Source organism: Hippoglossus hippoglossus, chromosome 3 (genome assembly GCF_009819705.1).
Source record: "Hippoglossus hippoglossus isolate fHipHip1 chromosome 3, fHipHip1.pri, whole genome shotgun sequence".
NCBI classification, from domain to species: domain Eukaryota; kingdom Metazoa; phylum Chordata; class Actinopteri; order Pleuronectiformes; family Pleuronectidae; genus Hippoglossus; species Hippoglossus hippoglossus.
In genome coordinates, this window is record NC_047153.1 from 28,954,754 (window position 1) to 29,098,932 (window position 144,179).

At 40.0% G+C, this 144,179-nt stretch overlaps 8 protein-coding genes and 2 long non-coding RNA genes across 23 annotated transcripts in view; 5 read left to right on the forward strand and 5 right to left on the reverse strand.

The window, feature by feature from the left end:
* The first annotated feature begins 719 nt into the window (after positions 1-719).
* On the forward strand, positions 720-33,339 carry LOC117755447 (plakophilin-3-like). Of its 2 annotated transcripts, none has more exons than XM_034575290.1 (13): positions 720-1,111; positions 12,529-12,617; positions 14,875-15,482; positions 15,688-15,811; positions 19,670-19,874; positions 20,028-20,187; positions 20,915-21,023; positions 23,706-23,870; positions 26,373-26,552; positions 26,718-26,871; positions 27,150-27,345; positions 27,757-27,844; positions 32,975-33,339. In XM_034575290.1, the coding sequence occupies exons 1-13, from the start codon at positions 907-909 to the stop codon at positions 33,014-33,016; spliced, it is 2,325 nt and encodes a 774-aa protein (XP_034431181.1). In that variant the 5' UTR covers positions 720-906; the 3' UTR covers positions 33,017-33,339. The 2 variants fall into 2 exon arrangements, with proteins under 2 accessions (XP_034431181.1, XP_034431172.1); XM_034575281.1 differs by lacking the exon at positions 720-1,111 and adding an exon at positions 6,071-6,308.
* An 8,420-nt stretch (positions 33,340-41,759) lies between these two features.
* On the reverse strand, positions 41,760-48,230 carry c3h16orf87 (chromosome 3 C16orf87 homolog). Its single transcript, XM_034575302.1, has 4 exons — positions 47,919-48,230; positions 45,279-45,375; positions 44,857-45,036; positions 41,760-42,375 (listed from the first exon to the last, which is right to left on the reverse strand). Exons 1-4 carry the CDS (start codon positions 47,982-47,984, stop codon positions 42,257-42,259), a joined length of 462 nt encoding a protein of 153 aa, XP_034431193.1. The 5' UTR covers positions 47,985-48,230; the 3' UTR covers positions 41,760-42,256.
* A 2,119-nt stretch (positions 48,231-50,349) lies between these two features.
* Positions 50,350-68,025, reverse strand: vps35 (VPS35 retromer complex component). Its single transcript, XM_034577159.1, has 17 exons — positions 67,893-68,025; positions 65,716-65,814; positions 65,024-65,120; positions 63,832-63,955; positions 62,332-62,514; positions 60,064-60,283; positions 58,932-59,015; positions 57,911-58,020; positions 57,266-57,362; positions 56,218-56,366; positions 55,659-55,866; positions 54,713-54,868; positions 54,238-54,360; positions 53,968-54,147; positions 52,904-53,143; positions 52,148-52,291; positions 50,350-52,003 (listed from the first exon to the last, which is right to left on the reverse strand). The coding sequence occupies exons 1-17, from the start codon at positions 67,893-67,895 to the stop codon at positions 51,824-51,826; spliced, it is 2,397 nt and encodes a 798-aa protein (XP_034433050.1). The 5' UTR covers positions 67,896-68,025; the 3' UTR covers positions 50,350-51,823.
* Positions 60,419-61,383, reverse strand: LOC117756604. Its single transcript, XR_004612823.1, has 2 exons — positions 60,850-61,383; positions 60,419-60,485 (listed from the first exon to the last, which is right to left on the reverse strand). It is a non-coding gene; the product is annotated as an uncharacterized LOC117756604 (long non-coding RNA).
* Positions 68,026-69,145: 1,120 nt separating the features above from the next.
* mtfmt (mitochondrial methionyl-tRNA formyltransferase) lies at positions 69,146-73,516 on the forward strand. Its single transcript, XM_034577172.1, has 9 exons — positions 69,146-69,516; positions 70,247-70,444; positions 71,111-71,233; positions 71,316-71,418; positions 71,509-71,584; positions 71,673-71,764; positions 71,987-72,065; positions 72,924-72,997; positions 73,136-73,516. Exons 1-9 carry the CDS (start codon positions 69,314-69,316, stop codon positions 73,328-73,330), a joined length of 1,143 nt encoding a protein of 380 aa, XP_034433063.1. The 5' UTR covers positions 69,146-69,313; the 3' UTR covers positions 73,331-73,516.
* A 4,067-nt stretch (positions 73,517-77,583) lies between these two features.
* celf1 (cugbp, Elav-like family member 1) lies at positions 77,584-104,543 on the forward strand. Of its 13 annotated transcripts, none has more exons than XM_034581664.1 (16): positions 77,585-77,778; positions 79,767-79,889; positions 88,677-88,864; positions 89,034-89,116; positions 90,589-90,637; positions 91,912-92,046; positions 92,928-93,031; positions 93,542-93,703; positions 93,811-93,880; positions 95,304-95,426; positions 95,829-95,942; positions 96,568-96,756; positions 97,283-97,303; positions 98,258-98,401; positions 99,468-99,640; positions 103,697-104,543. In XM_034581664.1, the coding sequence occupies exons 2-15, from the start codon at positions 79,786-79,788 to the stop codon at positions 99,593-99,595; spliced, it is 1,614 nt and encodes a 537-aa protein (XP_034437555.1). In that variant the 5' UTR covers positions 77,585-77,778; positions 79,767-79,785; the 3' UTR covers positions 99,596-99,640; positions 103,697-104,543. The 13 variants fall into 13 exon arrangements, with proteins under 13 accessions (XP_034437563.1, XP_034437555.1, XP_034437554.1 ...); XM_034581663.1 differs by having other exon boundaries at positions 79,770-79,889; XM_034581670.1 differs by having other exon boundaries at positions 79,826-79,889.
* Positions 104,544-109,020: 4,477 nt separating this feature from the next.
* tollip (toll interacting protein) lies at positions 109,021-119,633 on the forward strand. The gene is made up of 7 exons (XM_034581701.1): positions 109,021-109,177; positions 112,442-112,591; positions 114,941-115,123; positions 117,045-117,197; positions 117,386-117,470; positions 118,114-118,376; positions 118,432-119,633. The coding sequence occupies exons 1-6, from the start codon at positions 109,145-109,147 to the stop codon at positions 118,335-118,337; spliced, it is 828 nt and encodes a 275-aa protein (XP_034437592.1). The 5' UTR covers positions 109,021-109,144; the 3' UTR covers positions 118,338-118,376; positions 118,432-119,633.
* LOC117759543 lies at positions 109,562-110,404 on the forward strand. The gene is made up of 2 exons (XR_004613506.1): positions 109,562-109,700; positions 109,896-110,404. It is a non-coding gene; the product is annotated as an uncharacterized LOC117759543 (long non-coding RNA).
* A 438-nt stretch (positions 119,634-120,071) lies between the features above and the next one.
* Positions 120,072-135,432, reverse strand: LOC117759532 (intestinal mucin-like protein). Its single transcript, XM_034581714.1, has 20 exons — positions 135,062-135,432; positions 133,003-133,250; positions 131,197-131,368; positions 129,700-129,944; positions 129,345-129,528; positions 128,712-128,913; positions 127,908-128,080; positions 127,749-127,818; positions 127,350-127,471; positions 127,225-127,256; positions 126,974-127,139; positions 126,442-126,537; positions 125,783-125,823; positions 123,344-123,904; positions 123,038-123,181; positions 122,401-122,499; positions 121,909-122,037; positions 121,781-121,820; positions 121,546-121,666; positions 120,072-120,458 (listed from the first exon to the last, which is right to left on the reverse strand). The coding sequence occupies exons 2-20, from the start codon at positions 133,162-133,164 to the stop codon at positions 120,257-120,259; spliced, it is 2,961 nt and encodes a 986-aa protein (XP_034437605.1). The 5' UTR covers positions 133,165-133,250; positions 135,062-135,432; the 3' UTR covers positions 120,072-120,256.
* A 2,832-nt stretch (positions 135,433-138,264) lies between these two features.
* LOC117759364 (mucin-5B-like) overlaps positions 138,265-144,179 on the reverse strand; it is a gene marked incomplete at its 5' end in the record, with an annotated part of 12,050 nt that continues 6,135 nt past the window's right edge. The window contains 9 exons of the mRNA XM_034581436.1: positions 138,265-138,603; positions 138,695-138,738; positions 139,880-140,027; positions 140,620-140,748; positions 140,922-141,078; positions 141,575-141,814; positions 142,397-142,573; positions 142,816-142,926; positions 143,262-143,400. Coding sequence (XP_034437327.1) covers positions 138,380-138,603; positions 138,695-138,738; positions 139,880-140,027; positions 140,620-140,748; positions 140,922-141,078; positions 141,575-141,814; positions 142,397-142,573; positions 142,816-142,926; positions 143,262-143,400 — 1,369 coding nt within the window. The remainder of the gene's footprint in view (positions 138,604-138,694; positions 138,739-139,879; positions 140,028-140,619; positions 140,749-140,921; positions 141,079-141,574; positions 141,815-142,396; positions 142,574-142,815; positions 142,927-143,261; positions 143,401-144,179) is intronic.

Here is a 144,179-nt window from a genome sequence, read left to right on the forward strand (position 1 = left end):
AATTTGTCTTCACAGGAAAAGTATGACATTCACTTAATGTTGCTCTATAACAGATTTACAGTGTTGTACATTCTAGTGTTATCATACGTTATAGTTTATATCATAACATTCTTTTCTTGTTTACATTCTTACTGGACCTATGTTGTAATGACTATTTGTTTTCATAAATCAATCATTCACACAAATTATATTTGTATAGATCATGTGACGAAATCACAATTTGTGTAATAGGGCTTAACAAGTTACGACATCCTCTGTCCTTGATCCTCAGCAGAATATATCGAGCTGAATTACAGACCTTTATTTTGAAAAGTTGTGAACTTGTGTCGATTGTTTAACAGACCTCTGACTAGCCAAAATGTAATGCATATAAAAATAACAGCAGTTAAGTAAATTATTCATACGTATATATATATATTTAATTTGACTAAAAACATTGTCTTTCTTTATTGCAGATAAACCAGGCAGATAAACACCAAGTTTTCTAACTTCCCTCGTCACAAGCTCTGCACACAAACAGTATATTGACCTGTGTCACTGGTGGTTCCAGCCTCAGAGTGTCTCCAGACAGCCTGTAGAAGTCAGTGCTGTTAAATGAGCAGTAACATGAAGTGATCAGACTGACAGACAGCTGCTGGCCTCTGGCTGCTCCTCAGTCCTGCAGGTCCCGCCCCCTGCCTCCTGCCTCCTGCCTCCTGCCTCCTGCCTCCTGCCCCCTGCCTCCTGCCTCCTGCCCCCTGCCTCCTGCCTCCTGCCCCCTGCCTCCAGACTGCGGGTCTGCTGCCATTTCACAGCGGACACACACGAACACACACACACACACCAGAGCCTGTTGCTGGACGAACGTCTCCCGCTGCAGGACCTTCTTTTCCCCTCTCTCCTGGTTGCAGAAGTTTACTTGTGAGGATGAGTGTCGCGGTGGCGGAGCGCTGCTTTCTGTCCGCCCTGCAGCCCAAATCCTCCTGCACCGCTTACATGGTTCCCTCGGACGGTCCGTGCCCGGACCCGGTGGCTAAAGCGCGGAGGGTCCAGGAGCAGGTCCGGATGAGACTGGCCGAGAAGAGGTCCTCCTCCCTGACCAGACTGGACGACTCTCTGGCCGGATCAACAGGTGAGAGTCACAGCACGGTTCATATCTGACCCAGGAGCATTTGCATGGTTCAGTCCAAACTACAGACAGGTGACTGACCTGTTGCTGTGTCACTGTTTATCTGTAAAACATTTAAAACCTCTCTGCTCACATCTGTGTTTATCTGTGGTTATATATGTTTCTGAACATCACAGTTACAAGAAAGCAGATAAGATAATAAGAAAACGAGAGAAGAAAATGCAAATGTGGCAGTCTATTGTCTAATCATACAAAATAATAATAAATATATCTATATGAGTTATTGAGTTTAGATTGATGAGCAAAAACCTAAAACATAAGAATAAAAAGCTGTGTGAAACTACTGTATATACAGTATGCACTCAGTTACTTCATTAGATACATTGGTCTGAAACTAACCACTCTCATACAATAAATCCCATAATAAGGTTTTAACGAGATTGTAATGTGGAGGTTTTATTGAGGTGCTGATGTTTAGAGGATGTAGGTTGTGGTTGTGTTTTCCAGTCTACACACACTGATTTGAATGGGGTGGGTGTTTGGGATGGGCCATGTGATGAATGTCTAAAGTTATAAATTCAGTCTGCTCTAGCTCGTACCAACTGCTGAGGAGAGTCTCTTACCGCTCAGCTGGTGACGCTCCGCTCTGTTCACCAGCTTCTTGTAAACTTGGCTGTTTTGTGCTGAAGGGGCAGTTGTGGTGAAAACGTTGAAATGTTGAATAGTTTTGTTGAAGTTTGGTGAGAATTCTTGGTGGGTTCATCACTATGGAGATATTTTTGGACATTTCACACAGTCACTTGACTTGTTAAAAAATGGATTACTGCAGCTTTAAAGGGACATTATCTTTTTTAAAGAGAAACAAAACTTACCCAAAGACAAAGGCACGAAAGGACTCCTCATTAAATCTATGAAATATCTTACAACTGCACAGAACGCCCATCAGATCTGTACATTCAAACACACAATATGTCACTTTCAGCCAGCAGAGCTCAGTCAAAACAACCAGGGACAGTTTAGTGACATGGTGAAGGAGTGTAACCCTGAAAAATGCAGTTTCCTGTTAAAAATCTGTGTTTCTCTGACGCTGTGCAGATCTAATATGGCGTCTCTGAGGAGCTGTGATCCGAGCTGCCAACCTTTGCTCAGTTTCTCTGATAACTCAAGACCCAGACATCAGACAACTGAAATCGTTCATCTGGTTAATATATATTGTTAAAAACCACAAAGATCTTACGAGTGTATTGAAAATTTAAAAGCTGGATTCAGGTAGTTGACCACAACAGGATATGAAATTGACTGGCCAACAAATGAAACAGCTTGAATAATATTACAGATTTCTGTTGGTTTGTTTTTAACATTTTACTGCAGAAAGGTTACATATTGTGGTGAGACTGAAACTATCATCAGACTTTATCAATTTTCTGTCAATCAAATAATAATTCACTGCCCATGGTCCGTCTCTTTGGCCTGTGTTAATGCTGGTGGCAGCTTTCTTTCTGCAACTGTAGAAGTGAACTGCAGAAATATAATAATTGAATTATGTTTCTTTCCACAGATTTTATAGTAAATAAAATAAAACTTTATTTGCTTTATTATTGTTCATGTGTGTGGTTTATATATAAGTTTGAATGATTTATTGAGCTGGTGTAATGTTTTCATACATTGTACGTTGGCTATTTCTGAGGTTTAATAAGCAAGAGACACATTTCAGAAAGACGTTTGTATAATTAGTGATAGATGTAGTTCTGGTTCTTCAGTGACTTTGTGCTCAATAATGGATTTACAGTGTTGTACATTCTAGTGTTATCATATGTTATAGTTTATATAATTACATTCTTTTCTTGTTTACATTCTTACTGGACCTATGTTGTACCGTCGATTTGTTTTGATCAAACATCAATCAAATCTTATTTGTATAGCCCATATTCACAAATCCCAATTTGTCTCATAGGGCTTAACAAGGTACGACATCCTTTGTCCTTAACCCTTAACAAGAGTAAGGAAAAACTACAAAAAAAAAACTATTAAGAGGGGAAAAAATGTAGAAACCTCAGAGAGAGTTTTATAAAGCTGATGAAACATCTTTTTTAGGGGTCCCCTTGTAACCTCATTCACCAAACACCTGATTAAACATTAAACTCAGATTAAGTCGTCCTGTTAATGCGACTTTAGTCCAAATATAAGATGCAACAGGCAGATATCCTGTTCAGCTGTGTAGGCGTTTTTCTTAATCTGAAAACAATTATCTGACAAGCAGATTCCTGTTTGTTGCAGTCTTACTCCACTTTCCTCATGTGACTGAACGGCAGTTTGAACACAGGGAGGCAGAGGCAGAGCGATACCCCTCAAGTTATTCCTGTCAACAAAATGTTGAGAAACTCCTAATGGTGTTTATTGAGTTTGTCATGGGAAACAAAGTCTCTTTTACTTATTTACTTTGGAAAATTATGCTATCAAACGATTTTCTTCAGTAAAAGCTTCAGTGAAATGTTGGTGTGTGGTCATTAAACAAACACTAACGAGGAGTTCACCAGGGGTTATCTCAGTCCAGCCTGGACAATTTTTAACAGACATCCTGTGTCCCAGACCAAAACAAGTAAAAAAAAACAAGCACACAAACGTTCATGGCTATTTACGCTCCAATGCCTGCAAGTTCAATCCACATCATATTGTGCGAAGAGAAGGTGCAGTGTCAGCGCCTAGACTGCCAAAATACGGAGGAGAAGAGAAGAAAAAATGAACACGTTCACTCAGAAGTCATGTTTTCATCACTGCTGAAAGGAGCATGAGCCGATGAAAACCTGTGTCTACTGCCGTCGTTTGACCTAGGAGTGAAGGCTGATTGTATCCATTGAAATTGCAGATGTCTGTTACAGATGTTAGTGGGTGTTAGTGGGTTTTAATACCAGTGGAAAAGGTACTAAAGATGCCATCCACTCTAGTTATTGGAAATGCTTTCTGCTGCATTGATTTCTGCTCCTGATTGCTCATATGACCTAAGCATAAATAATTAAGCAAATTCAACCAAAATTATATTCGGGTGTACCAAATGAAAGTTGCACACCAAATCAATTTTCAAGCTGATACGAAAGCACATTCCACTACAACCTTTTTTCAAAAGAGTAGCTCTCTCAACACAAAACAACAGCAGATGGGACAGCTTTGGGAAATCTGCTCCACAGACAGCGTGCAGGAAACCGATGTGGAATATGTGGAATTCCAGCTCATTGCTACTTTCTTAAGCAAATCATGCTCAGTCATCAACCAACTTTATGGCTCTGATAACAGCTGAAACACATTATTGTAGGAACACTATAAAAGAGCTGTAGCATCACTGTATTAACATCATGCTCATGGGCGGCTGCTTGTTATTGTGGTCCGTGATCAGAGGTCTGATATAACAGGACTCTAGTGGCCAGACCATGAAGTAATTTCTCATGAATGTTTGAAAGTCACTTTATTCCTTCTTACATCAGCTGTCTTAGTAAAACCATTTATTATAACCATTTTACAGTTTTTGATATCGGAGATGCCAAATTTAGACATGTCCATTACAACAAAGTGCAAAAATGTGTGTGCTATGGGAACCTGCAAGTGTGGTATTTCCTGGTCACTTCCTGGGTTTTTCCCTCACTATGGAAAGTGTAATCCATGACATCACAGGTTCCAGTCAGGATGGTTTTGGGGAAGAAATGTTCACATCTTGAACACAAACAGTTTTTCGATTCATTCAGTAAAAAGTGACAATCAAGGACACATGGAAAGCCTCATGGTCCATGTGTTGACACGTGCAGGCTTATGATTGTAGCTGGTCAAGTTCAGATCATACACATCTGTCTTTTTAAATGGATGGTTCACCTGAAAATTTGAATTCCCTCATTGTCTACTCAGCACTATGCCGATGGAGAGGTGGGTGAAGTTTTTGAGTCCATAAAACACTTCTGGAGTCTCAGGGGTAAAAAACATAGTAACCGAATCCAATACAAAGCCTCCAGACTGCTCCTGTGGTGTCAAGTGTTTGTAAGCCCCGCTGTGATCCACGCCTGTACGTGGCTCCGGAGGAGGATAACAGTGGACATTTAGTCGAATTTGAATGTCGGGCTTATGGACACTAGAATGACACCACAGGAGCAGTGGCGGTGAGTAGATAATGAGTGGATTTTCATTTTTGGGTGAACTATCCCTTTAAGAGGAAAGTATGGGAGAGGAAGGATCAGTCCCTCCCCCTTACCACCGCTGCCTCTGCCTGATAAGACAATAGGAGATGAGTGTGACCCATAGAAGGTCGTCAGGATATTGAATAAACTCTGCACGTAGGCTTGTGGGAAATCCTCTTTCATTAGTTTGATCATTAACTGCATATATCCAAGTCGAAACAAATCACTTTTCATTTGACTTAATCTCCTATTTTTGTTCACTGATCATACAATTTCCATTACACCAGGGGAGGGAAGTCTTTTTCCAGTCATTGTCTGTTTCATCCTGTAACTGCCATTCACATATCACCCTTTCTAATGCGATGAGTGGAACTGCTTCACTTTGGTGTGAGGCATCTGCTGTCAGATGATAGTGATGATGATGATGACGATGATGATGACAACACTACTGACAGCTGGTTTTAGCCAAAACAACTTGCTCAAATAAATCCCCATCTTTAGTGGAGCCATACATGGCTTGCAAAAACAGTAATTACTCCCTCATATCAAACTCTGCACCGATACCACAAATAAACAAAGTGCTTTTGTGTTTGTTACGTCTGAAACTCTGTGACGATTCAGCGACTCCATAGCAGGGTAGGCAAAGCAGGCGATTAAATGAGGCCCCTAGTTGAGAGGGGACCCCTCAGAATGGCTGATTACATTAGCCCACAGCATTGACAATTTTCTGAGAACCCACTTAAATTCTGTGATCGGTTTTGAAGACTGCAACAAGACCATGGTCAGAAGCCCTCTACTATTGCCAAAAGCTTTGTCTAAATGTGTGTGTATGATATACCTGTAGCAACCTGCCCAAACACCATGAAGAGTATTAACTTTATTGAAGCGCACAAACTCTGCACAGTGATTTGTCTTTCACTTCTCTCTCGAGGTGCCAGATTCTGCATATACCTTTCTTTTCTTGACAGTCAGCATGATGCTTCTCAACATTGACACATAACACTATGTGCCTTCACCCTGGAGCAGCTGTGGCTCAGGAGGTAGAGTGGTCCAGATCACCTAGGCAATACATTTTTTTATTAATGTTATGGGGCGAAGATGGCCTTTATTAATATTTAAATGCTAGATAGTGTGTGTTCTCCGGTTAGTACCCCTCATGGAAGTTACACGCACATCTTACAGTGAAGCCAGCCCTCAGTCTTTAGTCAACAGCTACCAGTGGAAATCTGCAGACTGAGGTTCAAGGTTGAGATACTGTTTCCTCAAATGTGTCTAAAAACTGCTGAAAAATATGCTACATAACCTTTTCCTTATACTTCAATGTGATTTCAAATGCTACATTAACAGACATTTCCTGTAAATTAGCTAATACATGAAAACTATTGATATGACAAAGTTAGTTTAGGATTTCAGTTAAGCTTATGGTGGCATGGCTTTTATCTCTTTTTAGCCTAAGTAAGTCAAATTTCGATCCTGACATCAAAGTCAGCTCATATTTATTTTGATGAATCACAGTACTGGTCTAAATAATTAAATGATTGACGGCTGAATTCCATTTAGCAGCTTCAGTTCCAGGGTGTCTGTATTGTTGGCTCACTGTCACATGCTTATGTGTTACTGGAACACTTGAACTGAACAGAGCCATCACTAATGTTGTCAGTAACACCTAGTATGAGATGTCAAAGTGTCTGCTGTGAAAAGGGCGTATAACATTTAGTGAAATAAGTGCAGAATTAATTTTGTGTGACATTTGACGTTGGGTGGAAAGGAATGATTGAATGAAGTTCACACATTGTCGTCTGAATCCAAACTAATCATGGTGCAGTGCAGCCACAACTATAATGAAAGCAAAGGAAACAGATGGAGAGGGTGAGTAAAGCGTAACAGTGCAAACTTTGACGGAAATGAGAACAGTCACAGGAGATGCGTGCATGGACCGGCGTGAATGAACAGGGGGTGCCCGCTGCAGTCTTTGAATGGTAATGTAAAAAACATGTGGGAAGAGAAAAGAGAGTTAGCTGACGTGTGCTTCAACACCCCTCCCCTGGGTGCAGTGAGCACCTTGTGTGTAGAACATTCCTTTCCAATCTCCTCTTCACAACATGCTGTCAGAGACTATTTTAGACTGCTCTGCTCTTCAGACAGTAGGGTAAGGCCGGCTCGGTCTGATGGTTTTCAATTGGTTAATTGCGATAATTTGATCTGAATACATTACACAAACAATACAAGCTTTCCCATCAGCTACAGAATGTCTGACCCTCCACATTTGTACATGTTATTGTCCCAAGACGTGTATATATATAATATAGCTCAAAAGTCCAAACCCTTGATTTTTTTTCTTGTAACCAAGGGACTATGGAAAAACATCAAAAACAAGTTTTTCCACCAGCTGAGGCAATACATTTGAAATGTTCAGATCCATTTGATCCACAACTGTTGTGGAAAAAAACAATGTTCAGTTCTCAGTTAAGAGAGACAAGAAGCAAAGGGCATAAGGACACAAGCAAGGAATGCAACCATCCCTACCAGGAATAACAAACTTTCAATTCTACATAAAGGCAAGATTCAGTGCTTTGTTTCATGATCTCCACCAGGAAGATTATATATTCACCCCTGTCTGTTTGTTTGTTGGCTGGTTTGTTTGTGAGCAAGTTTATGCAAAAACCACTGAACAGATTACCACAAATTTATGTGGTTATTGGAAAATACCGTATAAATCAGGGAAGGACCCCATAAACTTTGGTGCAGACCCAGATCACGAGTTTGGTTGATTGTCATGAGAGGTACTGCACATTCATACTTCCCAGAGGATGGACCCTTTCAGTTCTGGACACTACATAATCTTTCTTCAACAACGCAGGTCAGAAGACTAAAAAGCAACAGTTTGACACAAGTGCGTATTCACTTTGTAACCCACAGTTAGATGAGTAGGATTATAACATACTCTTGTCTTACACTAATTATAACGCACCAGCAGCTAATTAACTGAGATTAACATGAAGAATGGATACAGAGGTGAATGACAAGCCTGGCTCCACTTAAAAGTAAAATAATTGGCCGACTGTCTGTCTACTGGAGTCTCCACTGATTTCATGGTATTGTCCCAGTAACGTAACAAGACACCAGGAGAAAGAAAAATGAGTCAGGTACATAGCACCACGTCTTCTTCTGTCTGGATTTAACAAACATGAGATTTAGAGGAGCTGGTTTGTGGCTTTTGTTGTTTTAAATTGTCATGTGACCTTTTTATGGAAATATTTAGACATTTTAACCTCAAGTGTTGAGATTATATTGTTTTTTCTATCCAACATGTTTGTATTGTGTGGTGTAATTAACATGCAGAGTGTCTTTAGACTTCTGGATATTGGGTATGAAATGATAGTGTTGGAGCAGAGGTTGCTTTGTTGGACATAATGTGAGAAGGACTGCAGCTTCAGGAGAAGATGGGTTTATGACAACAATGCAAAGTCTTGAGAAAACATAGTGTTGAGAAAAGCTTGGCTGGATACCACAACCCAATAATGGAGCATGGTGAAAGAGAGGAGCTGCACGTAAATCATGGTGAGGCTTCTTGTTTTGCCGAAGCCAAAGAGAAAACAGCATCATGTTGGAAGATGGGCCTAATGACAGTCATAAAACTGTGACAGAGCGGTAACATACTTATTCTTCGCATAGCAACACTCCCATATTTTGAAATTCTGTGGTTTTTGTTGTGTAAGTCTACAACTTGGGTCCAAATGTCTCTTCAAGGTCAAACTGTGTTGGATAAGATTTAAATATTCTATCGGTGATCAGATCAGCTGTATTTCTTAAATCCTTATTGAACCAGGATAAAGATGATTCTGTTTCTCAGTTGTGTTTCTGTCATACAGTGGATATGTGAGTCACAGACCCTCAGACAGCGAGGAGACATACACATATTGTAAGGAGGGTACAATTGAGACTACACCCTGAGGGAGAGGTCTGGATATTTGCAAACACATAAGGAAATACTAACAGATCCACCGGCAACCAGTTCAGAAACATATACAGTAAAGACAGGTGATGCTTGATCCGACAGTTTCTGTGAAATGCTGTTCCTCTGATATCCTGTCAGAAATCAGAAGTCTTTATTATTTTTCCAAATGGCCACATTTGAAAGCAGGACTGAAAAACACTGACGATCATAGATAATGACAAATTCAATATGTAAATGCTGAATGGTGCACAGTCTCTAATTACAGGCATATATTTGGTTGCCCTGGGTTATCACAAAGTCACAATTAGTTGTGGGGAAAAAAGAACTAGAGAGAGAAGTTCAAACACTAGCTCTTCACTCAGCTCCATACAAAAATGATAGAATGTCAAACACCTGACCCAGAATCAGGGATCTCTACAAATTATAATCTCAAAATTTAGCTTTCTATTGCACAGTCATCAAAATGTTAAACTCCCTGATGGATGATTATTATCCCTGTGTTTCTTGGGAGATGTAGTTGTCTTCCACAGCTGATACCAGTGAACTCTTTTCATCAACTGATTACTCAGCAATGTTTCATGCACATCCAGACTTCAGGTGCTCTAACAGAAAATCCTGTAACATTACAAACCTGCAGAATTTAGCATGATGGTAGCAGGCTAAATGGTTGTTGAATTCTAACAGAATAGAAGATGTCTAGTATAGAAGTAGATGTACACATTTATATAAATAGATGAACATGGACAGTAAATCCTAGTTTCTACCCCAAATGTCTGCACACATGACCTAATTGTTTCATTTGTGTTCATAGTGATGTGTGATGGTTTCAGTCTGTCCCCACACGGCCCGTAGCTGAGCCTGTTCCTGCTCTGACTTGATTGGGGTGTTAGATAAGAAGTGCTGCATCCTCATGTTCTGGGTTTGACCCCCAGCTCAGGTGGCAGTGGAAAGAGCTGTTGTAGTTTTCGATGCTGACAACATTGTCACAATGCGGATGCGCATATTCATTTCTTCTTCCAACAGCTGAATTAGAAGAGGTGGGGTTTAAAATCAGTGGAGGCTTTCTTTAAAGACTAAAACTTTACATGTGATTAAATAGAAACCTCTCATGTAATGATCTCTTCGGTTCTGTTGTTGTGTGGTAAGAGACAGCAGTTACCTTTAATATATTGTTGCAAATATACAGTTATGTACCATGTGTTTTCCTTTTTGTGGTGGTGGTGTGTGAGCATACCTTCCCTGACCTCTGCTCTGACCTGGTGATTGTTCTGTTGAGGTATGCAGCGCAGCACAGCTCCCCTCCCTGCAGCATCTCCTCCCTCCTTCCTTCCGTGCGGCTGGACTGAGTGGGCTCCCCCTCACCCCCACTCCCACCCCATTCCTCTCTCTGTTCAACGGATAGCAGCTCACTTCCATTCATCATGTCTGTCTGCAGGGTGAAGTGAATATGCACAATAGTTCTACCTGATGACTGTTTACACGTCCTCTTTCACATATATCACTCTAACATCACTCTTGCTGTTGTACAGTCACTCAGGGCTGTGGCCCCCGCCTGTTGCAGTTCCACAGTAAACACACCCATTCTAGAGCCCTTCTTTCACTTGGGTGTCACCATTTGGCCTCGGTTACACACCACTGCTGATTCGAATGCTTACAGCTGTGGACACTACAGGCTTATATTGTTGGTATCATACTCTGCAGTCCGTGTTGAGGATGCCTTCCATACATGTGCCGTAGATTCCCAGATAGCATATGGATGTGGGCCACTTCACACAATGATGCAGCACCTCTGGCCTTCTTGTGGCCCGGACAAAATGGCCCACTTGTAAAATAGACAGACAAAGCAAAAACTCAACTTTGGAGGAGGTTAATAAGAAATTAAGAATGAACCATCACTTGGTTTCACACAAAGGAGAAACTGACAAGGAGTGACAAGATAAAGCAAACATCAAAGGAAGTAAAGTAAGTTCCAATAGGTCAGATTGTATTCCTAAAACATGAAGTTCTGACATGACAACTGATATTGTTTCTAGAAGAGAGACATCAATTTTCACAGCAGGGAGATCTCTATTAAGTCCTAATGTTTCACTATAAAAAAATGACATGCTGTCAATAAAATAGTTAATTTTCCTGTGAAGTCAAGGGAGAACAGGGGCATGAGTCAGTTACTGTCCTCCTCCCTCTGCTGCTGCTGTGATTCACTGTCTGCAGGTACCACTGATAAAGAGGTTTGTTGAAAAGGTGCTTTGATAAACTACTTTATTGGCCTCTTACACATCATTCCACCTAAAGTAATGCTCACTCACTCCGTTTGTATCAAACATTACTATCACAAGATGCATTTTTGACATCTGTGTAGAGCTATATACAGCTTGATGATAAGATAAGATCACATCATGGATCATGATGAGGGTGGCTGCTAATCATGGATTACAGTTAGATGGCTCTCTGAGGTTTCTACGTTATTTTCTCCTCTGTTTTTTGTAGTTTTTCCTTAATTGATTGATTGATTGATTGGTTGGTTGACTATTTTATTGATTGATTGATTGGTTGGTTGACTAGTTGACTAGTTGACTAGTTGATTGAATGATTGATTTTGCTGAATTGAAAGAGGCTGATTTGTAAAGGATGGACTGTGTGGGGATATGTTCAGATGGGGCTCAGACAATGGCTGAGAAATGACGAGGGCTGCCAGTGTGTTTCCTCCAAGCTGCAGTGGTCACACTGTATATGACACAGCATGATGTCGTGAGGCCTTGTATCCGTTTTTTTCCACTGTGTGAAGAAATGGGATGCGATCACAGAGCTGTTTGTTCCACAGTGAGTCCTGATGGCTGCCACGTGTGAAGGTTAGATCCAGGGTGTTTGATGGGTGAGGGTGAGATCAGAGTCCTATTGAGGGAAGAGGGTAATGAACATGCCCAAAGTAATACCTTCCTCATGAAACTTACACACCATGTTTCAGAAACTCAATGACCTAAAACTGTAGATACAAGGCACCAGTACACAAACCGCCCACAGCTGGCTAATAAATCACATCATTCATAAGAAAAGTGTGAGAAAGCGAGTGATAGAGAATAAAGACTCATTGGAGAGACTCATTTATCAAGGTCAACAAGCTGATCTACCAGAACAGTTCCCAGTGCAGGACTCTGATATATGAATCTATCTTAGACTGTGTCAGCTTAACACCAGCTGCTGACAGTTTGTTCCTGTCGAAGTCAATGAGGCTGCCACTGTCTTCTTTAAACCCTGTAATGATCAAAACACTAATATTTAACCTTTCTTCTCTTTTTGTCTAGATTACAACTTTCCTGAGACAAAGAGCTTAGCACATACCCTTGGTTTCAGCTCCAGATCCATGATACACACACCCAGCCGCATCATGGCCGTGAGTACCACCGCCAGGAGCCGTACAGGACACATGCTGTATATTGTCACTCTCACATGTGCATATACTTTACACCTTTAAGGTAAAAACATATGCGAGTGACAATATATGTATGTGAAAGGAGATGTATGTTTGTGAGAAGCCCAAAACATAATATGTCCAATATGGACCCTTATTTTCAGACATGACCTACAGAGGAACTTCTGAGAATTTCTGTGGAGGTCGCCTGTCACATTAACAACACAACGGGAAATCCTCGCTCAGCCGCGTTCACAACAAAACAGAAGTTCCTAGATTGTGATGTAAGGGGTGGCGCAGCATCTGAGACAGTTAACGTATGAATTCTGCTTAGAGGTCACATGTTCTTTATTGCAGCACATCAACACGGGCGATGGTCCTAATCGCCATTTTGAAATCTTTGCGGGTGTCCTCTTTGTTTATGGCACAGCTTTTTCATTTTTATTTACTTTGCTTTTGTTTTTTGCTTTTTTTCCGTCTGTCACGTGTTACAAACGCCATCAACATCCCATCACTCGCGGTGAATCCTGTGGAGGATCTCCTGCTATTTTCTCACATCGACTCCTCCGGGCCTTCTGCTGACTTTATACTAGCACACTGGCCGGAGAAAGTCTGCAGTATGTCCGGAGGCTCTCAGTCGGACATTTAAGTTCACACATACAGCCCCTCCAGAGAAAGTCTGGAGGATCTCCAGAGTTCAGTGCATGTCTGAAAGCAGCTTATGTTACAGCATAATACAGACTGGAAAACATTTTAAAGAACAGTGTGGTTCAGATCAGTGCAAATATTTTGTAGGTTTCGGACAAGTTTATTGAAGCTTAAGTCAAAGACATGGAGGAGGGGGAGCAACTTAAACATTATCCAATGCAAAAGTTGTTGGTTTGTTTTTATGTTTTATACTGAGTGTATGTAGCAGGGCTCTGTGCGGAGGAAAAGTACAAGTTTAATGTAATTATTTGAAGTTGAGTTTAATCTTGCAGTCCAAAGATACAGTACCATAGATTATATAGAAACATGGACGACGTGACAGCTCGCAAAAGTGAAGCCAAAATATTCTGATCATCCCCTGGTGGCTGGCTATCTAAGTTCAAAAGCCCTGCTTCCTCCATGTTAGTGGGTTGGACCAAATTAAGAAAGTTTTTTGTCATTTAAGGTAATTCTTATAACACTGATGTGCGTCCAAGTGTTCGTATTTCTGAACAGTTTGGTTTTTAATAGTCATTTCATGCAATGAATACAAGGTGAATACTGACTAGCGATTGGTCAAGCATGTGTTTTGGTTCTGACCTCAATACCATGGCTCCACCCCACAATCAGTGCTGCTCAGACTCTTGCTCCAAATGATGTCATCGATACAAGATGACAATGCCCATATCCAGGATATTTTGGCTTCATTTTTGTTCAGTGGGAGGACATGAAAATGTTTCGTCCATCTTGATATACAGTCTATAGTACACCAGCAATCTGGTTTGGAGATGGTAGCTATCCAAACAGTCGATGTTTGGCTGTGATGGACTGTAGCAGGGATTTGCATTATAAGTAATCAATTTCACCATTGATTGTAAAAAATGATTATTCTGGTTTACTACATTTCTGTCTTACCATTATAGTTTGGGCCAGTATTTCTAAGAGGAATATTAACATTGTACAATACTGAGATTAGGTTCCTCACCAGGATCTTGAGTTTGAGCTTAATTAATTATTTAATAAACAACATTTCTTTTTTTAATTTAGTTTAACTGTTAAATTATAGTTTGTGTAAATTTATTGCAAAATTACACACACACACAAAGGAAGGAAAACAGAAGCTGACCAAATTCAGAACAATGTAGAGACAGAAGAAAAATGTAAACAGGACATTTCCCTGCTCCTGCTGCGTTTAACTCTCCAGTCTAATAATACAAAGGCATCAGTGAGCTTCCTGCAGTTTACAGTAAAGAGGCTTGAATTAAGGAGAGCAGGAAGAGCTGCTGATTACGGAAAGTCTTACACCAACATATGCTGCCCTGAACCGTTTTACTCACCTCAAGCACTGTATCTTACAAACTGTTAAAAAAACAAGACACTAGTGATTTTTTGGCTCCTTGTCCGTACTGTTAGAGCTTCTGTATAACTATACAACTTTTACTAAACTGAGAAATTTGAAAATGATCTTTTTAATATCAGAAATTCAGACAAAATAATCTGCTGCAGTGTGTCTGCTAACCTTTTATACATCCCCACACCCCCCACCCTGCAGGTTCCCACAGGTCCCCTTCACTCTGGTTTCTCTTCTCGCTCTGCTATGGAGACGAGTTCCAGGTTGAGCCACAAAGGAAGCAACATGGTACAGAGCAGCTTCCAGACTGTGCAGGCACACAACAGAAGCAGGCGGTCCAAGTCAATGTGTCAGGCTGACCAGGAGAGGTTACCTCTCACTGTGGTGGTTCCTCCAGTGACTGCCTCTTTCCCAGTCTCTGTGGATCCCCCACACAGCAGAAGCCTCAGTGGGATATTAGCCCAAGAAAGAGGCCACTGGTCGGAGGAGCCGCCGCATCAGTCCTCCTACAAAGGCCCCTCCCACCGCACCATCAGCCGCATCACTAACCGGCAGCAGCACAACCAGCAGCAGGGCTATGCCTTTGAGAGGGAGGGCTGGTTTGGGACTGGCAGGGGGGTCCCCATGGCAGGGGATGGCTGGGGAACACAGTGGCAGCAGCATGTGTCCCGGACCAACCATGTGACGGGTGCAGGGCAGTACCAAGCCCCGCTGAAACGGACTGCCTCGGTCCGCAGTGTGAGGAGCGTTGGGAAAGGAGTGGATGTCTTGGATGGAGCATCAATACACAGCAATGACCCCCTGGCAGAGTGAGACATGTTATCCATTCATTAACACAGCTTAGACAACTGGCCTGGTTTAATTTGTAGCTCAGTCAGATGATTTGTAAATTAATTAATGTGTGTCATTGTGTTGATGGAGTGTGACGCCATTATTGTGTGTGTGTGTGTGTGTGTGTGTGTGTGTGTGTGTGTGTGTGTGTGTGTGTGTGTGTGTGTGTGTGAGTGTGTGTAGGATACAGGGTCTCGACATGGCAACAGCTGTCAGATATCTGTCTGAATCAGACACGGCCCTGCAAGTTCTGGGAGCTGCATACATACAACACCAGTGCTACCATAGCAACGATGCAAAAAAACAGGTAACATGCTTGTACATGGTTGTATGTCATTTTTTTTGTGAAATATTTTGACAAAGCAAACTGACACAGACGGTAACTGAAACAGACAATCAGACACCGTTTATTATAAAAATGTCACAGGCTGTTACCTTGTCCTCAGTCATGTCCTCTTGTGTGATGTAGGACACCAGAGAGTCCACCAGACCTCGCATGCCTCTTATCTTCTGTCTCGTCCTCTCATTCACTGAGCTCAAGTTCCTACACACAAATACACACACACACACACACACACACACACACACACACACACACACACACACACACACACACACACACACACACACACACACACACACACACACACACACACATAACCTAACCACTTGCCAAACAGTGTTGCTGTCTACATCACACTGCAGTATGTATAGCACATTCCCCAGAGGAACATCAAGAATGGTTTGCTTTATAAAGAAGATTGAGAATCTCGCAATAAGAAATATACAAGATAATAGCAGCTGTGTTTTGTACCTTTAGTGTGAGTATAACTGACAAATAGCAGGTTTTTTACAGTTGTGCTGGAGACCCCACCTTATCAGACAACACTTCCCCCACCTGGGCCTCCAGCAACACAGGAAACTCAGAGGGAAACAGGCAGGGTGGGTCAGCAACGTCCACCTCCCTCTTTTTTTACTTGTTCTCAGTCCAAGTTTGTTTGGTCAGCATTGCTTTTAGATGCACAAAATCCAAGAGGAGAGCAGGTATTGTGCTTTTTCCCAGACAGTGAGGAAGTGAGGTGTGTATGTACAGATTGCATGTAGAGGAAAAATGACATTGAAATTATCAAAACTTATATGATTGGAAGAGGAAGAAGTAACGGGAGAGAGGTTGTAATTTTCCCTCTTTAATTCTACCTCTCTCTGTACTGCTGCGGGTGCATTGTAACCAAGAGTCAGTGTTAAATAGTCCCATTCTATACATTTAATGGGTTATATGTGTTTTGAATATAGTTTTATATTTAATGGGTCATTACAAATGTGTTTTTTAGCCACTTAGTGAGATTATTACCTGGGAGGGTGTATCCAGACGATTACTGTAAGCATTGGAGCTAATTGATCAAGTGGGAGGTCATTATATTGATCAGAAAATCATATGATGTTTTATAATAAGTGACGTGACACTGAAGTCAGAGAATTGCCTTTTTCTGATGTCATGCACAGATCAATAACACATCTATCTTTGCATCCTATGACCTAAACCTTATATAGATTGAAAAATAATTCAGGATCATACAGGATATAATCTTTAATACTGTCTCTTTGGTCTGCAAGATTAAACTCAATAAAGAAAATAATTACATCAATTACATCAAACTTGTACTTTTCCTCCACACAGAGCCCTGTTGAAAAGCTCTGTACACTCAGTATAAAACATCAAAACAAACCCACAACTTCTGCATTGGGCAATGTTTAAGTTGTTGTTCTCTCCCTGTTTTTGACTAATGAACTTACAAAACCAAACCTACAAAATATTTGCACTGATCTGAACCACACTGTTCTTTAAAATGTCTTCCAGTCTGTATTATGGTGTAACATAAGCTGCTTAAGACATGCACTGAACTCTGGAGATCCTCCAGAAATGACATCATCATGACATCAGAAAATGACATCATATAGTGTTGTAATGCATTGACTTTTGCAACCAATAATATTAAAGACACAATCTACCGATTATTTATGTTAACCAATCACACGGTGTAAATAACAGCATGATGGCGTTATTATGAAATAGAATTATAACAATATTAAATAGTTTACTGATCGTGCTGTATACAGTGTATGTGCAGGGCAATTGTCACCCCACCACTGTTCCATGTATTATTAAAGAGGGTTTGCTGATTCTAATCTGCTTTGATTTTTGTTTTTCTATATAGGCAGAGTTTTCATATGATGATTTGTTCCATTAGTGAGAGAGGGGGATTCAATGAGGGTGTAACTGAGGTGAAGTGAGTCTGACTGCTCGGGGGAAATGTCCGTTTTTCATTTCCTGATGTTGCCAGTGCAGAGTGGGAGGTAGGAGTTCATCATGTGTAGGAGTTCCACACATGATCAGAGAGAAGAGGGAAAGTAGATATATTCCAGTTTATTATGTCATGTGTATTTGTTAGTAAAAGTTTATTTTGTGAGTTGATGGTCTGAATTCCTATAATACTGTTGTCTTGCTGTAGTGATCGGCTGAGCAGAGAGTTGGTATCCCTGTGTGTTTTCTCAGTGAAGTGTAAAACTCTGCTGTGATGCCAGCTCTGCTGCTTCATTTCTTCTTTTATCCAGAGGATGAATGACTTTCCCAGAAGCACGTTTGTGTTTTGTGTTAAGTGTGTGGAACGTGTCTAGTGATGTAGTTGTTCTAGTTCAAGGTGAATTTGCTTCTTATATCTCCAGAGAAAGGATAATACAGTTAGGATGATAATACATGTACCAGAAGTAACCTCTTTTTTAGACGGTTTGAGTAAATCCAGGCTGTAGAGAAATTCCTCTGTGTCAGCTCCATGTTCAGAGGGGAATACGTACATGAGAAAAATGATCCAAAGGCGTGATTTATTTCATGTTGGATGGTTTCTTCTCTGTGGCTCGAATTGTTATTTATTTTTTACCTCTGAATTTAAATATGTTTCATAAGGGGACTGCTTGGTGGAGGTATGTACTTTACTTAGTGACACTAATTGATTGAATTGCTAAGAACATTCTGTTGTTGAAAAGAATTGTGTTTTTTTGTATATGTTTTTGTCTTGTTTTTGTCTTGTTTTGGTTTAGATGGATTGCTTTTGTAAAGTTCCTCTTTTCTGCTATTGATTTTTTACTATTTGAGAAGTATATTATTTTCCCCCGCGATTATGCTTTGACTGTCTACCATTTACTAATTTTCTGTAGGGCAATGTTCATTTCAATGAAGTATGCTGTCTGTGTAAAAAGGTTGTTCTGATGTGTTGAAACAAAGAGGGGCTGTGAAGGGGCTCAGTATTTACAGTCAGTGATACATGTGCATGGTCACAGATTATGATTGGGTGTGTTGTGGTTTCCAATGTATCTGTTAAAGTGTTACTAGTTCAGAAGAAATTTATCTGAGACGAGGTTTGGTGAAGGGGAGGAAAATATGGCAACAGGTTTCGCCAAATACAACGCAATACAATATTTCTATATACTTGATTTATGTGCCAGTTAAATTCTTCTTCTATCACCTGATATACGACTGCAGACAAGTGTTCGTGTAATTGAATGTTAGGTGAAGATGCTTTTAAAAATAATTCCACTTTTTACAAAGTATAGTAAAAAAACTGGTGTGACGAGCTATTGCCATTACAACAGCACCAATTCTCCTATGTATACATTGCACACAGTTTTGTACACTATACACAGTTTTTCAAGCTAGGTTGATCCCAGCATCTTAGAGATGTTGAGCTTTGATCTTAGGTCAGTCAGAGGCAGATGAGGTGCAGTCATTCTGCTGCAGGACTCCTCGTTCCTCTCATCACTGTCGACAGCTCTTTATGGCTCGTCGTGCTGCAGAATGAATATGGGATCACTCAGCTCCATGATGGTGTTACGTGATGGAATCGAAACATCTAAAGTACGTTTGCACAGTACTGCACTGAGTTTCACCCACTAAGAAAGACTTGCACTAATTTAAATAGACAGAGTACATCCTGCTCTGGACGCAATCCTTCATGTGTTGGTGTAAAAGAAGACAAAGATGGATGTGTGTTTGTGTGTTGGATCGTTTCAAGTAGCACAACCACTTCATCACACATTCATTCAAAGTATTCAACGTACTCTTTGTTTATTTACAGTATGTGGTGTGTGTTCCTGATCTGCTCTCTTAAAGGTGCGTGCGCTGTACGGCATTCCAGCTCTGGTTCAGCTTTTCACCAGTGACAACCAGGAAGTGCAGCGTTACTCCACGGGCGCCACGCGGAACCTCATCTACGAGAACTCTGACAACAAGGTGGCACTGATAGATGCCGGTGGTTTGACCCATCTCGTCAGCATCCTTCGCGAACCTGACGAGGAGCTTCAAAAGATCATCACAGGTAATAATGGTCTCCTGGTTTCAAACTGGTTTGAATGATATGATATGTATTAATCAGTAATCCATCATATAATACAGGTATTGTAGGTGATTTACCTTTATTTAAAGTTTACTGTATATTTGAGTTTGTGTATAAAATGTGTCGTTGCTGCAGGCGTCCTGTGGAATCTGTCCTCCAGAGACAACCTGAAGCAGAAGCTGTCTAAAGAAGCTTTATCAGAGCTGACAGATGCAGTGCTGATTCCTCTGTGCAGCAGTCTTCCACTGAGTCCATCTGAGAGAGACATCTTCTACAACACCAGCGGCTGCCTCAGGTGACTCCATACGAGCTCAAACTTGGACGTGACAATGGCACGAGAGGAATAGTCAGAGAAATACGTTGTTTTGAATCTCTCTGCAGTCTGCAGCTGTAGATGCAGGGAACTGTTTTTCTCTGGATTTGTTGGTTGGTTTGATGGTCATTTTCACTATATACTGTACACTACGAAACAGGACAGAGGTGCAGGCTTTTTCTCTCCATAGATTTGCATTTGAAGATACTTATACACACTGATGTGTTCTGGATCATTTGAGGAGACTCAGACATTTCGATAGATACAGTAAAGTAGCCATGAATCTTTTCTGCTATTGCTGTGGAGCCAAACTATTGAACCAGAGTCAATATTAGGGACAGGACCTGGTTGTTGCTTTTGGAAACCATCACCTGCCGGTTTCATTGAACCAAGTAACCATTATAAGTTGAAACACTTGACTCAGCAAACTTTAAATCTTGCATGTCAATGTAAAATTTGGTCATGACCATATCAGAAACCTAATTCTTTGTTTCTTATGGAACTGAATTGACCTTGTAAGGTAGGTTTGAGTCCTGACTTCCTGGTTTCTTACCACAGATAGAATTACATCAAAGTGCAGAAATCTCATAAAGGTCCAACTTAAGAGATTCAAGAGAGATCAGAGATGCATTTTTGTCTGACAGCTTTACTGCATTCTGATTCTAGTCTGGATTTAAATTGCTCCGTGTGTGTGTGTGTGTCTGTGTAGGAACTTGAGCTCAGTGAATGAGAGGACGAGACAGAAGATGAGAGACATGCGAGGTCTGGTGGACTCTCTAGTGTCCTACATCACACAAGAGGACATGCCTGAGGACAAGGTAACAGCCTGGGACATTTTTATAATCTCTAATTAACGGTGTCTGATTTAAATATGATTAAGTTTGACTACTACAATATATGTGATATTTCTTGTAAATTACAAACATTTGGAATATCAACAGCCCTTCTCTTTAACACATTGCAGTTACAACAAATTGAGTTTTTAAAAATCTGTGGGACGGCTTCAGAATGGGTCGAGCCTCATTCAGGAAAACGCAAGCGTGCATTTAGCAGCTCAGAGGTTGTCTGTCGGTGGGTGAGACTAAGGGCTCTTAAGTTAATGATCTAAACTCATTAAGCAAGTGCATTTATCACTGCACCAGAAAGCTGAAATAGTTTTTTTATTTTTATTATTAAATAGTCATAGGTGTGTTTTAGTTGTATAGTATATAGTACTGTAGTATTCAAGATTCAAGATTCAAGATTCAAGATTCAAGATTCAAGAGTTTATTGTCAAATGCACAACAATTACACTAAGCAGTTGCTGGCAATGAAATACTTAGGTCACAGGCTCTCTTATAGCAATGCTCCGAATATTACAAGCAGAAAAATATTGAATAAAATAATATAAAATAGAATATCAAAAGTTTAAAATAGAAAATAAAATATATATATATATAAATATATATATACACCTAAAGAAAAAAAACAATAGTGCAATTATGTGCAATAGTGCAAATATGCTAAGGTGCTGGTTTAGTGGAGTTATTGCAGATTGGAGGAGTTTAAAAGTCTTATGGCCTGGGGGATGAAACTGTCTCTGAGCCTGGTCGTGCGGGCCCGGATGCTGCGGTACCGTCGGCCAGACGGCAGCAGGCAAAACAGTTTATGGCTGGGGTGATAGGGGTCTTTGATGATCCGGTTGGCCTTCTTCCTACACCGCTGGGTGTAGAGGTCCTCCATGGATGGTAGCTCCGTCCTGGTGATGTGCTGGGCAGACTTCACCACCCTCTGCAAAGCCTTCTGGTTCAGGGCGGTGCAGCTGCCGTACCAGGCGGTATGCAGCCAGTCAGGATACTCTCTATGGTGCACCTGTAGAAATTGCACAGAATCCTGGCATCCATGTTGAGCCTCCGCAGCCTGCGGAGGAAGAAGAGCCGCTGTCTTGCCGTCTTCCTGATGGAGTCTGTGTGGTGGGTCCAGGTCAGGTCATCACTGATGTGGACCCCAAGGAACCTGAAGCTGCTGACTCGTACCACCGTAGTCCCGTTGATGGAGAGGGGGGCGTGTTCTACTCCTTGTCTCTTCCTGTAGTCCACGATCAGCTCCTTCGTTTTGCCGACGTTGAGATGGAGGTTGTTGTCCTGGCACCAAGATGTCAGGGCTCTGACCTCCTCTCTGTAGGCCTTCTTATCGTCGCCGGTGATCAGGCCTATGACAGTCGTGTCATCAGCAAACTTAATGATGGTGTTGGAGCTGTGGGTGGCCACGCAGTCATGCGTGAACAGGGAGTACAGGAGAGGACTGAGCACGCAGCCCGGGGGGCACCGGTGTTTAGAGTCAGGGTGGAGGATGTGGTGCTGCCTATCCGCACCGCCTGTGGTCTGCCCGTCAGGAAGTTCAGAATCCAGTCACGGAGGGCGATGTTGAGCCCAAGGTCTCTGAGCTTGGTGACGAGCTTCAGGGGCACGATGGTGTTGAATGCTGAACTGTATCATCTGCAGTCGACCTATTTGGCCTGTAGGCAAACTGAAGAGGGTCCAGAGAGTCAGGGAGGGAGGAGGTGATGAAGGGTTTGACTAGCCGCTCAAAACACTTCATGATGGTGGAGGTGAGTGCTACTGGGCGGTAGTCGTTCAGGCAGAGGGTTTTAGTTTTTTGGGGAATAGGGACAATGATGGTCTCCTTGAAACATGTGGGGACTACAGACTGGAGCAGTGACAGGTTGAAAATGTCTGTGAACACCTGCTACACTGGAATTTCATCGGATGATTAACTTGGATAAGCCTTTAACCAACTGGCAGATGACTGATTAACAGGCAGCTTCTGTTAAACATCAACATGAACACCTCCTGCACCGGATTGAGCAAACATGTTGGAGGAGGATCTCAGTGCTAAGACTGAAAGTTAATGGTGGCTGTTCTCATATTGTATCTAAACTCAAAAATGTGATTTTGAATAAATTTGAGTGAAGCAAATAGATCATACTGAGTGATGCTGTTGTCAGCATTTAGACCTTCCCCTCCATGATTTGCTGACAGGACCACTTTCAAATCCTTGTCCTTCAATTCCTATCAATTCTCAGTTTACGTGAGCAAATTCTGTGTGAACCGTTAACTAGCTGAGGGATCGCTCTCATTTGCTTTAATTTTGTCCCAAATCTTGGTGATTACTCACTCAAAATATTGAGATGGTTAAGTTTTCAATATATAAATACAAACCAACTTTGGCAATTTAGGGTTATTCAGACAAACCAAGGACGACAGCTGTGCAACATGACCAACATCTTGTATCCTGATGGAGGTCATTTCATATCAACATAGTGTTACTCAGTACTCACACCTGTTCTCCACTGTGTGAATCAGGGTCGTTTCTTCTTTGAGGTCAGACGCAGTTGTACAGTTTCTGATCATAAGAGTACAAGCTTCTACCCAGATTTGGAGTTAACATGTTTCATTATTAACTCGATATAGTTAGTTAGTAACGTAAACGTACATTTGCCTCCACTCTTTTCTGTCCAGGGTTTGGAGAATTCAGTGTGTGTGATGAGGAATCTGTCCTACCAGCTGTACACGGAGCTTCCTTCATCAGTGCGACTCCGCCTGGAGGGCCCATCGAGAGCTTCTGCCTCCAGGGACATTGACACCCTGGGTTGCTTTACTATGTACAACAAAAAAAACTCACAGGTAAAATTCATCACACTAATAAAATCACACTCTTGTCCACTTATCAAAACATCTACCCCTTTACTGCAAAATAATAAATCAGTTTAGTTCTTCTTGGCTTAGGCCAGAGGATAAGCAATAGTATCGAGCGAGCTTGTCCAGGTCGTCTGCCATGGCTCCACCCGTCACATCCCTCTAGCTGATGCTGCAGTGCTCTTATTCCCTGTGCAGTGACATGTTCTTGATTATCTTGATTTTGATCTTTGCTGTGTGTCATTATAGTTTTCTTTGTGCTCACGTCAGTTTTTAGCCAGATAACCACTCTTGAATAGGCCAAATGTTGTACATCCACTTATACATCTCAATGGAGGCCCTAGAACATCAGGCTCCATGTTACACGTATGTTCTCATTATCACCCTTAGAGTGAAGAAAAGTACACATGTGTTTTTTATATGTGATAGGCCATTGCTGAGAGGAGATTATTAGCCAGGTTACATGAAGGAGGGACAGGGAGGACAATTCTGCTTCAGTGAGGCCTGAGGATAGTGGTGCTCTGTTCCTTTGTTTGTGCATCTGTTTAACACTAAAGTCCAGAGGAAAATGTATGTGTCTTGACGAGTCCTGGCTGGACTACATTAGAAACTCGCATGGAAAAGTCTCCAAAGGATACCTAATGATTCTGGTTGGAATTTGGTCCTTAACAAAATGTCTTGAAAACAAATAGCCGAATTGGCTGTGCATTTAAACCCCTCCCCCTGAACAGTGATTGTCCTAACAGGGATTTACGAGGGTAACTAGGGACCACAGGCCCCATACTTGCAGCAATGTGCATGGAGCTACACAAACAATGATACTGTGCACTGTGTGAGTTTGGAGGGTTATGTGATTTTTGTCCTTTCCATAACTAGAAACATAAGAGCAAAATTTAATAATAAACCGTGTGTTAATATGTTTATCTGCTAAAAAACTGGCAACACACAAATAAAAAAAAAAAAGTATTTTAGCTGGCAATTATTTCAATGTAATTTGTGAAATTAAAGTTTAACAAACAAAAATTGTTTATGTGTTATGAAATGAAGTATTTTTTTAAGTTGGCCAAACAATAATCTTTTGTATGTAAGCTTACGAGCAAAACGGGGTAGAATCAAATAGTCTCAACAGATTTATATTAATAGGACACAGTGATATAATAATTATTCCCATGCCTTCCATGGGATGCTGCCTTTTTGCCTGGGATGTGTAGCTTTAGATATTAGAACAATCTGTATTGTAGCCATAAAGAGCATATTTAAGATCACTAACCCTAACCCCATTTTTTAAATGAATTTGCTAGAAACATTTCAAAAGTCAGGCAAAGTCATCTAAAGTAGTTAACTTTAGCTTAATTAGCAAGGGTACAAGATGGCCGACATTAGGACTCGATTGACCCCTTGATGCTGGCTGACATATATCCTTCCTCCTCCATGTTAGCAGATGGCCCAACAGCTGAGACTGACTGAAGATTGGTGTAGTTTGTGTACCGGTGGGACTTTAATAACATGCTCCATCCCCCAATTGTTCTGACATCATCAGCGCAAGATGCGAGGGTCATTTCTGGCTAGTGGGAAGTTAATACCTGGGGGGGCTTCGATTTAACGGTTGAACAAGCATTTATTGCCATGCAGAAGAGAAGGTGATGGTGAATATTTTAAGTCCTTTGGTGTTTTAGACCCCTCTGTGATGTCATCAGGACTAGAAAGGGGTAAAGCACAATGTAGAATAGGAATCCCCCCAGGTTCTAGACCTATGTTCTAGACACTGGTGGTGTTTGAGGATCCTGATATGGTGATGATGACTCTGCTGAAGACTGGAGGAGATTGGGGTGGAGGCATGTTACAGCGGATCACTGAAATGACGGCTGACTGCCGAAGAGAGGAGAAGGGATTTAAAGTTTGACAGCAACCGTATGATGGGCTGGAAGAGAGTGGGGCAGAATGTGGGAAAGTTACGCTGAGCTTCATATAGAGTCTATGGGAGTTTTGGTGGCTGTGGCTGGCTGATACTGAAACTCGAATTGCCCCTCATAGAAAAAAGCGCTGCCCATAGATGCACTGTATGTGTGTGTGAATGGGTGAATGGCAAAAAACTGTCGTAAAGAGCTTTGATTGGTCTTCAAGATTAGAAACACTCTATAAATACAGACCATTTACCTTTTACAACTGATAAGCTCTGCTAGTCAAAGTTGTCATTTTAGCTGACAGCCTCTATTCTCCCTGAGGCAGTAATGTCTGATAACTCCATGGTGTTGTTTGTTTCTTAGCTGCTGTGCTTGTCGACACCTCCAGGCTGTGTGTGTCCATTCTGATATGGGTGTCTTATAAAAATTCGACCCTTCCTTTGCCTTTTCTTAAAAGCAGAGGTTGCACACATGCACAAGGCCCATAACATTATGCACGAGAAAAACTTTCATCATGAAACCTGTTTGAGACTGTATTCTACTGTAAACTAACAATATTCTTTCCTTTTCCTTCTCTCCACTGCAGCGTAACCAGAACCTGACCATACTGTCGGAGGTGTCCCGACAACCTAAAGGGGCTGAGTGGCTGTGGCACCCCAAGGTGGTGGAGATGTACAAGGTTGTTCTACAAAACAGGGACATCAGCTCCACCAGCCGTGAGGCTGCCATAGGAGCCCTGCAAAATATCACCACAGGAGAGACCTGGGTAGGCCCTTAACTATCACAGAAACTATGCTCGTACTGTATATTCATGTAAACTGAAGTCATTTATTGTTGCTTCGAAATTGGATCCTTCAAGAGCAGATAGAGCACAAAATGATGAGAAGAGAATCTCACTCAGGCTGATGTGATGTGTGTCCCTCTCTGCCAGTGGTCATCAGTGCTGAGTGGTGTGGTGATGGAGCAGGAGAAGATGCTGCCCATCCTGCTGGATCTGTTAGACACCAACAGTGAGATGGAGCTGAGACCTTTGACTGGCCTGCTGAGAAATCTGGCCAGACACTCTGCCAATAAAGACAACATGGGTAAGACACCATCAAAATCATTCAAGGTCTTCCTCTCTCCTTGAGGCAAAAAACTCTCTCGCTAACTGTCATCCATAAAATCAAAAACATTAATCTAACAACAACAAAATATTCAGATCCCTAACTCAGTACTTTTTAGAACCTCCTTTGGCAGCAGTTACAGCTTTGAATCTTTTTGAGTATTTTAGAGTAAAAGTTTTCAGGGTTTTCAATTGTGAACAAATTCTCGGAGCATTTTCTCCTGTCAGACAACCACCATTTCCTCTTTGTCCTTGCAGCTAAGAACATGGTGAATGCTCTTGTGTCCAAGCTGCCATGTGATGGTCTACAGAAAACCCCGTCCAGCGAGGTGGTGTCCAATATGTGTGGAGCACTCAATCACCTGGTCACCTGCAGTTCTATGGCAGCACGAGACGTCTCCCACTTCAACGGCCTTCCCAAACTGGTGGGCATTAAGACCTTCCATGATAACAGGTAGGACTGACTTCCACTACAATGTGAAAACTATCAGTGTCGTACAGTGAGAGAAAAGAGCTGGTGCTTCAGAAAGCAGGAAAAGTACAAAATATAAGCTCACCAATAATATTATAAAACTGTTTAATTGAGTAACCTTTTCCGGGCTCCTTATAATTGGTCAAGATTTTTAAGGTTTCACAATCAGATACACCAGAGCTTCGACCTCCCAGTTTCCTGTTTACTTTACATATTCTGGAGTTGTTATTTCCCAGTGGCCAGACAAACATATAACCTTCAGCCAATTATCTGCTCATTTTTAGTGTTTATCAGTGAGTTCCACCCCCACCCCCACCCCCCTGCTTATGCTCTGGAATTTCCTCCTTGTTAATCCTCCTTGTTTTCCCTGTTTCTCACTGTGTCTTGGTTTAGCTCTGGGAGTGTAAAAACTGCCAAAGCAGCCTCAACTGTGCTCTACAACATGTTCCAGTACAACAAGCTGCACAAAGACTACAAACAGGTGAGAACCACAGCTGCTGATAACAAAAAACATTCAAATGTTGAACACAAACGATAGCTGCAACCATGGTTCCTTTGTTAAAGAGCTGGCTAAGCAGCAACAACAAACAAATCTTGGTTCAGGACAAAAGAGTGCAGGTTTAACAAAGTGCTGCTCGCTCACCAAGACATCAGTCAATAGAATTACATTATATGTAAACTTTTTTCCATTTGAACTAAGCATTAGAGATTTAAACATCAGCTTGGATTTGGAGGTAGGGCTCCGTGTCATAGCTCAGACGTTTGTAACATGAAGAGTTTTAAATCTTGAGGATCTGCCACAGGAATGAAGCACATTAACTTGTTAACTTGGAAGTGTTGTACACCAATCATATTGCACCAGAGTATGTTAAGTAAAAAGTACTCTGAGTGAGTCTGGTTCCTCACACCAGTGATTTCACTTTGTTACATGAGTGAAAGAGTCCATTCTGAACAGTCACTAGGAGGCCTTTAGATTTCAGAGTCAGCCAAAACCTCATGAAGTGTTTGCAGAGAACTGAACTACACTGGTACTGTCATGTGACCTGACAGTCAACTTACTGAGTGGTTCAGGGTTACTTCAGTTGAAACCAGTTGGAAGCCACATCACTAAAGTCTCCATTCAAATCGTTGGGCCCTTGGTTTGTGAGACAGGTCCAAGACACTAACTTCCCGCATTATGTCCAGACAAGGGTCCTGTTTTCTTGCACTGCTGGTGTTGTTTCTGACTCACTTTCAAGTCTCAGTTATTTATCTGTTTTCCTTCTGGTCCATGGCACTTTAGCAGCGACTCACTCACTGACAGAGACAATTCAGTGAATGTGTTAGATAACGTTTCTACATCGTGCTCATCAAAATAAAGTTAAAGACAAAACATTAGAATTTTTTGAGACAAGCAAATGTTTTACTTCTGAGAGCATTTTCAAGTTTCGTATTCCATTACTTTTCCTGATGTTTTAGGTTTTGTGATCATATCGTTACGCAGTGGCGGCTGGTGATAACATTTATTGGGTGGGGGCACAGAGTTTTGTGTGTGTGTGTGTGTGTGTGTGTGTGTGTGTGTGTGTGTGTGTGTGTGTGTGTGTGTGTGTGTGAACTGAAGCCAGACTCATTAAAAACAACCCAACACACAATATGACAGTCCTGTAGCCTGCATCGAAAATGTAGCCTCATTGTGACTGTGGTAACTTTCATGGCATTTGCATTTCTCAGAGAGATGTTTTAGGTCGCACAAAACAGCAAACAGCTGAAGCAGTAAAAGTCATTACTTACACCATCCAGTTAATCAACTGTGTTTCTCATAACAAGAGCGGCAGAAGGTGTGAGCTCGTCCTCATCACTTGCTGCTGAATCTGTAAATCAGGTCGGCCCGGACCAAGCTCCTTTATCCTCTTTGTTTCTCGTTGGGGTGTTTTTGTAAACAAATCACTGGATTTATCTCATTTCCGTTTGAAGTAGCAACATGTTTGCCGGTCAGCATTGTTGTGGAATTCAAGTTATTTTGTGATATTGATTTAACTGAATATCAAATATTGAATTCTGTTAAGTTGTTAATTTATATTTATTTAATTATTACTCATTGATGACCCTACTCATCCCCCAAAGATTTATTATGTTCTGTTTGTGCTCTGAGACGATAAAATCTCAGCCCAGTGTTATAAACAGATTGAAGAGGCAGAACTAAAAATAACATTTCACTGTTAATATGGTGTTTTATGTTGCTACGTTTGAATGAAGGCGTGATCCTGACGTTGAAATTGCAAGCAGAATGTGTGGGTGTTGGCTGACATTGTGCTCTGAACCTTTATCTCCACCAGATGTTTTTCTGGTTTATGTTTGCACACATCTGTTTTTTATCCCACTAGACCTCCATTTCTCTCTTGCAATTGGTCCCATCCCTCCCTCCTTCACTTTACTCTTCTATCCATGCCTTATTCAGGGATACTTGGCTCTGCAAACACAAAATACCTTCTCTGTAGCAGACTGTCAATACATATAGAGTTACCAAAGTTCTGATCTGCATTGGGGTTGCTCTCACTCTGCAAAGTCATACATTAGATAATCAGTGGTGATGAAGTTTTACTTTTGCTTCTTACTTTTTTCTTATTTACTCAAGATTTCAGTCACCCAATTCTTCACTATCATCTTGTGAAATCTATGTAGTGAGTATAGTGACATTTGAATGCTGTAAAATAGAGTAGACAGGAGACAGAATACTTGAAGAATTTGAGATGTTGCTTCATGATGCATAAGTAAAAGTCAAAGGCATTGCAGAATTTTTTTCCCACAGCACAATGGGAGTATTTTTGAAATGAAGTCAAATATCGGATAAAGAGTACAACTTAGAACAGGTTTTCTCCAGGTTATGAAGTTGATAAAAATCCAAAGTGAATGGCTAACAGGATTACAGCCGCCTGGACATGAACAAGCCTAGCAGCTCCTTTTATAGACAGCTATCTAATTGTAGTGGAAGAACTTGACCATAGAAAGCTACAATTGTATGATTTGAGAGATTTATATAAACTAAAACCTTTATTTTTGTCTTACACGGTGACAGCACTGCTCTATGTTCTGAATGCTGCTTTATCTCCTGAATATTCTCCTTCTGTCAGTCACTGCCTGTGTCTCTGGTTTTGTTAAGTTTGAGTGTTTGAGTGACCGCTCTCAGCAGGAATGAGAATCTGGCTGAGACATTGTGGGTTTGTCTCTCTTGTGCCTTCTGGGATGAATAAAAGAGGACTTTGGTTAGGTGGACTTGGCAGCCCGCTGTTATGCTCCTTCTGTATACAGACAAAACAAAACACAACTGTCTCCACAGTCTGGGCTGTCTTCACAAGTCACAGAACAAACAAACTGCACCAAAGCATCTATATAACCAGTGGACACACTGCCAAGAGCTTTGCGGTGGGGTCAGCTGTGGCCTAGAGGTAAGAGAAGCCACTTGGGACAAAAGGGTTTGATTCCCTGAAATGACTGGGACTTTGGGCGGGGGGGCAGTGAATGGGTAAAGCCCCTAAACCCACAACTGATCCGTGGGCACTGCAGGTGAAACTACCCACCACCCCTAGTGTGTGTGTGTGTGTGTGTGTGTGTGTGTGTGTGTGTGTGTGTGTGTGTGTGTGTGTGTGTGTGTGTGTGTGTGTGTGTGTGTGTGTGTGTGTGTGTGTGTGTGTGTGTGTGTGTGTGTGTGTCCACTTCTCTGGGAAGGGTTATATGCAGAGGTCACATTCCTTTGTGTGTAGAAAAAAAGGAAAGGCAAAGTAAAGGATTCTTCTGTTCATGGCTCCCAGAGGGCAACTCCTTCTCATTCAAACTATGAGCTTTTTTGTTTGAGCTTTCTTGACAAAATCAATTTGTCCTCATCTTAAAAGATAGACTGACAAGAAATGTCCTAAGATAACCCGAGAGGAGTACTACAATGATTGTGTGTGGGAGGTGTCTGCTCCTGGCATTAGTCACCACTAGATGACAGCACAAGGGGGATTCTTCAGGGGGATTTTTAAGTGTAGTTGCTCTCTAAACTGTCATTTTCAAATTATCAATGGATCAAATGACAATGTCTAACATGAAAGGTCTTGCTCCGAGTGATAAACCCTCAGCTAACTATCAAGCATTTTGTCTCACTTTGTTCAAGAAGTCTTCAAACTCATTGTCTAGGTTTTGTGGGCTGCTACTTCAGTTTGGGTTTAGTCTCTGCTTTTTATCAAGCTGCTCTTGTCATTGAAAAGGGTTTGATAAACCCTCTATGACCTGCATCCTACATCCAACATCAAAACTGAAAAGTGGAGCATTTAGAAGATATATTTTTCAAGAGCTGGTGGAGAAAAAAACAGAGCTAAAAGAAGAGTAAATTTGGGAATATTCCAATATAGGATTTGTCAGTTATATAAAACGTGACTCCAAATGAATTTAAATGTCGCACCACATCTGTTGGGTAACTGCCACTGGTTGCTAACATTTTCATGAAACAACTTTATAAGGTCAAAATGTCTTAAACTAAAAATGGACCCCTGCTGTGAAGAACTGTAGCACAAAAAACATAGGTCACATATAAAAATATACATTTAGCTATTAAGTAGGTGGGTGCGTTGAGTCAAACTGCTGCTTTCATATAAGTTGTTCTTTAATCTTACCCATTTTAGCCCTACCTGAACCATCGATCTCAGTGATGCCTAACCGAAACCAAAGACTTATCCCAAACCTCAGAAAGCTGCACTTTGTGAAATGCACTGGGAAACACTGTTCAAATAGGCATGAGGCTTCAACACATGGGGGCAGTAAAGATTAGGTCAGGATGCTGATATAAGCCATAAAAAAGAATGATATTCTGTATATGATAAGCTGTTGCAATACCTCAAAGGCAAAAACCTGGCTCCTTTGGTGGGAAATAGTCAGCATGGAAATGTGAACTATTTGTCTTAATGAAAAGTGCTCATGACAAGAACAACTGAAGATTAATTGCATGAAACCACTAGTGTGTATAAGTTCCGAATTAAATTTTAAAATGGATTATAAAAACCGGAAGCCAGTGTAATGATTTTAAAATTAGAGTAATATAGCAACAGGGGTTTAAAGGTTCAGTGTGTAGAATTTAGTGACATCTAGTGGTGAAGTTGCATGTTGCAGCTGAATGCCCCTCACCTTACCCTCCCCTTCCAAACGTGAAGGAGAACATGTGGTAGCCTTCAACTCAAAAGATGTTTAGTTTGTCCAGTTTGGATTACTGTAAAAAACATGGCGGCCTCCTTAGAGAGGACCCACTCCCTGTGTAAATATATTGTATTTAAATATAAAGGGCACATTCTAGGGTAAAGAAAACAAATTCGTACGTTTAGATGATTACACAATATATTCCATTTTTGCCATTAGATCACTTTCACCTACATTTTACCCACTGGAACTTTAAATAAGCTGAACAGGATTAAAGACCCACATACAGAGGTGAAAAGTGCAAAGGTCTCTCTAACTTGATGTCCTGTGCTGCACAGTAACATGCAGTAAATGGTAGTAGGCAGCACGAATTGCTAACCTAATCACTGCATCAGTCTTTGGAACAACCCTTATTGTTTGTCCACCATACCCAGTATTTGTATTGTTGCTTTGTGTTTTTCAGAAAGGATTTACCAGACGGGACTTCACAGATGCCACCGTCTAGACTGCCACATGTAACATGCTTCTTTCTGAGCTTTTGACCTCTGGATCACGACTTCTGAGTGGAAAAGAAGAGAAACAGCTTCAATGAGCTGTTCATGGAACTGTGACTGACTTACAGGAAAAGAAAAATGAACATCAGCCAATGGAAGGATGGGCTTTAGGTTTGCCCTCATTTACGTGGTTCACCCCCCCAAATATATGTGTGTGTGTGTGTTAGGGTTTGACTGGGTTTTGACACTGACTCCATTTGTTTTGGATTGGTGGTGCTGATTGCTGACATGACAATTTAAAAAACATATATAATAAAACATATTTTCACTCAGAGAAAATGCCAGGTGCAAAACAAACACCCCAAACCAGAAATTATATACATGGACATTTATTTTTGTATCATTAAGAGCAAATGCGTAAAATGATAGAAACGTTCAAAAAGGTTTCTAAGATTTACAACAGAATGTAAAGCGTTTTTGATACAGTGTCAAAGAAATATTTTAAAGGGGACATATCATGAAAATTCCACTTTGTTAGTTCTTCTACACGTTAATGTGGGTATCTGGCATGTCTACCAACCCAAAAACTCTGGAAAAAAAACACTTGCGCGTTTTGTTATGGTTCCTCTCCGTCAGAAACGTCATGCTTGAATGACTGGAATGAGCTTCCTGTGTATTGTGTCGTCACAATACACTGGAAGTCTCCCTACATGGCCTTGGCCCACCCCCCACCTCATCCCCCCCCGCCCCCCCACACTCGTTACGCCGGGTTTACACCGGACGCGGAAGCGCAGCGCCGTTCTCAAGCGCACAGCCGCCTGTTGTACCCGTTGAATGTCGGGGTTCGGGGGTAAATGATGGTCTTCATAGCCCCCCCCCCCCGCCACCCCTCTCTTTCTCTCTCTGTCTGTCTGCTTGTGTGCTTGTAGTGGATGGGCAGAGGGGAACATTTAATTATGTGATTGGGAAAATTAAAACTCCAGGACAACAGAAGGGGAATACAAAGTATGGGATGCATATTTGATAATTTATATCATATAAAATATGTAATTTATATTGTTTAAAATCACGGGGGGAGAGGGGGGAGGGGGGAGGGGGGAGCTGGCTCACTAGCATTTAAAGGAACAGGCACTCAAAACAGGTCACTCTGTGGAGGGCTGTTTTAGACAGGGTAAAAAGGGTGCTGTTTTATATGATCCTTGTGGTATTTTGACCAAAGTATGTTACAGACATTTCATTAAGACCCCAAGGAACCATATCAACTTGTGGTAAAATGGGCATACAATGTCCCCTTTAAGTTAGCATGCTAACCAGCTAGCCTTGGCTCATCCTGTCACTTTCTCCCTAATACCACTTCATACCTCTAGAGGTGACAGTGAGTCAGTCTTCCCTCAGTCCAACACGAGAAGATGAAGAAGTAATAGCTGTGAGAAGGCTCTAAACCTGTGTAGCAGCCGTTTACTCTCAGCACCCATTCAATTACAAATCCATTCAAGTTTAGTAACAAGTTAGCAAGTGCCCTATACTGAGGTCAGATTTCTTAATGCTGACATTAGATCTTATTGGCTTGTGAGCCCAAACACACGAGCAGCACACTCCCATGCTCACCCTGATTGACAAGGGCACATAGTGTGGTGGTGAGGGCCATCGGCCACCGATACAACAGCCCAGCAGGATTTGTCCCAATGTGTCTGAGGGCCAGTCTGACCATCATAAAGAAGAACGCACCTAAGGGCTTTTTATTTTATTTTTACAGCATAATATACTGCCCCCTGCTTGTTTGGAGTATTCATTTTACTCAAGGACAAGACTGAGAGAAGGGATTTTCTTTTTAAATCAATTTATTTGTATGTGTATAATTAAGCACTGCATCACTAGAATAAACAGAAAACAAAAAATATATTTACACAGAACAGTAACAGTGTATGCAGTGTGTTGTAAACATGTGGATGTTAGATTCTAATAATTAACCTGGTCCTGCCCTGGTCATCATTTTACTTTGTCCAGGGGTTAATGACCAAACATCTGCAGAACTAATACATTTCTATCAGACTAGAGCTATTTAGGATCAACTATATCAATACATTTTCAAAGAGGGCTCACCATGTCACTGAGGGAATCAGGAGCTTTTTACAGTGGAGCTCTCCACATTGGTGTCCAAGAACATTTATCAGCAGGGCTGTGATTTACAGTTACTTTCTTGTTAAAATAGCTTTAGAGATTAACAGAAACAATCATAACCTGATAGAAACAGTCGGCTGCTGAGAAAGTGCCCTTATGTACAGTGATTGTACTGTATAGACTACTTTTATACTAAACTGAATATCAGAGTTTGGTTTAGCAACAGACTGAACACACTTCTGTCGGAATTCACTGAACATTTGTGTGATGCATTCTCTTGCTGTTGTACACACTTTGGGAGTCATTTGGGAAAACGTGAACTTCTTATGACTGACATAATTTCCACCCCTACATCTCTGCTGCACTTTGCCTTAATGAGCTAATCTTACCTCGCCAACATGCTAAACTTAGATAATTGACATAAACATTTGATAAATAGCAGCATGTTATCATTGTCACTGGGAGACAAATTGAGGCAAATTGTGATTTATGAATATTGGCTATACAAGATTTGATTCATTGGTTGTTTGAATGATTGAAACATCCCAGGATTATTCACAATGTGCAAATGTCCACAAAATGCAGCTTGACAAGCGTCAGCCTTCTGTCACGAGACACTTCCACGAAAATGACAAAATTGTTTGATGCAATTTCTGAGACGACAGCCTAAGAGGGTAGTATATACAGAATGCTGCTCTGAGATGGAAGGCTTGCACTTCAGTGCCACTTTAATTGATGTCTACTTTTAGCTTCAACCGCTTAAGCACTTTCCTTACTAGTACCCATGGCACATTAGATATCATGGCTGTTGGTCGTTATTATTATAACTATCTATTCTAGCCAGTAGGACAGACAGTGATGGGTGAACAAAGTCACAGCAGGGAGGAGAGATGGGCTGGTGGAGAATTCAAAGAGCAAACAAGGGGATTTCTGTGGAAGGAGTGTGGGAGGGTGTTGACGAGTCTGCAGACCTGAAGAAGCCTTACAACTAGCAGGGAGGAAGGGCGGGCCCAGGCTGACTGAGGGAATGACAAACCTGGATCTCCAGTGGGAAAAAGGGAAGAGATGGACTTCAACACAAAGATCACCAAACACAACAAGTGAATGTTAGAGTGTCATTAGACTGCTGATAGTTGTTCTCGTGAATTTCTTACATCCATTCTCTTGCCCTCAGACTTCGGGGTGTAAAGCATGTCAAGCTGCACTGAGTAGATGTGGATAGTAAAGTAGAGAGAACAGGGTGGTTTGGGGTGAATATGCAACATGTTTCAATTTCCTCTACTGTCGCTTTTTAAATTGTATCTATTGTCTGTCTGTAATTTTGTTATCTACATATGCCACCTTGTTTACTGGTCATTTGCTGTTATTAGTCTCTACGCTAATTTACCACCTGTCTTATTGGAGAAAGTAACCTTTTAGAGTTTGAATATTCACTTCAGTTTTTCAGAACAATGACTTTTATGGAAATTTGCTCCAGTGTATTTGTAGATGTGAGGATCATCCCTTGCCTGTTGAGAGTAGAGGTCATCTCAGCAGCTCACAGCCCAGCCCTCATGAAGACGGGCTGGTCGGGGAGAGGCTTATCTCAACAAGCCCTTTGGTGATTTATGGCTGGCTTTATTGTCTGTAGCACTTCCTTTTAAAGCATCAAATTTGGGCTCAGAGTTGAAATATATTTTTTGCTGCCAATTTGTCTGAAGGTAAAGCTGAATACATAATAAATAAATGTTTGATTAGACAGTTTAACAACAGTGTTGAGCCTCTTTGTTGAGACCTTGGAGTTTTTATATTCACAGATATTAGAGTTGACCAGAGCTGATCCTAAGGATAAACATCGGGGCCACTAAAATAACAGATCAAAATCCAATCCTTTCATTACAGTATACACTGCTCTGAAGGAAAGTTACAACATGTGTATGCTTGGCGTTCAAGTGGTTAAGTCATGACAACACAACTTCTCCGCAACTGCAATATGCGAGCAAGCTAGCAGGCAGGTAACTTATTGCAGGACATACAAAAGCATGATGACAGGAAATGATGAGGCATTTGGGAATTTCAGCATTTTCCTCAGACATAAAATAACATTAATTAAAAGAGGCTTATCCACAACATAATGGAAAATAAACTTCTGTGGCTTCAACAAGGTCAGAAAACTTGTGAACTTGGCATTCAGAGAATTCAGAGGTCCGATCGAGGCTGTGAACACCACAAGACTCTATTGTTAGGATTACCTCTCCCTGAGGCAATCCTAACAATAGCCACAACCAGGGCAAATTTGGCCCCTTTTCAAAAATTGCTAAAAAAGTCACTAAATATAAATTCTGTCCACAGGGATCATGTGAAAGTAAGTGCATTGTACAACTGCACAGCAATTAAAGCCAACTGAAAGAAAGTCAATAGACATAGTGTGCTGTGTTAAAGACTTGCTTAAACTCAATAATATATTAACTGAATTAATGCAAATAGGGGCCCATAATGGGGTTATACAATCCTTAAAACTGGAACTTCAAACTAGGCTCAATCTGTGCTGCACAAAGAGCTACACACAACATGCCAGAAACGGCACAATATTTAAACAGCTTCAGTCCTTAGTGAAAACATAGCCCTCCTTTTCAGTCCAATAAATGATAATAAGCCTATATCCTATATGTCAAGTATGAGAGGTATGAAACTGAGCATCTCTGCCTTTTCACAGACGATGCAATTTCATTTCTCGTCTATGACATGGTAAACAGCTTCATGTTATCGGTCTGTCATATCGGCAGAAATATTCATTTTGGGCCGATGACGATAAGGCCTATTAAAGCCTTTATCGTCTGATACCGATGACCTGCCGATATTATCGTGCATCCCTAGAAAACATCTGGATGCAGCATCTGTCCTGAAGACGACGTAATGCCGCTCAGAGGACGTATTACATCGTAACCTCTTGTCTAGTAAAAGCAACGAGGGCTGAAGCTCTCGGAAAGTGACCACCACCACGAATTCCACACCCCCAGCAAGAAACCATGGTCACAGTACACTTACATGTACATATAGCACCTTTAAGTTGTGTGTAAGAAGCTAATAGCATCATAGTATTCAATCAATATTAGTATTGTTAATTAGGATTAGGATATTAGAGCATGACAATTACTGAACTCACAATAAATTGAATTTCTGTTTAGTTCTGTTGTATATTACCTTATACCTTTAATCAACTACATTTCCTACATCAACAGCAAAGCAGAAAGCTACGCAATTCAAGAGGTAGTGAATCGAATCACACCATGAAGAGTTTAGATGTTAACGTGCTCAGCTATTCCAGATTTAAATGTATGAGTTTTTCATTTCCACACCAAATGGATGGAGGGGCTGCTCAGGCTGATCTTTGCTGCCCTCTTGTGGTAGTGCTTGTACAGGCAATAAAGTTCCACATGGCAAGTAGTTTCTATGCCACTCATGGACAGTCACTGATCTTATTAAGTTCCATGTCTAGACTGGAGTGCACTTCAAAAAAACAAAGTAAAACATTTAGCCTTGCAAGAAAGAAGTGGTTACATAAGTTATGTTGTCTACTCGTAGCAGGTGCATTTTTTTTTATATAGAAATCCCAACCTTCCTGTCAGTTATCAGTCTAATCCAGCCTGTTCCTTCCTTTGAACACATTCAGTGCTATTCCACACAAATTAGAGATAGAATTGTTTAAACATGTCTTTCCTTCAACAAACCCTGGAGCAGCGGGGTCTTTGCTAAACGCACAGGTTGAAAGTTAAATGAATCAGTCCACCTCTGCCTGTATGCCTGATCACCCTCATGGTTAGGTACAACCCCCTGCTTTGTAAAGCAGTCCAACGTGATGGAACTGCCAGATGAAAAGGCCTTGTGGGAAATGAGGGGGGGAGATTCTGTGCATCATGCCTCTGCACAGTTGGCACAGACCTTTTCATCGTTGAATGTGTCTAACGTCATGGTAAAGGTAGACAAGGTCACTTTCTGAACATTGTCTGGTACATAGTGAAAAGGCTTTGTCCTCGGTTTTATCTGATTATACGATGTGGCACCCACTTTAATACCATTTTTATTGCAGACTGCCCACAGATTCTAACCTATCATCGGTTCTGCGCGTGTCTCTGCTGTGAAGTGCTCTGGCAGTCTGCTGTAAAAAAACAGGTCTGCATCGTCCTCATTGTGTGATGTAAAGTACAGGGAACAGAACAGCAGGAGGAAGAAACACTGAGGAGCTGAAAGGACAGGCAGAGAGAGACTGGGAGCACAGAGACTGAACAGCAGGGATCACTGGATTCAGGTGAAACACACAGGGCCCACCATTCCCAAAACAGGAAGTAACACAAGGTAAGTGATATCAAAATAAAACAATAAAATAATACAAATCCAAATAATCACTTTAGAGAAGCAGATATTAACAGCCATGCTTCTATATTCTTTAACAACGGACCTGACAGACACAACACCTCTGTGAGGAAAGGAAGTATGAGAAATTAAATTACATTACATTTTATTGATAATTCATTTTTAGTTATGCTATTTAATTTTACAGAGGACTAACAATGTTTTTAGCTCCATGGGAATTGTATTAAAATATGACTGTACATCCATAACACAAAAAAATGTGTAGCTTCTTATTGAAGAAATTTGATCTTAGAACCAGAATTGTTGTTTTGCAGATTCTGTGTTACGTGTTTGTTCAATCAAAGTCGACGAGGCTTTCATTTAGCCTGCATATTATTATTAACATTACATATTTATTGTTTCCAAACATTTCCACTATGTAGTTGTAATATATTTAACTATAATAACTATTATGCCTCAAACTGGTCCCATCTATCCAATGTTTATTTGTTTGAATGAGTGTATAATTTACTTATTTTTCTAAAGGTGCTTTTGATGTATCTATATGCGTATTTCGCAATCAAAACAATTGTTCTCATTCAAAGGTTTATCATGAAACATCTTAGTACAATTTATCTATACATTGAGTGTTTCTATGAAACAAATCTTTACAAAAAGAAAAGTGTCCTGATAGAACGTGTTTCATCCTCCTTCCCACTTCTTCATATATAGTAGTTGATGTAGTTTATTATGATCTGAAATATATCAAATAAAACTTTTTTTGTAGACTGCATGTTAGGCCTGACAGGACAAGAACCTTGATGACTTTGTGTTATGAAATGTGCTAAATACTTCAAATATATTATTATGGTGAGGATTTGTTTATCCTGTAAGGAAGGGGAAGTCAGAGGAAATAAAAACAATGTTTAAATCACTGGCCAACCAGTGTAACTTCATCTCAAACTCAAACCTGACAGATGGATCAACCACTCACTCACTGATTTTGGGGATGTGGCACAACGTTGAGTCAGCAGAAGTAGCTATACACACTACAGTTACCTGCTTCCTGTCCAGCCTATAAGAATGGGCTCTACACACCAATATTAGTGAGTCAACACTCATACCAAAAAACCTTTCTTTTAAGAAAACTTTATTGACCACAGTATCTCCAAGTGAGAGTATATTCACCATATTACTGAAGTGTTCAACAAAAGAAAGTTACAGTTGTGGTTTACATGTTACCTATAGAACAAAAACCATGACAAAAATGTTCAAATAATGACCTGTGATACATTAAGGGATTAAATGTGAAAATACTTTCTGCTGTAGAGACTTAATACTATTCACAAGAATTTATGTTTTAACATTTTTGAGATGATGACATTGTGGGACATGCAGATCTTTTCTTTAATCGTTCCTCTGAATTGATAACTAAGTGGTGTGTTATATTTGGTCTAAATGGATAATCTCAGCTCTTTTAAAATTAAACAAACTATTAGTTGAGTAATTCTCAAAGCCCTGTGTAGATGACTAGACTGCTTATAAAGTGGTGGGTGGCCTGGGTAACATTGTTCCATTCCCAAAAACAATATCATTCTTTTCTGAGTCATATCAGGCTCCTTCTTTAAGAGATTTTAGATTCCAATTTACATCCAGAGGTTGGCTTGATTGTAGATAGAGTTGTTGTATCACTTTTTCTTTTATTCACAGTTCTCCATGTCCCCAGCTGGATTTGACCCACAGAACCAGAGAGTGTGTTCTGTTTATTTTACCATACCTTTCCCTGAGATGAAACTAAACCTGAAAGCAAGCCAGACTAAAAAGTAGATTTAAAACTGCTGTTGGTAAAAAATGAATTTTCTAAAACTAAGCTAAAAAGCCAGAACTGGGTGGTTATGTCTCTTGCAAAATACAAAGCATCCATTGGCCACTGAACTATTTTTAAGCTACAAACCTGTCAAATCCCTTTCAATAAACTTTATCAATAGGTTTGAGATGAGCCATACTTGTAGAGAATTAAACAGATCAGCAGTTATAACCACACAAAACATGGCAGATGGAATTCTTGCGTTTTTTTTTAATGTATTTTTGCTGAATGTATATATATATATATATATATATATATAATATTCCACTGTTGGTCTCTGGTCAACTGTTCATTCTGTGAACAAATAAATGTTTGGTTGTTCAGGATGAGTCCATATAATAATTAAATAATAATTAATTAATTAATAAAAAACACTAAGATGAGACAATTTAAAAACTATTTGTAAGGAATGATGTTTGAGCCCAGACAGCCTGCCCTATTCAGGTTGTATGTTGTGTTTATAATACATACAGTATATTGTGATATCATCACATTATACAATTATATATGGCATTCTGCTGTGGTCATCAACTCATTCACTACATAGGCAGAACCTCAGTCTCAGAAATACTTGTGTGAATTTCTGTATCACTGCAGGAACTATGGACACTGCCATGAGTTGACTGCAGCTTTCTCTGACTTTAAACATCAGCACTCACAATGAGGAAAAATTCATCTTAAATAAAGTGACCTGACAGAGTCTATACGTATTTGTATTAAACACATGCTGTGTACTGCACATAGCAGGAATCGATGACAGTACGTTTAGAATCCTGTAAAAAAAATCCATCGTCTTCATCAATATCCAAGTGAAGCACGTCCAGGTCAAAGTTTAGCTCCATCCAGTTCCGTCCTCTTTGGTCGTCCTCATTAAAAGATTTCCTACAGTAGGTCCTGTGTGCTGGGTTTCTCAAGTTTTTCATTGTTTCATTTATAAGATGAGTTTCTGACCCAGGATCTTGCGGTTGATCTCAGCCAAGGCCACAGAAAACACAAAGGCCTTCTCATCAGAGAGACCAGCGTAAATATCCACCTCCTTCTCTTGTTTCTCTGTGGACGAAACAAAACACAATCAGCACAGAAAAAGGTTTTTTATCTAATATCATTTAAACCATGAGCACACAGATAAAAAAAAATATTTGAGTTTGACTAAATTAACCTACTTCTGCAAATGTGACACAGAACTGTACCGCAAAAAAAAAAATCTACATTACAGGGGGAATTAAGGACATGGAGGGAAAGACACAATGAGAAGGGAAAGGGACAGGGGGAGGCCAGTGTTGGGGATCTGTTTTTGAAGATGCTAAATAAAATGATGTTTGATACCACGAGCATCACAAGCTTAAACTGCAGGAACTAAACCAGAATGAAAAAATTACTAACAGCTGGGTTGTACTTGTACTGGCTCAGAAGAGTCCCAGTGGGTGATCTGTAAAGAAATACTAACTACAATAATCTATGACATTTGGACGGCACTTGATGCTCTGCCCCACAGCACTGAAGCAAGAAGGGAATTTACTTGAAGGCAACACAAACACACATGGAAGAGAGTGAATGTGAGACAGAATGTGGTCATTGTGAACAGGAAGGGCTTTGACGAGTCGCAACAAAACAAGAAGTCTGGTACTAAAAGAGGAGCTACTTCTTTCACATGGATGTGGTTTGGGTATAAAAAGTCTGACACAGAAAAGAAAACTAAATAACGCCTCACACTGGTCCCACAACAGAATGAAAACACAACCAACCTCTTTTACCACCCACACAAGAATCCTGTCAAACACTACTGAAAGATTCTCTGGACGAGAGACACTAAACAAACCCTAGACTCTGCAGGAGGCTTTTGCCAATGAAACAATATGTGACAACAAATTAAAGGACCCAATTTTACACGGTGGACTACATGTTGGTTGATCTGAGCTGCATCTACTTGAACTACATAAACAATTCATACAGAACACAGAGGCTACTCTAGTAGTTTGATAATGAAGATACAGAAGAACTGTTTCCACCCAAAACAAATTTCTCCAGCTTTTTATTTCAGTAAATCTCTGCAACAGCTTGTAAAATAGGTTTCCTCACTGTAAGTCCACCATTTCAGGTGTTTTAAATACACTTTATTTCTCATGATCGTCTCTTTACCAGCATTAACTCAATTATCTCATTTCCAAAGAGCTAGAGCATGCCCAACAGATCTCCGCCATGTTTTCTGCATTACGGCCACCTGGTGGACTGGAGTGGAACAACTTGTTATAGCCGTCAGTCGTTCCCACGTAAGCAGGTGAATTTGATATCTAACATTGTAGATCTGCATGAACTTGAACTGGGTGTGTGGCGTCTTTACTGACTAGTGCACAAAGTTTAGTACAGGGAGCAGTTTGACCACAAAGAAATCTTCTGATATAATGAAACACTTCTTATCCGTGCACACGGTCCAGCTCAGAAATGATGGATTCATCTTTAAACAACGTTGTAGTGAGAGCGAGTCAGTCTCGAGCGACAATTACAGAGTAAGTTATTTAAAGTGAAGGCAAAGAAGAACATGTAAAATGTCCCTGACTGCAGGGGCTGGGACACAATCCGAACTTGTCCTCTGCACTAACACCCAGCACAACCTCAAAGACAAAAACTAATTTCTGTTTTACAAGCATCAAAAAAGACTTTCACAGAGGAAGAATGTTCAGGAAGAGAACTTCACTAAGAGGACAAATATAAAGAGAGCACAACAAGCAATACGAGCAAGTGGACTGTCCGGAGTGGAGAGGACCAGGGGTCAGATGTGTGAACAATGCATACACACAAAAACCAGACTTGATGATTTAACCTGTTTTAATAAAGGAAGAATGTGCAAACTTCGTGCATCCTTGAGACCAGGCGTACACATGGTCCATAAGAGCAAGGTGATATGAGAAGGTTGTAAGTAAGAGACGTACATGTATAGTAAGACTTTGTTCATGTCTTTTGGCCAATTTCATTGCTTATGTTTGAGATCTATGAAGCAATCTGTAAGATTTCAATCAAAGCAAAATTTTCAATCAATTAAAAAAAAAACTAGTTTTTCTCACTTATTATTTGCATTTCAGCCACAATTTCCCATCAAATATTATCCTCAACTGCTAATTAATACTTTTATCATCTTGTATCTCTCTGACATTCAGTAATGATGACAGATATTACTGTGATGGTATGGGAGATATAAAAATGCAGTCAGACCACTCCTGGTTCCAGAATCCTACTTGCCTTACCAGCCTGTACTAAACAAGTAACTTTTATATTTCCATTACCCAGCTAAGCAGAGGGGGTTTAAGCTTAACATGGGGGAAATGGTCAGTAGCATGACATGATAAATATAATAAGTTTCAGAACCAGTTTCAGAAACATTTGCTTTCCCAGACAGAAAATCGAACTTTGAAGCAGTAGTTACTCGAACATTTTTGCACAGTAACAAAATTATTCGCATGGTGCACATTTTCAGACAGTATCTACTTGAAGGCCTGTAATATCCAACTGTATATAAATGATCAGTTATTTCACCTTTCTCCTCTTCCTGTTTCTTCAGCCCCACTGTTTTTGGTCTGCCCCTTCCCCTGCGGATTGGATCTGACTGGCTGTTGGCTCGGGACCTTCTCCTGTTCTCCATGTCACTGGTTAGAGGAGAGTCGATCCGCTCTCTGCGAATGCGCTCTGTCCTCCTACGTTTTAAGTCCAGCTTCTCTAAAGAGGAAAATATGGATAATGAAAAACTGACAGTGTGGTCCAACCACTCTGAAATATATGTTAATATATATGAAATATATTTGCACAAATGACAGCACTGGAAAAAGTAATACACTTCTTTATTTAACTAATGTTTCTTACAGCCATACACACTTAGAATGATGAAGAAAGTGTTTTTCACACAAGGTCAAACTTAATTTGCCGACATAATAAAGAGCTTTGTTCCAGCTGAGTCTTACCTGCTATGGCTGGAGAGCGCTCCGTTAACTTGGCATTTAGCAGTTTTCTGCTAATAAACACATACCCACACGGGCAGGATTTGCACGCAACTGGGATCTAGAGAGAAACAAACAGGAAACACTAAGATTTAATCTCTGTGACATTTTTCCTTTGACCCATGAACGCCACAGCAGAGCAACTCATAGAATCAGCACATACAGAAGACAGGGATTTTCAACCAGTTAAATTATACAAGCAGATACATGCAGAGTGGTATCACCCAGGGGATTTTCACATCATGTTCCATGGGCAGGATTTTACTTGCATACTGTAGCAGAGTTGAAAGGCTCAACATAGTTATTTATTTACACTTCAATAAAATCAATAAAGCTTTAGAAAAAATGTATTAAAATGTGTTGGCTATCAGAGACAAATTGAATTTGTCAAGTGTTTAATTCTGATCTTAGTGATTGGCAATTTACACATTGGATTCCTTTCCAGGCCCTGTGCTGCTACATGTATGTGATATACATTTTAACATCTCATCCACATGAATACTCTACACTTAAGAAAACAACTATAATACTAGAAAATGTTGAAAAACACCCTGTTTTGTAAAGTAACTGAAGGGGAAAATAAAAATCCTGGATCCACACTAATGGAATTTTCCCTGACCCAAACTACATCCTTCCACCAAGCTAATCCTTTCAGTTCATTTTCTATGACATACATACGTCCTGTCGTCATCACCTATGTGGGCTATGCCTATCTATTTGAATGGAGAATATATTTCCCTAATTTCATTGCCACTGTAATATCATTATGGTTTTAGTACCAGTATCACCAACTTCAGACGTAGTACACGACATTAGTTTGAATATGAACGTTCTCGTCGTTCAAACACTACATCATGCGAAGGTCCAGACCAAACAAAATAGATGCGAAAGCATCCCTTGTGTCTGATTAACCTCAAACAGATCAAGTACATATGACATACACATCAATAACCCACATGTGTTTACACCTGTTCTGAAGAGCCACAGTGGAAGGCAAAATGATGGGAACACCACATAATGTAAAGTCTGTGCATATTCTCAGAACGTCTCCTCCGAGAGGCCTTCATAGTGCTGCACTCGGCTTGTTCATGACAGTTGTCAGAAATAGTTGTGTCAAGAATGAAAGCGAGGGGAGGGTTCAAAGCTGGGGTTCAAAGCCCCTCTCACCTTTGCACAACTAAGAAAACATGAAGTGGGTGTGAAAGTCCCATCGCTGGTTTCAGTGTTGGGTCAGGTGATGAAAAACAGGTGATGCAACACAAAGAGTTTGCTTCCTCAGAACTCTGCCACTCCCAACCTTTGCAGCCAGTGTGTAGTTGTATACTGCCATGTGAGTCGGAGATCTGTCAGTAGAGGAGCAGCTTTCTGACCTTGCACAAATGCTTTTTTAGTGATAATAATAATAATTTCTAATAAACTTCTTTGAGGAAAGCTGAGCTGTGAAAATAGTTTGCTGCCAACAGTCCATGTGTCCACAGAGTGCTAATAGGAGCAGGAGCCGTTCTAGGAGAAATTACACTATTTTCTCCTGATTGTGGTTAAGTTCAGGCTAAACGCAGGTTGTATTACCTCTGCCAGGGAGGGTGTGTTTTCACCCCTGTCTGTTTGTTGGTTTGTAAACTAGATTAAGCCAAAACCACAGGAAGGATTACTACACAACTTGGTGGAAGAATGCTGTGATGATTGAGGAATTGTTTTTATCACTTTCTTTAACATTGCAAAAGTCTGGCATATTTAAGTAACTGATGCCATGATTAAATAAAATGCTACTCTGAACCGTCCATGTGTAGAAAGAGCAGGGGGAGAGACACACAGCATGTTAGGTCTACGGGACACAACAACAACAACAACAACATCAACAACAACAACCTCTGATTGTGTTATTATCAGCCCAGACAGGCTTTGACTCAAGAGATTCAAATGTCAGATTCAGACACTCAACATTTACTCACATATACCTGCTCGGATGTTTAAATTGCAGTTTAAAGTGGTGTAATACCCCTTTAAAATACTACAATAACAACAATGCTAATAATAATCATCCTCATCAGAACTATTTCCCCCTGACACATTTACTAGTCACAGACATAAAATATTGATTATTTCAGTTCTGGTTCCAAGTTCCTTCTCCCAGAAGGACATTATGTATCGACTTGTCCTGGACAATGGCACATGACTTTCTGGTTAATAAATAGGAAGTATCTGAAAAGCAAATGTACTGTAATACACCTTGGGTTTAAATGTCCATAAACGATAGCTAACTACTTTAAGCTCTTGATAGTAAATTACACCCAGACATTTTTAAATCTAGTGATTAATTCACATGAATACAATATGAAATATAAAGAACACAAGTATGACACGTGCTGGACAGCAGACTGTCACAACAGGACATCAGAGTGTGTGTTACAGGAGAGAGAGAGGCAGAGGCAGAACAGAGCAGCAGTAAGTTGCTGAGCCTCAGGTCTCTGCTGTGTTTGTGTGTTTTGGACGAATCACTGACACTGAACCCTCCATTTCCGTCTGTGCAGCCATGACCACCTTCAACAATAAACTCCACATCACTCACACTCACGGGGACGAGGCGTCCGCTCGGTCTCTCACCTGTTGGTCGCACTCAGGACAAGATTTAGTAGCCATTTTGACTTTCTTTGTTTTATTAGCCGACATAGTCCGTTTCCTGCAGCGCCGCGCCGACTCTTCTACACGAGCTGGAAGTTGTGTCTGCGGCTCATGGACGGTGCTCCCCGGCTCGTCCCGACGTACACGGCCCGACAGGACGCACACACAGGCGGACACACACAGAGGCGAAGCTTACTGACGGCTAACCTGTAAATAAGCTCATATCTAAGCTACACTACACTATTATTTTTACTCAGGCTGCGAGCATGCGCACTCCCTCCTCCAGAGCAGCGTTCACGTTCCGCGCGGAAAAGAAATCACTGCAGAGTTTTCGCACTCAGGTTCAGTCCTCGTGTACAATCACAAGAGAAAGACATCATAATGAATCATAATGATATGAGATTATAATAATACTGTTCAAACTGCTCAGCGCTGACATGTGACTACAGCGGGGTTTGTGATGATAGGTTGTCCTACGTCCAGACCTGTATCCACACCCAGCCATATTTCAAGGAATAAATATCGTAATATTACAATAACCATATAGTAAAATTAAACACATTTCTGCTCATAGGTCTCGAGTTGTATATTACCCACTCAAATACTCCATATCCGCGTTGTTCTGTAGAGCTAAATCTTTTGGTTTTAGGTTTGTTTGTTCTTTTTAAATCGGATTACTGTCCTCACCTTTGTGAAATATGTAAGCGCCACATTTTGAACTAGTCTGATGTGTCTCTGGAGCCTTGCTGTTTAAATTCATCTGACAGTTTTTTTTGTTACGACCGCCCAGGAAACAATTATCGATTCGCCTATGTTCGTGAACGCACCCTATGCTAATTCATTAAGGACTTCCCAATGCTGCTGCAGCTTCTTTAAAGGTCGTAACACTGAAGTAAGCTTTAGGGAACCATCAGGGAATGTTAGGGGACCTGTTTGCTGGGTTCCCCATACCGTGCAGATATGTTATTATTATTATTGCTGTTATTTTTATTTACTTTGCTTACTAACCATGAGACTTCACAGGAAGCAATTAGGAAGCAACCATTAACATTTAGCAAATGTTCCCCCTGATGTTGTCTTTATGAGAACCCATAGACTGTACAGGAGTGTTTAAAAACCAGAAAGCTTTAGGAACCATCAGGGGATGTAGGCCTATTTGCTGGTTTCCTTCTTTGATGGTGTCATTTTAAGAAAACTGTATTTATTCATATTATTTAATAATTGTTTATTTACAGCCTACTTTCTCAAGTCGCAGCACAGGTCATGCAGTCAAACAATATATCCCTTGTAAAATCCTGTCTGAGTATTATAATCCATAGTTCAGTGTTTTGGCATTTAATAAACAATTGAATGTATTAATGTGTCACACTCACTGGTAAAACACCATGACAGACCCCTGCAATGTTTTTAGTCTGAATCCCACTTAATACAGTAAAAATAATAATAACTTTATTTGTACAGTATGAGAATCTGTTGACCCCTATAAAAAGGAAAGGGATTCCTTTTTATAGCTGCAAGATCACCATTGCTTCAGTCAAATAATCAGGTGGATTAGAAAACTGACAGCCGGTCAGAAGGACATGACTTCAGTTGCTCTGTTAGGCTACTTTGTTGCTCAATATGTTCAAATATATTTTAACACAAACTAAAATATGATGTCAAGAATCTTTCTAAACGTATCTAATGACAGAGCCACAGAAGGCCTCACATCCCTTCACCACCAGCCAGGTTGAAATGGGAAAGAACTGTACAATGAATATGGAAAAAATATATATTAAAATGTAACTATGTTGAATATCGATTTGTTTCCCCAAAATGCACTTGAGTAACTGTAAAATTTGGCAACATAACAGTTGAGTTTTTACAACAAAAGAGTTGAAGTTTAACACAATTCCTTCTGTTTGTTAGGAAAAGTGGCTTATTTTCATCCTTCACAATTTTTCCCCATCCATTCTTCAAATTACTTAAATTGAATAGGCATCAATTGTTGTCATTCATCGAACACTTAACCATATCGTACCAGCTCTGGTTGTATCAACATTTATATCTAATCGTCTTGCAGGTTTTAAATATATTGCACGTGTTTCCTCATGAAATCTATATTGTACGACAATTTACTACAGGCATGTACAGTATACAAATATGTGGACGGTTTACCACATCACGTCAGAGTTGAAATGCAATTTTATGCGATGCCTTGAGTCAGTCTGATTTACTGTTCACATGTTTTGTGCAAGTCATCAGACAAACAGGGCAAAGGGGACACATTTAGTTTTTTGACAATATTCTTAGACTGACCAGGAATTTTTGGAATCTCACCTTCAGGGTACAAAATTTGATGTTATCATAATTCAAGAAAAAAAAACATACAAGATAATAACATAAGCCCAAAATATATGACAGCCAGTCAATATATTAATAATGATAAGATTTTATTATATTCATATGCTGTGTGTAAAATTAACAAAATGCAAATATTTATTGTTAATTTCAATTTTATTTCAGTAAATGACAATGATATTTGCTATTTAATCTTCTTTATCTGATTTACAAGTGGGTTTACACACAGATTCAAAAAGGGAGAGAAATTGGTGAAGAGTGTCTTCAACAAATCAACAATAGCTAAAAATAAAAAGAAGAGAGATCAGCAGACACTGTCAGATGCTGCAGCAAATAATTCCAAAATTTTACACACAAACAGTACATGGTTACGTACTCAGTATGGCAAGTTGTCAAGCATCTACAATCCTGAGGAATTGCTGCAGCTCCCCCAGGATTTCACAGAATTTGTTTTGACAAAGTCAGACATTATAGTTGGTGGGATCAATGTAGAGTAAATTGGGCCTTATGGTACAAGCATACTAGAGCATGCAAATACATGCTGCAGTTCTGAACGTGTCAATTCATTGATGAGAAGTCCAGATATAAACTAATACACATGATATGGAGAGACAATTATGATGGAATCAAAAAGAAGCACTACTAAGAAGTGAGAGGATATAGGATCTTTTGAAAAAATATGAAATATTTCCCACATACAAATGACTAGACTTTAGGTTGTTAACTTGCAGCCCAGCTGGGATGGCGTAAGAACTGAGGTTCATGCAATGCTGGCACAATCATTAACTGAACTGACATAAGTTCCCACAGTCAAAGCATGATGTGATGAAAAGGTGCTCCACTCCGAAACATTTGTCTGTTTTTTTAGTGGGAATAAAAGTATCTGTGTCATTCCTGCAGGGCCAAAGTTTTCATGTGGTTCAATTTGTTTAGACTTGGTCGGTGCCATCCTGTTTACAATGTGCCACAAAGCCGTCCTAAAGAACAGCAGAGTTATTCATTATTCAGATTTGGAAACTAGCTCACGTGTTTCACAGCTGTAACACAACTACAATGTTATGTAGCCTTTATACGCTCAGCTAATAAATCCACTTTTCGGTATGGAAAGATGTGAACAAGTGAGGGGTTGATGACTCAGTGTATACACCTATCACAGCTAGTAAGTCTACTATCAACAATAACGTGATGCAGGTTAAAGATAAATTGGTCAAGTATGAATTCATAAAGGAATGATGCCTGAGACTTGCCACATTTGCAAATCGAAGCTAAGTACAATGTTGCTGACACACATTTCTTAAAATGTAACATCTCCAACCAGTTGCAGAGAATAGTTCTGCTCTTAAGGGAAAGTGAGGAGGAAATGATGCCAAAAATGAATAATAATAATAATAAAATAAAAAAAATAAAGGGCTGAGTTCTTTTAGCATTTCTTGACGTTTATTTTTATCCCTCGCCTTTGTGTGTCCTTGTGAGTGTGTGTAGTTTTATACTCATAATATAGTGAGACATCTATGGATGGGCTTCTCATCCTTCCAACCTGCCTAGTTTTAAAGGACCAGGCCCTCATAAGCAGGACCCTCGGACTCAGGGGATTCCCTCTGCAGGCGAAGATGCTCCAGTGTGTTGTGGAAGTGTTTGTTGATCTGCTCCGTTTCCTCACTTGCCTCCAGATTGGGAAGATCTTCCCTTATCTTTTGGATCAGCTGATTTAATACCTGGACAGTCACCTGGATGGTTGGAGGATGGAGGACATTATATGTGTGAAGTGATGTTTACAGAACTTGTACAGACTGCGTTAACATTATATAGAAGGAAATGTCTATGTGATTTATTATTTTTGGTGTGGAAATTTGACATTTGTGGTGTCCTACCGCGTCGTTTTCTCTCTCATAGAAGCAGACGTATCTGTTGAGGATTTCAATGAAAAGCTGGACTTGCAGCGATGGGTCCATGCACTGGTTGGCAATCTTCAGGGCTTTCTTTAGACACTCCATCACCCGCTTACCATCGCGTATCTAAAAGGTGCAACAGTACTAGTTAGCCACAACTGCTGTTGAAACAGATTTAAGTGTCCATACCATGATCTTTCAAACTTCCTAGTATCATGTATATTATTGAGACATAGTAGTTTGAAAATCTAAAATCTTTTACTAATCTGCATTTTTCATTATTCTGTAACATCTGCTCCCATCATGGATTTAAAGTTTCATTGTGTGGACGCCATTAAAACAACAACCTAACTCACACAGAATGTGCTGGGGCACATACTCCCAGCACAACACATTTAGTTCCCTTTGGCATACAAATATACATTCAGTCAGTCTGAGCTCGGTCTATCACTTTACATAAAAATGGACAAAGTGTCTCAACTTTCTCCCATTGTACAAAAAGGAAGCCAAAACATGTCAGCTATGGGGGCCGCCATCTTTCACTGTTGATGCCATTTGGAGCCACAGTCCGCACCGTGGTTATCATTGTGTGGAGCAGTGGGCTAAAGTTCCAGTTAATTAAATCATCAAACCAAATGAGTCAATCATGACATATTACACTGTTTTTATAGCAACAAATAACTGGTCAATATGAGCAAATCACATTTATATCTGTTTTTGCATATATCTCAAACACACCTCTTCACCGTTTTTTTCAGTGCTGCGACCTGACCAGAAGAGATGGGCGCAGATGCTGACGGCTCGGCACTGGTCAGGCTTCTTCAGGAGCTTGGAGGCAGCTAGCGCACACTGAGTCCTCAGTGGCTCGTGGTTTTCCTCACTGAAACAACGCATTCGCTCAAAGGTACCGATGATTAGTGTGATGGCTGCCAACTGGGCTTTGGAGTCACTTATCTCATCCTCATACAGGGAGAAGGCCTGGTGAGGAGGGGGAAGGATTGAGCAATAAGAGAAATAAGGGGAAAGGTGGGGTCAGTGAGGAAGGAGAGAGAGAAGAATACAAATAAGACAAAGGATGGTGAAAGGAGAGAGCTACAGAATAAGTCTTTTAGATTAACAGAGAGACAAAACAAAAAATATATATAAATAACTGAAATCACCATGGTTGCCTCGGGAATGTTTTAAAATAGCTTTTCAGCCTTGGGCTAGTAAACCTATTTTGAATGAAACTGCTCAGAGATGCTTATCTACACAAACCCCCAAACAATGCTTAAATTCATATTTACATTTTTTAAACATTTCACTCATCCCAACAACATCAAATCCTCTGCCTTATTGGTCAAAACCTCTCCTTGTGTAATGTGACACTGCTGCGGCATGGAGCCAACTTTGTATTTATGAATGTAGGCATCATTGCTGATATACAAAAATGAACCAAGTAGGTTTAAGGTCTATAAAACAATGGCATGAACAATGGAGCCAGTGGGAAAGTTATGTATTCAGTGTGTGCCTGAACTCTGTGTATCTACTGTATGAAATGTGCAACAGCAACTGTAGCTTTCACCCTAATCCATTGTACTTGAATATAAGGCCAAAAGGAGACACGGTTTGTTGTTTTATATAGAAATGTATCATCATGGAATAAACCCCTTTATGTGTATCATCTCGTTTACAAGAGGGTCCTAACACTTGGTTTTAATCTTCGTTCACTTTCACACCTATACTTTGGCTGCTTTCACTGTGTGGACATGATGTAAGGCTGAACTCTCAAGAGAGTCAAAGAACTGACAGTCTTTTACTACCTGGGACATGAACTCATATGCTACAGTCTCATGGTTCTCAAAGCCGATCTCGCCTGCAGCCAGCGCCCCCTGCAAGAAGAGTCGAAGAGGCAGCTCAGCAAGCTCAGCCTTGATAAGTGCACTGATGGTCTGGTGGGCGAAGGAAAAGATCTTCTGACACTTCTTTTCCCACTTGTCATCCTGAGGACAGACACATTTGGGATCATTTAATAACAGTACAGAAAAGACCACAAAGCATGTGAGGTGGAGTGAAAAGTGTGGTTTGCTCACCAGTGAGGAGGTTTCCTTGTATCTGAAGGCCAGCTGGTAGGCAGCGAACACCAGAGGAGGGAGTGTGTAGCGAATCCTTTGGTTTCCACCAGCGCCAAAGTGTTTTCGGGCTGTGTTCAGAATCTGACCACAAAAATCTGAAAGTTACTTTCAATTAACAAAACAGACGTATTGTCTGCCAACCATGTTTGGGATCAGTAAGTTAAAGAACTATGACAAAAATTCAAAATTTGCTGTCAATTTTCAAAGTTTTAAATACAGTTTCCTACTTTTAAGGCAGCTACTGTTAGCATTAATTTTCATTCAGTAAATTAATATATAAATTAATTCCTCACAGTTCAAAAGTCTGAATTGACCAAGGAGGGAAAATACTTTGAAAAGAGGAAACACTATAGTATAACTACCAAAGTATTCAGAAGTAATATAAAGGCCAGCACAGTAGAATGTGGTAAAATCTACTACATGAGATACTCACAAGGTACTGTTGATCTGGATCTTCAGAGTGGAGAAGGTGGATGAAACGACCCACAAGGCTTTGCTCCTCAGCAAAGTCCTCAGGGTCAGGATCATCAGCTGGCTGGTCTGGCTGGTCCTGGATCAGCGTGGATGCCAAAGTCAAAATGGAATCCACCTAAAGACATCAGAGAGGGAGAGATGATTTAATTTTCAACATTTTTCCCACTGCTTTTGGCTGAGAGAGTGAATCACTCTGAGGTCATGTGTCAGAGGCCGGCATCAAGCAGCTCAAGTGAGTCAGAGTAGCAGGAGAGGACCACAGTCAGGAGTTAACCTGAATAAACACTAGGTAATGCTGTCCTGTTCTCGCCAATTTATCTGATTCTACATCTAATCATAGTTCTCTACAGTTGGGTATATGTCTAGACTCCTCTTAACCTTTTCCATCAAGCATAAACCTGGCTTCAGGTCTTGCCAATGCAAGACTAGTCAATTTTGAGTAGTTGTGTAAAAAACAAACGGACAAAACCTAGAACTTGAGACCTGATAATAAAAACATAAAATAAAATGCCAGAGGAATAGAAACTAGATAAATGACAGAATTACTATTTTTAAAAAATAGCCTTCCTCTAAAAGTGAGGACTGATTTAAAATAAGGACCAGAGTTTGAGTATAATGATCTGTCTTTATTTAAATTGTATTAGATTTAAATTGGCATTTGAGTGATGATTTGAGGGTGTAGTTTTGTTGCTGTTGAAATATATTTCATTATGAAATTAGGTTTCTCTGTTATTCAGCCTCTCTAACAGTTTCAACACAAACAGAATATTATAACCTTCATGAATGTAGGATTCATTTCAGGACCAGTGTGTAAGACTGTATTACTCTTAGCTTAGAGTGTACCTAATAAACTACAAACTAGTGGAGTGACATCCTTGTGCTGTAGTGTTAGCTTGGAATCTGACCTGTTCCTGGGCCACAATGGTGGTGTTGTATTCCAGCGTGTTGCTCAGCACGTAGCAACTCATGCTCTTGCGTGACTCGTAGTCAAAGTACTCGAAGAGAGGTGGAAAGTGCTTGAGCTGCAACACGGTCAGGATGTTGTTGTAGGTGTCCACTGGGATCTTCAACAGTCTGGTGAGCTCCTTTGACACTGCACTGCTGGTCGCTATGCTGCAAGTGGGATAAAGCGTATGCACAGTGGTATCCAGCTTCCTGATCATTTTCCACTCTCATGCCAACTGAAATAACTTCCAGTTTTTTGTTATTTGCCTAAAGACTGCATTTGCAACTACTTGAGAAGTTTATGTTTTTTATGTTTTAATAATACCACCCTCCAACCCTGCTATTTGACCAATCTTAGGCCTTACAGCTTAGAAGAATGACTGTATAACATTAATAAATGGACAAATCTTGAACCCACCTATAAGACCTTGTAATATGGTGGTACCCCATGACGATTCAGAACAGCCCAAATACACAGCATTAACTTAAACCCCGTGTTTCAAGTGTATGGAGACTTACTGTTCCAAGTTGAGCTTGTTGAATATCTCCACAGTGCTCTCCAGGACCTTATCTACATAGTCAACACGGTCAGGGTAACATTTCATGGCCAAATTGATGAGGGACACTTGGAGAGAGACCACGTCCTCTGATGGCATGTCCTGGCGAGACTGAAGGAGGTGGAACATACAATACAAGCATCAGCATAGTCAGTCCAGCATTTGTTTGAAACTTTAACTTGAGGTCAGTAGAGCTTGAGAGGGACAGTGTAGTAAGAACATTCTGCTGGTTTATCATACTGGAGGGAGCTGACAAGACTGAAAGTTCAAAACCCATGTAGATCAGTAATTGGATGATTAGATTTACTCCACTTTTTTGTTTTATCTCATGTGTAAACATCTCTCTGCACAACCAGCTGCTACACTCTGCATTGAACCCACTTCCTGTCGCTCTGTGAGCTTTGCTCAGGCAAAATAAAGATTAGTTCAATCATGCCCAGCGTTCTCATACAGATAAACTGGTAGCTCCTTAAACAAGGACAAATAAACATTAGGTTTGACACTTCAGCCTTGCCCTTTGTCTAAATTCTACCTACCTAAGAAAGTGAATTGCAAACAGATGAGCCTGCATCAGCAACACAATGACAGTGGGCATGACTGAGTCAGTTTCCTGAAACCCACGCTTGTGTAGAAAATGAGCAGCGAAAACCAGGAACAACAGCTATCAAAACAGCCAACAGTGAAAGCAAGTAGCAGCGGAGTCAGTTTTATTGGAACCAGAAAAGCCAGTTTTTTTAAATAATAAAGTGCAGTCATCAGGCCCTCCACTGCTTGTCCTTGAGTTGAGTGAAGTGACTGCAATCAATTGTTATTACTGGGACTGTTACAGAAAGGTGATTCAGGGAAAGTGGAGTAGAAGGAGAAAAAACACATGTGGCTATTGATCATGTTAAATAAAAATCACCTTTTCTGAAATAAATCCTGCCTGAATGCGACTTAAACCAGCATTTTTATATTCTTACATACTAATTAAATTGTCTTACACAGCAGGTTAAACTAATATAACCTACCTGAATGACAGTGGCCACTTGTTGAGAGAAGATGTCAAACAGTTTGATCTCAGCTGGAATGCCGGGGCCGTCTTCTCGATGAGCAAACAGAGCGAGTCTGAAAGAAAAAAAAAGAAAAAGATTAGAGCTGAGTAGATTTCTGCTGTTAAGGTCACAAACAGGGAGCAAATAGGTCGTCTTGTTTATTCTTCGTTATAGTTTAATAATAAATCCAATTTTTTCTTTAGTAAAACAACATGTACAGTCACTTTATTTTACCATCTGGTGATCCAGGACACTATTATATAACATTAACCACGGAAGAGGTTATTTCTCTTTTACAGAAAAATACATTAAAACTTTTATATACATATAATGTTTGAGACATAATGGAGAGGGTCTGTAGTTAGATTAAACTGAAATATTATACAATATTTTACACTGTGTTTCTCTTCATTAGTGTCTTTTGCTCAGCTATTATATTGGATATTATATTGAATGTATTTTTCAGTCACTACAGGGACACAAACAATCCATATCAGTTAATGTAAAATTAGTTCATTTTGCTTTAACAAAAGCTGCAAATGCAAATATTGACAACAAAAAGGTATTTAGAGAGTTTCTATTTCTTTTGACTTAGTTGGTTTACACTGAATCCGACTGTACCTGTCAATGAGGGCGATGATGATGTTCTTGACATTGACGTGTTGATGAAGCTCAGCACAGGAGCGCAGGAAAGGGTTCAGGGTCTGAAGGTGGAACTCATCGGGAAAAACCTGACAAGACAAGAGTTTTTTAGACCCGAACTTTGGAGCTGGGCTTTTATATTATCTATTTATCTATGAAACTAAAATGAAGGTTGGAGTTTCAAACAAGAAACTGACAATGTTATAATTCTAGTTGTATTTAGGATTCAAGGGCTGGTTGAATATCATTTTATAACCATCGATAATTTGTCTTTAAATTAACATAACATTTTCACTGACATAAAATCAAAATAGACCTTTCATATATGATTTGGAAACAAATTTAGATGTTAAGATTCTTATTTATCATGAAACACCATCAGGGAGGGGTATATCTGCAGTGTCTTTCCATTTTGGAACCTCTAACCTACAGACACAGACCCTGATCAGACCATATAATTAAACACTCACATAAACTTTCCAACTACAGGGGCTGGGGTTCAGACAGGATGAAAAAATGTATCCATCTGTCCCTGTGGTTGTATCGAGTCCAAACCAGATCCAATAACTACCAAATAAAATTCTGATTTCCCCTCCACCTTCTGCTCACCAATATGTGCACTCTTTCTATTTCTCTCCATTTTGTTTTGTCGTTTCCTCTCCTTATATAGGGACTTATAAAATAACATGTCAATCAATACATTTCCATAACTAATAGAAAAAAGGTTCACTGAAGCCAGTCAGCCCAGAGCTTGTGTCAAACCAGTCAACTTCAAGCCTGCCTATCAAAATGTGTTGTATCCACTGGGATAATTTCTACGTAAAGTAACAAGAGGCCAGTGTTTGAAGAAGTCAGCAGGCTGCTGGGATCACTCGCGTTCATGTGATAGTGAGTGTAACAAAGAAACTGTATTGAATGTGGATTGGTCAAGTCCACATCATGGCCAGAAACAGATCAGTTCAATAAGGTCAATGGTGGCATCAACACAGAGGGTTAGTACCTGAATGATGCACTCCATTAGATACTCCTGAGCCAACGGGTCTCTGCAGTTCACAACCTGCTCCAGCACTCCAGCAAGAACAATCTGTGCAGAGGGAAAACAGAGAGATATCAATTTACCCACATAGTTTTGTAATTGTACATTACGTAACAAGATACAAGTAAAAATAAATAACACTGGCTTATTCATGCAATTATTAAATCAGTTAACGGAACTGATGCTGTTATGAGAGCAGACAGAGGCCCTACCCCAGTATTAGTGTGGTCTTATCAATTAAGTGCTCTATGAGTATATATGAGGGCAGATTTTTCACTGGCAAAAATCTAAAATTATTTTCAAAACCAAAATGTAATCAGTTCATCTTTGAGTCCAAGTGAACGTTTGTGCCAAATTTTAAGATCAAGTTCAAAAGCGTGAGAGGGACGAACAACCTGCAAACAAAATGCCTCTGGCTGTGGCTGTCCAAAAAGTAACAGTGCATTAACCTAAAAAGTTATATACTTATGTAAATTACCGTTTACAGCATTTGTAAACAAATTTAATATATAATTAACACAATATATGTTTGTTTGATAAAACAAACAGTTACACGATATAGTATTTTTATTTAATGTAACAAAAAAGGGCTTATTCTGTCTACAGTAATAGAATAGAAACTGGTTACAGTTTTAAATGCATTCAGCTGATGCATACTGTCATTACACTTAAGTGCTAATATACAATTCACACATAACTTCCCTATCCAATCACATATATATATGTGCAGTAGATTTTCCCTTTCAGTCACAAAAACAATATTTCAGAGTGGAGTGGTTGTAGAAAAAACTGTCAACGTGTTTTGGTAAACTGATGAAGAACTCATCTAGGAACACAAAAGGAACCTATTTAACCTACCAATGTAGTAATTCTGAAGCAGGATCTATGCAATGCACAGCTGTGAACCAGCTTCTTGTGTCAGTCTACAAACTTAACACTAACTTAGGCTGCTGTTGATGCAGAGCTCGCCGCAGAGCTGGGACTTCCACAATTTGATTTGGATCCCCTGTTCAGCAGTTCACATTTTAGTCATTTTCACCATCCACATTCAAACTGAAAGCTCCTGTTTAGTTAAGTGTTACAGCCAAACACATACCTGTTTGTACTTGTCCACATTGACACCCTCCAGCTGGCTAAGGCGAACTAGGTTGGTGCCAACCAGAATCCTAAGTTCTTGTCGTTCCTTTTCTCTCTTTTCTCTGTCTCGGCTGTGACCCTGATGCTGCATTCGGACCCACAACTTGTTCATTTCCGCAAAGTTCAGCAGGACAAAGTCAATGGAGTCATTGATATCACCGGTCATCTCCTCTGATCCCCTGTGGAGTAAAGACATTTTATTACAAGGAAGCTTGTAAAATTAAAAGCATCATTTGAGTGCTTAACTATTGTGTGTATGTACACTATATCTGTCTCACAACAGTTTCATAATGATATATATATATTTTTTGTTAACCACATAACAGATCTCTAATGTAGTGTTTTTTACTCTGATGCTTCACCGTAGACCTGTGTGCAGGTCTCTCTCTCTCTCACTCACTCACTCACACACAAAGCAGATTCAGCACAAACTCTATAGATACCATTGTCAGTGTGCACATTCATGCAACAAGCATACATTTCTAAGCAGGCAGACCTCAGCTTAACAGCAAACCAGTTCTGTAAGAGCCAGATACCCTAATCTCCTGTAAGGTGCATAAGCACAAATAACAGTCAGAGCCTCAGAAACTTGCAGTCACAAGGAGAAAACCCTTGCATTCATTGGGGTGAAGTTTAGGATGACAACTCTGAATACTCGTCAATATCTAGCCAGCACATCCCAGCCTAGAGAGAGTACAGCCCCTCTCCAGGAGTTTGGTTTCACAGCCAGTACTGTGCGTGGAACCCAGTCCAACTATATCTCCTTGGTACTGCTCCATCTCCGACACCTACTCTCCCCTACAGAGAGGTGTTATTTCACATCACACGGACCAGTCTCCCATGCCAGGGATCGGTACAACCAGGTCCCTGCTACCCAATTCTTATCCCTGCAGGTGGAGGGCCCACAGGGTGGTGACCCTGTGTAAGTTGAGCTGTGCCTGACTGGACCTGTCTACCAGACACTTGGCAGTGAATTCCCCTCGCAGGTCTGACATTACGAGGGGAGCACAGTTTCCATGTATAAACTGGACAAAATGAAACATTCCCCATATTCAACATTCTTTAGGATTGTTTGTTCTCAAATCTAATGACACCTTTTCTACGTTTATTAGAATCATAAGAGAGTTTTTGTTATATGTGTAATTCAGACTGTGAAAACAGGAGACACAGAGTTCAGGAGGTGTCCTGGTGGCTCAAAGATAAAGCTCCTGGTTTGAGACCTTTGTTTTGTTGAGTGTTATCTTCCTGTTAGTAAGTTATTCTTCATTTTTCTATTTTTCTATAATGCATGAATGTCAAGCAATGAGCTTCGAACCCGTAATTATCTACAGCTTTAATTAACATGATGGATTTGTTTAAACTGAGCTTGATTTAAGGGGGAGTTAGTGGGGGGAGTTTCCAACATACAGGACATTCTTGCTGTGGGAAAAAAGTGCTGACCACTCTTACACCACCAACAGCTCTCCCAACATGTGCTGCATTCAGGGTGTTAGAAAAGAGATGCATTTCAGTGTCATTGAGTTAATAGTTTATAGAACTAATTTAAATGAAGGGTGATCCGATTGATCGGTCACTCTAATTAGTTTGATAAGCATTTATAGAGATCTCAGAGCAGATGGTGGAAATAGCTAACGAGTGAAGCATCTTGCGTCTCCTCTCATCTCTGGTGTTAATGCCTTTCTTCATCATCTATCTGTGATGTGAAAACATCAGATTTCATCACAGTCAGAGGAAGTTCAAGTGTGTGTCCTGGTCATATAGTTCAGTTATAAAATCCTGCACAGCGTCACTCATGCCGCTGCTGATAGCGCAGGTGAAGCATGTGTCAAAGACACAGGCTAATACAGGAGTTTAATGTGGTGCTGAATTGAAAAAACAAAAAGGAACAACTTGACAGTAATAATGGACATTTACTGACAAAATTGTGAGTAGGATTCAGCTCTGTAGTGTTTATTTGCATATAGAGTGAGCAAGATCTATTGTATGTGGTCAATTGGATCACCCAAGACGCATGTTAATCAGGAGTAAACAGGTCCATAGACCCTGTGATTGTATCGGCCGATACTACTCCAAAAGGATCACTGATTGGCGATTGGCCCCCAAAATCCTGATTGAAACAACCTTAACTTAAATGCAAACTAAAAGTGACCAAAGGGGTGGTCAGGCCAGGACAACATGCTCTGAGAAGTGATTGGAGATACAAAGAGAAAAGGCTTGACTGACTTACTCTGGCTGCTCTCCATCATCCGGCAAGATATTGCGGGTGCACTGCAACAGGTAGTTTCTGAGGAAGAGACCTCTGAGTGGGTGCTGGACACCACGACACATCTCAACCAGGTCCTTCAAGATGTCCTTACGAGACTGGGGGAAGGAGCGAACGTACACCACACCCACTGTGATTAACAGATACCTGGGGAGAGAAGGGCAAAGCAAAGAGTCTTGATCTGATAAAATGTTCATTTTTGCCAACACTTTAAGTATGAACCCGGAACAAACACCAGTATGAAGCATGTGAAGACATAGAGGTATAGACAGTGCACTGCTTTTTCATTTCATACACACCATGTTCCGTGAAGGATGTGTTTTTACTAGTTTTATAGTTGTATATTCTGATATAGGGACATAGCAGAATCAGAAAACTCCATATAATCCACATGTATTGAACAGTTCCAGTTAACCTTTTTTCATTTCCACACTACCAAAACCAGAGGGAACTTATACAGAACCAGACTTGTACAGAACCACACTTGAGTAAAGTTTGAAGTAATATAACAGAAGTTGCTGTGACAACTTTGAGTTTAAAAAGGTGTAAAAGCTATTTGTTAATTTGTTTGTTAGTTTTACTAATATTCATTAATTATCTGAATGTGGATAACTTATTTATAATGACATATTAAAAATGATATTTACTTTATTTAGACTAGATTTTTTAGGAAGCTACAGGTAGTGACGTAGGCTCAACCTGGAGTTTGACCAGCAGTTTGCAATCCAACTCCTCAGATGGCCGGCTAGTCGATTTGAAACATTATCCAGGGGAAAACTATATTATCACAGCAAGAGCTTCATGCAATTTACTACTGGCTGAGCTAAATACATAACAATTACATGTTTTACTATATTATTAATATTTATTACATTACTACTTCAAATATATAAAATTTCATTAAAAATAAATACATACAAATCAAAATGAACAGAGGTAGTGTGGTCAATAACAATTTGATTAGCATATTCATTGACCAATATGAAATCATCCCTCCCCACAACCGTTAAATGTTAATTATTTAGGATAATCCAAGGTTTCCTTTGCTGACTAGTAGATCATTTTTGCTTGGTGACAAAAGAGACAGATTAAATAAATCATTTGAACTGTTAACGGTTAACTCTGTGTTTACTTTTCTGTGTTAAATATTTTAATTTCAATTTGTCTGACTATAATGTAATGGCCTTCAATAGACAAAGAGTAGGGCAAGCTTGATGCGAACATTGCTAGTGTGTCAATAGAGGCTGATAGTGACAGTAGCCCCATCCAGGTAAATAATCACAGGTCACCAAAGTACATAAAAATACAAACTCAATGCTAAACCCTGATAATCATTGTTTCACATCAGTGTCTGAGTAGAGGCTCAGAGATTCACAGTCAGAACACAGACTGCAAGGCCTGTCTATATTTAAATATCTGAAGCTACTTCCTGATTGATGGTAGTTCAGTTCAGGTGATACTCACAGTCTGGGGATGATGTTCCCTGCATACTGGACCAGCTCATACAGATCGGCTACCTTGCGTCCCTTCGCGAACTCATCAGTCAAATAAACCTCCAGGTAGTGGAGTTCGTCAGAGATGGCCATATCTGAAAAGACTGTTAAGGACCAGTAACAATACGTTTTAACAGGCATTACTGCACTAATATGCTGCTCACACTACTCTTATTGCATGGACACAGTGCAAGAGTGATTCCCTGTATGTTGCATTCACTAATAAACCTAAAAAGTATCTGGGCATCTTTGGCTGCTCTGGGTGTGTGAGTGTTGTACTGAGCACGTAATTTACATACGGACATAATTTACGGACGGTCTGACGTCAATATGGTCAGAAACATGAGAAAGTTGTTCATTTCTAATTGTAAAGTCCCATTTCTCACAATTGAGAATCTAGTGGTTGTGCCTGCAGGGCTCAGTCTGAAAGATACCAACAGATGTTAGGGACATATCTTCAGTTGTGTACCTTAGCGTCATCAGCTGTTTCTGCCTTTTAATCACAAGATACCCTCCTCTAAGGCAGGCCCACCAGAGGCTGATCAGACCTGGGTGTATGTCCCTCATATCTTGGGGCCCAGATGGGGTCATTTCTCCTGATCCAGAGCCACTGGCTGCAGTGTTCTGCAGTGTGTGATGTTTCTTTTATGTTGTGGCACAGGGCTTGTCCTGATGTTGGATTTTGCAATATTACCCCTGCAGCCAACATCCACTGGGTGCAATATTGCTTTCCAGCCAAGTTGTTCTGCCTCTCATGCCATCTCTAAGGAATTATTTTTTTACATGGGTGACATAAGTGACATTTTCTGAAAAGTTGGGCAAGAATGTCCATCATATCAGGTGTAGTCAAAAGAGGAGCTGTCAATCACCATGTGTGCTGAAGATCCTGATGGAGTTACTTATATTATTTGAATTTTCACCTAGAGTTTATATTTTTCAGAAAGAATATAACAATCAAGATAATTGAATGATTGAAGCTAATTGTTGTCCTGGTGTTACGGTAATACAATCTTGGTTGTCGAGAGAAAGGTCTGCACTATCAAGACAGTCAAACATGTTTAGAGAAGATTTAACATTAATTATGCTGTCAAAGTATAAAGTGAAGAAAAAAAACACCATTACAAAGTGTAGTATCTGTCTTCATCCACAACTGCAAAGGATACAGAGCTCATAGTAGCTCTTTGGAGAGAGCATGGAGGTCCTCAGCTCACCCAGCATGTTAGAGGCATGCTTCAGAGCATCCATCAGCTTGTTCTTGTCCTGCAAACCAAGAGTCAAGCTATGAACAAATAGATATGTAGCATAATATCACATGTATGACAAGTATTAACTGTAACCTCTCTTAACTCCCTTGGTATGAATGTCATTAGAAATTGTGGACAGTGTCCATTTACCATGTGAATCTTATTTTAGCTACCCACCCAGGAATATCTTAGTAAGGTCATCCACAGTAGTTTCAATACACTTTGACATAGATATCCAACAGTATGAACAAATGTCATCTCTAAAATGTATCTTGGTGATCAGAAAATATTACTTTTGTTTAAATTGAGGAATTGGAATTTGCTATTTGATCAATAATCAGAGCTGGGCAGTGATTAATTGATCTGAACCCGGCTCACAAAAATGGACAGAAGCCTAACCCCATCCTTAACCTAACTCTTCAGCAGACTGAATGACTCAAATATAGACTTGCAGGGTGAAGACAATAAGTCCTCTTTCACATATGACGAGGAAATCAATTCTCCTGAAGACATCTAATACATGAAATGGAAAATGTCAGTGGTTTCCCCTCAGCTCATCACAAATTATCACCACCATGACAATGATTGTCACAGACTGAAGTCGCCCCTACCAGACATCGCTTCATCTGGAAAGACTGGACCTTGACAGCCTGCACAGCTTCATCCAGAAGCTTCTCCTGCTCATCCTGGGGAGACTGCTGCGTGGTCGGCTGGAAGAGAGAAACACAACTTCTTTAAATGTTGGATGTTTTACATATTAAAATATATTTTGTTCTGCAGCATTAATCAGGAAAACAGCACTTCATCATAATTTTATTTCTTCATAAGCATAATAACTGGAAAAGAAAAATATTATGAACAAAAAAGTGAGAGGACTTGATCGATATCACATTATCTGGTTATTATTCTGGAGACATTATAATAAGATCCACACAAACTTAAAGTGTAACTTCACCCTTACATTTTGGCTGAAGTGTTTCTCCCTGGAAATTAAAATAAAAGCCTTAATAATGCACTGCAGGGAGGCGGGGCTAAGACACTGCTAAGACACGCCCATATATCCTCATCTCTTGCTCACCCACACACTGACATAGATACCATAGCTTGCTAAAGCTAAGTTATCTAGGTTGTCTAAGACTCCAGTAGCAGCACACACACTTTTGTGACAGAAGGGGTATGAGGTACAGGCTTTTCGCCTCCAGAATTTCCTGATGGCCAAGATCACAGTTGTTATGAAACAGCCGGGGCTAAACCATGTCTGAGGGGCGTGGTGGTCCTGAGGCAGCGGTTCAAACGGTGTGTGTGAGAGAGACAGTCAAGGGGCAGGAGAGGATGGGGAAGTCTTTAAATGGTAGACGATGTGGTGGTTTAAAGTCAACATAGATGTGAAATTTAGTGCAGCTCTCCATATTCCCACTCACGAACAGTCTCTGGCGGCAGGGGGCCACCCACCCAGGTGTCAAATTTTTAAAATATAGATAAGTAAATACGTCCCAAATGGTTGAATCTACGTAAAGTCCAATTATTGCTTCTGTGTCAAAGCTACGCCACGTAGCCTACGCACGGGGCCAAGCATTCATAGTCCGCTGTTATCCTCCTCTGGATCTGCGTTCGTGCGTGGATCACAGCAGATATTCAGGCTAAAAACAAGGTGTAAATGACGTCCTTTCGAGATGAATATGAATGTCGGCGCTTACGGACACACTTGGATGACATCACAGGAGCAGTATGGAGGCCTTTTATGTTATTTTCTGTTGTTTTTTACGTTTGAAGAAGTGGTCACCATTTACTTCAATTGTATTGGATTTGGCAGCAACACTGTTTACCCCTCCAAAAGTGTTCTGTGGACTCAAACACTCCACCCAACCCTGCATCGGCATAGTGGTGAGTAGATAATGAGTGAATTCAATTTTTTGAGTGAACTATCCCTTTAATGTGATATTAAAATAGGCATTTATGTGTTTCATCGTCATCAAAATTAGCTACAGCTCAAAATGCACATTCAAGTGCAGTATCTCTTTAATGACTTTAAAACTGATGACAAGACATACAAGAGTTTACTGAGGCTTTATTTAGTGTAGCCTACTACCAGTGTTAAGTGTAAGTAAACATGTCCTGTGTTCCAACATGAATAAAACCCAGACTGCACAAAACTAACCCCGAGCTCAGCTTGTCCATTAACTTCCACATGACAACGTGACACAATTAAAAACTAACTACTGTGTTTGAGTGTAACTCGGGCGAGTCTGCGCTAAATACAGTCGTGCATGTGTCGGTACGTAAACATGTCTGAAATGTAAAGGTGTTGTGCTCTCGCAGGGTGGCGGACATGGCGCCGCTGTTAACCAACAGACACCGTTTCCACTTAGTTTTTGTTGAGTTCAGGCCACAACATATAGCGACTGTAACATATGACACAGCAAAGCGGAAGAACATGCTAAACAACAGCTAGCTGTCACCTGCTCCGTCCGGGAAATCTCCGACGCTGGAAATAGAGGCTCGTCTGACCCGACACATTATATGGAGCTGACACGATGGCATTTTTCGTATATATAACGTGGATTAAATGAACATTAGCGAGAGACGGCTAGCTGCAGTCAGTTGGTAGCTTGCTAGCCTCGCTAGCCGCTGTCTGACGTTAGGCCACAGCAGCGCTCACTTTCTAGTCCAATTTTAGTTCCGCCTCACACAGCGGAGTGTGCTTGTTCACACTGACCCACACTGAACACGGACCTGACCCAGGAGCAAACATGAGAACAGAACGAAACAGTGTTAGGAAGGTGCTCACCATGATTATTAGCTGTGTATCAGATCAGTCGGAGAGGCTGGCCTGTCATGTGACCCACATTCACGGTGCCTTCACGGTCCGCTCTCAGCGAGCAGCACATCACAGACCGGGCGTGGCCTCAGCTCCACTGTGGCCAGGATGTATATGCATGAAGTGAGCTGAACATCTGTACACATGTTGACTGTTCAAGACCCAACGACACAAAACCCCAGGTGGTCACAGTTAATGTAAAAAGTTATGTAACATAGACACATATATTTTGGATTTCCTTACAAGGAACCTGACGTCAGCACGCCATCCTTATAAGTCAGGAACTTCACCCTTTTTTATTATTGAACCATTGTCAAATGTCCCAACAATATGGCACTTAGATCAAGATACTGCATATGAAAAGAGGAACAGGTGCAGCTCTGTAAATAGATACATCCTCTGCATATACCTGCCTGTTAGCACTGTTTGTTTACTCGCCTCTGGAAAATCTGCAATAACCATATACACATATCTTTATACAGTATACACTTGTCACTTGGGTTTTACACTCCCGTCCTCTAATATTTATAGGATTGCATTTGTTTTTGTTTTTTAACATTGACCTCTTTTACTTTATGTAAACTGACGTGATTTCAGTTTTCTTCTCTCGTTTGCATCTTATTGTGCTGTTGAGCTGACCTGTCTGTCTCGTCCAACACTTTTCGTTGTAACGGTGACAAATAAAAAACAAGAAACATGGTAAGCAGGAGACAAACATGAAGCCAAAATACTGTAAGGCAAGAAAGAAAGAAATGAATCATAAAATAAGTTAAAATTAAAAGGACTAGGGCTTGTTTTCTAAACTATATTCTTCTACTCCAATTACCATTGTTATAATAATTCTAATGAGGATGATGATGACTACATTGTTGTTGTTGTTTTCAGTAGCTTACATAAACGTAAGAGGTTAAATAGGTTAAACCTGCAGATTTAGAGATATAACCATGAGTTAACATTCAAAATACACAAAGAAAGTAGGTTTACCCCAAACTGTGTCTAAATTGAACTAAGAAAAGAAAATATTGTCACAAATTATCAATTAAACTGTGATGTAAAATGTTTATGGTGGAATTTCTATCATCTCCCCCGATCTTTAACCAGAGAGAAACTATTATTTTATATCATTTTATTTTATTACCTAAAATAAGACTAATTCATGAATACCAGTTCAGTGTTCAGTTTATCCAGATGGTGGCAGTAATATTGTTTGCCTACCACCAGGTATCGCTCACGAAGAAGACGGAGGCGGAAGCATTAGTGGAAAACATGGCAGCGCCCGATGTGGACACACTTAGGGCAAATCCATTTCTGCTACAGAAACTTCCTCGGTGTCATCAATGACTATTTGGACTCATGGTGTTTTATGAACGGAAGCAGCAGCTGGTGTGAGCATGTGGCCGAACAGCAGAAGAACAGGAGCGGCCCTGAAGATCCTCCATCTCTGCTGTGCTCCCACCGGGTTGAGAGGAGGAGTTGAGGGGAGGCAGCGGAGGGTCTACAGGTGTATGTCAACATCAGGACCTCCGTGGAAACTCCTGTTCTTTGGTTCTGATCACTTTGCTTTGGAGTCTCTGAAACTCCTCACAGCCAGCAGGTGAGAATCACATCTCACACAGGAGTTCATCAACACAACCTGCGGTGTCAGATCCGACAGACGAAGTAACAGTGCATTAGGCTTTTCTGTTTAACATGTCTGTTTAAACAAGGGTAAAAAAGAACACTGGAATTATATATATTCATTATTTAGAGTAGCTTTATTGCCTTTCTGATTAAAACTTCAGAAGACTTATTATCATACAGTTATGTTGATTGTGTAATTAGCTGTTGGATGAAGGATTTTAGGCTGATACTGTTATATACAACTATTGTACTCTTGCTTGTGTTCAGACAATATTTATCTTTTAAAGTTTGGTTATTTGAGTAATCCTGAAAGCCCATTTTCATTTGTATTGTCCAAATAGTTGGAATTATGTTCTAATCTTTCTCCCAATCTCGCCAAAGTTTTGGTAAAAGGTGACAATAGATTTTTAATGTTATTTAATGTTAATTTCATCAGTCAGTGTTGTTGAGATTAAGATCTCTTTTTCAAGAGCGATCTGAACACAAATAAATATTCACAACAACAAAACAGCACTACAAACAAAGAATAATCGAAACAGCACTACAAACGAATGAATGAATTAATAGAAACAATTAAATCAATCTTTGACGATATCAGATAAAGGAGCTTTAAAAAGTCCAGGAGGAGTGAGGGACTCCTTATTCATCATGTTGAACTAAGGGAAGTGAATTTATAATAATTAACCTCCATGTTCTGTTTGTAGGAGCTCCAGTGCAAATATAGTGGAGTCCCTTGAGGTTGTCACTCTGTCTGCTGATGTCCCAGTGACAAGGTTTGCTCAACAGAACCACCTCCAGGTCCACAGGTGGCCCCCGGAGAATGTGGACGGACGGTTTGATGTTGGCGTGGTGGTGTCTTTCGGCTGTTTACTCCACGAGAAGCTCATCAACAAGTTTCCACAGTGAGTACTTTTTTTTATTTTTTATCTCTCAGTGGTTTGTTTGGACTGTTGCTGTGCTGTGGAGGTCACATATTCAAGCTTTAAAGAAAATTTATTGTATTTCCGACCATTGATGTAATTATCACAACACTACTCAATAATGACATAGATCTCAAACTACATGTCCACACTGAGCCATCTAGATCTGCATTCACTGCTGTATCATCAGTTATATCGGTTATATATTGCTATATTATGTATGTATTGATTACACTAAAAGTTACAGATGAGAGAAAGTTGTTTTCCCAATTCTGATGTCCCTAACTAGTCTACACACACACACACACACACACACACACACACACACACACACACACACACACACACACACACACACACATTGCTAGCAGCCTGTTACACCACAACTCAGTGTCCTCCTGCTCTCTGTTGTTACTTATACTGTGTTTATAGGATCTAATATTTATGATATCAACCATCTAAATGAGCATTGAGTAGTAATTTAATCCAAGACAATAATGATTACATATAAACCAGCTGTCATTCTGAATATTTGACTCTGTGGGTAGATAATCCTTATTTTATAATGTGAGGTTTAGTACATATTCTAACTTTAATCAGGGATATGTTTGAATTTGTTCTCACTGTGAACATGATTTTTCTTTGCAGTGGGATTCTGAACGTTCACCCCAGCCTACTGCCGAGGTGGCGAGGTCCAGCACCCGTCTTCCACACCATTTTACATGGCGACACTGTGACTGGAGTCACCGTCATGCAGATCCGCCCTCACAGGTAAACAAGAGGGAAAAGTTCTCAGCCTTACCTCCTGATACTTTTTTCCCATTAAATGGCATTAAACATCTTCACATCCCAGGTTTGATGTGGGACCCATTCTCAACCAGGAGCTCCATCAGGTCCCTGAAAACTGCACTGCTGAGGAGCTTGGAGCTGCCCTAGCTGAAAAGGGAGCACATCTGGTGAGTAGTTGGAACAGAAATCGAACAGGACTTTTTCCTCTTACTAACAGGATGGTTACAGAGTTGCTGTATTTGTATTTTTAATTGCAGCTCATCGATACTTTGATGACACTCTCTGAGAGAATGGCACATAAAACGGAGCAAAGCAAGACAGGTGCAACTTTTGGTATGTAGACCTGAACTACATAGATACAGTTTTACCAAACATCTTTCAAGAGAAATGATCCCAATTCCAACTTTATTTCCTCCAACAGCCCCAAAAATCAGTGGCTCTATGAGCTGGATGGTGTGGGAGGAACAGACGTGTGACCAAATCGACCGCCTGTATCGTGCAATCGGATCACGAGTAAGGAGAACTTATATGGGACTGTATTCACTAAACAACCTAAGGCTAAAGACAAATAATTAGGACCATCCATCCATTTTATGTTTTCTCAGTTCCTTAGTAAATGATTCAGCAGCTCTGTGAAGAGCTCTAATGTATCACTCTTACTCCTGGTGGTAATATAGAGCGATGAGTTCATTTGTGACTGTGTCACTGTAACAATTCTCTCCTCTCTGCCATCAGATTCCATTGAGGACCATGTGGATGGGCAGGACAATAAAACTTCTTGAATTTGTAGGAAAATGTCACATTTCATTATCAGGTAGGTTTGATAAAACCAGTTTTATTCATTTTTTTTATTCTTTATTTTCAAAAGCATTACATTAAAAGGAAGGATAAGAACAGGATAACATTATGTATACGCTTTCTGTATGAATGTGTGTGAGTTGGCTAATGCAACTTGTGCGGCAAGGGACTTTAATTGCTTCATAAGACTCTCTTATCAGAGAGAGACATTTTCGCTCCCATATTTTTTCATATTTACCTTCTGTTCCCTACATAGAACCTGAAAATGATCAAAACCTGTTAGAGATTTAAAACCAGTTAACTTTTGTGTGTTGTGGAACACAAGTGTCTGCGTCAGTGAAATCAGCACTGTACTGTAGGTGCATTAGAGGATGTTCCCACAATAGAATTGAGTAGCACAGTTTGTAGAGGTGGGGGTTCTTTAAGTAGTGGATATATTTTTCTTCCTGTGTGCTGTATCAGGTTACTGAATGGTGAAACATTTCAAACACATATCTCCAGTACAAAGAAGAAGCAACTTTGTTGAGCTAATAATAACAATAAAATTTCAAAAATCTTTAGGACAGCAATCAACTGCAATCCAGTACACTGCAGTCAAGAAGCTTGAAATTTTGAATGTAGTTCAATTTGATTCCCCAGCCTGTGGGGGGAAAATAAAACAATTCCTCAGAAAGTGTTTCAAACATTCCTGACACAACAAACCATGAGGTCATTGAAGTGCACTAGAAGAATGCTGTGTGTGTGATGTGGAACACGGACGGTGCAAGGCCGGGTGGCATTGACATTCACATGCAAGTGTGTGTATTTGCTGTTGGCCTGTGCCATGACATTAACATGTGACCCTGAGCATATATCACTCCCATGTTGTCTGCAGATCAAAAGAGGAAACCAGTTCCCGGCTCAGTGACATATCAGAGGGAGTCCAATACTTTAGCTGTCTGCTGTAAGGTCTGTCCAGCTCTGTCCAAATTCCTCAGTACTCATAATGACACAAACCTGTCCCTCTCTACTCCACTAGCACAGACAGTTTTACTGTATGTCATCCTGATATTCGTCATTGGTGTTGGCATGTGTTCCCTGTTCCAGGACGGCTGGGTGGGTTTCAAGGCAGTGCTCCTGAAAAAAAGACTGACAGCAGCTGACTTCAACAATGGCTACCTGCATCAGACTGTGCAGCAGACTGTGCAGCAGAAGACACTGTGTCCGACAGCTCAAGGACTGTTTCTTAGTAGAAAAGGTGGAACTGCAGCACAGCCGATTAGAGAAAACTCAGTGTCGTGATGTTACAACCCTAATTAATTCTGCGACGTGAACACTGCAGACAAGACATCACCTAATGGAACTACTGTCGTGAAGTTGTTACTCTTGTCTGTTTTAAGACATCTGCATCTACAGTACGTTTACTGTATTAATGAACTCTATACTTGCAATAAATTAATATGCTGTTGACTGACATGCAAGGAACAATCATGAAAACTTAATTTGTTTTTATTTCTCCATTAATTGAAGTAAAATTTTTATATTGGTTGCAGGTTCTGATTACTGAGTGACTTTTGATTCACTAGTCTTGACTGTAATGTTAATGTAAGCAATGTTAGTAAGAGTTACACAGGTAACATACTGTATTTACAATGACATGGTTCCCGTACCAGTGACAAAGGAGCACTGCTATACACATGACTCTGCAAGGCTCCACACAAACTACTGCTCACAGTTGATTCACTGACACTGTTCTGATGGTGGCTGGATCTTTGTCAGCTGTCCTTGGTGGTGCAGCAGAGAGTTAGTGGAGTTGGTTTGCAAGAGTTTGGTGTCATACCATATCACAAACCCCTGGAAAACACGAAATCCTGTAGTGTGGGGGTAACGGCACATGTGGATTTTTTAATATTCTAGTCTGGTCAAAAAGTGTCAACAAGGGCAAAATTCCTTCTTTCTATATAAAGATGTACACATGAAACATTGATATTTTAGCCACAGTAACAGTGTGGCTCCAGATTCAAATCACTCAACAACTACTGCCTTTATGTTCAGTAGAGGTTGATTTCATGATGATGTAGGGAAACAGGAGGGTTTGTTTTTGAGTTTATGTCCAACTGTATGTCCACAACTCCAGATCCCATTTTGTGGACATTCACCAGAGTTCATGTCTGAAAACGGCTGTTGTATTCTTCTGCTGCATAATATGCTGCTTCTAAGAGGACAAATTAAATTGTACTTAATTTGATACGTACTTAACATCGGCTTGTTAAGATTTTCATTGTGAGCATGTTACCACGGTGACCAAGCCCCGGGGAAAGGGCGATTTTGTCATAGTGGTCAAACTGCATTCACCATATTCATATGAATGCCATATGGGGTAGGTATAGGTAAATGAGGAAAACTTTATTTAGTTTAAAATTACCTTCAGCTAGTGCTGAGATCTGAGAGTGGGTCTGAAATTAAAGAATGATGTAATGAAAGCATATATTTCTTATGCTTTTGAAATGAATGGCACCTACTAGCACTCTTTTAACAAATACAGTTTGCTTCCATATTTTACTGCACCTGCCTGAGCAATACAGACATCAACACCAGGCTATGGATAAAAAACAAGGTATTTTTTGTAGCATTTTAAGTCTGTGCAACATCTGAGTGAAAAGCCACATTTCTTAACTATCAAACATAGGAGAGCCAAATTTGGCATTAATTATCTTCTGTCTTCTTCACTTCTCTTCAGAAACTTGATAAAAACCTTTTGAACAATTCTAACAATCAAACAGGTTGACCATTCTGAGTGCACCATTCCGGCACCTATAGTGCACTACATGTTGCTATATTTAACATACATGCACTCAAAATAACAAAAGTGTCAAGGGAAGTATGCAGAGTGAACCACATAGTTCAGGCCTGGCTTATGCATGTTTCTAATTTTAGAATTAGCATTTGGACTCAATGCAATAAAATTACTAACATCAGGAAACGTTTGAAAAAATAAATAAACAATTCGATTTGCACAGCATGGGGAATTTATTGGAAACATTATTACAAAATTATATATGTGAACGTAAAAGCACAGAAAATAGATGCAATATATACCCCAAATAACAGGTTTAGAGACTATGCTGAATTTGTGCTCAAAATTAGCATTTCAGAGAGACAGAGGTTGATGAGATAATTTGATTAATATGTGTAAATTAATATATATTTTAGTAGACCACCAATTTAAATTTATAGCCCTGTAAATGGCAAAACTATGAGCACCTTAACACCATGAAACCCACGAGAGAGTATACACCCACTGATATGTTGAGTTTAGAGCATCATTACTCCTCAGTGGTTCAAAATAGAGATATGGTGTTTATTCATACCTGGAGAATCAGTAGAACTCCCTGTTTGTCCAACACGAGTCATATACTTGCAGGGATAAACTAATTTATAACAACTTTCTGTTACCAGAACATGCTCCAAATGACTCCAATTTCCCCACAGCAGCCTCTGCTCTGACATTCACACATCGTATGTGTGTGTGTGTGTGTGTGTGTGTGTGTGGGACTGGGTGTAATGAAGGGTAGGATGAGACCAGGGTTGGAGAGAGTTGCTGTCCAACAGATGGTTGAATGTGAGGTAGTTTAGTGTGCTCGAAATAAGGGGAGCAGATAGAGGTTAACCTTTCTTTGCAGAGGTAATGAGGCCAAAAGATAATTTCACTACTGGTGCTCCCTGTCTGAAGTAGCTTAGGGATCCTTCACTCCACCAAAACCACAAGTTAATATAACTTGGATTGATTTAAGCTTGCTTGGCTTAGCTGTATTTGGGATTTGGCTCAAACACCCACCTCTAAGTGATGCTACTCTTCCTGCATAGTGTCTGTCTTCTTCTTCTCCTTTCATACTATGTGTGGGCATGTATGTTTTGATAGGTTCAATAGATCATATTCACATTGAGGTTGTTATGGAGGTTTTCTGGAAGCTGGTGAAAGGAGAACTCAGGCAGCAGCTGATGTCTTAGGCAGAAGGTTTTAATGTAGACTTGATGCATCAAGGAGACCAGAAGGTGGAACAATATACAAACGCCAACAGAGTAACATGAGCAATTGTCACCCCCAAGTCTGAAGATGTCTCCCACATCATCCCCATATATCTTCCTCTACTTGCGTCACCCATTCCAACAGCACATCCATGAATGGCTACAATTGCTGTCACTCTCTATGTTACATGTAGGTGTTAGCACCCTATTGGATAGTTAAGTCTAAATTATGCATTACTGAATGACATTGTGTCCTTGCGTCTTGCCACTGGTGTAATACGCAAAAGAATAGGAGTTTGGTGCCTCTCTGTCTGGGGCATCCGAATTAGATATGAAAGTCCATGAGCGTAGACACTACAATGTACTGCTAGTCGGCCCTTTATCTATAACCTCACCTTGGGCACTGCGAACAGAGAAGGGAGTATGTGTGGAATTAGACAGGCATTATTCTCCTAATGGTATACAGATGTTATGTGTGAGGATGGTCAAAAAATGACTCAACAGCAGTCATTTTCATCTGACTTCATGCTCATTTGAGCTTTCCACCCTGAGTGTGATGTCAGAGAAAAATGGCCACCATGTGAATATGGTCTGTACTTAATTTGCTCATATAGTTAAGAATCTTTTTTTTCAATTTTTCTTCTCCCACCTCATTAGATGTGAGGTCATTAATTCTCCTATTTATTTCCCTGTGAAGTTTGCTAGTGTGATTGAATGACAATATTATCATTTCAACTGCAAACTTTTCCTCCCCATGTATTTTGTATTGGTGCAATTTTGGTCAAAAACATCACATTGCACTGACTGTTTTAGATTTTATTGATTTAAGGTAAGATAAAATCAGATTATTTATTTATTTAAAGGATATTCCTGTGCCCGCTTCCTCCAAGATTACAGTATCACAATATACAATAGAGAACAGTAGAATAAAAGAGAGAATTAAGTCTAGTGAACATAAGGAGTAGATGCAGAAACAGTGCCTGATAGAAATAACAATATAAATTAAAATTAAAAAAGTTAAGAAAGTAGTAATGATAATAGGAGTAAGTAATGTGGAATATTCCACGTGATATTGAACATAATACGATGAAAAAACGTGGTAATATTAGTTGTATAATGAACAAATAAGAGTAAAATGAAACCATAAATGTATTGAATACAAATGATAGATTCATTTATTGTACTGTGTACGTCAGGGCATCACTTGTTGTTTACTGCAGAATGAATTTGAAGACATGCAGCGCACTGTGACATTAGGAAATGATTGTCCATGTTGGGCTTCCTCTCTGTGGACCGTTCCATGTTACACACCAAACAAGGGAGCTGTCACGTGGACCTTCACTGCCGTCTCAAAACGTTCGCAAATACAAAATGTCGCTCCTGAATAAAAGTTGGTCCTTTAAAAATGTAATTCCAAACACGGCTAGTTTAAATCTGTCAATGAGTAAACAACACACACAGTGCTGCCTCTGAGCGACCCACCCCCCCTGCAGCTGTCGAGTGGTAGCGGTCCAGCAGGAGAGAGGCTGACTGCCATTTTACACTGGAGCTGCTACATGTCCAAAGTGATACCACACAACTTACTCATCTTTACACTAGTCAACTCGTTTGTTTTAAGCAGACGTGCAGCGTGGACAGCGGCACACTGTGGCCACGCATCCACTGCGACCTCTTGTTTTCACCACACCAGCCAATTTAACAGTGGCGTGAAATAACCACGGGTAAGTTGTTGGTCATACCAAGTTGTCAAACGCGATCCTAGCATGAAGCTAACGTCACCATAACAGACCCACAGCGCTTTAGCTCAGTAAGCACTTGTTGTGTTGCTCATTTAGCTTGTCAAGGCTTCACGTAGACACCAGTCCGATGGTCTGAACGTCAGTTTGAAAGCATGACAGTAATACGTTGTGCTAAATGCGCCATGACAGAGTTGCTCTGGCTTGAACAAGTCAGCTATGATGTGTGATCCTGGTGCTTTTAACCTGTAATATCACCTCTTCTGGGTTTTGCTCCAAAGCCTTGGACAGGATTGTAATTGCCTCACAACGTGGGCTTAATAAACATATGTACACATATATGAGTGTGTCCTAAAGAGGAGGGTTTGCCCGTGATGTCATCTAACGCGAAAGTCTCCGCTGTCACTCCTCCCACAGTCAGGATCTGTCATCTGGGCTCACATGAACAATCCCTGCTACACTACAGTGCTAAAATGCTGCAGTTCACTAACCTTTCAAAACACTCATGGCAGGTGTTATGTCCTACTGCCACAGTCTAAAGAGAAATGTAGTTATAAAGGGTCTGTGTATCTGATGTTTGCCAGGCACTGGTATCTGTATGGAGCATGTAATTAAAAAAGAAGTCTAATCATGATGGTTAAAGTTAGGCTAAGGAATACATTACAAAGGTTTGTGTGCGTGTGTGCACTTGTTTTTGTTACATCTTTAGGACCCTTTCCAGTATAAACACTGACCTTGTCACGACCAGTAGACCTCATCTGGACTAAGGCCTGGTCCTAATGAGGACCTGGCCAGGCTTAATATGTGAATTGTGGGTAGGCTAAGGTTAGGGTTTCAGTGGTTCGTCCACTAACCAGATGGTCAGTGGTTCGATCCCTAGCTCCTTAATTCCGCATGCCGCTGTCTCTTTGGGCCAGTCACTTAACCCTAAATTGCAGTTTATGTGTGATTTGTGATAGAGAAAGTTCTGCACATAGATCCACTGTATGAATGTGTGTGTGTGAATGGCTAAACGCTTTCAGTGGTCATCAAGACTAGAAAAGCATGATATAAACACAGATCATTTACCAATTGTTCATTCTTAAGACTAGGGATGGGGTTAGGGTTAGGAATGTTAAAGAGATTGTAAATCCCTTTGAGCTAACAATAATGCTTTTGGGATATATTAAAGCAATAAACTCTGAGGGATAAAGATTAGACAATGATGAGACTACAGCTAAGGGACCTTTTAAACCCCCTTAGCATAAAAGCATGCTTATAGATTTGGGTGATATATCACCGTGAATTGTACAACTGTTCAATTAGTGTTCATGTATGTCACAAACGTATGTTTGTTTGACTCTGGACAGATGTGTTTTAAGGGTATTTGTCCAGCATCTTCTCTCATTGATGTTGGTTCAAGATTGATAGCAGTGTCGTTTTACATTCATGCATTATCATTGTGATGATTTCACACTGTCAACTACCTATACACCATTGGTGTTGTAGTTTTTTTTGTTTATCCTAGAAGCAACTTCTTATTCTTCTTGTACAATGCTGTTTCTATACTTTTACAGACATCTGCAACTTACATATGATAATTATTCCAGTTTCAGATTTCTACAATTTAATTCTGACTAGTCATAATCCAAATTAAAGAGATACCTTAAATTAAGTTTAAACTAGTCAGCATGGTGTTGATATCATGAACATCCAACATTGTTATTGTTTATCCTTGTTGGATGTCACTGTATGTTCCTGTTTTTGAAGAACACATCACATGGTTTTCAAGAACCACCGTCTGTTTCACTTTAGCTTGGGCTACTGATTCATGTATTCAGTGTTAAATGTGTCAACTCAGTTTATTATTTGTTGTGTGTATTTTTGTTGTGTATTTATTTGTTTTGTGTTTGTGTGTGTGGATCTGGATCTGGTGTGTTGTGGTGATCTGGTCCTGTGTTTGTGTGTGTGTGTGTGTGTGTGTGTGTTGGAAGTAGTAGCACAAGGCCCTGGATGGATAGTCTGGACCCTGAAACCCTCTATGTGTCCCCAGAGCAGGCTGGACAGCCCCCACTCCCCCTTCCGACCTTGGAAGTCTCCGATGTGGCACTGGTGGGGTAAGGAGACTCTGTCCGCTCTACAATGACAACAGAGGGATGTAGAACATTTGCCAGTAACCCTCTGCCACACCATACAGTCATATACACTATCTTTCTCACACAGTCAGGTCATACAAACAAAGCTAGAGTACAAGAAAGAGGTGGCGGGAGCGCTACTGGTGTCCCTCGAACCACTGGTGCTCATGGAAGGGAATACCTGTCAAAAAAATTGAGGAAAACTTGTCTAAAAATAATGGCATGAAGAAACCAGGTCCGGGCACTCAAAGTGGTTTAAAAAATGTAAAAGGCCTTTATTTCAATGGGCTTGAAGCTTTAAAATAAACCAACGCGTATTGGCTTATGCCTTCATCAGGGTGTAATAAGCCTTGTTTTAACTGAATATTTTAAGTACATAGATTAAATATTTAGTTATTGTGGGAGTAGCCAAATTTAAATGAGTATAACAAAACAATGTGTGTGTTCTTCATGTAGTGGGTTTGAATTCTGCAGTCTTATCTCCCATATGTTCTAAAACACAGAACAAGCTTGCATCACTTTTCTCACCACCTTGAGTGAGAGCCTCAGGATTATCTGCAGACTTTCTCTGCCTGGCCTCCTAGTATAAAGTCCGTAGAAAGTCAGGAGGATTCGATGTGTGAACACTAGAGATGCGTGGATTGACACTGACGACATCTGAATCGGCACATATGCTCTGGCTGCTGCAGCCGGCTGCTCCACCTTTCGCCTGAGTAACGCAGAGGATTTGTTGCTGTTGTGAACGCGTCTGTGCAGAGAACCTGCGTTGTGCCTGTGTGAAAGGCAAACTGCGCATAAACTCCGTAGCCAATTCTCTGGATTTTACCCTCAGGTCATGTCTGAAAACGGCTTTAATGTGCACTACCATGATGATACAGCTTTGGTCAACACAAAAGGTCCACCCATTAGTTGTATATCGCAGTATATAGTAAGCTGTTTTAAAACTATTCATGAAATCTAATATTTTTGTCAGACACAGCTGAATAATTGAAACCAAAAAATGGTAAACAGCAGTAGAGATTATGTTGAGTCCAGGAAACAACAGCCTCATGTACTGTAGGCAGATACTGTAGTCCAGTGTTATATTACATACATTCCTGAAGTTTATCCCACTTTATAAGTGTGTATGTGCGTGTTAGTTTATGTGTGCAGTGTGTGGTGCACAAAGACCAAAGCCAGTGTCATTTGACATTGTTTTTACACACACAAATCACACACCAACCAGTGCAGCCTGTAGGACAACAGGGCAAACACAGCCCCCCTCAGGCCGGAACCTAATTGTTAGCCACTGTTGTGCCTAGTCCGGGGATTAGCTACTGGCTGGGGAGTACTATTCACTCCCTCTTTCATTCCCTCTGCCCACTGGGCCTTATCACCATCAATCTGACACCCTGTTTATCTGATGCTGCAGCCAGATCTGCTGGGCTTGGAGAAATGTTCACAAAGGCCATGGATCATCAGCACTTTGATTGTGGGACCCCAAATGGCCATTACTCTCTCTGGCCCCAGTGATCCCACCAGTGCTCTGTCTCCATGATCCCTATGCTGTGGTTAGTCCCAGTCGCAGAACCTGGAAAGCCAACCTGAAGTCCTGTCACTTTGTGTGTGTTTTGTCATTTATACTCTTCGTTCATCTCACACAAAAGTGCTTCTTCAGCTGGTGGACAGGTTCTCCATGTGGATTGGTTTGTTGCGGCACACTGTTTCTCTCTGCCTTTTTTGCTCTGTTGGCTGCCTTACAATACCAGTAACCAGGGAGTTACCGGCAAGTGTAGGATCTGGAGTTTACCACCACCATCTGATTACTGCGTCAAGTTAGCTTCATTGTGTTAAAGAAGAAGAAAGAAAAGCAAACAGACTTTACCATCATGGCTTCTTTTAAGCTGGATTTTCTCCCCGAGATGATGGTGGACCATTGCTCTTTGAATTCTAGTCCTGTGTAAGTAACTCCCACTGGCCAGCTTTGTAAGTCTTATATGTGTAGTAGCATGTCTTGTGTTTCTGGGAATCATCTGGAAAGGACCGGTCTTTATTGTGATTTGATGTATAATCAGTGATAATCATAAGTAGATTTGTTGCAGCGTGTCTGCATGATAATAGCCATGAGAACGAGAAATGCCCCTTTTAAGCAATTTGTTTTCTCTTTGCAGTTTTGTCATACTCAAATTTTCTTGATGTGTATCTAGACTTACCACATTTAATATTTATTTTATTCTCTTTGTTTTGGTCTTTTCCAAGTAGTTCTAACATTCTGTTTAATCCTTAAGTCTTTAAACCAAATGGACATTCTCTGCATCCAAAGCTATGATATTTTGATATCAACAGTTTTCTGTACAATCAGCTGCTTAAAGTTAAGGTTCTTTGTGTGTCCATTTTAAATGTTAGCATAAATCAATCAACATTTTAGTCCAATGCTGTAGTTGACATTTTTAATCTACATTGCTGCTAAGAGGTGATTTTTATTCCAGTTCAGAATCTGGTGATATATCTGCAAATTATTTGTGCAAGAAACAACATGTAGCTGTTGACATGTAGTTCTGAGCTTAATATGTTTCTGTAGGTCTCAGCCTCTCCCACTTAATTCATCATTATCCCAATTTCCAGAATTTTTGAGAAAAATTAGATGTAATGTCTTTGATCGCAGTTGTCGTGATAATCCACTTAAGTATCGTGCATCCCTCCATTGACTGCTCCCCTGGTACAGCTACGGTTCAGGTCATGATATACTGTGGGATATCATCTGTACATTTTGAAAGGAAAATGACCCCTCAAATGCATGAACTCTGATGTCCCATAACATTTAAACTAGAGCCGAACTACCACTGGATTTTTAACAGATACCCTTTCACCAATAACTGTTTGATATATATTATTTTAATTTTCCATTTAATGTTATTCTAATGTTACCTATGAAATCATTTACAAAATGCCCTCTTAGATGATGTCACAAACTGATAATGACTCAAGACAAACTGCAAAGTTGTGTGTGTCATGAAAAGCAAGGGGTTTTGAAATTTTTTTCTTGCATATGCAAACGTGTGCACACAAACTCTACACACACACTCTCGACTTTTTGTTATGTATCTTGCCTAAAATGGGACTTCCGTCATGATTTTTCAAAACAGATTTATTATATTAATTTAAATTTAAGACTTAAATTAATATTAACAATTTAGATATGATGGATGTTTACTCTGACAATACATTTTCTTGTAACATAATGCCATGTCATAGATATCACGTCATCATGATGTCAATTCTACCATATGATGATGAATGATTGGTTCATTTGAATAAGCTGTGGAGGATGTTATTCTCTCACTTTATAGTGACATCACGATTGTGTCAGTCCTACCCTTTAATCGTCAACTATTTTGTCAATTTATGTAGGCTTTAGGTCGTGTCTAAAGCCCTTTAAGAGGCGGAGCTTTTTTTTCAACAATGCCTGACATCATTTTCTGACTTTATTGTGTTTGCTTTATGACATCACAGCATTGTTTTCCATTTCTTACCTCAGCTCTGGTGGCCCCACCATAATCTCTAACTCTTGCTCGCGCTCTCTCTCTCTCTCTCTCTCTCTCTCTCTCTCTCTCTCTCTCTCTCTCTCTCACACACACAGCACACATTGAATTGTCAGACTGACCATCCGTAGCACTGAAATCCACAGAAATCCCACCTGTGCTGTTGGCGCATTAAAACATCCATAGTTTTTATTGTTCAATGCAGGAATTTGAAAACTTGGTAGATAAAAGCTTTTGCTGTGCAGGTTCACTCAACTAGCCTAGAGTTTTCATCTTAACACCTGCCTTATTTGTATAGGTGCAAGTTTGGGTTAGGTGGAGAGATGAGAAAGAGACTAGGAACAGCTGTATATTCTGTTATATTCAGTCACTGTCACACTTGTTTTCATGGTGGTACTAGTAATAATAGTGACACAATGAGAGAGTTTTATTCTGGATTGACTTGCCTTGCATAGGCTTGTCTTGCCTTTTTTATGGATTTTAGTAGTCGGAGAAATATAATCTTTTTATATTTCTGTCAGTACTTAGAATTACAAGAATTACAGTAGTGTAACAAATGCATGGACTCGTTTTTCAGCTTAATTTTGAGATGGGATTTTGTTGGTGCAGATATCTGGTGCAGATAAGAGAAGGCTGTCCTAGAGATTTGTTTTATGTGTGAGTCCACGGACATGTCCTGGTCAAGAATGTCTTTAAAGTTGCCTACAGTAAACTGAGGAACATGCAAAAAGGTTTAGCTCACAAATAGGTGGCGGTGGGCTGTGTTCATTGTGCAGCATTATGTAATAAATCAAAATTATTATAATTTTTGACATGAGTTACATTAGTAACGCATAGAAGAGTCTTCAGAGGAAAACCTTACCATGCAACCTCATCATAAAAGTCAGTGTCTCAAGTCTGCAAAGCAACATCTGTACAAGTGGTTTGGGGAAAAAGTGCTGTGGACTGATGGAGTTAAATTTGAGGTCACTGGCCACAATTACTAATGGTGTGTCTGAAAGGAAAGAAATAGTTGAATTTGATGAAAAGGACATGAGGCCACATTTGAAAGATGAGCTTTGGGTTTGTGTGGTACCCAGTTGCACAGGAAACATTGCAATGAGTAGAGGCTGACTTTTACAGTAGAGCAGTGATCTAATCTCACCTCAAACCCCCTTGAACTAATCCAAGTAATGTAAGCTTTTTGGAACAACCATCAAAGTTCCCTGACTTAAATATAATAAAGTAATTATCTGCAAGGAACACACTGTAAATGAAAGCCAGCGATTGGCTACAAAGTGTTTGCAAACTGTGATATCTGCCAAAGGTTCTTTCCAACATTTAACAAATAACAATACAGAATAACAGTAACATTTGAAGCAATCTGCTCTCACTTAAAAAATATACAAAACAGGTAATTTCCCTTGGGTGGTCAAGCTATTCTTTGATGGTCTGGTCGGGTCAGCTAGAGGCAATGCCAGCTGACATTGTGTGAGAGGTGGAGTAAACTTGTGACTGGTCGGTTCACAGATGAATCAGTCAGGCTCTAATTTAAACATAGTTTGATTAAGACACTTTACAGTTTATGCCGTCCTTACATCACTAACCACTCTGAAAAAATATTACATTTTCTGCTTCTTGACTTGTAGTGTTGAGCTATCCACACACACACACACACACACACACACACACACACACACACACACACACACACACACACACACACACACACACACACACACACACACACACACACACAGAGCCAGTTAACCACTTCTCTTACAGTCTTCTAGACTTCAATATAAATGTTGACTCAGTTTTGCCCATCATGTTGGAGTTGGGTTGTTAAATATTTGTATCAACACTACATATTTTACAGATTCTTTTCTGGCATTTTTGATTGACATAATAGGGAGTCAGGGGACAACATGCAGAATAGAACATTGGTGGTCTGGATTCAAACCCAGGTCAGGACTAGGACTAAGACTTGCACACGAAACTAGGTGTTGCTCCCCTTGTCATTCTAATATTTGTTTTGAGAATTTTTGTCAAAGATGAGATAGATAGGTCTGGGGTGGATAAGTAAACACTGACGAAACCAGGGCGACCTGATAAGCGAATGGTGAGGGCATATACTGTTTCACAGCTTTATAAATGCCCTAAGCAGTGGGTCTCTGGTTCAACACCCAGCCATACTATTTACTTCATCTCATTCCCCTACACTCTCTCCTTCATTTCCTGTCTCTCTCTAATAAAGTCACGACAAGTATACTTAAAAAGACATTGGTGTTATAATAGAAAAATCTACTTATCAATCTAAAAATAGCCTTTACTGTTCTCTTTACATTTATGCTTCAATAATATAAAAAATCTTGGTTATTGTATTATCAGTTGTCTTAATCATCCCTTAAATCTCTGCATCTCGAATTACATCACACAAGTAAAAGTGGTGTAGTATAGTAGTAGTCGTGCTGTGACAGTTTGATTGATGTCTGACCCTTGGCTTTGTCCATCTGTCTGATATTTTGGTTGCCAATTGAGTTGTTGGTATTTTGGTTTAAAATAAGTCTCACATGTGCGTAGAATAGACCTGTCAAAACTGTGTCATTACCCTCATATAAGCTTTGTTTGCAGTTTTATCAGTGTTTAAAAGTTGCTGAATCACATTTTATGATCTGATGTGACAGTTTACAACATGAATATTTAGACTTTATAAGATTTGGATCGATGCAATCATAAAACAGCTACACTACACAGTTTTTTTTTTTATCATGAAATCAATGAACTGCAGTCAGTCTTCTTACACAGTAAATGTGCTGGCAAAACCCAACTACTATAATATCTTTTTTTGGCTGGACCAGCCTCTGTCTAGGGATACAACCCAGAGTCTCTGCGATTGAGTGAGTGAGTGGGTGCATGAGTGGTGATTAATAAATATACTGTTGGTTGGCAGAGCATTGGGAGTTTGCAGCTGTTGCTGTTTCAAAATGAACTGGTATGGACAGATTCTATTATCACACCCTTTAGCAACTTAATATTTCAAAGAAGCAACTAGCAACAAATTAGTTGACTTGTTGGAGCTACTTTCTGTAGAAGAGTCGATAGTATTGCCCTGTGAGCAAGAGGCGCAATGGATACTTAAATCACCTCTCTACTATGAAGTCTGTGTAATGTCAGACTGAGCTAACGTGTGAATTGTTGTAAGTGAGTTAGTGCTCATGTTATCAACAGTTTTTAATAATGTCTCCACCTTGCTCTACTGAGGCACCAACACTTGTCTAAATGGAATAAGAGATCCTCTCGACTTCACATGTGAAAATGCCTAAAATATGTTTTTTAATTCAGATGTTCTCAGTAAGTGATCATTTTGAATATACATATATAGCTGAAATTATAGCACAGCTGTCTCATATTAATTTGTCTGATTCTGTCAGATGATGTCACAATTATATAATCACGATGTTGTCAGCAGAGGAGCAGCATGGAAATGATGTGACTGCTGGTTAACATGTTGTCTTAATACACTGTGTGTCAGTCACTATCTTATACTTGTATTGTTGTCTGACAACAGAAACAGAAAAACATGTAAATGAGAACAGGGCTGATCCCCTCTGTCACTGGGCAGAATGCACACATCATGTAAAGATGCCACGGATAATTAGTTAAAGTGTATATTGCAGATTCACACACAGTCTGCTGCTGAAAAATTATTACCATAGATGTAATAGTGATATTGCGGCATATATCAATGGTGATATTGCAGCTTTACGTGACTCTGCAGAGAGCTTTAACTTTAAAACAAAGAATACAGGAATTGGAGTCATTCAGAGAAATGCAGTTCCAGCTGATGGCCAGCGGAGGAGAGGGTAAGAAGAAAAAAGAATGAGAAGCAACAGAAAGCTAGATTTTGACTCGTTATCTTAACATTATACGTAAAGTTATATGTATTTTTATTTCCTATACCTATATATTTACTCTGATCCCCAGCATACTGAGCGCGCACCACCAGTATACATCAGGCAACTACCACTGGGCAGCCTATTGGTGTAAACAGCTTCTGATTCCTTGTTTCTAATCAACAGCTGTTTTATGGAGACATTCTGTTTCAGGCGATACAAGACTTTTAGCCAAAACTTTTAGGAGTTTATCTGTTGGTAAAGACTTTATTGTGACTGAGTTTTGAAGTTTGTGGAATATTACTAACTAACCCTATTTAATGTCTGGTCCAACTAATTCGGACATTTGAGTGCACACATGTTCTGGGTAACATTGGAAAAGAGAGAGCAGCGTTTCTGTGTCACACAGTGAACAGCCTCTGTCTGACTAACAAACTGCTGCTCTTCCTCTCTGTCACTCGCTGAATGGTGTCGATGATGAGAGAGCTTTCTGTGCACCGGCTTTTGGCCAAATAACTGACTACTCATTGAACTCCAGCAGGCTAGTATATTACTTTACTCACACACCAGGAGCTTAATGGGGACTTCCATGGGCTTTCTTAACATCTTCTTTGTTGTCTTTTACATTCTATGTCACTGCATTTTCATCCTGAGATATTTGTTAGGGTTATTCATGAACAATCAAGTTATATAACCATTTGTCTCAGCTTGCTAATGTCACCTTTCATTCAAGACAGTTGTTTGGGGTTATATTGGAGAGTGACCTTCTTTGTCTGAAAAACACACTCACACCTGACTGACCAGTTGGAACTTTATTAAATACACGTAGGTAATAATAATGCATTCTAATACAACAGCCTGAAATGAATCTTACCTTCATGAACATTATAATGTTCAGTCAATATTGTTTATGATCATTTTGGATTGTGTCGTTTTTCATCCTATTAAAATGTACTGCCATGTACAGACAGGTATTTCTGCTGTTTATTCTACCATCACTAATGGTAGGAAAGGTACCTTCATTTAAAGGAATGATCATTTGAAAACTACAGTTTGTCTTTCCTCATGTTGTCTTTAGCGTTCATTAAAATAAGTTGGTGATCTGAAACATTTAAATGTGACAAATAGGCAAAAATAGAAAAAAACAATAAAAGACATAAATAATAAATAATAATACAAAATAATAATACATATTTTTTCACACCCCTGTATATGATTTGAGACAACGCACAAATCTACTTCTCGTTCACATTTGTGTCACAAAAAAAACATCCACTTGACAAATGTATTCGGTGCGCTGTTGTTATAAATGTGGGAAATCAACATGTTTGTTTTAAGGCTCCATGTAATGCACTGATATTTTGTCTTTACAGTGGAAAGAAGATGAATGGGTCTCTGGACCACCCTGACCAACCAGATGTTGATGCGATTAAGATGTTTGTGGGACAGATCCCACGGTCCTGGTCCGAGGAGCAGCTTCGTGAGCTGTTTGAGCCTTATGGAGCTGTCTATGAGATTAATGTTCTTCGAGACCGTAGCCAGAACCCACCACAGAGCAAAGGTCAGCCTGTAGACACACACACACACACACACACACACACACACACACACACACACACACACACACACACACACACACAGAAAATAAGAGTGCAGTGTAGTCCTTATTTACATACCTTCCTTAATGGAGTTAGGTGTGTGACACTGGTGTAATCTTTATTGCTCTGCAGGCTGCTGTTTTATAACGTACTATACTCGCAAATCAGCCTTGGAAGCACAGAATGCTCTGCACAACATGAAGATTCTGCCAGGGGTAAGTGACAACCTCCTCATCCTCTTATCTTTCAACTAACGTTATTAATATTTGTAATGTTTTTGTTTGTAGAGCGGCAGGGTGGTGCAGTTGCTGTCTTCATGCTTCTGCGTGGATTAGGTTAAAGTGATACTGCACACTGTGCTATAATAATAACTGTTTTTGCGTCTTAACTCCGTCTCCCAGCACTGCATTCTAAAGGCATTTTTTGAATTTACAGGGAGAGACACTTTAATTGTAGACTCTAAAGAGACCATAGGTCTTTGAGCATGAATGGTTATTTGTCTTTGTATGGTGTTCCTGTGATATGCTGGTGACCTGCCCAGGATGTACCCTGCCTCTCGCCCACTGTCAACTGGGATTGGCTCCAGTCTCCACTCCTTGCAGGATACGTGGTGTAAATGATGGATGGATTTTGTTTGTAAAGAAATTGTAAAAAGTATTTTATCTGCTACCTCCTCATCAAGCAAACTTTTGATTCTGTACCAGCTAAATTATTGCTTTTTTAAAGAATGTATCGTGCCAAACAAAGTTCCAAATGGCATGAGATACAACGTAGGTACATCCAGAATGAGCTCCAGATTCAGCAAGTAAAATTTGATGCAAATTGGCCAAACAATGGTACAGTGTAACTACCTCAAACATATTAATACAGAGAATTCTACGAGGTTTAGAAACACTTGCTCCAAATGACATAAAATATATTTTGCCCAGTGGTCTTCATAGTACTGAAAGTAATGTAGACATTTTAACAGGTTTATCTTGGCCCATGTGAAGGAACTAAATTCAACATGAATGTTCTCATGGTTTTTGATGATAAAAGCTCAGGAACATTCGAGGTTAGCTAAACATCCTCTTGGGTTGGGAGTATTCTAATTTTTAAGGAGCGCAATGCACCCCCAACCAAGAGATGGGGAAAAAAATTAGGATACGCATCAAACCTGTATGTATTTACAATAAATGGTCTTAATGTTTAAAGAAGTAATGGGTAGAAAGTCTAACAATACGACCCCTTTTACACAAAATTAGCGAGAATATGAAGGTTTTTTAAACGAGGGTAAACCCCCCTGTGCGTCATGTCCAACGTCACAATGCACCAAAAAGTAAGGTGCTCTTTCACATCGCTGTATTGCCAAATTAGCACGTTCACACGGGTGTCATGTATGCAACACTGCCCATCATGTTGATTGTATCTATACCCATTGCAGACAAAAGACAGATATCAGTCGGTTTTTGAAAATGTGTGCATCCAGCACTAAAAACATCTTTTGAATAGCATCACAACTGGGCATCATCATACGACAACTCTCCCTGCTATACCCCCAACCATTTTCACTTTTTTTTAACTTCTGGACCTAGTAACATGGAATGTAACATGGAATGTAACATGGAATGTTACATTCATTGCATTGCACAGTTGTGCATATTTCGGCACTGTGAGAACTAATCTGTTATTTTCATGCCTTGTTCAGATGCACCACCCAATCCAAATGAAGCCTGCTGACAGTGAGAAGAACAACGGTAAGGTTTTTTTTTTTACTATCTACTACACTGTTTCTGTCTTTGATGTTTTATATGAACTCTGTTCATTCCTTTGCTAATGATACCCTATTAAAACCTGTTGATTCAAAAAGTCATACTTGTACAATTGGTCAATATAATTAGTCAAATGAAACAGCTGAATGACTTCATTGCTGAAATGCTAGTTGTGTGAGTTGTGCTGGTTACCAGCCTGTGACTTAATGACTATAGATCTGGGGAGTAGTTGTGACCACAGCTTTTCTGCATCGGTCAGTTTATCATTGTGCAGAGTTTAACTCATGACTGAGTCACCCATACAGTATGTGCTGGTCTGAAATGGGTGGAAGCTGCTGCTAAATGGAACAATGGACTCCTGTGCTTTCAGATGGGCTTGTAGCTGAGTTTAATGCAGTTCACTGACATCTTTGACCACAACTGACAATAACATGTAATTTGGTTATAGCACAATTTTCTTTCGTGCTTGTGCTGTTCTCCATAAATATGAACTGATTTGCACCCAGGAGTGTAACACAGATAAACAGGCAGCCAAACTCTTTTTACAAGTCACAGTGAGTCACACATGAGATGGTGCTCCTCACTCCCCTGCACTCACTTTATACGTTAACAATAAACACCAACGCTAATCAGAAGTTATTAGGACCAGAACAGTACTGAAGTTTACTATGTGTTTGTTTGATTAGCTCGAGACTTTATGAGACACGTATTTAAATCCAACATCTTGAGCGCACATAATTCACCTGCTTCACACAACACGAGACGTGACGTGCACAACCAGGACTTCAGGGTTAACCGCTGCTGCCCCCGCTAATAAAAAACATCCTATGGGAAACTGCTCTGTTTATTCAGATCTATCAGAGATTGTCTTTGTTTTTTGCACAACTGTGTTTTGAAGCTAATGTGAGGCTTCAGTAGTCTGTGAACTGTGGATTTTGTCCCCATCACTTAATATAGCATCATATCACTGTAGTAAGGTATCTTAATCTTAATCTTAATGACCAGTATGAACAGGAGGAATCATTATAGTAAGGAAAAAACTGTTGCAATGGCTTTATGGTCACCTGATCATCATTTGAAGATTGTTCTTAAATTTTGAAACTGTCCTTCATACATCACAGAGCTCAGCTGTTGGAGGATATTATCCTAAACTTAACTCGTGTCTCTTTGAAGACAAAAGTTGAACAAGAGCCATAATTAAACAGACTATGTGTATGTGTGTTGTAATGTGTTTGATGCTGTGTGTGGGTTGAATACAGCGGTGGAGGACAGGAAGCTGTTTATTGGAATGATCTCTAAGAAGTGTAATGAGAACGACATCCGACTGATGTTCTCACCATACGGACAGATAGAGGAGTGCCGAATACTGCGAGGCCCTGATGGACTCAGTCGTGGTAAGACATAGTCTGCTGACAATGTGACATCAGTTAAAAAGCATAAGAATTTATTTAGTCACTCATATTGATGTTCCTATGGATAATATCAGTCAAATCTACAACTCCTCACAGCTTTACAGAGCTTCATGAGCTGCTTTCAGACATGCACGTATATGCATGTATTTTCTCCAGAGGAGGTGCATGTGTGAACGCAAATGTCCGAGTGAGACGCTCCATAGTTTCTGTGGACTTTATCCGCCTGGCCTCCTAGTATAGAGTCCGTAGAAATCCAGGAGACGTCAATGCATGAACACAGCAGGGGATTCCCAGCTTGATTCACCGCGAGCGAGTGGGGGGTTGATGATGCTGCTAAAATGCGACATGAAAATGAAAAAAAAAACAATAAGAAAACAAATATCTCCCGGTGAAAAAGCAGCGTCATGCAGGTAGAAGACACCGAAGATGTCAAGAGAGTTTGTGGTGATAAGAGCCGACAACGGTTTCAGGCTGCATGATCACGTGATCTTGGCAGCGGAGGTAATACGTCACTTCCTGTCTCTGTCTGCTGCACCCGGTTGCTCCACCGCTCGCCTGAATTATGTGAAGGATTTGATGCTGTTGTGAACCAGTATGTGCAGAAAACATCCCACTGTGTTGTGCATGTGTGAAAGGCAGACTACTAAACTCTGTAATTCTCCTGATTTACCTGAAGGTCATGTCTGAAAGCGGCTTTAGAGAGCTGCAGCTCATTGTTTAGCTGGTTTGGTTTCAAAAGTGTCTTTTATTTCAAGCCCTCTGGTCCTAATTCACTGCTGGTTAAAAACACTGAGATGTTGAATTCATTGAATTTTCCTAAGAAATGTGCATGAATCATGATCCACTGTATTTCTGTCTTTCAGGTTGTGCGTTTGTGACATTCACGGCAAGACAAATGGCACAGTCAGCCATCAAATCCATGCACCAGTCTCAGACCATGGAGGTAAACTTCAACCTCACACTTTGTGTACGTGCGTTTGCGTGCATTTTGAAAAAGTTGTGCCGTACATGTATAAGACAATGATAAAGATGTCAAGAGAACCCTGCCTTTGCCTGTTGGACCACCGCTCACCTGAACACTCCAGTGATTTCTGTGTCGTTGTGAACTTGCCTGAGTTGAGAATCTCCTGCTGTGTTATGCATGTGTGATAAACAGTCTCCGCAGAAAGTCGTGACCCAATTCTCCGGACATCCTCCATGTCTGAAAATGGCTCAAGTGCTTTCAACTGATTTTTCATTATGTTTTTCGGTTGTCGGTCCCATTCTCGTAAGCACGATATCTCATCAACGCATTGAGGGAATTTCCTTAAATTTGGTGGAAAAGTGAAAAAGTACTGTATGTCGAATGATGTACTGGACTGGTAGGCGGAGGCATACAGCTGCAGTGCGGTAATTCTAGTAACAGCATTTGATGGTTTAATCAGTATCAATTCATCAAACTGTCATAATTAAAAAGATTTCCTGTGTCTGTGTGTAGGGCTGCTCATCACCCATCGTGGTGAAGTTTGCAGACACTCAGAAGGACAAGGAGCAGAAGCGCATGGCCCAACAGCTGCAGCAACAGATGCAGCAACTCAGTGCTGCCTCCATGTGGGGGAACCTTACTGGGCTCAACAGCCTGGGGCCACAGTACCTAGCAGTGAGTGTATTTTTATCAGGCCTGATTCGTCAAATGACCAAAACAATTTCACCAGTTAAAGTATTGCTGGCGCTAACATTGTTTCTCATATCTCCTCCTGGCATTAGATCTACTTACAGTTGCTGCAGCAGTCAGCCTCCACAGGGAATGCACTCAACAACCTGCACCCTGTTTCAGGTATACACAGTCGCAAAATCACACTATTATGGTGTAAGTTCATGGTTTAAATATGTGAAAATTAGGGCTGCACGATATATTGAAAATCTATCGTCATCGCGATGGACGTATCGCAAAAGACGATAAATAGTGTTTCATGCGCCACTCATTCATGCTCTGTATGTCAATATATTTGGCCCATCAGATGGAGCCCTGCTGCCCTAGATGATAAATTCAAGACATTCCAATCATTGACAGGTTTTTCTGTCAATTCATCATTGTCGGAAGAAGAGAATATGTAAATCTGAAAACAGAGATTTGAAGGAGCGACGCGGCTCCGTCAAATCTTGCTCCACCTTCTCCGACTAAATTCTACTGTGGAAACTTCTAGTGATCGCGTTTTTCCCCCCGAGTAAGATTCATCAATATGAGCGGTTGATTATATAGACAAATTGTGTAGATTATTTATGATCCCAGAACCTGAGTGCACACACAGACACACAGTCCGCTTCTCTCTCTCTCTCTCTCTCTCTCTCTCTCTCTCTCTCTCTCTCTCTCTCTCTCTCTCTCTCTCTCTCTCTCTCTCTGATGAATCTGACTCGCTACAGTTTAAATGTTGATTTGTTTGTCGCCTTTAATTAATGAGTTCAATCTTTATTCTGAGTATTGCGTGCATTCATTAGCCGTCTCTCTCTCTCTCTCACACACACACACACACAAACATTGTGATCGGACACATATGTAAACTCAGTCTGAGTAAAAACTACAGACTTTATAAAGTTAGTAAATGTATGGAGCTGAAGGAGCTGGTGTTGCGCTTGGTTTGACACAGTTGGCGCAGTGCACAGCGTGAATGGCAGAGACACAAGAGAAGATGTAAATTACTGACAGAGCTGCTAAAACTGTAAAAAAAAATAACTTTTCATGGTCCAAACATGTATGAAAAGACCCCAAATTAAAAATGTAGGTGGAATTAGTGGAGCTGTGCCTGACTCCCTGGTGTCTGCCCCGGACTTGGTGGCGCTGCGGCTGGGCTGTGCGCCGTCTCCCTGCTGTGGAGCTGTCCCTGATCTCTGCGTCCGTAGCCAGAGACTGTATATGTTTAGTTATCGCAAATTCATACCATCATCGCGATATTAAACAACGTATATGGCATGTTTTCCTAATATTGTGCAGCCCTAGTGAAAATGTTTTGTTAGCTGATTGATTATCTCAGCTGTGGCCTATGGATATAGAAGAGGTTTATGTCAAAGTGTCTTAATAATCCCTTTAGATGCTGAGGGAAGTTATCAATATGCAGTCTGATGCTTCAGAGCTCATCACGTCTGTATTAACAGTTTAAAAGTGGGCAGAGAAACGGGGTGGAGTCGAGAACTTAACTGTGTGTGTGTTTGTGCGTGCGTGCGTGTGTGTGTGTGTGTGTGTGTGTGTGTCTGATTGTCAGGTCTTAATGCCATACAGAACCTGGCTGCTTTAGCAGCAGCAGCAACTGCCACACAGGCCACGCCCACAGGCTCCAGCGCCATGACAACATCTAGTAGCCCACTAAGTGCACTAACAAGCTCAGGTAACGAAAATTACAGTTATAGTACTGTTTCATTGTCAAGGCACATCCAGTAGGGCGTAGTGGTACCAATGCCAGTTTCCATAAACCTCTAACAAATACAGTGGCAAAAAAACAACAACCTGCATTTGTCTACAAATGTGAATTTTTATAAAATGTAATCTAGAAGATCCACTGTAAAACATCTGTACATTAAATATCTGTACAGCTAGTTTATGACTAAACCATATCAAAAGCATCCAGGAGAAAGTTGCTTATCAAACATTAACTTTCCAAACTTTAAGGTTTTTCAGTTGGGTATTTTATTTTGCAACATTTGTAAAATTGTGGAGTGGAGTTCTCAGGTGTCTAATGTTTTCCTTATGTGTTTGTAAAAGCATTAATAGTAAATGTTTCCCCGAGCAGGCTCCTCTCCCACCTCCAGCAGCAACTCCTCAGTGAACCCTATGTCTTCTTTGGGTGCTCTGCAGTCTCTCGCTGCTGGTGCTGGAGCTGGCCTCAACATGGGCTCCCTGGCAGGTACTTTACAACAATCTGGACCTGTACATGTTGTCTGGACGAGATTAAAGAGACTTCCACTTGTTAATATGAATGTAACTGTGAGACTACAGGCTTCATATAAATCTTTGTGAATCTTGTGAATGTGACAGCGATGTTGACTTATTTCTACTTATTGTCACGAAAGAAATCACATCAGAGTTGCTAGTATGAAAACTAAATCATGTCACATTACAACTTCCTCCAAGTGCTTCTAATTTTGCAACATGACAGTTAGTTCTAAGATTTACATATATGAGGCTAACACTCAGATGTAGGGTGAACATCATTGCCTGGACTTAATTTGATTTGATTGCTCACTGTGTACTACTATATACTATACTATATGCTGTTAGAGCACTTGATGTTCTGAAACTAAATCCCAGTTATGGTGTATGTGCATGCTTTGACTATTGTGTGCAGACATTTTACTTTGGCCTGTTCTGTTTATTCATTTTCTTGGTTGTGTTATTAAATTTGTTATGTAAAACATCATTCAGCATCTTGAAAAGTTTAAAATGTATGCTTTAACTTTGAGCAGAAAGAGAGTAATAAGATCTGATCTTTTCACTCATGTCAGTTCTCTTTTGTTGTAACTCTGGCACAGGCATGGCGGCACTAAATGGCAGCCTTGGCTCCGGAGGCCTGTCTAATGGCTCAGGAAGCACCATGGAGGCCCTGAGCCAGGCCTACTCAGGCATCCAGCAGTATGCTGCTGCCGCTGCCATCCCCAGTTTGTACAACCAGAGTCTGCTGCCCCAGCAAAGTGTGTCAGCTGCAGGCAGCCAGAAAGAAGGTGAGCTTTGTGGGCTGGAAGTAGGAAAGTGTTGATGTGGAGGTGGTAATAAATACAGATAAAGTTAGCAGAGAACTTTGAAGCAAAGCAGGGGGAGATGGGGGGTATTTATCTTAACCTTTTTTTTAGAAGCACAAACTCTTGTTTGCCAAATTGCTGTTGGAGCATGTTTCAAAGTTTTTTTTCTTCAGAAAAAGTCATTCCAGTTATCATTCAAACTGACCAAACAAAAACAATAAAAGTGAGTCGTAGTTTTTGACTCAATATCCTAATTTGCCTGTTTGCTTTATGACTGGCCTGCTCAATAACCAGCCACTTCCTGGTTAAAGAATGAAAGCTAACAGTATCAACAGGGTACAAGCATATTGTGTGACCTCTAACTCTTTTAAACGGTGCGAAATTCCACAATATTTTTTGCTACTTGGTTTAAAGAAGTGTTGCAGTCAGCTTGGTTGAGATGTGTGTGCTGTGTGTTGATCTCACCTTCTGCTAAGGATTATGTCTTGTTTTAAATCTGCTGCATCAGCTAGCAACAGTCACAGCACCGGTAAGACGTCCCCACCTTCTCTCTGACATGACCTCAGATCATGAAGTCAAGATTTTTAAAACAAGTTCAGGTCCGTAACAGACGGCTTGTCCTTGTTTGTATGTTCATGTTAGTCCTACTTCTCAGATACTCTCACTCCAGCTTTTTGATTTAATTTTTTTCATAATCTGTTTGGGGTCATGTGGTAGAAAAAATGAATTATTAATGTGGAAATGTATATTTGTGAGAGAGAGGAAGAGAGCAGTGGGGGAGAACGAAAAAAGTAAGAGAAGAAGGGAAGGTGTCAACTCTCTTATTATGTTTTTGGGTTGTCTTTAACTTTCCGTCTGTCCCATTCTAATGAACGGGATATCTCTTGGAGGGAATTTCAGTACCTCTGAATGAGCCCATTAGATTCTAGTTTAGTGGTCAAATCATTGATTCTTTGATAATGACAAAATACACCTAATACTTTGAATTAAATTGCTTCAAAGTCTTCACTTCTTATTTTACGAGTCTGAAAGACATGGATGGAAACTGCAGCCTGCCTGCATACAAACCGTGAGGCGGTATTCTAGTTATAAATAATCTGTCTCTGATCTCAGATAACGAAACGAGAATGAAATGTGATCGTAGCCCATAAATATCATGTTGACCAGTAGTTATTACCAGGCTGGGGAGCTGCAGATAAAATAATTGAATGTGTTTGAGTGATCAGAGGAAGTTTGGGGCAACGAAATGTTGTCATCTGTAAGTACAGCGAACTTTTATTAAACCCTTCACATGGATTTCCACATCGATATTTTTTTCTATTACATCAGCCTTCAGGAGCTCCATATCATACAGCTGTTACTGCCTTTTGTTGTTTGATCATGACCATTATTTAGAGTTAGTTGAATTTATTGAGAAATAAAGTGTTAAAATATCAGTGTTTATTGTGTGTACGACTGGTAAAACACTCTCATTGATCGTCAGGACCAGAAGGCGCCAACCTCTTCATTTACCACCTGCCCCAGGAGTTTGGAGACCAGGATTTGCTCCAGATGTTTATGCCCTTTGGAAACGTCATCTCTGCTAAAGTCTTCATTGACAAACAGACAAACCTCAGCAAGTGCTTTGGTGAGTTCACATTAACATCTGTACATAACCCCTCCTTTGAGCAAAAGATTTACTGAACCAGGATCTGATTGAGGACCTTGTTGTGCTTTGAGACCCTTTATTTGTGGCAGAGTAATAAGCAGCACTCCACAAGGTACTTTCCTGAACAGTATAGTCATTTTTTGGAGCAAATTCAATGTAATATTGTGTATTTCAACACTTTCCAACCAGTAGATGTGTTGAGAGTTGAATGTGTAGGAACATAGGTGCATTTATCTACAAAAGAATATGGGTAATTCTTTCAGTGTCTGTTGTCCACAGCTGCCCTATACTGTATGAAAATCGTGCCTCTAACATTGTGCCACTCTGTACCATCCAGATAGCAATATGATTTCCTTAAGATGGGTCTTTCCAATTGTTGAGCCTTTGTTTTCATGCTTGAGTGTGATTGGCTAAGCTTGAGAGCTATGAAGTCAGTGATGTGACTGGAAGGTATTTATTTATCATCACACACTCGGATTTATATTTAATAATTTCCCCCAGCCCCTCATCAATTTATGCTGCTGCACATACATGAAAATAGCATCTTTATCGAATGTTGTCGTTGAATTGATATCTTTATATTCAACCAACTTCAACTCCCACATGTTTTGCCTACCAGTTTATACATTGATCAGCCTAAGACTGTTCCTTTCAGTGCAAGTGAGGAGTGACAAACTCCACAGTCCTCGTTCAGTTTGTCTGAAGCTAATATGTGAGTTGGTGTCATTTGAATGGATATCAGCCTCGTCCCTTATTAGCTCGAGCTTGAATTTAGAATGTATTATTGCACAGAATAAGGACAATGGAAACCTCATCATTTACAGTGAAATTGCTTTAAGACAGGATCTCTTTAGTGTCTGTGTGGACCGGTTGAATGAGTGCAGCAATCAAAACATGTTTCAGATTAAAGACTGACTTAAATGCAGGAGTGAGTGGGTTTTCATTGTAGCTAGGACAACTGGAAAGAGGTTTCAAGCACTTGTGAATAAAAGGGCATTGGTTTCACTGTCTTAAAGTATTGTTATTGTTTGTGTTTCTCCTTCAGGCTTTGTGAGCTATGACAACCCGGTGTCATCACAGGCAGCCATCCAGTCAATGAATGGTTTCCAGATCGGTATGAAGAGGTTGAAGGTGCAGCTGAAGCGCTCAAAGAATGACAGCAAGCCCTACTGATGGTGCTGAGGCACTGCAGACTTAGTTAGGCAGGGTGGTGTTATGGTAAGTGGAGTATGAATAACCAAGACTGGTCCACAGAAACTTGTCTGCATTACAGTGTGGTGTCTGCTGCGCTGCCTCTCCTGGTCATTGTACCGTGTCCAGGCAAAGACACACATGAAGCTACATGCAAGAGATTTTGGGCTAGACTGGATTCTTCCTGTGTTCTGTTGTGGTTTATGCACTTTGTTTTCATTTTAACAAATGAGAGAAACAGGTGTATTTTAATTTAAGTTGAAATGTTATCAGTTTGCTGTGGTATATAATAAATATATGAGTTAATTGTTAGGATATGTTGCACTTTGACAGTCAGGTGCCAAACCCATGTGTTTTTTTACTTCCTGTTCCCCCTGCACTCCACCACCACCCAGACTCAGCTTAAAGCTCCCTCACACAGGAGCTACATCAGATTAGAAAACAGAAGTCATCACTTTTTTTTTACAAACCAAATGTGTGGTTTCCCTTCTGTATTAGGCATCTGTATTATCTCTTAACATGGAAACCGTGTATGTGATCTACACCTAAATTTGTAGTGAGGTACAGAGGCTCAGATTGTTCTTAAGGAGGAGCTCCACTAACACATGCAGACATATGGACGCATTTGTCCTCAAGCAGTGTGTGTGCGTCTTTGGTAGTGACAACATATCCTTCATCAGTGACTGCTGTGACAGTTGGGCTGTAAGCAGCCTGTTCTTGTTCTCTGGTGTTTCAACTGAGCTAAAATGACTGAGGTCAGGCTTACATCCTCCTGTAACCTCCCTGATAGAAGGAGAGAAGCTCGATGGCCTCTGTTAACAGTCAAATCTTAAAATGACGCATTAATGCTAGTCTGTATCTGAAGTGTCTGGCAGCTGTTGCATGGCTTACACTAATCAAGTAGCCTCAGGTAGATGAGCACACGTTTGCCTTTAGGTTTTGTTGTGTATAAACATTGGCTGGAATTGATTTCTGTATGACACAAATATTATTCTTCTGTTCCCCAGTGTGTTTTCTTTTAGTTTACAACTTTCTAATGCAGCTGATATTGCATGTGTGAGTATAATCTAACCCCAGCATGTTTTGGTGGTGCTCCTTCTGTGCTGCTGCACTCTGAGTGACTCAGATAAATATGAGTCCGTCTAATGGAGATTCAAAGCCTCAATGAAATATATTTTCTGGTTTTAGTTTGTTTCTACTTTGAAATCAGGTGATTTTTTAAAGATTCATCGCACCCCCACCTACTGTCCTGCTAGTTAGCGGCCAGCTAATCTACAGAGGGCTACACCACTATGTCTCTCACTGGATCTCTTCTGTGATTGGAGAACTCATATAAATGTCAAATTACTCAAGACAAACATGTTAGTTGCTTAGACTTCCATAAAATCATGTGTAAGTGCTTGTGTGTGCGTGCGTGCGTGCGTGTGTGTGTTTTTTTTAAATAGAATTAGTTGGCAAGACAATTGTTGAGATGTATATTTAAACTATTTTGCCTTTTCTATTTTTATATAGGTTTTATACTTCCCCTGTGTGTTGGGGAACTATTTATTGCCTAAATTATTTATCTGAATAGAAATTATTTTGAAAGACAAATGTGAAGTCCAACAAACTCCACTTGATCTCCCGGTGTGTGTCCTCTCTTTGCCTGTTCAGCGTTGTTTCCTTTTTGGTGATGTTTACTATGTGTCAGTGTGGCATGGACTGTGTGTGTAGGATCCATCAGTGCTGCTACAGACTTCATAGAACCCTTTCTCTGTCATACATGCCTCCATCTGAATAAATAATTTGCCAAAAAATAACACAGGGAGCATAGTTTATTATATAAGTCCATTTTAACATGTGCCTGTTGGTCCTGTCTTTCTATATACATATATAGCCATCCAATATGTGACATCAACACATGTGCACCAATACTTGGCTGTTTCTCTAATGTAAGAACTAGTTTTAATCCAAGTCTGAGTCTTCTGCAGTGAGACGTTCAGAGAACATGTGTGATGGAGGTCTGACCAGGGCACTCAGTCACAGGGTCATTCATGTAAAAGCAGCTGCAGGTCACCATGTTGTGTGTAATGTTGTCCCGTTCACTTAATGTTGTGTTCTTTTTGGGAGTTTCTTAGTATATTGTAAACTGTATAAACAGGATTCTTACTATTGCACAAAAATCATGATGATGTGTCAGGGTCATCATGTCTAATCTATCGCTGTGTTGTGCTTTAAGACTTGTTTGATTCTATATGTATTTTTGAATATTAAGACAAAAAAAAAGCTTTATTTATGCACCGTGAAGTATTAAACAAGTCCAAAGTGGTCACTGATGGGGTCATGGCATCATGACCCACTAGTCCATCACGTGAACTGGACCACTGAACAAAAATGTTGCAGGGTTGAAATAATGAAAGCTCGACAAGACCCCCATGATTTGTCAGGAAATGCTGCTTACATCATGATGAGTGCTGCAGATAAATGGATGTTACACTGATTGCACTGGTGGTGTGAATTGTAAGTTACCAATAACCTTAGTTCACCTTCTGTCTCTACTGTATATGGTTAGAGCATCTCATCTTGAGAAGATGCTGCCTCTCCAGCAAGGATACAGCCCCTGAACTGAGACATTACTGCCTTATTAAATGTTATGCACATGAGAGGTGCAGGAAAAATATACCTTTTTAAATTTTTAAACCAAAGTCAAAAAGATTCAATTAAAAACCAAAACTCCCAATGTGTCAGTCTGTCTCTCAATACTGTCCCTGCTCTATCCGTGGTTCTCAGCCTCCAAGTCCTCCCAATTGCATATGAACGAGCTAGACACTTGGTGTTTTGGCAAGTGTTAATCAAACAGGAGGAAAGAGTGTTTGTGTTTGAAACTATTTTCCACACTAGGAGGATTAGTGACTATTTGAGGAAGCTGTGTGTGTGTGTGTGTGTGTGTGTGTGTGTGTGTGTGTGTGTGTGTGTGTGTGTGTGTGTGTGTGTGTGTGTGTGTGTGTGTGTGTGTGTGTGTGTGTGTGTGTGTGTGTGTGTGTGTGTGTGTGTGTGCGCGTGCTCGTAGGTGTGTGCGTGCTCGTAGGTGTGTGCGTGCTCGTAGGTGCTGTGGCCTATAAACAGAATATCACTGGACTTATGTTAATTGTGGCTAAAATAGATTTGAAGTCAGAAGTGAAGCAGGAGTCACATAAATCAGCAAATGGATTATGATAAACCTCCATGTGTAAACAGAAAGATGAAAGTAACATCTATTAACTACATATCATGTATGCCATGCACAACAGATCTGTTTTGGCTTCAGCCATTGCCATTGGTTTCCATTCATTTCTGTTTGGCATAAACATGTTATTTCAGACTAGAAACTTGCCCATAAGACTGTTACTAAGCAACAGTAATGTAACTGTAGCATAGAGTCCTAGATTTTCATATCTTAAAGAAATGAATGGAAACAAGAGACTGCTGCTGTGTTGGCAGAAAAAGTACATACATCTATCTATGAAATGAAGCAGTATAATTTGCACATAGTTGTGAGGTTGAGTATTATTTTTGCTAAAATGAACAAAACATGGATATTTTGTGATATGATACTTTAATTTCCATTTTGAAAATAATTGATCAAACCCATTTACAAATGTAGTCAGTTATAAACAGATGGAGTAACATGTTGTATGTAACATATTACTTTTTTTAAACAATTCACTGAGCAGTAATAAAAATGTCATTATTCCAGTGGTACTCTCGAGCCACCATATTAGATGAGCTCTTTTAGATTATGTGTGCTCGACTCTAGCTGCTGATCCAGACCTCTGGATTCCTGCTGTGACCTGCATGTCGTCACAGATTCTGTGCTGTCATTTTATTTAGGCTGTCATATGTGTGTGTTTTGTGTTTTTGTTGTCATTCCCCTCAGTCTCTGGTAACACGTGGTCCGTCTTCACTCTGTCCCTGACACTGACTGTTGAGTGTTTAGACTGTAATCAACCCTACACAAAGATAAATCATTCTTGGTTTCTTTGTTTCTCTCTCTCCTGTCTGTGTTCCATTGCTGTTTAACCTAGGTTTGTCTCCCTGTTGTGTTTTTCTTTTTGTTTTTTCTAGATCTCTTCCTGTTTGCCCTAGCATGTTGATGTGGCGTCACAGTTCATCGTCCAGTCCTTGTGTTTCCTGCGCTTCTCTGATGCTTCAAATTTCACCTTTGACATGTTTGACATTGATTTCCAGGATGTTTTGTTTTTTTGTTTCCTATATGTCCTCTGTGTTGTCAACAGGGGCACTAGAAAGACTGCCACTGAATATGTTTCAAAGTTACATTAGAGTTATTACAAGCAAATAAGAGAATCTATTTTTCTAGAAGTGACTGACATAACCACTAGACTTTTTTTTTTCAAAATCTGTTTGACATGAGTCTGAGCTTTAACTTTGTTCTAATTTTTTTAGTTATCGAGCAGTCCTCCCAGTGCCCCATCGTGTGTGTGTGTGTGTGTGTGTGCGTGTGTGCGTGTGTGCGTGCGTGCGTGCGTGCGTGCGTGCGTGCGTGCGTGCGTGCGTGCGCGCGTGCGCGCGTGCGCGCACAAGACTGTGACTGACAGCAGCTTTTTTTTCCAGACGATTTGCGTGAGTTCGTCTTTGGGAGTTCCCATTTGAGAAATGTTATGAGGAGGTAACATTTAATGTGAGTGTAAGAACAATAAAATAAAGTTTTTAAGTTTGAGCTTGTGAACTCACCACTGCAAGCACATGATGCATTTCTGCTCTTTCTTTTGTGGAGAATCAGACATCAAATCCACAGCGGAGAGACTTTTGTCACGATACATTTAGTATTCATGTTTTTTTTTTAAATATATATATAATAATCTGCAATGAAATTCTTGGTAAAATGTGATCTAGTTTGTGTTAACTTAAAAATTATGAATAAACTGGTGCCAAATGTTTCGACCAATCACTATTTTCACACTTCTTGGACTTCATTGATAAGACAGAGCAGCAGTGCAGCTGCTTGGTGTGGCAGGAGAATCATGTACAGCAGGTTTTACACGAGATTTGACTCTGGCTGGAGGTCAAGTCTTGTGCCTGCAACATTAAATTGTTTTTTGTACAGACATGCAGTGCTCACACACCAATATGAAACACAGGCTTGTAATCTATGCTTGTGTGTATTCACTGTATGTTCTGTAATCCTGGGGCCCTACAGACCCACACTCATCTAGACTGCAGTCTGTCTGTGTTCCTGACCAGAGGACCAATGATGTGGCTTGTTCTTATCCGGCTTGAATATTTGACAAAACTTTATTTTACAAGTCCCACGGTTTCCTTCACTTTCCAAGACGAAAACTGGACTCTAACTGTACATTCATAGAAGGGCTCCAGTGAGGAAAAGTGTAGCTTGACACAAATTTAAAGAGAAATTAAGACAATTTCAGTTGGTGCTCATGTTCCAGCTTATAGTTTCTTCCTGTTAATTGCTAGTGTTTTCACTCAGTCTTGTAGTCTGAGAACAGCAAGTGAGCTTAGGATGCACGAAATGGAAAGTCTTCAGGGAACATTATGGTCTAAAATATATGGAGAATACAATACCCAATAAACCCTGACCTTAGAATTACAAGCTGCCTCTATCTGACTTTTAGTTTTTTGCCTAAGTGAAGATTCACGAGAAATGTTGCAAGATGTAGTTTGAAAGTTATTAATGTCGTGTGTACGTTTATTTTAACTATTGTAAAATCAATCCCTAAAATAAGTTTTTACCTGCGGAGCACCAATTAGTTCCCCAAATGTACACAGGAGAACCAATCAGGTTCTGCCTCGCTAGACCTCACTTTAAAACTGCTCAGCTCTCAAACCTCAAAGTGGATGATTTTGCAGTATGAATTACACTGATACACTGACTAATTTCAACCAATAAAAGTTGTTTTTTTCTTTCCCCATTATGAAGCTTTCAAGCTTTAGCCACTATGCTACTATGCTCAACAGCCAGGATTGTTTTATTATGAAGAGACTAATAACCCACACTCTTGGCCCCACAGCTTGTTCAGGGAAAAAAGTAAAAGCCCATTTAGGAGCAGAAAAGAGTAAAGATGCAGTAGCACCCAGAAGATGAAGATCTAGGAGAAGAAATACTAACAAGTCAGTAGAACCCAATAATACTGAGATAATGACTGAATATATGCAAAGTCAAATAATAGTCTAATAACTGGGTCTCCTCAGAAAATATGTTTTTATTTCACACCATTTGAAATATAGGGTTACAGAATTTTCTCGAAACAAACACTTGGACCACAACAAGATTTGATGATTTTGTGATTTCAAGAGATTTCAAGGGAGATTGATGTATACTGTTATCTGTCTCTTATCACTTAGACATGTGTTTATCTGCAAAACAATTTGAAATAAAATTAAGTGTAAAATTTTGATAAAAAAGAAATGCATAGAAATCAATTAATGAAAGGAACAACATTATGAATCAAAGCAGACATTTGGTGCCCCCTTTCAGTTGATATATATATATTTACACACGTGTGTGTGTTTTTGTATATACTGTATAAGTACACATTTGTAAAGTGCACCATCATACCATTTCCATACACAATGAAAATCAGAGGACACTCTGGGTGTTCAGTAAAGCAGGGAAACAATTTATACTCAATGAGCTCCTGCAGGTGTAACAACACATCGATGAAGACCGGCGCTGCCAGAATAATCAGTCAATTGATTGAAACGTGTCTCTATAAGTCGACTTCAGAAAATGAGTAAGAGTCAGTCCTGGAAGAGACAAAGGTAAATATTACACATGACAACAGATGGAAACAATAACTTTGTGTATGCTCTGGTGAGTGTTTGTTTCCTCAAGACATGTTGTCTTGTGTTCTTCCAAAAACAACTCTTAGAAGTAACTAACTAAAAACAACTTGGCAAAAGCACAAATTATATTTAGAATGTATCCTCACACAAACCCTTAAAATGTGTAACTTTGAGTCAGTCCTCTGAAAAACATTTCAGATATTATTTTCTGTCATGCATGCATCACCTACACCTTATTCTGATGTTTAACTTGACTAGAATTAGATAGACAGGTCCATCATATCAGTCATACACAGTAACAATAACATTTTCATAGGTCTAAAAATATTCCTTATTTTATATTATTGTATCAGTATTATTGTATTAGTATCAGTTTATATCTCAGTAAACTAGATGTTTGACATGTTTGAGGTCATTTTGAGGGCATTATACATTATTTGTCCACCAGAGAGCACTATCAGGTTTTTTTAATCAAATTTTTTAATTACAAAGTTTAACAGGTCGTTATCACAAATATTTGTTTATGTAACATGATTGTTAGAACTGAATATTACTGTGACTTGACAGACTTGACTGACCTGGCCCTTTAATTTAGTCATTGAAGATATATATTTAAAATGTAGTGAAGAGCTTTGCTTTCCACAAATCACACCCAAGTATAAGAAGGCATCAGCACGTGTGTGCGTGCGCGCGCATGTGTGTGTGTGAGAGAGAGAGAGAGGGTGAGAGGGTGAGAGGGTGGTGGTGGGGGATTGGTGTTATACATGACACGTAGGAGTAAAGTAAGTGTTTTCTGCAGTGGGGTAAGGATGAGCATGTTTTTATACCATGTAACAGACACATAGGTTGTAATCTTAACAGTGTTCATTTTTGGATAAACCTATTCAGATTTTCCTTTAGTGTCCATCTCCCTGGAGAGACAGATTTAAGATTATAACTCCCTCCCTCTCATGTGGTTGCAACAAACTGATGATGTATTTTCAAGGATTTCTGTAAATATGCCTTATGCTCCAATGCACTGAAGTCAATGCAGTTTGTATTCTTGTTGACCAGTCCTGTTGGATCCATAATATAGTTTTCAGTTTATTTTATTTTTTGTTTATGCAATTCTGTTTTGACCATATGTCATACATTATTTGAACACTGGCAGAGCATTGTCAGAGGAAGAAAGCTCCAGGTGAGGAGTAGGAACACCGTTTTATTGACTGTGGTGTGTGGTTACATTGTGTTTGCTAGATGGAAAGTGGACTGGGATGAATTGAAGTCTTGACTGTGTTAAGGTGAATACAATAATGATGATGATAAACAACATAAACAGTGTTGTGAAGAAAATAAATGGGTCAAAGATAGTCAAAGATATACCACGTATTGGACATGGTTTATTGTTGGAGCCCACAAGAACATAGGCTACCTCCGAGCAGGTTCTCCCATTACACTCCTCAGTGCTTCAGATGTATTAAGTTTAATTGGGAGACAATACAAGTCCATTGTTGAGGTTGGAATGAGAGACATTGCAGAATCATGATAACACACCTCTGTTAGTGTTTTTTTCCTTTAGGGTTGGTTTCTCAGTTGGTTTGTTTTCTGTCCAAATAAAATGTTTCAGGAACCTTTATGTTTTCTCTGTTTTGTGTCTCCACATTTTAGATTTTGATGCCTCTGAGAGATGCACTCTCAGAGGCACTGCAGAGTGCACTATTGTGAAAGTGCATTCATAATCAGCAGATAACCACAGTAAAGGTAAAAAAGTTGCTTTGCTGGATGAAAAGAGACAAGATTTCATCCCCTAACTAAGAAATGCATCTCATTATTACAAGACAGATTTAACTTCGATGTAAACAACTGTCATTTCGGTAAATCTGATATATATTTGATATTAAATTGTGTTCTATAGGCTGGTTATATGTATTAAGAATTTGTGGTCAGATATGCGTGAAGGAGTGTCGGGCATTGTAGTGGCAGCCTCAACACTGTTTGAACCCCACTTACAAATGTGTAAAACCTAGCTTGTATTCATGAAGGTAAGAACGGGAGATTTCACTGTTTCGTCACATTCAGACCACATTAGGTCGAGATCAAAAATCCATTACAGTTACAACACTTAAATGAAAGGGAGTTACAATGTTGATAGTTAAAGCCACACACGTTGCTTCTGGTGAGGAAGTAAAAGAACTATACTCATGTTAATAAAAATATGTATGTATGAACGGTAAACATGACATAACTACAATTAAATAAATAAATGGTGAAGTAATCAAATAAATGTAGAAATACAAACATGGTTAAATAAATACAGAAATAAATGTAGAAATAAATTAATGAATAAATGTAGAAATACAAACATGTAGAAATACATACATACAGAAATAAATGAATACATTAGGAATAAATAAATGAAGGAAACTAGTTGTATTTTCATTAATTAATGTATTTACGTATCTATTTTGTTTTATTTAAAATTACGTAATTTGATAATAATAATATAAAATCTGTTTTTCATAAATGTGACATGTTGAGATAAATTTGTTGAAATCAGATTCAACGCGTTTAGATTCCACAATGTAACTTGCATTGAAGAAAATAAAGATTCCCCCAAAAAATAAAATAAAAAAAATAAAACACACAACGGTACACTTCCGGGTCGAGTCTGTCCTGAGCGGTGTGTGTGTGTGTTGTTGTTATTAAATTTGCTGACACTACACATCTGTGAGGGAAGAAGAGTTGAATTCTCCAGGACACGGAAGAGACAACATGGCGACAACTATCAGCACCCAACGGGGACAGGTACACACTCTGCGCACTGTGCTGACACACAGCGACACACACACACAGACACACACACAGCGAGGCGGAACTAGCCACACTGTAGTTGAACAACATCTGTGATAGTTAGCTAACTTCAGTCATTGAACAGCACAGCGGCCTGTAGCACTGTAGTTAGCCTCCTCTGTCAGTGACGATATGAAACGAGCTAATGGAGTTAGCTGCGGATTAATGCTGCTGTGACGCTTTGTTGACGTTTAACACCCGAGTCTCATTCACGTCCTTTAAATTCAAGTCAACAACAACGACAAATACGTTTGTTACAACGTTGTCAAACATGTTCTTCTTTATAAAAACAAGTGCTCACCACTGAACTAACGGGATGAGTAGTAAGTAACTTGTGGAGGTGGAGAACAAACACTGGTATGTATGGTCTGTCCAGGTCTCTAACGATTCTGAAACCAAACTGCAATATTTACGTTCAATCTCTTATCAAGACACAGGACGACTGAACTGCAACACCTCCACTAGCTGCCATCACTGTGTGTGCAGCCTAAGCTCTACACATGTGAAAACCACCTCATCTTTCATAACACAGTAACACTATAGCCTTTAAATTTAAATCTCCCCCAGTAAAGTTTTACGTTGATCCCAGAGTCCCCATCATTGGATGGAGTTTACTCAGTTCTACTGAGTCAGTTGTAAAGTGATTTGGCTCAGTTGTCATCAAGCAGCCAAGATGGAACTTCAGTGTCTAGCCTAGAGCTGGGCAATTAAAATATATCAATAATTGATGCAATATAGTTTTCATCAATAGCAGTATAACAAAAGTCCAATATTGATATAGTGCTTATGCATTGTACAAGTACAGCAAGGAGGTATAACGCATAATTGGTCTACGTCAGATTTATAAAATGTCTTGTTTATCAGGTGTTTGTCATTCTCTGCTCATAAAGAAGATTTTAAAACGGCAACCTTCACTAGGGAGCTAAAATTAGATAGTTATCAATATCGACTGATTCATTTTTAAAATCTGTGCAGGGAGGGGTTTTGGTGACGTTCACAGCTGAAGTTGTCTGTGTCCAGTGTTTATTCGGCCTGTTGTTCAGGGTCCTTGAGGTTTCCCTGATGAAGTGTTCCTCACAGCGGTCACATGTCCTGTCTCGCTGTTAAAGCACTGATCTTGTGTTAAATGTTTGAGGCAAATGTTGATTCCTTGTGACTTGAGGACCCCGGCCATGTAACAGCTGAGGTATACTTGTAAAGAAGAACAAGTTTGTATGATGTGTTGCTTGATCACTTCAGAAGGCAAAAGTGTTTATAGCTGTTTCAAACAAATGCATGAAGATGTGTGAGTGATGGAACTGCTGTAATAGAGAGGGGCAATGACAATTATCTTGAACCGTCTCTTCCTCAACATTCTAAGCGATACGCTTGGTTATGAACACGACAGAAAAAGTGCAATGAATGAAATGAATAAAGTTTAAATCCTGCTTACTTTCTTATCTCCACACCTGATCACTATGAAAAGTGAAATCAAATGTGAATGTTGGATCGCAGGTTATGAGAATTTCACGATATACCTTGGTAAAATTCCAGTTAGTTATACGGTTTCAATCTTTAATTACTGTAACTTGGTTGAAACTGTCTAGCATTAAATAAAGTTTTCTTTCCAGCAAGCAAGGAGCATTTGTTGTGTGTTTTAAAAATGTGTCAGAGCTGCAGATTTATATCAGTCGTCATTAGTCTACTTTGCTTTCAGGGGAAACTGAACATTTGAAAACACTGCTATGTTTGCTATCTTCAGCATTATCATGATATTCTGCAATGAAGGAAGGAAAGACGGCTCTAGCGAGCCAGTTGATGTGCTAACATGAAATTTGACATGGTGTAATCTGGTGCTATATTATTTTATATTCTAGATATATAACAGTTTTTTAGAACATTTTTAGCACATTTTAACAATACTTTGATAATACTTTGAGAGTCCTCACCACTGATCTAATACATCTGTCAGTTAAAGGTTCAGTGTGTAAGTTTTAGTTGAAAGGGATCTATTGGCAGAAATTGAATAAAAAATAATCCTAGTGATGTTTTCACTACTGTGTTTCATCTAAATTGTATGAATTTTTGTTTTCTTACTCTAGAATGGGCCCTTTATATTTAAATACTTTATATTTACATCGGGAGCGGGTCCTCTCTATGGAGGCCGCCATGTTTTGTACTGTAGCCCAAACTGGACAAACTAAACACCTTTTGAGTTTATGACAACTAAAGGCTACCACACGTTCTCCTTCATGTTTTGAGAGGGAGGGTGAGGTGAGGGGTATTCAGCTACAACATGCAACGTCACCACTAGATGTCACTAGATCCTACACACTGACCCATTAAAACTAATGCAGTCTACTACAACAGCACTACCTTTATAAGGTTTATAATATAGAGTTTTTAAATCTGTTTTACAGGATGGAGTTTGTCGTGTTGTTGAAACTATATTGCATTATATAAACAAGGGTTTCTGTTATTTAGCTGAACCTCATAATGAACATGTATTACACAAACTGCTCTCTCATAACTGACCATAAAGTAGAATCAACAGTTTAAACACAGCTTGAACGTGGGAGTCATTACAGGGTTGTTGTATCAGTGCAATAATGTAAGTTAAGAATTCACTGGCAACTGAGTGTATGTTGTCATCCAACAAGAGAATGAAGATGCATAAATGGCCATACTATTCAGGAATTCAGTCCTTTTGAACACTGATGTGCTGCAGAGACGCAGCTCACACACTCACACACCTCCCACTGTGCAGTACGTCCCAGCAGCAGCCACAAAATGCTCACTGGATATTAAACCGTGTTAGTTGATCTATTCTAGACCACTTTTTCATGAATAAATCCAGACCTCCAAGAGCATCCAGTGATTCAGTCAACAAGCCTTGATGACATTCACATGACTTGCTCAAGAGGGCGACTATTGGCCATGACATAAGATGAATACTTTTAGATCCTCATGATGATCACAAAATTTTAATGATTTGTGTTGTTGATGATTTCGACAGTTTCCTCAGGATTTTTGCTCTTTGTTACTTTTTAAGATTAAAACTACATCACACAAAGTAGTGAACATATCTGTAGATAAAATACAAAAATAGGTTCACCAAATTCTAAAAAACAATAATTTATTTTACTCTTATTGGAAATAATCTGTTTTACTGTCCGTGTGTTCACATTCTCAGTCTGAATGCCGGTATGTTAACATGTGTGTATGGATGTATGTGTTCAGGTGTATATTGGGGAGCTTCCCCAGGATTTCCTGCGCATCACTCCTACCCAGCAGCAGCAGCAGGTCCAGCTGGACGCCCAGGCAGCCAGACAGTTGCAGTATGGTGGTTCAATAGGCACCGTGGGGAGACTCAGCATCACTGTGGTTCAGGTAAATACAGCTCGGCTCAACTGTTAGGAATTCAACTGGACATCATTTGAATATTTGTTTCAATGTGGATGATATACAGTATTTGAATAATTTTACTGCATATTATGAATGACACTACTTTTTATTTTCATTCTGTCCAATCATCACACTTTTTGGCCGCACCATTGGAAAATCATTTGACTTTGCCAGCATCAAGGGTTAGTTTTTGGTTGCATATGATAATAACTGGTGGCTGGGGTGTGTTGAAGAGACTCTGCCCAGCACTGGAGCATCCTCTTGGACCCTGATAGACTTGGGATGCACCACCAGATGTCCTAGTGGTAGTTGAACCTGTGACAGCAAAAGAATGGCCACTAATTCTTAGAGGTTCATTACCACCGCAGTAATGTAAGTGTAGTTTTGCAATGCTAACGCAACAACTAACACATTCATCTAGTGTGTCATCATTTCCTCATGCTTTATTTTGACTTGTGAACTAATAATGTAGTCGCACTCAGTTATATGAGCTAACCTCAACCAAGATTAACAAAAAGATTTCCCAGCTGTGTTACGTCGATGAGAATAACTAGCATAATTTTAGCTGGCTGTCAACAAGTCAACCTGGAGAAATGAAGTAAGGGATGATGATAACCAACAAAGTTGTACGTTGTTCTTGATGTGGAAGACAATGAAGCTCTTTAACAGGCTCTAAGGAGGCTACAGCCTCAGTGCATCTGCAAAGTCCTTAAAGTTGCAGTGTGTAGAATTTAGTGACATAAAGTGGTGAAGTTGCATGTGGCAGCTGAACACCCCCCACCTCACCCTCCCCTTCCAAACATGAAAGAGAACCTGTGGTAACCTTCAGTTTTCATAAAAACTCAAAGGGTGTTTAGTTTCTCCAGTCTGGGCTACTACAAGAAACATGGCGGCCTCCATAGAGAGGACCCTCCCTGATGTAAATATAAAGTGTTTCAATATAAGGGGCCCATTGTAGAGTAAAGAAAACAACAATTTGCATAATTTAGATCAAACACACTCGTGAAAACAGCACTAGGATTATTTTATATAAAATTTCTGTCAATAGATCCCTTTCACTTAAATCTTACACACTGGACCTTTAAATATTAAAGCACATTATGACATTATGCATGGCTCTTGATGAAAAGCTGGTGGCCAAAATAAATTCAGCTCCATGATCTTAAGCCAAGGCCCAATCCTACCCGTACCTCTTGTTTTCGCGGGTTATCTTGCCCCATGAAATGGTGTCACAAGGGGTAGTGGTTGAAATCTTACCCTAAGAATTGGGACAGCCCTTCAAGAAGCCATTACATCATCAGTAGTCGTCGCGAAAACCCGACACATCATCATTTGTCATCGATGTAAACAGACGAGACAGTTTTACCGGGGATGTCATTGTAATAACATGGTTGAGATCTTAAATAAACCAATGTTATTGTTTGCAGTTACTAAAGTGACAAACTAATTACTAGTTACTAATAATATCCAAATAACATATATTCTAATGCAGGTGATCAATGACATTTGAAATTGAAAAGCTTGGATGCTCTGCATTATTTCACCTATAAATCAAAAGCTCACAGCTTCAGGCTGCTAGCAGTGGTCTATAGGCAACCCTGCCAGGATGCTTTGTTATTAGAGGAGCAGATATGATCAGTAACATCGCTGCAATACGCAGGTTCAATCAAGTGCATTGTGTGTCTTCAAAGAGGGGGGATGCGATTTGAAATTATGGGAAAATACGGGATTATCATGCAAAAATGGCCCTACACCTCCGTCCCAACAGGTATTGGGACAGCCTACCCTTACACGTGAATGCTCAAAATGAAGGGGAAGGGCTAAGGGCTAGGGCCAAGGGGTGAAATGGGATTGGGCCCAAGTCTTGATGTTGCTTTCCTTACTCGCAGTTTACAACATCTGCATTTATTTTTATAACTGCAAACGAACATCTGTGTAACAAGTGTCTGGTCATGAAAGAAGGCTTGAATCAGTGGGTAACTGGACTGGTTGTAGTTTTCTTCTTAGATAACCATGAACTGAAAGACTGAGAACCTTCACAGACATCTTTCAAGTCACTAAAAGTTGATCCACTCTTTTCAGCCAATTAGAATGAGGAGTTATCAGTAGCCATCATGTAAGCCATGTTTTAAAAAAATATATTTTTTTAGTTCTTCTTTTTTTTCTAAGTACAAGTAAATCAGAACTGAAGTCATGTACAATGGCAAAGTAATGCACAAACGCTCCATTACAAATTTGTTTCTATCTACTGAATATGTGAGAAAACCCGGCTGAGCTGTGACTGTAGCCAGCTTCATCACTAATTGAAGCCCCGATGTTTGTTTTGCTGCACAGGCCAAACTGGCTAAAAACTATGGTATGACACGGATGGATCCGTACTGCAGGATCCGACTGGGATATGCAGTCTATGAAACACCAACCGCTCACAACGGAGCCAAGAACCCACGCTGGAACAAGGTGATCCAGTGCACAGTGCCACCTGGGGTGGACTCCTTCTATCTGGAGATCTTCGATGAGGTGAGGAGATGGGGAGGATGATCTGAACTGCTAAACACAAAATACAACACCACTGAGTAGACCCATGTGCAATATCACTAAAAATGCGAATTGATTCAAACAATTGTGTTACTTTGTGAAAGTGGGAAAATACAACCTTTGTGCAGCAAAAGTGATCACTCATCTAATTTCAAATTAAAGCTAATTGCATGTATTACATAATTCTTTTATGGATATAATTATATATATAATATTTTTATATATAAAATAAAACCTCACCAAAGAAAACCACAGCATCCTCAGGTTTGGCCTGGATTGTGTACAATGCATTGTGCTAAGGAACAAGAAACCAGATTGTTAGGCTTCATAAAGATCGAAAGGATATGAGACGATCAATAGGCCCCTGAACATGAGCTTAAACAAAGCTGCAGCACTGGGCTGAAGTAGGGCTGCACTATTTATTGAATATTTATCGTCATCGTAGGGCTGGGCCATATGTAAAAAAATCTTATCACGATAAATTTATTCATATCAGTCGATATCGATATATATATATATATATATATATATATATATATATTGCAATATAAATCAAACAACCAGAAAACACCTTTTTTGCACATTTGTGTTTATGCACAAAAAACAGATTTTGACCTGCTTGCACAATCATCCTGTGCCACTGCACTTTACTTATAACATTTCATACAAAGCACTACAATGAAAAGGTGTATATAACGTACATTCTTAGCATTTTTCTAATTTAATTTTAACTTTTTTTTACCTCATTCTGATGTGCTTGCTGCTTTAAAAACTGAATTTCCCCGGTTCGGGATTAATAAAGTTTTATCTTATCTTATCTTAAAGCAGCACCATTGCTCTGAGGCATTACTCCGCTGGTCAACAACAGATTCTGCTTCTCTGATTTTTTTCCAATCACTCACACCTAGAACTGATCTTTATAAAAACCTGATGAATTCATATTTATGTTCCTGGATAAACGGGGCGTCGCTTCTTCTGCAACAATGAAGTTAAAATACCACGTTTCGTCGTAATCTGCAAAAACATTGGTTTGGCACTATGCGCATTATCATTGGCTGTTCGTGTTGTCCGTCAAAACATGGACGTGATGAGTTCTATCAACGTTATATCGACGTATCTTAAATTTCTATCGAGGAAAAGTTATATCACAATAATTATCGATATCGTTTTATCTCTCTCTCTCTCTCTGACTCTGCTGACGTTACTGACAGAGCTGCTAAAAACTGTAAAAAAAATAACTTCACGGTCAAAATATGTATTAAAAGACTAAGTGGACTGATGTTTATTTATCACAAGTCATATCATCATCGCGATATTCAACAAGGTTATCACATATTGCCTGTTTTCCTAATATCGTGCAGCCCTGGTTCGAAGGAATAGGAAGTGACATCCTTCCAATGACAGATTCACTATTTACGCAAACAGATTAAAAAAAAGGGCTTAGTGATTCTGATTTATTTAGAAGATTATCTATTGAAATCGTGTTTAAATTATTGATCAGACAGTGTGATGGTCATTGTACGAAGTCAAACTCAATGGATGGTGTGCAAAAAACATTACTCACAAAATAAGAAGCTTTGCAGCACCTTCTGTGGTCAAATTAAAACAAAATGAATAAGTTTGGATCAGATAGGGTCCAGCATGTTTTGCTTGGAAAGAATAAAAGGGTTAGGTGGTACTATGCAGCTTTGTATTCACAAATACAAAATGAAAAGACCTGTATTCAGTTTTTTTAATTTCATGCTACAAAAGGGAGAACTTTTTCAGATTTTCAAAACGTTATTCTAATCTATTATTTTTGTCAACTGTCATAAACTAACTAACCGTCATAGGCCTTTGTCTATCAGTGATCTGATGTAGTTTCTAGTCTGTGGTAACGTGTTATTGCTGATGTTGTGTCCAGAGAGCATTCTCCATGGATGACAGGATAGCATGGACTCATGTCACCATCCCTGAAGGCCTGAGGGAGGGCAACGTGGTGGATGAGTGGTTCAGCCTCAGTGGCAGGCAGGGCGACGACAAGGAGGGCATGATCAACCTCGTGATGTCTTTTGCTGTGAGTGTTTTTACACACACCCAATCAAACAGTCTGAAAAGTGTTTGATATGATCTTGATTTAGGGGTTCTCTCTCTCTCTCTCTCTCTCTCTCTCTCTCTCTCTCTCTCTCTCTCTCTCTCTCTCTCTCTCTCTCTCTCTCTCTCTCTCGAATATCATGTGGTAACACAATGTTATGTCTGTGCTAGTCGTTACCAGCAGGGATGATGACTCAGCCTGTTGTCCTGATGCCCTCTGTGTATCAGCAAGGAGTGGGATATGTGCCCATCGCAGGTCAGACACACACACACACACACGCACACACACACACACACACACTGTCACATGCATTTCCCCATTGTTGACACAGGTTTTGACGCAAGCACACACACACACCCACACACACGTTTGTACTTCTATCTTAGTGAGGACACTCATTGGCGTAATGCATTCCCTAGCCCCTTACCCTAACCCTAACCATCCAAACTAAATGCCTAACCCTAACCCTTAACCTAATTCTAACCCTAAAACCAAATCTTAACCCCCAAACACTCCATTAATGGGGGGGTCACAAAGTGAGGGGGGGTCACAAAGTGAGGACCGGCCAAAGGCTCAAACTGGTCCTCACAAAGACAACTGTACAAGAGCACACACACACACACACACACACACACACACACACACACACACACACACACACACACACACACACACCGTAATGTCATCTGTGGAGGAGCTTTGTCTTGTTTGAGAAAACCCTAATGATGTCACAGTGATATCATCAACATCAGGCTTGTAATTGTAAACAGAAAGACCATGTTACCTAGTTAATTAATTACACTGACATAAAATAATAATTGAATACAATTAATAAATGATTTCTAAACCTTTCATCTGCCACACTCTTAAACCTGCAGTGTGTGTCCTGTGTTGCTAGGAGTGCCTACAGTCTACAACCAGGGTATGGTGCCCATGGCAATGCCAGGGGCCATGCCAGCCGTTGGGGGCCAGGGGCCGGTTTGCAGTGAGGAGGACCTGAAGGCTCTGCAGGACATGTTTCCCAACCTGGATAAGGAGGTGGTTCGCACAGTGCTTGATGCACAGCAGGGCAACAAGGACGCTGCCATCAACTCCCTGCTGCAGATGGCTGAGGAACTCTAACAGTAGAACACAAGCTCACGACGGACATCCCACACACACATACACGTATACATGCATGCAGCCCTCACACACAAGTAAACACACACGCACGCACACACACACACACACACACACACACACACACACACACACACACACACACACACACACACACACACACACACACACACACACACACACACACACACACACACACACCCACCCCGTAGGCTCACCCACAAACCGCAGCCATATCTGAATTCCCACCAGCTGGTAGCCACAGAGATCTGTTTCTCCCTCCGTTGACTCCTTCTAGGCCTGAGAGTACATGAAGCCTGGGCTGTCTCTGCTAATGCACCGCTGAGTCACTGGATCCTCAAACCATCACAACTGTTTTCACCTTTACTTTGAAGAAGTCTAATTTTAAAGTGATATAGCAGATTCAGTGTATTTGGGAAATTCTTTAGACAGGATTGTATTACAGCAGAGAACTAAATATTGAACCGGCAGTAGTGTGAATTGATGGGTATTGAAAATCCCACCAACCCAAATCATTTTGTATTTCTCATTTGTTTCAGTGTCACAATCTCTCACTGTATCCAGAGTAACCCAGTTGATTTGCACAGATTCCATCTTATGTTTATAATGATTTTGTCGCTAATACTGTGTGGAGAACATGTTTGTAGTAACCTTAAGAAAAATGCTTCTGTTTCATATTTACCTGTAAAATGTTTGGTGCATTTAAAATCTGATAAATTATTATGAAAGTATTTAATTATTTAGAATTCTCCATGGTGACGAGAGAATCGAAAATGAACAGATGACCTAAGGAATTTGAGGAACCGAAGAATATAACCACTGAACGCCACATCAATCTGAGTCATCTTTTAAGGTTCCCTTGTAAAGTTTGGGTGTCACCCATTTTCTGTCAGTGAAGTGTGGAACACTTGATATTATAAACTAATATCCTGTGGAGTCACTTTTTTAAAGTCAGTGTAAAGATGCTGTGTGAGCATGATGAGAAGAATGACATCACTTTGAAGCTCAGCAGGATTCAGAGACCTGAAAGGATTCAAACCATTGTGGACTAAGATGATGTGACCAGACTTCCATGAAGTGTGCCCCCAATTTTCATTGTCCACAGACCCTGACCCTAGATGTTTTTGATGACCCCCCTCCCACACCACCCTCATGTAAAAGCTTGCACGACTAAAGAACAACAGCAGTTTGTAACGCCTCATGCTTCAAATGCTTAGTTTCATCACAGTATTTGTATGTGTTCTTAAAGCTTTCTATTAACACTTGTGGGTTTCAAGGTCTTGTTGTTGATGTGTTGTCTGCCAAAGTTTTCATCCTTGTGACTTTTCACGTGTGGTTCCAAAACGATCGCTGCTGAGATTCTTAAAGGTGTCACAGTCATTGTTTTGTGTCTTGTCATTCTGTTTATTTTCAAGACACATTTAAGCTGCATATTTAAAACCATTGATTTAAGACATACAATAAGAGCATGTAGTGCAGTTGTTTAGTCTTTACTTGACAGACTGAAATAGTTTTGAGAACAGTGTGAAGCTGGATGATATCATGTCGTCAGCTGTGGGAGTTGAAAGTCTTTCTCAGATGTTTCCTTAGGTTGATGTTAGCTTGAGCCTGACTTGTACCCTCAATGTTTCTATTTGCTTTGAACATGCAGATGTTTTGTGTGCTCTTTGTTGTTTCTCATTTGACAAGGGTTAATGAGAATGTCGAAACGAGTGGTCATATTGCAGGAATATAATTTTAATAACTCATCCAAGAAATCCTCAGATGAAGAAAGTGAACAGCAAAGTAGCCTCTTAGGCTATAAATACAAAAAAGTGTGACAAAAAGATGGAGAAGATTTAAGGTTAAGATTTGCTTAATATTTGTCAGTTGTCCAGTGTCCGGCAGGATCCAGTAAGTGATCAGCGCCTCCTGCGGCGCTGTGGTTTGGTAGTCGTCCCAGGCACACACTCTGCTGGTTTGCACTGACACGCTTCCACATGCACGTAGAGGTGCTGGACCTTAGAGCCGTTGTCGCAGGTCAGTTCCACCTTTTTCTGACTGGTTTTGAACTCTTGGCAACACTCACACTTGTGCATCATCTTGTTGGCTTCTGCAGAATACCTGCACAGACACACACACATCCAGTGATTACAGCTTATTCAACAGTCATTTGAATATAAACGGTTCTGCATTTTACTCAAATCATGTGGCCCTGTTAATTTAAATCTTAAATCCTCAGATCTTACACCCATGTTGGTTTTAGTCATATTACATTTTTTGTACTTTTTTTGGCAACATTTTTTTTTGTGTCATTCAAAAACATATAATAACAGATTTGACCATTTTGTGGCTTTAGTGTTAGTGTTGTACTACTAGACCGTGGTATTCTCAGTGATACACTAATTGGTTATAGTAGGTTGCAGACTACAATTGCCAGTGAGGAAAAATAGTGAAGAAAAAACGTCTTAAACTACATTCAACAAAAATCATTCGGTTCAGGCCCAGAGCCTCCATATTAGCCCAGTAAAATGGAAGAGAAATTGGCAGCTTTTCAAAGATTATGTCTTATTGTGTCGAAATTATTTAATTACGTCTCCTTTGGAAATGAAAACACAGAAATAAATGTTTAAAGTTTAAGTTATACTTTTTCCTACTCCTGTTTAGTCTCCTTTATCCACTGATATGTTTACATTTCGTCACAGTTATTGTTTAATGATGTCAGTTTAGTTTAGTCAACATCTGCTCTTTGTTGTAAGTAAAGATTGTTGCCCGGCTCTGATGCTGATGATGAAACCACAGGTGTTGTGCAGCAGTGCTGTGCTTCAGACACCTTGAAAGGTATATTGTGTGAGATTTGGGTGAAAGGGATCTATTGGTAGAAATTGAATATTAAATAATCATAGTGATGTTTTCGCTAGTGTGTAATTTTTTTTGTTCTTTTCTCTAGAATGAGTCCTTTTTATTTAAATACGTTATATTTACATCAGGAGAGGTTCCTCTCTACGGAGGCCGCCATGTTTTTTACAGTAGTCCAAACTGGACAAACTAAACACCCTTTGAGTTTTAATGACAACTGAAGGCTACCACAGGTCATGTTTGGAAGGGGAGGTTGAGGTGAGGGGTAATCAGCTGCAACAAGCAATTGAACCATTAGATGTCACTAAATTCTACACACTGAACCTTTAACTCTGTACGTCAATAGACTCACTTTGACATGCTTCCACAGTGCCCGCCGCAGTACGTCATGTTGACAGGCTGTGGGCTCTCACATTTTCCCACCTTGATGACTTCCTTATTACTCAGGACCTCACAGACACTCCTGGGTTTGCCTGGAACACGTAGCAAACCGTTAGACTATCACGATAATACAGACACACAGCGTTCTCCTCCAAAGTCAACTTTTCATCCTTTATCTTTCAAATACTGGGACTACGCTAACTTACAGGTTTTGCAACATCCATTGGCGTGAGTTGTCTCGGTGCCCTGGGAAGAGGAAGGTGTGTGTTAGACATGGACAGTATGTGGTGAGGCAGTTGGAGGGATATCATCTGCAGAGGTTTGATAAACTCACAGGTTCACAATCCAGGGGGTTAAAGTAAGGACAAATTACGGTCATCTGGATGGTACTAAGCTGTCCATTGATCTTCTTACAGGTATAGTGCACACACTTGTCTTCAGGCGACACATACGTCTTGTTGATCTGCACCAAAAGAGCAGAGATTAGTAAAATGTTCAACTAAGACATTAACTTTTATTCTTTTTACACATTTAATAAGACAACTTACCGTACATGCCACCACGTTAAGAGAGGAGAAAATTAAAATCACAAACTGTCCCCATCAAAGATGATGACTGATATTAACATATAAAATGATGTTCCTGGTCAGTTAGATAATGTTTACAACTTTCATGTTCTGAAATACAGTTACTCTTATTTTACAATCAATAAATATCCCCATTTTTCATTGGTAAGAAGAACTCTCTTCTCACAACTTACATCCTCTTTCTTGTATACTTGGATAATGGGAATGTGAGTTAACACTCACACAGCTGCAGTACTGACCTCAATGTAAACCTTTGGGTTGTCAGCTGTGAGTAAAGTACACTTCGTCTGAACACAGGTCCCGCAGCACTTCTCAGGCATGGTCTTATATTCAGAACCCTGGAGACAGAGTGAGAGAGTGAGGGACAGGGAGACAGGGTGCCCATCGATGGATAGAGCATTTATGGAACTTTATGAAAAGCTTGAACATAAAGGTGTCCTTGTAAGTTGTCATAGCAAACTCATTTTGTAGTGTTTCTTTTTGTTGACTAAAAGTCTGGGCTTTTCCTCTTGTCTTAGTCAAAGAAAACCAAAGACATTTGAGTCGTTTTTAGTTATCGGATTATTTCAGTTAATATAGTCTAACAATTCACTTTATTAAGTACACTTGCACAAACTAATGCAATTCATTACAACAGCTTTTGCATTCAGAAAGTGCAGTTAAGTTAAAAAAGTTAATGTTTATTATGTGGCCAGTTTGTAATGGATTTCATTATACCAAGAGGTTTTTGTTTAGTCCTCCGCATTTACATATACGAGCCCATTATATGTTACAACATTATGTGTTAGCTTGCACAGGTTTACAAAATATGGTGTCATCCAAGATAGTTCAAGTGGGAGTGACAGTAAGAGTAAGTGGGAGTAAGAATGAACTTACCTCGGAGCAGTTTGTGTTGCAGACAATAGGTTTGCAGGTAACGATGTTTATACTTGTGTTGGGATTCATATTGGGACCACAGTAACACTCCTGGCATGACCCTGGATTGATAATCACTTCTGATATAGGTGCCTGAGTGGATCCTGCAGATGATGTCGCTACTTGTTCTGGTTCTGATGATGATGCTGATGTTGCTGATGTTTGTACTGGTCCAGGTAGTGGCGCTGTTGTTCCAGAGGTTTGTACTGGTCCTGATGGTGTTGCTGATGTTGCTGATGTTTCTCCTGTTCCTGAAGTTTGTTCTGGTCCAGATGTTGGCACTGTTGTTCCAGAGGTTTGTTCTGGTTCTGATGATGATGCTGATGTTGCTGATGTTTGTACTGGTCCAGATAGTGGCGCTGTTGTTCCAGAGGTTTGTACTGGTCCTGATGGTGTTGCTGATGTTGCTGATGTTTCTCCTGTTCCTGAAGTTTGTTCTGGTCCAGATGTTGGCACTGTTGTTCCAGAGGTTTGTTCTGGTTCTGATGATGATGCTGATGTTGCTGATGTTTGTACTGGTCCAGATAGTGGCGCTGTTGTTCCAGAGGTTTGTACTGGTCCTGATGGTGTTGCTGATGTTGCTGATGTTTCTCCTGTTCCTGAAGTTTGTTCTGGTCCAGATGTTGGCGCTGTTGTTCCAGAGGTTTGTTCTGGTTCTGATGATGATGCTGATGTTGCTGATGTTTGTACTGGTCCAGATAGTGGCGCTGTTGTTCCAGAGGTTTGTACTGGTCCTGATGGTGTTGCTGTTGTTGCTGATGTTTTTTCTGTCAGTGATGGTTCTTCTATTGGTGGTTCTGGTTTTGGTGTTGGAATCTTCTGACCAGGCTATAAAACACAAATTGATCAATGCTTTATTCTCAAACAATTAAGGAAGCTTTCACACCTCTATTTCAGTGAATTTGCTCTGGACTAAGAAAAAAAACACATTGTTTTCTTTAAATTCTGTCCAGTTTCCTGTTTTCACTATTTTAGTACAATCTAACCAAGAGTTGTAAAGTTTTGGTGACTGTAATATGGTGTCTATTGCTTTTGTGAACGCAAATGGTAATACAAAGATTATTCTGGTATCTGATAGCAGCACATATTGCATTTCACCCCACCTTATGTGTTTTATTGGGGTCACAAAGAGCTGATGAAGAAATAGGTGGTTAGTTGTTAGTATAAAGGACAACTGAACTTCATGTATCAAAAATAAGGACAAACAGCTTGAAAGAGCGCTCTTTACTTTTGGATACATGGGGAAAGTGCTACCATAAACCTATTAGGAGTTTAACTTTTTTGCTCAGAAGCCACCTTTTCACCTGGTCTCGGTGGAGTTGTTTAGGTCCACACCAGAGTTCAAATGGCAACGCTCACATCGACACAAACGAGCAAAACCAATGTACCATGCTTTGTTTGAACATGTATATGAAATGTTAGTTTTGCTGGGGGCTGTCTGCCCTCTATTAGTTTCACTCAATGTTTCATGCAGTTGTAAAGGTCACCTAAGTTCACCTGATGTACAGGAAATGTGTTAGGGAGGACAGATAAATCTGTGCCTTTTTGTCTACATGTTTTATAAGTTCTGTACATAGCCCAAACTGTCAGAGGCCTTAAGGTATAAGGACAAGGGAAGGGATCTCCATATATATTTGTTTATTGAATGTGTTATGGTGTATGTATTTGTTTCTTTAACACCAAAATGTGATAAATGAGGGGAAGGGACGGCACGGCAGGGGGGGTTTGTTTTGGTGTATGCGGGCCGGCAGAGGACCAGCCACGTTCCAGTCGACAGCGGTCCGGAAGACCTACAAGGGATTACTTCCGAAAACGGGATTATTTGCCTGGGTGACTTGCAAGGATTTCCGCAAGGACGGAACTATTTTTCTGGCCGCTCAGAGGTGGAGAGGATAGCGCGGACCCAGTTTGGTATTGTTTGCGGCATCTCGCCACGCCACACCGGCATACATTTTTGCTTTGGGACGTTCGGGGATTGTATGAACGGGGGGGCTGGGGAAATATTGATGTATGGGATTGGTGTAAATTGTGGTGTTATGTTCACCTTTTCAGCTTTGTTGGCGGGCACACGTCCAGGGGGTACGTGGGTTTGATTGGGTTGGGTGTCAATACAGACCATTGTATACAACATCTCTGTGTTTATTTCGTTTATATATATATTATTTCATATGTGATGGGGGCCGATAACAAGGTTATCGGCCTTATAGAAAGAGTATTCATTTATTGTAAATTGTCAGGCGGCGGCGTCCGTACACAGCGGGACAGGTCCGCCCGTGCTCCTTTTTAAAATAGCGTAGTGACTTTCCCCTTCCAACGAAACGAGGCGAATTGTTACACAGTTCAGATAATCTATGGTAGGTTCTGTGCAACTGAACAAATACAGAATTACATCTCAGTAAAGTCAGGACTGTGATGTACAAAATGTGCTGTCATCTGTCAAGAAAACCGATTCCTCCATAATTTTGCACCATGGTAAAGTGGATATGGATGTTTGTGAAAAAGAGTTCAAACTGTGAGTTGTGTATTAATCTGTGTGTTTTGGGATTATATATGAAAGCACTTGTCAGCCTCCTCCCTATTTCCTGCCCTGCTGGAATGGTTTGCCTCTACTAACTGCATAGTCTGCTTGTTGACTTATATTTTGGTAAAGTAAATGCTCTGCTCTGCTCTGCCTGTCTATATCTGGAGTGTAGACAGTGTGCTTACCTTGTACTCAGTCATGTTGTAGACACATACACCTTTAGGAACTGTAGAGACAAGTCAGTATTAGATAAGTAAAGCAGATATGTGGAAAATGGAATGTACTTCGGCAGCATTTCTAATCTTATCATTATCCTATCACACACACACACACACACACACACACACACACACACACACACACACACACACACACACACACACTCAAGACTTAAGACTTGACTTAAAAAATAATTCAATAAGATATATGATATTGCATAAATATTTATCATTGAAATAAAGTGTTACATGTTATATTTCCTTTATAGTCTACTATAGCTCTTCAATATTGTCAAGCATGAGAATCCTCATAAGAAAAATCTTGATGAGAAATATGAAGCTTTCGGTAGGATACTGGATTATGCAGGAGGGAAGAATATGGTGTAAATATTTTCTCCGGAGTAACCTAATGATCTTCCCATATTTAAACTTTCTTTTTCTTTTTTTGCCGCTTGCAAATATAATATAATATAATGCAATGCCAGATACTAGTTGAATGTATTTGACCCTCTATGTTTCAGCTGCTATGGCGTTCTGTTCCAACAAACATCTTATGAGCAGTTTCTCTATGTCTGCATGCCATATTATTCACCAGCATAACGTGATGTTAAAATAGAGTCACATACCACACTTGTAGGATTTGCAGCAGGTACTTCCGGTGACATTGAGTTCGAAGCCCAGCGAGCATTTCATGGGAGCAGGACACAGGTTCTTATCACATTCTGTTACAGACAAAGCATGTTAACGTCGAGATTTGAACCATAACAGCAGTTCTTCATTTTTAGGTGATTCACCACAAGTAAGCAGGAAAGTTTGCCCAGGCTTTCTTTGTCAGAAAGACCCTGCAAGCACTTACACAGATCCCCACATTCACACACGTCTGATTTCACTGGAGCAGGTAATGCTTTGCTCATGGGCTTTTCAGTGATGTTAATGAGAGAGGGGCTCTCACTCTTTAAGCCTTTACGTCATTGCTGACCATTTTAAAAGCACACTGTTTTACGTGTCGGAGTTATCTTTTTTGAAAACCGTTGCTTTCTAACATTGCCATGCTGAGCGTTGAAACGTGAACATGACGTCTGCTTGAATTTCTGTTCAAAAACTGTGTTAAGGCTATGAACTAAGTGACCGAATCACATCTAGCTCAGTGACACTTACCACATGACTGGTTGTAGCAGCAGCCCTCGGTCTTGTTGACCGGCTTGTAAGGTGGATTGCAGACGGGCGTGGGAACTGATGGGCAATTAACAGGCTCACACACGACGCTCATGGAATCCTTGTTGCACATACAGTTTTTGCAGTTGGTCGTCCATTTGTCACCAGGCTGAGTGAGAGAGAGGAGCCAGTTAACTCTCACAGTTCATGTTTGGCTAAAGCACATATATGTCTGTTTTAGGCAGAGTTCTCACCTGTTTGGGTCCTCCATCAGGTCCAACACAATCTGAAATTCAAATGTTTGTGAATTTATAAGTATTACAGCTAATGATTTTGTGAAAAGTCCTTTACTCAGTCAGAGTTTTGTATCTCCTCTTACAGCAGTAGGCAACACATGTGCCATAGACTGTGTTGAATACGGTGGTGCCATCAGTACAGAAACAACCCTCCTGAGAGCTGTTGGTGGATGCCGTCTTACTGGCGTCAAACTTCTCATTGTATCTGATGTCAGAAATGGAAATACCAGTTATAACAGTGTCGTGAAATGTTTCAAAGAATGACACACAACAAGGCTCTGGGAATGGAAGGTTTCCATCTGTGAAGGGTTTCATTTCAATTACATTTCACTTATATATCAGAAACTAGTTGATCACAAAAGTCAATGGTTTTTCAGGCAGGCAGCTCACACATTTGAGCAAATGAATGGGGTGAGTGGTGTGTAAATGTTAACACACATAAAAATAAAAACGCCATGGCGTTGATGTACAGTAATTTTTACCTTTCATTACATGTTGGCTCCACTTTGGGGCCACAAGCTCTGTACACTTGGTTGCTTGGACACTTGTGCTCTGAAAGATGAGAACATGCTCACATACCCATTTTTAAAGAACTCCACACAGCAGCTGTGACACTCTTCACTGTTGATTATTTATCTTACCACACTGCCCGTTGGTGGCATTCCTCCAGTTGATACAGACTCCTGCATTAGAGCACTCTGCGGCATAGGCCTCCAGGCTGGTGCAGGTGTTATTTCCATTGATACAAATGTCAGAAATACAGGTTTTCACGTATGATCCTGGCGGTATGACTGAGTGGCATGGGTCAAATACACTAGAGGGGACATACAAGACAGGATTGTGTTACAGGAGAGCTTTATCAGACGATTTTGCCTTTACCACATGTGCAGAATAACATCAACTATAAGATGTAATGCTAAGAACCTGCTAGAAACACTGATTTTTATAAAATGTTTGGGTTTGTTACAGTTGTCTGATTCAGTGCTGTGGTGTGACTCAGATCGGATTTTGTAGCGGTTTTGAATTGGACTGAATAACAATGTATCATAGTTACTTTTCTGGTCACACAGATTAAATAAAATGCATCAAAGTCTCCATCAGATTTGTAACTGAAAACCCTCGGGCCAAGTCAGATGTACACATTTTAGTATGGCTTTCTACACCTCCTTACCACTGCTGCAACTGTATCAGTAGTCTATTGATGTTGTTGTATCCACTCCATCTTTATGAAGTCTCACTATCTCACAACCAACTCAATGATTGAAGAAGCTGTGGTCTCAGTTTTTTTGTTTAGAACTGTATTCTTACACTTAGTCTTGATTGGACATCATATGTCTTTTAATTGCAGTGATCACAGATGCATTGTCTGATTGCAGTGTTGTCTATCTCGATTTTGTTCATACATATGCTCAGATACCCTTTACTTCCACTTTTTGTCCCCTTACCTGGATTTTAGGAGTTCACAGATGGCGGAATTGCAAGGAGGCTGTGTTGTTGTCTGTGGTGTTGTCACAGGGGATACAGTAGTAGTAAGGGGGCCGGTACATGGTTTGTTTGGGACATGCCACTGGTCTGCAGAGTCTGAGCAGCTTTCCACCTGACCGTTGGGAGAACGGCAGTCGTTGTTCCGGGAGTTGTCACAGGTCCCTGCAAGTAGAGCGAGCAGGATGAATTCCCAGCATTAGCAACAAGTAGTTGCACCAACATAAATGAACAACATCTGATGAATATGACTGGAAAAGGGCAAGAAAACCTCAAAGAAAAAAGTTAAAGAGTTATTGGAAAATAAATTAGAAACGAAGAAGCTCTTATTTGATGTCTCAAGACCTCAACCCCTCATCATATCGAACTTTCTGTACCTCACATTTTAAATATTTTCAGAAGTGTTACTTGGTGTCATATCTTAAATGCAGTCTTGCAGTGACGGTGCGGCGTCAGTTGGCACAACAGGGCATCTCTCTCAGGTGCACTCTGGTTTTAAGTGACATCGAAAGTTCTTTCACCCCATGATTTCTCATACACAACGCCACTGAACATGTTAGGTTGAGGATCAGGGGTCACGTGTTGTTGTAACTCACCACACTGTCCCTCAGTGTTCCCCTCAAAGAGGGAAGCGGCAAGCTCAATGGTGATTGAGGAGCCCCTGTAGACCACTTCTGTGCTGATCCCTGGTATCTCCAGTGTGACCGCCATATCTGTGCTGGTGAAGAGCAGGTCAGAGTTTTTGTAGGCGGGATAGATTCGTTCGTCATTCAAATACACCTGTGGGACAAAGCGACAAACAGGACTTTGAACCAAGCACAGCATTATTTCTTATTTCAACTCTCACACCACTGACAGATTGAGCACCAGAACAGTCCCAGCTCTGAAAAGAATTGATAAGGTGATATACTGGCACTAAAATAACAAATGACAAGTTGAATTGTTGCTTACTGCATTAACTGTAGATTCTGAAGTCTTTATTTGCGTGAAGACGACCTTGTAGGATTGGTACATAACAGTGAGATCCTGTGGGCAGAATGTATCCTCTGAAGGCTCACAGACATGGTTGTTCACTGTTATCGTCAGGTTATTTTTATTGATCTCTTTGACCAGGTAGTAAGTGCAGTTCTTGTTGAAATCGTAGGTTTTTCCATCAAATGTCATGTAGTGGGTTCCACTCCAGACACTGCACACACCTGAAGGGGGAAGAGCCATGTATGGAAGTTATATGTAAGAACAGTAACAGGCACAAAACGTAATCATCTCCACCAAGAGTGCTGTGTTTATTAGGAGTTTGTCTACTACAGAATCACTAATGTTTAGTTGCAATTACCTGATTTAATTTCTTTTCAGTTTTTGTCATTTAATTTCTACTTGAATAAATCTATTTGTAATTAACAGCAATTTGGCTTGAGAAGGGTTTTCAGGTACTTCTCTGTGATACAAACAAATTATGGATGAAGAGAAGTTGAACTTGGCCATCAATCAATTATAAAATCCAACTTGTTTACTTCTTTCTAATGTATAAGTAATGAGATGTTGGCCAAAGACTATAATAGAATTTCATGAATATTTGAGGGCTTGCCTGGAGGGCTGCGAGGGTCTGTGTGAAGTTAATTTGGTCATCAGGTCCGTGTGCACTGATTGTACTACAGTACTATTGGTGCATTCGCTTGAAAAGTACACAGGAAAACGTCCCCACATGGGTTCACACAGACCCCATTAATCTACTATTTGGATTCACATTACAGTGGACAAATAAATTCTAGCAATATGCATGGGCGGAGCAGCATTAACCACTGTAACACTTGAGATGGCGCTGTATTAATCTGCACCACCTAAACTACACGGCTAATGATGCTAGAGACTTAGTGTTTTGTAACAAACCTGGTAAGTGCATCTGCCAGCATGTTTTACCAAGCAAAAAGGCCTGTCAATTCTCTGTGGTTTGATCTGAGCTTAGTTCATTACTGAACAATTCAGGAGATCCAGAAACCCAATATTAATAAGCAATGTATCAATATTTCAATCATAGTAACTGCTGTGCCACCAAAGGTCAGATTGTGTTTTTAAAACAGTTCAAACTGCAATAGGTTGCACAGCATTAAGGCAAACTGTGAAACATAAGAACATTTTGGTTTGTGGGCCAGATGAGCCAATTTTGATTCACGTCAGTAGCCCCTATCAAAGGTTAGTATCCACTCCTTATAATACACCCACCACACTGACTCTTGCAGCCACACAGATGTGTAAACTATAAAGTGGCCTTTCGTAAATCAGCGGGTGAGTAATGCCGACTGTGGCTTCAAATCAAAACTTTCTTGGTACATATATTTTACTGTTTTGTGCCGACAAGATTTTCTGCTGCATGTAATATGAATGAAAATGAAATGTAATGTAATAGCTAAAAGAGACAACCTGTATTGAAAGGCTACGTTTTCAACTTACATTCACATTCGTAGTGGAAGCAGCAACCATCTTTGTTATCCATTTTAACAGGTTTGCGTCCATTAGCACAGATGGGTTTTTGTACTGTGGAACAGGGAGTAGGCTTCGTTTTCACTACACCATTAATGCATTCAGCTGTGGTGCAGTTGCCAACATCCCAGGTATCTCCATTCTAGAAGGAGATTAAGAAGCAATAAGTCACACACTCTAGTTCTGTGATCTTTAAATACATCATACATTATAGGTAGAGTTGGGAAGTAACAAAGTACAAATACTTAATTACATTACTAGTAGATTTTTCAGGTATCTGTACTTTACTTAAGTAGTAATTTTTCTCACAACTTGTTACTTTAACTCCCTATATTTTAACACAAATATTTATGCTTTTGACTCACTTTCAAACATTTTCAAAACAGGCTTGCTACTTTTGTTTTAAAGGACCATTGTGTAAGATTTAGCTGAAAGGCCATATTTGCAGAAATTTAATATAAAATAATTCCAGTGATGTTTCCACCATGTGTTTCATGTAAATTGTACAAATTGTTGTTTTCTTTAATCTACAATGGGCCCTTTATATTTAAATACATTATATTTACATCAGGAGCAGGTCCTCTCTACAGAGGGTGCCATGTTTTTTACAGTAGTCAAAACTGGACAAACTCAACACCTTTTGTGTTTTATGACAACTGAAGGCTACCACAGGTTCTCTTTCATGTTTGGAAGGGGAGGGTGAGGTGAGGGTGCAGCATGCAATTTAACCACTAGATGTCACTAAATTCTACACACTGAACCTTTCATGCATTTGAGGGGAATTATCTGTTATTTTTGTATTTTGCTTCATCAAGGGCCACCTTTCCAACATCAAGACAGATTTCAACCTAAAATGACAATAACATAGTAATATTTAGCGAAGACAAAAACTTTTATCGTAGGGCTGTCTCCTTGCAGTCGATATCAATGTTTCCTTTTTTTTCCTGAGGACATTTTTGCCCCCTCAGAGAAGCTGCAGAGTGAAAGTTCTTCACTTTCATGCTTCTGTGTGGAGTAAAATCATTCCACTATGTCAAGTGCTGCTCAGGGATGTCTACGGCGGTAAAAGCAGCTGCAGACCTAATCTCAGGGTCTGAGAGAGGAATGAGATTATAGTCTCTGTTGGCTTTTGTTTGCTCTAATATTGACAGAAACGTTGCACATTTCGCACAGTTTGAATGCATTAGCTCTGAAGGATAGAACATTTTTTTTACTATATTATGTGAATGTTGCTGTCACTAGGAACATCCCGCTGAACCCCATTCAAAAACCTGTCAGTTCAACAAAACTTAAATTGCTTGCTCGATGTAGAAAAAGAGCAATTCTTTTAACAATCGTATTGAAGAGGCAAAATTACTTTTGACAGACACAGCTCTGAGTCAAGTACAGCCCTAATTATTTGATCTAAAAGTTTTCATGGATCTGTGTGAACTGTTTTCAATGTGTTGGTTTGCATTGAGGTTTCAGGTGCATATAAGCACAGAGGTTTCTTTGGTTTAACAGACATTCAGCATTCCCTCACCCTCTACCACACCTCTCCTCCCCTTGGCCACTTGGTGAATCACCAAGATATGAAAATGGCACATTGAGGAAATAAGCTCAGGTTGCACCAGGACAAATGGCAGTTTATTTTGCTGCATTTAGCTCTGTGTGCCGAAATCAAAATGGAGCCTGCAGATTCCTAAGTCCTCACTGGTGTGTTCGGCACAAAAGCAACAACTGGTTAAATGTCATTATACAATGATGAACAAAATGCAGATTTTATAAATATCACACCTTTCTTGTTGGATACACATCAGTGCAGTCCAAGGTTGTTGTAGATGGGGTTGTTGATGGAGTGGTAGTAGAGGGAGGACTAGTTGAGGTTGAAAGTGTTGCCGTTGTAGGGGTGCTCAACCCGGGAGTTGTCGTTGGTAGTGTGGTTGTGGCACACGGCATGGAACGTGCCTCAATTTTACAAGATGCATTACAATATCCATAATAACACCACCCATTGCCATCAGTGACATTATACACCATGTCCCCTGTAAAAAAGAGTGCAGATAAACATTTAGTGAACAAAATTAAAGGAATACTATGTCATTAACAAATCTATTTATAAAGAGAGTATAATGTACTACTTCATGATGTAATGTAGTACTAACTAAGGATTATGCTCATTGGCTACTTCAGAGTTAATCAGGAACGATCTACTAGGATTCTCAGATACGTATAAATTCATAATGAACTAATATCTATCTGTGAAGTGACTCATCATCATGGATTTAAAAACCATGATCCCGCAACTTGGGAAACAGGTCAGAGGTTTAAAAAATCATTCAGGGGACGTTTTCTTCATTTGTTCAGTCCACTATAACAACACGAACCTTTCCAATACTCCCATTACTGCTCTCATGAGTGTGGATTAGTGATTTTAGCCGTTTTAACAAATTGCATGGTTAGCAAAGGAATCACAAACAACCTTCTTGATCAAATTAAAAAAAAAAAGTATTCTCATTTTAATCCATATCATGGATATTATATTATATAGGGAGATGAGGGGACTGTTGTCTTTCAGTCAAATGTATACATTTTAGTTATATTTGGCAAAATATTTTGTATAGTTATTCTACACATTCTAATGATTATAACTGCATGATTTATATTAATTGTACAGCTGCCAAATGTTATTTCTAATTGGCCAATAACATGAATAAACAGGTGTACTGGTGTTCTTAATAAAGTGCTCAAGGTGTATTGATTGGTTTTAATTAAATTCAAGGTGCAGTGACAAACATGGCTTTAGCCATTTAGTAGCCAAAGAGCTGGAGCCTTTTGCAAGTTCACTTGATCAGTATGTGTAATCATTGTTGACTTAGCAGCTCCTCACAGCATCATTTCAATTGTTCAATTGTAAGTTTGCTATTTTGTTGTATTAAAGACACTGCCTTGCGAGAATGTTACTTTTTCATATAGATGAAATATGAGATTCAGTGCTCCTTCCCATCCCAATAAGTTTGCACTGTCCTTTATATATTCTTTACAATGTTAAACTGAACACACAAGAGTATTCTGTAATTTTGCAGATGGTCTGTGTGCTTGAATGTACCGCCTCTAACTTTTACGCATAGATATTTATGAACAAATATGTATTTAATGACTCATTAAAATAGAATGTCCTATTAAGTTCCCTCTTAGTTCATTATCTATTACATTGTCCTACATTATACACTTGTTCAGGAAATACTCATTGATGACTGATTATTGATTGTTTCATTTGTGATTACAGTCTTTCTTTAGTAACTACTCACTTTGTTGAGTACTGCATTGTAAGGTTTGATCACCTTAAGTACTTTTGAGTGTGATCATTTAGTGCAGATGTGTGTTGACAATGTCTCCTGTAGGCTATGTTGCTTTTACTATAATGAATTACAAGCAAGGTGCCCTTTGTGGAAACTAAATCTTTTGATGAAAATACGATTTGTATGAAATGCAAATTAAACCTGCATGTTTAATTGATAAGAGTAGAGCTATGGATTATATGAACAAATTGTAAATGTTCTTTAAAAACCATGCTTAAAGCATTTTGACTTGAAAACCTTTCCAAACCCAGCATTTTTGGAGGACTGAATCAAAATTACATTCAAACTCTGTTTCTGTTCAAAACTGTAAAAATGATCGTAGACTAAATGTAAGACCATTGAATGTCGAAGTAGTGTGAAAAATAGTAGGACGGAGACTACATATGGAATTCAATAAAAAGAGACCAAATGCAAAAAGGACCATTGCATCCTGCTATATTGCATTAGGACCAAATAAAAAACATGTATAAAACTTAACAAGGAGATTCACCTACCAGGATTTCGTGAAGTTCCATTGACATTGCAGACACATACTGTTGTAGTTGTGGTAAAGGGGGAAGTAGTGGTAACAACTGTAGTTGTTGGTCGGGCAGTGGTTGGAACAGTTGTGTAGACAGTTGTGCTGGGTGGAAGTGTCTGTGTTATTGGGCTAATAGAGGTTGTACCTTTGCCTGTTGTTTCTGTAGTGCCAGGTGAAGCTGTAGTGTTGACAATAACAGGTTTTGTAATTATTGTTGTCGTTTCTTTCGGTTGAGTGATCACTTGAGCAGTGGTGGATGTAGGTGCTTCTGTTGTCACAGCTGTTCCTTGTGTTGTTTCCTTTGAAGTAGTTGTTTCTGCAGGTGTGATTGTAGTTCCTTCCGTTGTTGTTGTAGCTGCTTTAGTGGTAGTGGTACTTACAGTTGGTGTTGATGTTACAACTGTTGTTTCTGGGCCTGGTGTTGTTGCTGGGCCTGGTGTTGTGACAACAGGCACTGCGGTTGTAGTCTCAACAACACTTGTGGTAGCAGTTGTCACTGGACCGGTGGTGGATTTAGGTGCTTCTGTTGTCTCAGCTGTTCCTTGTGTTGTTTCCTTTGAAGTAGTTGTTTCTGCAGGTGTGATTGTAGTTCCTTCTGTTGTTGTTGTAGCTGCTTTAGTGGTAGTGGTACTTACAGTTGGTGTTGATGTTACAACTGTTGTTTCTGGGCCTGGTGTTGTTGCTGGGCCTGGTGTTGTGACAACAGGCACTGCGGTTGTAGTCTCAACAACACTTGTGGTAGCAGTTGTCACTGGACCGGTGGTGGATTTAGGTGCTTCTGTTGTCTCAGCTGTTCCTTGTGTTGTTTCCTTTGAAGTAGTTGTTTCTGCAGGTGTGACTGTAGTTCCTTCCGTTGTTGTTGTAGCTGCTTTAGTGGTAGTGGTACTTACAGTTGGTGTTGATGTTACAACTGTTGTTTCTGGGCCTGGTGTTGTTGCTGGGCCTGGTGTTGTGACAACAGGCACTGCGGTTGTAGTCTCAACAACACTTGTGGTAGCAGTTGTCACTGGACCGGTGGTGGATTTAGGTGCTTCTGTTGTCTCAGCTGTTCCTTGTGTTGTTTCCTTTGAAGTAGTTGTTTCTGCAGGTGTGATTGTAGTTCCTTCCGTTGTTGTTGTAGCTGCTTTAGTGGTAGTGGTACTTACAGTTGGTGTTGATGTTACAACTGTTGTTTCTGGGCCTGGTGTTGTTGCTGGTCCTGGTGTTGTGACAACAGGCACTGCGGTTGTAGTCTCAACAACACTTGTGGTAGCAGTTGTCACTGGACCGGTGGTGGATTTAGGTGCTTCTGTTGTCTCAGCTGTTCCTTGTGTTGTTTCCTTTGAAGTAGTTGTTTCTGCAGGTGTGACTGTAGTTCCTTCCGTTGTTGTTGTAGCTGCTTTAGTGGTAGTGGTACTTACAGTTGGTGTTGATATTACAACTGTTGTTTCTGGGCCTGGTGTTGTTGCTGGTCCTGGTGTTGTGACAACAGGCACTGCGGTTGTAGTCTCAACAACACTTGTGGTAGCAGTTGTCACTGGACCGGTGGTGGATTTAGGTGCTTCTGTTGTCTCAGCTGTTCCTTGTGTTGTTTCCTTTGAAGTAGTTGTTTCTGCAGGTGTGATTGTAGTTCCTTCCGTTGTTGTTGTAGCTGCTTTAGTGGTAGTGGTACTTACAGTTGGTGTTGATGTTACAACTGTTGTTCCTGGGCCTGGTGTTGTTGCTGGGCCTGGTGTTGTGACAACAGGCACTGCGGTTGTAGTCTCAACAACACTTGTGGTAGCAGTTGTCACTGGACCGGTGGTGGATTTAGGTGCTTCTGTTGTCTCAGCTGTTCCTTGTGTTGTTTCCTTTGAAGTAGTTGTTTCTGCAGGTGTGATTGTAGTTCCTTCCGTTGTTGTAGCTTCTTTAGTGTTAGTGGTACTTACAGTTGGTGTTGATGTTACAACTGTTGTTTCTGGGCCTGGTGTTGTTGCTGGGCCTGGTGTTGTGACAACAGGCACTGCAGTTGTAGTCTCAACAACACTTGTGGTAGCAGTTGTCACTGGACCGGTGGTGGATTTAGGTGCTTCTGTTGTCTCAGCTGTTCCTTGTGTCGTTTCCTTTGAAGTAGTTGTTTCTGCAGGTGTGATTGTAGTTCCTTCCGTTGTTGTTGTAGCTGCTTTAGTGGTAGTGGTACTTACAGTTGGTGTTGATGTTACAACTGTTGTTTCTGGGCCTGGTGTTGTTGCTGGTCCTGGTGTTGTGACAACAGGCACTGCGGTTGTAGTCTCAACAACACTTGTGGTAGCAGTTGTCACTGGACCGGTGGTGGATTTAGGTGCTTCTGTTGTCTCAGCTGTTCCTTGTGTTGTTTCCTTTGAAGTAGTTGTTTCTGCAGGTGTGATTGTAGTTCCTTCCGTTGTTGTTGTAGCTGCTTTAGTGGTAGTGGTACTTACAGTTGGTGTTGATGTTACAACTGTTGTTTCTGGGCCTGGTGTTGTTGCTGGTCCTGGTGTTGTGACAACAGGCACTGCGGTTGTAGTCTCAACAACACTTGTGGTAGCAGTTGTCACTGGACCGGTGGTGGATTTAGGTGCTTCTGTTGTCTCAGCTGTTCCTTGTGTTGTTTCCTTTGAAGTAGTTGTTTCTCCAGGTGTGATTGTAGTTCCTTCCGTTGTTGTTGTAGCTGCTTTAGTGGTAGTGGTACTTACAGTTGGTGTTGATGTTACAACTGTTGTTCCTGGGCCTGGTGTTGTTGCTGGGCCTGGTGTTGTGACAACAGGCACTGCGGTTGTAGTCTCAACAACACTTGTGGTAGCAGTTGTCACTGGACCGGTGGTGGATTTAGGTGCTTCTGTTGTCTCAGCTGTTCCTTGTGTTGTTTCCTTTGAAGTAGTTGTTTCTCCAGGTGTGATTGTAGTTCCTTCCGTTGTTGTTGTAGCTGCTTTAGTGGTAGTGGTACTTACAGTTGGTGTTGATGTTACAACTGTTGTTCCTGGGCCTGGTGTTGTTGCTGGGCCTGGTGTTGTGACAACAGGCACTGCGGTTGTAGTCTCAACAACACTTGTGGTAGCAGTTGTCACTGGACCGGTGGTGGATTTAGTTGATGTTGTTGTCTCAACTTTTTCTGTTGTTGATATTGTTGGTCCAACTGTGATAGAATAAGACATTTTTTAAGTGGAAGTTATTTTTTTTACAATGTATATTTATATGCACACCTATTGTATGACTATTAAAGAATGTTAAATACTATATATACTTTTTTCTTTATATGTTTATTTTTCTTGTACATACTAAAACAAAATAATTAAATAGCAGTTAAATGTATTCGCTAAGCTGCGTAGATAGTAATACCTGTCGTTGTTCCACCTGTGCTGAACGTAAAGGGCGTTGATGTAGGGCCAGGTGTGGTGGTCGTTAAGCAAGGGTTGACTTTCCTATTTACAGTCCCGTTGGCCCCACACATAGCTGTAATGCAGTTTCCTAGCCCATCCGTCGTGCTGTAGATGGTTTCCCCATATCCGTAGTATTTTCCGTTTACGAAGCATTTACAGGCTGCAAAACAAGAGTATCATCTTATTAAGGCAAATATCAATGTGTCTCTGTGTATGTGCATGTGTGTATGTGTCAAAAAATGTGTACTTACAGCTCATGTTGTAGCTGCATGACATTCCGGAAACCTTACAGGAGCTTTGGAACAGAGGGAAACAGATGCCATTTCATTGCTTTTTGACATATCATGCACAAACTGCAAACTTTTGGGTCCAAATTATAAATCATACCATTTCATTAACAAGGCCTGCATATCTCAAAATGTAAATTTTTAGCATAAATTGGTTGATGTTCAATTGACCCTCTAAATACTGCTCAAGCCACTCCTATTTGTTGGTGTAATGGGTTTATGTGTCATTTTGGAGGAAAGTTATCCAGACTATAAAATACGAAAAATTGTGACAGAACAAAAAAATATGAAAACAATTGTAAATACTACTTAAAGTCGCAGGTTACATGTGTACTGTATTGTCATAGTTAACAGCTCTTCAGCTTTCTCACGTTCATCAAAAATGTATTATTATTTCTCTCTATCAAAAGCGAACTCAGTGGAGACACACAATTCAAGTTATTATACCATGGCTGATAAAGACAACTTTTCACAGCATGATATAATGACCTTTAGGCAACTGGAAAATGCACTTGGTGTCCACAATTGCAAAATTGTATGAATCTGCGGGCCACTCAGAAACTATTTCTACAATCAATATTGTACCAGGGACAGGAAATTAAAATATTACATTTCAGTTGTTAACAAACCTACACACCCTTGTAGTTTGCATACCTCATTTAAACAGTGATCATAAAGTCACCATTAAAATTCAGTCATGTTCCACGAAATTTCTTTACAACAGGTCTGCAATTCATCTGGCATATTTGTCCACTTGGACAATTCTTGGTAATTTTCTATTCATATCCTCCAACATTTTTGTTAAACTGTGTAATGAAAGAAGGTAGAAAGTATATTTATTTTATCCTTGATAGCCATTCCAGGTTGTTTTTTCTATGTGTTCTTTCCGTCAGTAAAATCTGACCTGAATGATTTGAAGTGAGATAGTGGCCTCTTGCACACCCATCATTGCCTTACTCAGGCATGATCTCCAGGTAAAATCTCGACAATTAGCTATGGAGTTTACCCAGAGTCTCCCTTTCACACAGAGATTTGTGGCAAAACTGTATGATGTTTTTCACCGGGAGATATTCGTTTTCTTTTAGTTTTTCATTTTTGCGTAGAAGCGTCATCAACTGAGATTAATCATTCCAAGTGTATGAGACGTACCAAGTGTAACAGTTGTTTGATGGAGCCTCATCTCCAACGCTGTAATGGGTACCTCTATCATCATAGCAACCACACTGGTTCCATTTAACACACTTCATGGTGTCTTCATCAAAGTATGGCTGGTTTGGAGGACAATGTGGATAGCAGCCTGCAAAGCAATTACAGTAGATATAGGGATGACGGATACAGTGATCAACCATTTATATGGATCAAAAAGCTTGGGACAGCTGAGATGATGTCGGTGTGTGTATGTTGGCGAGTCAGCAAGAGAGAGAGACAGAGAGAGAGAGAGAGAAGTGAGTGTTTGTGTGTGTGTGCGCATGCACAAATACAGCAGTACCCAATGTGATATTTCCCTCAAGTTCTGCAGAAGCTTCATACAGAAGCTATGCCATTCGGTTTTAGTAGTCACCTGCTTATAGTGATCAATTTGGCAAACGTGATCACTCTAAACGCTTTCCATTGTATAACATATAAATCTATTCAAACCTAATTGGAGGCGCCATCTAAAGTGCTCCCTTTACCCGTTGGGAACAGCTGTAGGCCCAGTCTCTTGACTAAGGACACCTTACCCTTAGGATATACTGTAATTACAGTAGGAGCTGGGGATCACACCACCAACCCTCTGAGTATGAAACTTGCCTGTCCTCTTGAGCCACAGTTGCCCAATCAAAGAGTCAAACAAATCTAATCAAGAAGTGTCAAGTCAAGATTTATGCCAAGAGATCTGTCTAATGCACCTTCCAGGGCAGTGATGAGGTTCGAACAGTTTCCTGATGGATTTCGGCATGTCTTCATGCAGGCAGCTCCACAAGGCCTGTAGTGCCACTCACAACCATCAGGAGCATTATAGTAGTCACAGAAAATAGCTGTAAGACAAAATGAGCATTAGCTTAGCTTGTGACACTTAATATGACAAATATATTTATTTATTTTTTGGATAAACACACAATTTAAGGTTTCTTTTTAGCACCCAAGAGTGCCCCTAAATCCTTAAATCCTGTAGTTCAAAATGTTCTGGTGTAATGGTGACCAAACTTACGGCACACTTTTGGAGTTCTCCATTTAACACACGCTCCAGCTTCATTACAAGCTTTGGCATAGGCAGCCACAGCAGTGCAGAGACATTCACAGTCCCCACCGGTGTCACAAGCACAAGAGTCTCTCACACAAGAATCAAAGTATGGTCCAGGGTCAACCTTGAATACACAATACTTTAATGTTAAGCAAAAAAAGTGCAGGGTAACAAAAACGTTAAATGTTAAAATATGCTAACATTATTATTAGCAGCAGTGTCACCAGTATCTTACCAGTAGAAATACTGGGGTGATGGTGGTGTAGAATGTCAGAAATCACCAAAATCATATGGAATCATCTACTAGGGACAGTAAATGTCCAGTCCAAATACTTGACAGTCAAGCATATAGTTTCTAAGATACCGTGCTATGGACCAATTTTTTTATTTTTTATATTGCAGCTAGATTGGCAGACCACCTGCCTGACCAACACAATAAGCAAAGAGTATTTAGACCCAATATTGCAAAGGAACAATACAATTTGTAAAATGGTAAAGGTTCTGTTTTTTATTTAACTCTTTCTAGTCTTGATGACCACTCAAACTGTCCCATACATTATAATAGTTTTGTGTATGTGCAAATCTATACTATAAAGTATGTTTGTTATCACCCTGGTTACCTGTGAATGACAGTTCTGGAAGGTGACACTGGTGATGATGCTACATTTTTTCTGGGACCAGGTTGCCCGGTAGCCGTTTGAGGAACAGGGATCACTGATTAGTTGGGCGCTGGGGCAGCTGGAGGAAACCCTCCAACTGTTACCAAATTCGAGAACATCGGCCACGGTCCCCTGAGAGCTTGTGGTGAAGTCATTCCTGCTGTTGCCATCATAGTTTCCACACAAACCGCAGACTTGACCCTGGGAGGGAGGAACCAATGACATTTACTGCTATATGATAGAATGTGATCTGTTTGTTGTCACTGTGTGTGACATTTTCATTTGGTGCCATTACTGTCCACTTTATAAAGGGCTGGAACTCTTGTGCATAATATTCTTCAACCCCATGGATCATCTGTGTAAAAACGTTATAAAATGTACACAGAGAATTTAAGCCCAATTCTTAATAAAAAAATGATTTAAGCTCATTCAAAGTTGAAGTGGTCAATTTTCTCTTGAGGCTAGGTACATATTAAAAACGTACAACTTTAAACTTTAAATATGTTTTTCTGAGCAGTTTGTCAAGTCCAAATTTAATTTTCCTTTTAGCTCTTTTGTTTCAAACAAATATCCTGCTCTGAAGATATTTCTGCATTACTTACCATACTGTCCTCTTAAAATGCACTGTCAAAAATATTACAAAAGTTGCTTTTTTAAATCACATGACCCGATAGGTCCATGAAGATTTTCATGTATCCTGACAATAAGCCAGACTGAATAGAATTTGTTTAAGTAACTTTAACTTTTGCAAAAGCTAGTTGTAACATAGACTTGTTGACTTACCTTGAAATCTGGGCTGAGTTTAATGAAAAGACTGGTCTTCTGGTCCCACATGAGCACGAGTCCTGCCTTGATCGTTACCACTAGGTAAATACCCATCTTGTGTATCTGAGCAGGGAACACTTTGCTGCTGCCCTTTATCACCTGGAAGTTCTCATCTTTAAGTTGGAATTCATTATCCTGTGGGTATCAAACATGCAGTTATTACTGCAACAGTAAGTTGACGTTCAAGATGTAATCATATCTTAATAGATAATTAAAAAAAATGTTTCCCTGTAACTCTGACCCATGTTCCTGAAACCTGGGAAGAAACTGCCTGCTAGAATTTCATCCATAGTCCTAGCTTAACCCTAGTGGTTAAGGTTGTGATCTAGTGTTTGAGGCAGAACATGCACATGCACACGTGTGTTAAGGTTGTTTACCCCCAGGAAGATCTTGATGGTCTTGGAACAGGTAGTTCCTGTGGATCCACATGGAACATTCTCAGTGATGATTCTGAAGCTTCCGTTGCTCTGACCAGTACCACAGAAGTCCTGAGTAAAGCACAGATGTGTAATACAATTACTGGAAACCATTGTTTAAGTTACAAAAGCTACTCAGTGTATTTAGATTCTCTACATATCTGTCTAAATAGTAGCTGTTATTGGTAGTGGCACATCCATTTAAAGTATTGCAGGTACTGACGAAAAGGACTGAGCAGCTCATATGTTGTATGTCTGAGAGAAAGTAGTTGCCCATGAAAATGTTGCTGCTGTATTAAATTATATTTTGCTGCTGCTATGATTAGGTTTCATGCTAAATTCAACAGAGCTAACATCTAAAGGATTTCAACTTTAACTTCTGCTTATCTACCCGTCTGCCACTTTACCTGGAGGAGTGTGTATCCACACTGTCCACTGAAGTCAAACCTCTTATCATCAAATGTGACGTAGTGGCCATCTCCATAGATCCCACATACAGAATCACACAATTTTTCGGTACATTTGAACTTCCTTTCAGTGCAATAGCTGTGGAGACAAACAAACAACAGAGACAAACGTTCAGTCATGTAAACCTGCAGAGGAAAATTACAGAAACTGCATTTTTTTACAGCAATGTAGGGCATGTTTTAGGAGAACTTATTTTACAAGGAATCATCAGCAAGTATCTGTCATTACCATAGTTCATTTTTCTTGAGTTAAGAATACAACAATCTTGGTGCAGATTTGAGTACAATGACAACAAATGCACTCTCACCACCTCTCGATCGCACCAAATCAAGCAACTATTTTGATATATGTGAACATTAGATTGTGGAAAATATGTTTAGACCTATTGACTATTTATTTAAAAATCTAAATAATTTTACAGTATTTACAGAACTATTTTCCATTGTCTGTTTGAGCACAGTTTTCGGCCTCAGAGGTACAGTAACCCTAACTTGGCCCTTTGTTTAAATTGTGTGTTCTTTGTTTTAGGGCTCAACACAACTGACCATGCTGGCCTCAGAAGGCCATGAAGAAGACCTGCAAGTTTCTGTCACTCTTTCACTGACAGACTGACACACGCACACACTTACTGCATTAATGCTATTTAGTTAATTAAAACTTTTTTTTGTTATTTAAAGACTATGCGTGGTGTCCTTATTTTGTCACATACCTTTGAGCAAGGTTCTTCCTAACTGGTTGTAGGGGGAGTCAGTTAAAAAAAGATAGGGCTGCCTTTCTAAGTAGATCTCCCTCACAGGACAACTAATGCTGGACAACAACACATTTCACTAAGATGAGGTCTGCATGGCACCAAACCA

Bases quoted from the DNA above. Each gene is read 5' to 3' on its own strand.
- LOC117755447 (XM_034575290.1), top strand. From the start codon at position 907: ATGAGTGTCGCGGTGGCGGAGCGCTGCTTTCTGTCCGCCCTGCAGCCC. The intron at 1,112-12,528 runs GTGAGAGTCACA...CTTTTTGTCTAG, and splicing joins CTCTCTGGCCGGATCAACAG to ATTACAACTTTCCTGAGACA. The intron at 20,188-20,914 runs GTGACTCCATAC...GTGTCTGTGTAG, and splicing joins AACACCAGCGGCTGCCTCAG to GAACTTGAGCTCAGTGAATG.
- c3h16orf87 (XM_034575302.1), bottom strand. From the start codon at position 47,984: ATGTCGGCTAATAAAACAAAGAAAGTCAAAATGGCTACTAAATCTTGT. The intron at 45,037-45,278 runs GTAAGACTCAGC...TTTCCTCTTTAG, and splicing joins GCGCTCTCCAGCCATAGCAG to AGAAGCTGGACTTAAAACGT. The intron at 42,376-44,856 runs GTGAAATAACTG...TTTCGTCCACAG, and splicing joins GAAACAGGAAGAGGAGAAAG to AGAAACAAGAGAAGGAGGTG.
- vps35 (XM_034577159.1), bottom strand. The intron at 60,284-62,331 runs GTAAGTCAGTCA...TTTACTCCACAG, and splicing joins GATGATGGAGAGCAGCCAGA to GGGATCAGAGGAGATGACCG. The intron at 54,148-54,237 runs GTGAGCAAACCA...GTCTGTCCTCAG, and splicing joins ACAAGGAAACCTCCTCACTG to GATGACAAGTGGGAAAAGAA.
- mtfmt (XM_034577172.1), top strand. From the start codon at position 69,314: ATGTGGCCGAACAGCAGAAGAACAGGAGCGGCCCTGAAGATCCTCCAT. The intron at 69,517-70,246 runs GTGAGAATCACA...TTCTGTTTGTAG, and splicing joins AAACTCCTCACAGCCAGCAG to GAGCTCCAGTGCAAATATAG. The intron at 71,419-71,508 runs GTGAGTAGTTGG...TTTTAATTGCAG, and splicing joins CTGAAAAGGGAGCACATCTG to CTCATCGATACTTTGATGAC.
- celf1 (XM_034581664.1), top strand. From the start codon at position 79,786: ATGGATAGTCTGGACCCTGAAACCCTCTATGTGTCCCCAGAGCAGGCT. The intron at 90,638-91,911 runs GTAAGGTTTTTT...GGTTGAATACAG, and splicing joins TGACAGTGAGAAGAACAACG to CGGTGGAGGACAGGAAGCTG. The intron at 93,032-93,541 runs GTACGTGCGTTT...GTCTGTGTGTAG, and splicing joins ACTTCAACCTCACACTTTGT to GGCTGCTCATCACCCATCGT.
- tollip (XM_034581701.1), top strand. From the start codon at position 109,145: ATGGCGACAACTATCAGCACCCAACGGGGACAG. The intron at 109,178-112,441 runs GTACACACTCTG...GTATGTGTTCAG, and splicing joins TCAGCACCCAACGGGGACAG to GTGTATATTGGGGAGCTTCC. The intron at 112,592-114,940 runs GTAAATACAGCT...TTTGCTGCACAG, and splicing joins TCAGCATCACTGTGGTTCAG to GCCAAACTGGCTAAAAACTA.
- LOC117759532 (XM_034581714.1), bottom strand. From the start codon at position 133,164: ATGCCGTGTGCCACAACCACACTACCAACGACAACTCCCGGGTTGAGC. The intron at 127,472-127,748 runs GTAAAAATTACT...TTCTGACATCAG, and splicing joins GAGCCAACATGTAATGAAAG to ATACAATGAGAAGTTTGACG. The intron at 121,667-121,780 runs GTAAGTTAGCGT...TACGTGTTCCAG, and splicing joins CAATGGATGTTGCAAAACCT to GCAAACCCAGGAGTGTCTGT.